This window comes from Saccostrea echinata, unplaced genomic scaffold (assembly GCF_033153115.1).
Source record: "Saccostrea echinata isolate AGI-Se365-2 ecotype Australia unplaced genomic scaffold, CSIRO_AGI_Sech_v1 ptg000010l, whole genome shotgun sequence".
Classification (NCBI taxonomy): Eukaryota; Metazoa; Mollusca; class Bivalvia; order Ostreida; family Ostreidae; genus Saccostrea; species Saccostrea echinata.
In genome coordinates, this window is record NW_026889759.1 from 7,945,791 (window position 1) to 8,068,930 (window position 123,140).

Sequence of the window (123,140 nt, forward strand, 5' to 3'; positions counted from 1 at the left end):
CCCATTTTATAACATGCCTCAGACGCCTTAAAGGAGATGGGTGAACAAGGCGTGCAAAATACCTATACATATGTAGCTTCAAATGTATAAAAGTCATTTTCAATTTGTAAATTTCGCATTTAGAGTAAGGTTGTATGAAATGATGACAAACAACTTTTCAGCGAAAAATTCTTTTTGGAAATAATTATTCTATTATAAAAAAATACGTGGTATTCTTGGGGTTCAAATCCAAGCAATAAAATCATGATGTCAATTTTCCTTCAATCATGACTATTAAGTACAATCTTTCAAAAAACTGGAGTGAAGACCTAATGGGAAAAAATTGTTTTACATATGTAGTACATGTATCAAGAATTGACCATTTTTGCCCTCTTTAGTGTACATGGATGCTATTTCATAAACGGAACAATTTATTTCTTTCTGAAATTTATGTGATATACGTAAATACTGCATATTTTTCTTATGACAAAAATTTATGCACACAATTTTTAGCTAAATCCCAGTATCCTCATCTCAGCTGGACAAAAAAAAAATAATATCTGAAGAAAAAATATCTGAGTGCGTCACCATATGAAATTCTAGCTAGACCATGAACTCAATTCCTTTTATAAAATTCAATTTTTTAAAACCATGTTTTATCCAGCATTTATTAAACACACTGGATGGATGCAGCAGTATGATAAGCATTTGAGCCAATTTCATAAGACCAGACGTAAATATAATCAAACCTCATCATCTCAAACTCGGTGGGACCAATATACTTCGAAATATCTGTGGATATGAGATAATGAGGGTAAAAAAATGAAATATGGAGATAACGAACAGTATTCAAGCTCAAAGTCCATTAAAATAATACAAATCGAGAGCAGAGCAAACACGGACCTCCAAAAACATCAGAGGTGAGATCAGGTGCCATGGATTAGTGAGCATCCCCTGCCGACCGATCACACCCGCCGTGTGTTCCTTGTCATAATCGGGAAATAATGGGAAAATCCGTTAACAATTCGGCGTGTAAATAATGGCTTAACAATTAGTATGAAAAACATAGATAAAAAGTGGTTGGAACTGCCAATTAATGCACTTTGACATTGATATATCGGTGTTTGAGATAACAGTTTAACTGTACATGGATAAAAAAGTACACGATATATAATTAAAAACAGAAAGAAACATTTAAAAGCATATCAATACACAAAAAAATGTATAATCATCTAATTCCATCGCTCAGTTTACATAATTTATTCAATGTGATATTGAGAGCATGCTCAAACATTAATTTTCATATTGGTATTCTGTCCCAGCGGAGGACATATAAAACAGCAACTTTGATGAGATATTAATCTCTGTTTCAATTATGATTGGATAGTTACTTTGACACTCACTTCAACAGTTACCTAGTATTCAACGTAACTGCAAGTTCAACTATACATTATTAAAAGCAGATCTTGGCACATTTGGGATTCGATGGGACCGTAAGAAAGACAATTAATTCAGAAAGCAGAATATCCCTAAGTTTCTTTTAGCCAAGATGCAATCTCTTTCTGTATCACCTAAAAACAAAATTAAACAAATGATAAAGTTTTAAAGTATGGTTTGCTGTTAATTTACATCAAAGACCAAAATAAGAGGCCCACAAGTCACAAGGCTCACATGAGTTGCTTGTTCTTACTGAGAATAAATAAAATATGAGAATGATTCTTGTGGCCCCACTATTAAACGTTTTAATAGTTCAAAGACATTTTGATAGCCAGAGCAATCATTAATTGAATAAGCAGTATCTAACTGTTTAACAATATCACAGGCACCTGACGTGTGGATAGTGTGAGATTTAAACCCCCCCCCCCCCACCACCACTCACTCAATTTATTTTATATTAAGCTTATAAAAATATCGGCTGGCAATTTTTTAATGCTTACTAAAATAAAAATTGACTGCATGTACAGGCTGATTTATGAGTTCGATTGACAGGGAAATCATATACCTTTTGGAGAATTAGGTTTCTCAATTTATTTCATATAATCATGCTATTCACATGTTACGTTGCAATAATTTTGATGTTGCTTTTTAAATAGATTTAAGTAAAAAGGTGTTTGAGTTATAAATATGCCATGTACCTGTGAAGTTTGAAATAAAATTTTACTTTCAGAAAATGTACCGAATACTAGTATTAGACTATCGTTCGAATAATGCAATAGAATAATAGACTAAGGAAAATAATATTTTGACATCCCTAATTAAAACATTATACTTTCTTGAAAACGCAATTAGGATGGTTTTTACTTGAGCTGTAGGATACAAGGCTGCTTATATATATTGTATAGAAATTCCTAAGTAAAACATCGGATCAAGAGGAAAGAAACAAAAGCCCATTGACCATATTGTTTACAAAAATTAAAGCTGTCTTATTTGTACAGAGAGATTTACTATATGATAATAATTATCATAGGAAATGTGCTTTGATGAATAAACATTGAACTGACTTACAAGTCTGGCCTCCTTGAGAGACTGTGGATCTGTAGATTTTTGGGTTGCCATGTCAGCACAGTGGGCAGTTCCATTGATGAAGACAGCAACCTCTCCAGAGACCTGGTCTGACTTGAGGACACTCAGGAAGTGCCAGGGATCTATGGAGCCTACCAAAAAAAAAAAAAAATACCAAAAAAGACTAATGAATCTATAAATAAAATAAGGCAACTTGAGATACTAAATTGGCGTATTCAAAATTTTTTGCAATCACTGGGTATGGAGTTATTGGCGTATTCATGAATTAGTGCTACACATGTCCTTGCCGTATATTGTATTTATAAATAATTTTTTAGGGGTACTCATGAATTAGCCTATCTTTGTCTGCACCAAAGCCGCTAAAATATGAAGCCCATTTTTTTGAGTACACATACAGTAACTAACTGAATTACCTAATATCATTACAGTTACCTGGTAAAAAAAATCCTTTTGAAAAATAAATATTGTATAAACCAAAAACCAAGAAGTCTATTACTCAAGTTAATATTAATTACCATTGACAAAAATAATCCTAGTGCCTTTTGGATGATTAGCACCATAATAGTCATTGGTGAACTGTACAAATTTAGGCACCATGTTCTCAGAGATTTTGTACACCTCTTTACATAAGGCAAGGTGTGATTCCAAGGTCATAAGTCTGGAGAAAGGACAGCTAGTTCCATCTTTACAAGTCATATCTGGAAAAAAAATCTTCATCATTAAAGCTGATCAAGATCTGAAGAAACTTTGATATAATCCCTACCTGAGGATACTTGCCTATATATCAAAGCCTTTCTGATGTTGTACATTTAATTTTGGGGGTGGGGTGGTGGTGGGGAGGGGGGTGGGGCTGATCACCGGTTCCAGGGAACATGAATTTAAAATTTTTGCAGGAGGCTAGCTGCTTATTATAGTTATCCAATATGTAAGTCTAGTAATAACAAATGAGTAATGAAGATTAAACAAGATGTGTTTGTGAAACACTGATGCCCCCGTATGGCAGCTTATGGCGAAGGTTAAAGTTTCTCAAATGCAAGTCAAAATCCAGGCCAAAAGACAAAAAATGTTAAATTTGAAAGCCCTAGCTGCAACTGTTCAAAAGTTATGGCGAAGGTGAAAGTTTTTTAAAAGTAGGCCAAACTCCTATGTCAAGGTCAAAGGGTGAAAGTGGTTGGTATCCAAAGGAAAGTCTTGTCACAAGGATTACATATGTGAAGAATGAAAGCCCTAGCACCAACGTATCAAAAGTTATGGCCAAGGTTAAAGTTTTTCAAAAGTAGGTCAAACTCCTAGGTCAAGGTCAAAAGGTCAAAGTGGTTGGTATCCAAAGGAAGGTCTTGTCACAAGGATTACATATGTGAAGTATGAAAGCCCTAGCTCTAACCGTTCAAACGTTATGGCCAAGGTTAAAGTTTTTCAAAAGTAGGTCAAACTCCTAGGTCAAGGTCAAAGGGTCAAAGAGGTTGATATCCAGAGGAAGGTCTTGTCACAAGGAATACACTTGTGAAGTTTGAAACCCCAAGCACCAACTGTTCAAAAGTTATGGCCAAGGTTAAAGTTTTTCAAAAGTAGGTCAAACTCCAAGGTCAAGGTCAAAAGGTCAAAGTTGTTGGTATCCAAAGGAAGGCCTTGTCACAAAAAATACACATGTGAAGTTTGAAAACCCAAGCACCAACTGTTCAGAAGTTATGGCCAAGGTTATAGTCTCATAAAATTTTGCAAAAGTGGGTCAAACTCCAAGGTCAAGGTCAAAAGGTCAAATATGATGGTACCCAAAGAAAGGTCTTGACACATGGAATACACATGTGAAATATGAAAGTCATAGCTCCAACCAATCAAAAGTTATGGGCAAGGTTAAAGTTGACAACAGACAGACAGACAAACAGATAAACAGACAAACAGACAGACAGGACAAAAACAATATACCCCCGGGATCTTTCGATCCGGGGGGCATAAAAATCAAAGATGTAAATAATGTATTTTCAATATATGACTAACTTAGCCCCATCATTGGGCCTGGATGCTGGATACAGGAGGCATCATTTTGGTAAAATGTTACGTACTCATTGTAATCATGCAAACAGTTTGCCTGAAACATGCTCCTGAGAAAAGAAGAAGAGTTGTATTTTTCAATATATGACTAACTAGGCCTCACCCTGAGGCTTGAACCCCCGGTTTGGGGGTCAGAGGGTGGGTATAAATTTCACAATTTTAGAAGCATCAAGATTTTCAAAGATACATGTATTTTCAACATAAAAGACCTACTTAGCCCCACGCTGGGGCCTTAAGTATGGACCCAAAGCACATTAATTTATTTTACAATTTGGGTACATGGGTAAAGGTTATGCACTCATTGTCGTTGAATAATCGGTTTGCCCACTAGATGTCATTTCGCAAAAGATTTTCAAATATGAAATGAATTTTCAATATATGACTAACTTAGCCCATCCAGGGACCTGGGACAATTTTTGTAAAGCACGGTTACTGTGTTTAGTATAATATCATGTAAACAGTTTGACTGCTTGATGTCCAGGAAAATGGAAGATTTTTGAAGATTGTATTACTGTAAACATACTTTTTTCCACGGGGTCATAATTCTGCGGAATCTCTATTTCTGTTTAATCCGCGGGTTGAAAATTACGGAGATTTCTCAAGACTCTCACTTTATGAAATATATATGTATATGAAGTACGATGGGACAAATTTCCGCGGAAAATTTGTGACCGCGTACATAGCGTAAATTAATACCGCGCAGAAAAAATACTTCTACAGTAATTTTAATGGTTTTGGCCCTGTCCCTCAAGCCCCTTGGAGGCAGAGAAAGATACCATGAAATTCAATTTTTTCCCCCTTTATTCCATAGATGCAATATAAAGCACAATTGGTGGGACTTGGCTCAGTCATTCCAGAGAAGAAGCTGAAAATATTCAAATGTAATAATGGGTGATGAATGTCTATGGGCAGAAACAAATCGTTATAGGTCACCTGAGTGACTCGGGGAAAAAACAGTGTCTTACAATAGCCAAACTGTGTGCAGGTCTGCCAGATCCACTGTCTTATGCTCAGCTTCAATGCACGTCTGTCTACTGTTTGATTTCTCAGGTACGACAGGTAGCTGGAGTATCTATTGTCAACACAACTCTGATTGGTTAACTTCATCATCATCTGCAAAATAAATGTACTTACAAATCCAGCAAACAGTTTTAAACATAATAAGGCCATTTCAAGTTTTTTCTCTGTCTAGCGTCCACCCATCTTTCAAAAACTTACCTACCTATAACAGGACAAAAAATAAAACACAGACTTGATAGTCATAAAAATGACATCATTCAAAGGATTTTACTTCATTAATCTATTTTTCTTGTAGAAAAATCTATTCTTCAGCAAAATCAATGTATTAAATGCTTAAAATATATCTTATATGACATATCGTAGACAAATATTTAGCGAATTGAGAGAATTCAAAGATTTTGACCAGAATAATCAATTTAAAGGACTGCTGATTTTTTTGTTTTTTCAAATATGAGGTGTCAAAAACCAAGGCGCACGCTAAACAAGGCGGACGCTAAACATAGAAAAAAAAAAACTTGGAATGGCCTAAAAGGTACCTCAATTGCTTTAGGTATGGAATTCAGTTTGCCATATAATTAAACAAAAAATGTAAGTCTTACAACTCCAAACTATGGAATCTGGATAGGGCTATGTAGTTTGATCACCATTGCACATTTGAGCATCCACTTTTAGGTCAATGGTGCATGACAATGATGCAGTGGAGCAATGATGCTGTGATAGCATGATACGACAGTGCATTAGCACAATGGAACAATAGTTAGTATCGTTTCATTGTCATAGTGCCATATTATCTCACCATTGCGTCTGAGTGACTGCCAAAGTATCATCATGTCATTGCACTATCACTCCATCATGTCTTCACACAATTATCAAGCTTTATTGCGTCATCGCTCTATTGCAGTATCGTGTCATCGTCATAGCGCCATTGCATCATCATGGTGTTACCGCATCATCATGCCATCAATCCACACTTCTGTGGCATAATAGTGAACTACGTGGTCCTATCCAGATTCCATAAAAACAGCCATGACTTTTTTTTTACTATTCCAAAGAAAGATACAATGTAATACTGTCCATGTTCAGATGGTGAATTTTTCATTTAAAAAACAAAAACTTATTTAATATTTTAATATTATCAAAACTTGAAATATTTCTCCTCAGAAAAGAGTTATCATAATTTCTTCAAACCGATTTTACATCAGAGTTAAGCCATATATAAATTCAAATAAAAACACAGGTAAAGTAAACAAGTCTATAAAAAGCTAAAACAGATATATACCCGAGTGAAGATTTTTTGTATCATTAGATATTACCTGATTTATTTTTTGAAGATTGCTGTAGGAATCTCCTGACTCTCTCATAATGTTACAGAGATTTTTGATATTCAGAAAAGGGAATTCATTATTGAATTGCACTATTCCCATAAAAATTGCTGCTAAAATGTTGACAAAGACCTTCTGGTCATTTGGCTCAGAAAGTGACCCACAGGACAGGAAATCCTTTGCAAGCCCTTTGGTTTGTTGGCCACTGACCATTCTGTCTATTTTCTGGAAGGCCTCAGCTACTTGTGCAGTACACTAAAAGAACAAAAGCATTTAGACTGCCTTTTATGAATCGGACCTAATTCTGGATGGTTACTTGTCTGTAACTGCAAAAAATAGCTATGAAAGCAAAGCCAATATATTGCATGTACATAATCATTAAAACTGGCCAAAAACTGGCTGGTTTTTGAATTTTAGTATTATTTTACACAACATTTTTTCCAACTATAAAACATAAGATTCATGCTTATTTGCAAACGTGTACGCTCCTTTGACAATTACTGACAAACGAATGATAAACAGGACCACATCATATTCTAGTGTAAAAGGAAGGGAAGAAAATATATGGCTGGACTGGGAATCAAACCTAGGACCCCTGCATCACTAGTCAGGTAATCTACTAATTGAGCTATATCCAGGCTGATATCCACTGCCCAAAATTTCTTGGTTAAAATTTTCTTAGTAGGAATCGGGTAGAATTGAGTACTTGTCATATATTTATGTCTAAAATATATTTATATAAATATTTATAATAAAGGTAAACAGAAAGCTTACCAGGAATCCAGGAATTTTACATAAAGTAATACTTTAAATAATACTTCTAACATATGGCAAAAACAGTCCTCTACAGTATTTAAGGTAAAAAGTGCAGGGGGTCAAGAATTGGCGGGTTTTGTAATTATATATAAGATGCAGAAATTAAAACATGCATATTAATGAGATAAAAATGGACATCAGTCAGTAGTAAAGTCAAGTTAGGTCATCTAACCGGAAACACGTGGACATACAAAAATAAACAATGTCACATCATACACACTAGACACACACAACACAAACAAACGCAGTTGACGTGTTTGATTGGCAATGCGCGCCAATATGTATTTTCAAATTAAAAATATAACATCTGTGACAGCAATTTTCCTCTAAGGAATGAGTCTTACAAGTTTATCTACCTAACTGAAGTTTCAGAAAAGTTCTTTCTCTCTGTTCTTTCTATAGATGCACTGGAAAATAAGGCATGCACTGTGTTCTTTCGTACCTAATTGTATTGTGTAAAATTTTGACAATATCGAACGTGAATATAAACATTATATGTGACCTAATGTTTGCATTTAATTTGATATATATTTAAGTACCTCCGTGGTCTAGGGGTATGATGTTTGCTTAGTTAGCGAGAGACCCGGGTTCAAATCCCGGACGATTCTTTTTTTAATGTTTTTTTTTGGATTTACTAAATGATACTCAACATGTGAAATGAAAAAGTTATGGCGTCTGGCGTGTACAAACTCATAAAATCATTATTACAGTGTCATAAATATTCTATATATCAAAAAGAATCTTCTATACACATGTTAAAGAATAAGCAATCAAATCTTTATATCCATATTGGCATTTTTATTTGCTTCAATATACATGTATACATTTAATAATTCTACAAATCGGGGGGGGGGGATGTGACCCCCCACCCCCGAACTGCACATGCTCTTCTTTTTTCCCTAAGCGGGGGACACAAATTCTCTGAATTAGCTTGTTAATTTAGATTCGTATGAAAGAGAACACTCAAATAAGAAAGTGTGAATGAAAATATTCTATCCAGTCTGTTTTTCAAAACTTTTTTAAAAACAAAAATATATTAGAAAATATGTTAATTTACACCTTATTTTCAATACCATAATGTAAAACAAAAATGGACTTCATTTTATTAATTGACATTGTATTGTAGTGCAGTGCAATAAAATGCAGTTAAATTCTTATTATGGTAAACAGTATAAATTCTCTTGCAAACAAAAAAATCCACTCATCAGTCAAAAAGGAGTGTTCATTTCTTTTGGATCTTTTGCGCATACTGAAACTATTCACTCGATAAAAAAACAAAAACAAAAACAAAAAACAGTAACACATAACTTAGCGAAAGTCCTTCGACTTAATTACTGATTGTTAATTTTGATTCATATCAAAGAAAACAAATATTTAAGAATATGAGAATAAAAGAAATGCTCTCTAGTCTGTTTTTGAAACCTTTTTTCAAAGCATATAATGAAAAAAGTGTGTGTATTCAATCAGGTTTTAAATTCAATTAAGAAAAAAATTGACTAAGTTAATTTTGATTAGACAATTTGGCAGGCATCACAATGTATCGCATTGTATTGCAGCAGAGTGCAGCATGGTGCAATTCTACTTGTATTTAAACAAGTACAATTATTTTTACTTATCAATGTATTAGAAATATTCCCCACCATCCACCCTCCAAAGACAGCTTTTTATATACAATTTGTCCTTGTGATTGAATGTTTCTTTGGAAATTTGCATAATGTAAGTTTTGTTTCAAAGTTCGATAACTCAAATTATGTCCCTTTGAACAACGTAGACAAAACGATCATTAATTTCTGCTTTATATTATGTAAATGTTTAAGCAATGTTATCGAGTAACAGGCTTGTATACTATATATAAGACGTTAGAAAGACATTCACAAATGACCATGTGTTAAAGTCAGAGTAAATAACGGTTACGGCTAATGTCGCGTGTAAAGGACTTAGTGTGAGCTTATCTCACTAAACAAGTACTGCTAAGCAGTATTGAAAGGCGTCTTTGATTGTTCTACAAAGTCATCGGCGCTTGTTTGAGTCTCAAAATATTCACTCATCAGTCAAACAGGAAAGTTTTTTTTCACTGTTTTGCCTAATAATAAAAATTGACCAAGTATGTTTTTATTATACATTCAATCAAGCATTACAATGCAATGTATTGTAGGACAGTTATATTTTTATTTAAAAGCAAACTTAATTAACTTGCAATTAAAGAACTTCACTCGACACTCCAATTTTCCTCGGGATATTTCGCATATATCCATATCAGTCTTTCAACTTAGAACTTAAGGCTAAAACTACAGATCTAGAATCTCGTCTCGATGATTTGGAACAATATTCCAGAAAACCCTTTTTAAAATTTTCCGGAATTCCGGAGAGAGACAATGAAAACACAGACGAGATCACTTTAAACATAACAAATAAATTAGTACTACCAGTAGGTGTCGAGAAACTGCACAAATTTGCAATCAGTACCTCCGACTTGGCCCACCACGCCAGGATAGACCGAGGGATATCATAGTTCGGTTTGTACGGTATAATGACAAAGCTACAATTTACAAAAACAAATCCAACCTTAAAGGGTTCAACACAAATCAAGACAATGGTTACAAAATTTATATCAATGAAGCCCTTATTCAGCAGCGTGCAATCCTATATGCCAAAGCTAGACAGGCGCTGCGAAACCAGATAATAAAGGGATGCTGGACCACAGACGGCAAAATTTACGTCAAAACAAACGATGACAAAAGAGTGACTATAAGGTCACAAGATCACTTAACACTAACGAACAAGTGAACAGTGACTGTGAAACAGACACGGACGAAACAAGCGAACCAGTTATCAGTGATCAAACCAAACGTAACTCGTTCTCCGACGTTTTAAAAAATAATAAAGACGAACCGGTGGACAGCACAAGAGCCGCCGATACAGCCAATTCCTAGATATGTATCAACCATCAACCGTTGTATCACAAAATTAAACATTTCATCAGTCCAATTACAGATATACGTGGGCAATTCACAGATATAACTATATCAATCCCAGTTAATTTAAAGTATATAATTCACTTATTACGGACCCTTGTACATAATTATATCAGTTTTGAATGTTGCATGTCATTACGTTGTCTTATATCCTGATATATTGTCATGTATTGTTTGGGAACTCACTTGTAGATGAGTCGCTTCCCAAACAAATTTGTATTGTAGATTTTCTTTTGTTTTTGTTCATATTTTTTCTGTTTGTATGTGAAATGCTGTTTATTTGTTTCCAATTTTCTGTTTTTAACACATCTACTGTTTCATATATCTACAACTGTCAACACATTTATTACAAACAAACAAAATCAACTCTTAGACCTTACGCATATCGTGTACATTTTTTACATTATTTTCGGTTTTGCGGCAAATTCAATGTCCTTAGAACTGACATTATAGACAATGGGTAACAGCATAGAGCAATATCGCGCCGCAATTGGAACTTTTTACTTTGTGTGTAGGTGTGTAACTTGCTCGTCAATCTTTGTTTTTCTTACACTGCGTGATATTTTGAACTTATTCCAACAAGTGACTCGAAAATGTCTGTTGAAAAGTTTTTATGTTGGTAACATTCTGTCTATACACATAACTTTTTTCATGCAATTTTTTGCTTTTATTTTGTTAATATCTGGTGATATAGAAACAAATCCAGGCCCTATTTATGACAGTGTTCTTGACATTTTACACCTAAATACTCGAAGTCTCAGGAACAAAATTGACCCACTTAAAGCCATAGTAAATGAATTTGATATTGTGTGCTTTACTGAAACGCATCTCGACGACAACATTTTGAATAGTGATATTTATTTAGACGGTTTTAATTGTATTTTTCGCAAAGATCGAAACTCTTTCGGAGGCGGAGTCGTTATTTACACAAGTAACAATATTCGAGCTCATAGACGAATGGATCTTGAACCTGTCAATATTGAAGCTATCTTGTTAGAAATTGATAATCCTACCTCTCAACTTTTCTTATGTTGTGTCTACCCGACCGTCCTCCGCACGCAGATTCCACTTTTTGGAGAAACTTTTCGTGGTCTTTAGACAAAATAGGTGAGCTTTCTGACAAAATCATAATTGTTGGCTATATAAATGTTGATCTTCTAAGCACTCCTCACACACATATCATATATGATATAATATCCAATTGTAATCTTATCAACAGAATCAGCGAGCCAACGAGAATCACGAATTCCTCTTGAACACTTATTGACCCATTGGGTATATTCGATTAAGCGACACGAGTTACACGAGTTACTAGAGTTGTAAATAAAACAAGACATCTTCGACACGGGTGACCAACTCGTGTTACGCGAGTATACTCCTCAGTTTACCTGGAGTGACAGGTGAAAAAAAATGGCGGGAAGTGAAGACGCAATGTAAATGTGAAAACTTTTCTGCATAAATTTGTCAGTGTTTGTATTAGAAATTACAAAGTCCATGAAAAAAGTCAGCAGCATTATTTTGACATCTTTTTTTCCGTTTCTAGTTTTCAGATGAACTCATCAATTTACTATTGTGTTATCATTGACAGAATTTATTTCTTTTAAAAGAAGAAATTTATCTTTTTTTTTTTGTTTTTTTTTGTTTTTGTTTTGACTATGCCTAATTGTTGGATTAATCATTCTAAAAATGTCAATGTGTATTGATCAATAAAATTATTTCTATAGATTTACAATCGTAACATAGATATCTCCTGTTAATTAGTTAAATAATTCAGTTTGACTAATTCTGAAGTTCACACATCAAATACTTTCATATCAAGAAGAAACATAGCCTTAAAATGTTAATAAAAATAATAAACAGACTCCAATGTGAGAGCAATGGCAGTTACATGTGCATGTGATAATCTTATAGATATGGATGTCGCATTCCCAGAACCAGCTGGTTTGTTGTTTACAATAAAGGTTATACTTATATAGAAATTGCCTTGTCAGCTTTTAATCACAATCATAATATTGTACCATTAATACATACGTAATTTTTTTTAAAAGTACATGTAAATTTAGTTAAAATATTGAACATAATTTCTAAAGACTCAAAGTTAAAAGCCACGGCCATAAATACCATTAAATCACATTAGCTTAAGGTTTATTTCCAACCGGCGTCGCAATTTTTTGAGGTATAGATTAGATCTACAAAAAATTTATTCAAGTATATGTCCCTCACATCCTATGACTAACACTGGATTAATGAAAATGTCAGCTATGGTACTTTTCTGTCCAATTATTATACCCCATGCAAAAAGTTACAGGGGTATAATATTTAAAATATTTTTGACACATCTGTCATCAAATCTGTATTATTCTTGTTTGCTTAATACATAAGTATTACACAATTTTCTTACAGTATACACAAAGAAATCAAAATGGTGTGGTATATGGCGCTTCTATACATGATGAATATAACAAAAATTGTAACATATAATAAATACATATATACGGATATAACGATAGGTCATACGAAGAATGAACCACAACTTTTTTCATTTCTTAACTTAAAAGCAAAATGCAAAAAAATCCGAAATTACAAAGCTCGGAAAAGTTTTGGCCACTCAATAATTGAAGTAGTTTGAAAGCGGATGATTTTTCCAGTAATAACATTTAAGGATATCCGATCCTCAGCCAGGAAGGATAACTCTTAAATTTATTATTTTATTTAAAAAGTCTCAAAATGAAGCTTGAAATTGACATTTTTTCGTGCAACAAATTTCATTTTATGCATCTCAATATGATTCAAGGTTCTTTGAAGGCTTAGAAACGGTCTTGTAAAACGTTGACATTTATACCACATAAAAGAAAAAAAATAAACTCATTTTTAGAGAAATCGAATTTCCTTTAATCTAGCATTAGATATCAATGCTTATTAACATGACATGAATTAAATGTGATATGTGATATCTAGCTATATAATATGATTAACTTTAATGATGAACTTTGAAGAAATACCATTCTGATTGGTAAATTCACGTTACTCTGTGAAATCAGGGACATTTTAGTGAGCATTTTCAATTACTTTAAAGCTGATTTTCAGAACCTAAAGATCGGACTTCCTTAATATATTTACTTCACAATAATTTGTATAGGGGACAAATCAAAACAAAATGAAATTCACCTTCTATGTTGGTTTTACAAAATTCACAAAATCTTCTTCCTTTACAATATTTCTATGACGCTCAGTTTCCATTACAAGGTTACCATGCAGGGATTTATCAGTACCTTCCCAGGGGCCGAAATTCGGCCCCATTCCCAATTGAAAATGAGTTCAGTTTTTCCCAATTTGGCAGTATTTTTTCCCAATTGATGAACAATGCTTTTATATTTAATTATCTTGGAAAAACACAAGGAAAATTGTCAGATTGTATGTAATTTTCATCTATTTAAGTCATTTAGCAAAGCTACAGTCATAACACATGTTTAAAAACACTGTAAAAACATCGCCAACTTTTAATCCGAATTTCCTCCGTTTTTCTGAAAATGGTGATATTGTGTAATTATATAGATTTTTTAAGTTAATTATACATACTCAATTGATCTACGAGTGAATGGTAAGGAATGTAGGCATTATTTCAAATAGAAAAAAATATTTTCAATGCATTAATACATATTAAAGAGGACTTTGAGAAAATATATACTTGCAGAAGGTTTATATTTTCCAGAAACAGATTCTGTATACGTAATGACCTAAAGTGGAATCTCATACACACATGTACTACCCTAAGTTGTATAAACACTTTATACTCATTGAAGTCAATTTTACTTTTATTAGTCTGTTATTCATAATTGATCTTGTATGAAGTTGGATCATATATAATTGTCTGTTTGGTTGCCCAAATTAGAGTTCATGCTGAAATATTAAATGAATTACACCTGAATACATGATTTAAGCAACATTTTAAATTTTTCCCAATTTCATCAAAAAGCCGATAATTATTTCCCAATTCCCCAAAAATGGCATTTCCCAAAATAGGCTGATAAATCCCTGCCATGTATGTGAAGATATTTTTATTCTACTTTTTTTTTTTTTATAAAGAGAAAATATTGACTTTCTTAAATAATATTGCAAGGTTAAATAATCTACAATATGCCTGTAAAAAATACATTTTGTTGAACAATTAATTAAAGCCATGAGGTTTTGTATGAAATTATCTGTTATTCTTTGTTTGATACTGTCTAGTAATTAGAAATTGTTTATTAGTCATTTGTTTGTCCTGTTCAAAAAAGATAAGTCCAAGTCCATTTTCAAAAAGTTTTTCTTTGATTTTTACAACACAGTTGTCGGAGTGAGTGCTGGAATATACACATTTTCAGGGTACAATTGTCGGTTTTTGTTTTTGATCTGTTTTTATACACCCGCTGTTTTACCCGCCATATTTAAATAAACACTGTACAACACGACATGTTTTATTTTGATTTCTAGAGTTCCACTAGTAAGCAAGCGCATATTGAACACTAGTGTGACACGGGTTGTCTTAATCGAATACACTCAATATTTACTACACAAAGCGTAGACGTAACAGAGTCGGGAACTTTAAGGACATTGGCAAGTCAAGGTTTTCCGGAGAAAGAAGGTTTAATACATGGGTTTTTTCACTTATAAAATAGTGATTGAGAGTGATCTCCCGTGTAGAATTCTCTAAGCGGTGGAAACCAATAAAGCGTATGTTACAGAGGTAAACAAAAACACGTGTACTTCCTTCAACGGGTAGAATCATCTATACAGCAAGAAAGAAAAGTAGAAATGGCTTTGTTGTACATTGTATTCAGGGACAAAGAGCCAATAGGTCGTCATTTACGATAGTTGTGCTCAGTATGCTGGGAAGGGCAAAGATGTGACATATGCTGAAAGGTAGGCCGACTGAGAACAGTTCTTAGCTAGGTCGTGTGAAGGAAGCAGCATTTAGTAACTACGAATAAAAAATAAAAATAAAACAATGCCAATATTTTTGTTACAATGTGTTTCAATCAATTAAGTCAACTACATGATAAAAACAATCAACCAGTCTCTTGATCAATTTTAGCTGTTAAGGGAAGCAACTCAGAAATAATGATCGGTGCCGGTATATCCATGTCTTGTTCCGATATATAATTTTTTAACCAAAATTTCTAAAAGTCACAGGAAATGAAGATACAATAATGTATATAATACAAAAACTGTATGAAATAAGTGGGTTTTGGAAAAATATTATGGTGAAAAATTATGTAGGTCCCTTTTATCAACATTTTACATAGGAAATGCATTGAGAAGTGTAAAAACATTGATTTCACAAAATCTAAAAAAGAAGGTTGGATTGGTAGGTTAAACGATCCAGAATATAGCCTATTTAGTACATTTAAACCTACTCAAGAGTTCTTGAAATATTCTATACGATAACCAGGAACCTTGCCAATGTCCTTAATTAAATGTAAGCGCGAATCTTAGCGACCATAGAGCCACTTATGTGTGTCTTACCTTGAACTACAAAATTAATCATGCGTACAAGCGCAATGTATGGCTGTATAAAGAAGCGGATTTTGAGAAACTTTTTTTTTTTTTTTTTTTATTACCCCATCACATGAATATGATGATCAATAAGTTTACAGCCAAGTTTGGGGAGCCTTGGATTCTGCAAACTAATCTGACAAAGTTCCTATACTAAACATCTTGTGACAGGTGAATTTTTTATATACAAAAAAAAAAGGGGAAAGAAAAGCCAACATTCACACCTCAGCCATACAAGACATATATATGCAAGCTTAATTATCTAAATTTTACCAAAAAAAACAAAAAATCATTGTTTCAATAATAAGTAGTTTGAGCAACAGGGGGTTCATCTCAAACAAAACAATTATGCAGTACATGTTCTAATGGTAGACAGTTCCATTTTCTATCAAATTTCTCAATATCACAGTTTTTCTTGTAAATATATTTCTCACATTTATAATAATACAAAATTTCGTTTTTAGCTCCTTCAAATGAAGGAATTTGTTTTAAACATCTTTTTCGGTATATGTGCTTCTTTACAATACATGTTATTAGATATGTAATGTTATAATACTTATCATCTTTTCCAATAATAATGTCCAATTTATTCATTACAATATCAATTCCAGATAGTTCTTTTATCCAATCTTGAATTTTTTCCCAGATCTCACTTACACATTCACACTCCCAAAATAAATGTCCCAGTGATTCTGGATGTACATTACAAAAAGTACATAATTCTGATTCTACAATCCCAATCTTGTTTAAAAATGTGTTTGTTGCAAGAATTCTGTGCATAATGCAGTATTGAAACCATCTAAGTTGCATGTCATTTGTAACTTTAAAAATAAGACTATTTTTAGTTTTCCACCAATTACTGTTCACATCTAGATTAAACTCTTTTTCCCATTTTATTTCACATTTAGGTTTTTTCCAACTTTGATTCAAAAATACATTGTAGTAATCCTTTGAGCCCTTTTTACTTTTTTTAATTATTTGCAAAAATTGTGGGTAAAAAGGTAAGTTATTAACAATATACTCTGTATTGTAATATAAGTCTAGTTTCTTTATACTATTTATAATCCCGTAATACAAGGTAAATGGTGGATAGAAATTGTACTGATTACAGAACTCTTCATAACACATTAATTCACCTGTGTAATTATAAAAATCTAGTATGTAACAAACACCTTTTTCAAACCATTGTTTATAAAATACACTTTTGTTATTAATACATATTGATTCATTAAACCACACAGGACTCAAAATACAGTGAGTCTCGATACACTTTCTTAATTCTAAAAAAGCTGAAAAAACATCAATCCAAAAAATATTTGTACTGGTTTTAATAAGCTTTTGCAAAAAAGAAGGTCCAAAAACTGTTATCTGTGATGCATTAGGCAAAGTTTCAACTATCAAGTGTTTCCAGCCGGATTTACATGTATCATCATAAAAGCGGCGAACCCATGTAATTTTCAAACTTTTAGCAAAAGTATCAAGACAAATCATTTGGAAACCTCCATTTTCATAGCTTTGAATAATATCACTCTTTGCAACTCTTGGAGTTTTAAAGTTCCATATATACTGATAAAAAATATTTTCGATTTCTTTCAATTTTTCTTTTGGGGGAGTTGGTAAACTAATTAACAAGTGTGTAATTTTTGGAAGAATCAATGATTTAACCACAGTAATCCTTCCTGCAGTTGATAACATTCTGCGTGACCATAAACATATGAGTGCTTTTATTTCTTTAAGTTTCAGTGTGAAGTTTAATTCCAACATAGAGTTACTTTCTAGATTTACACAATATGTTATTCCTAAAACAGTAAAGGGTTTTTGAGACCAGTTTAAGTTTTTGAATTCATCTGATAACCTCAAATTGTTTCTTAGTGATCCTATTTTAATACACTGTGTTTTTTCATAGTTAGGTTTTAGTCCAGAAAACTTTGAGAATTGATCAACAAGAGAGAGAGCTGATTTTAAAGAGTTTTTGGAACCATCTAGTAGCAATACTGTATCATCTGCATATTGAAGCAATTTAAATTCCTTACTCACTGTAGTAATGCCCCTGATTAACGAATTATTCCTTATCATTATACCCATTATCTCAGCACAAAGGAGAAATAAATATGGAGAAATTGGATCACCTTGTCTGCATCCTCTACCTATATTGAAGAATTCAGAAAAAATGCCATTCTGTATTACACACAATCTGGCATCTTGAAAAAGAAATTTAATACACTTTATAAAAAAATCACCAAAATTGAAAAAATCTAAGACTTTAAAAATAAATTTCCATGAGACCGAATCAAAAGCCTTTTCAAAGTCAATGAGGAGGACTATTCCAGGTTTATTGTTTTCATTACAATAATGTATAATATCATAGAGGAGTCTGGAATTTTCACCAATGTACCGTCCTGCAAGAAAGCCTTTTTGATTCTCATGAATTATTTCTGACAAAATTGGTTTAATACGACTTGCTAATACACCAGATAATAATTTATAAGTGATATTCAAAAGTGAAATTGGTCTCCAATTTTTTAAATACTCTCTAGGTTTATTCCCTTTAGGCAGAATTGAAATAATTCCTTGTCTTTGGGTAGCTGATAGTCGACCGGACTTTAAACTATGTTTGAAAGACTTTAGAAGCAGTGTACCAATGTCTGCCCAGAAGAATTTAAAAAACTCAGCAGTAAAACCATCTGTACCTGGTGATTTATCATTTTTAAAGTTTTTTAATGTATCAAGTATTTCCTGTTTAGTTATGTCCAATTCTAATTTCTTTTGAGCTTCTGAGGATACCTTTCTAATATCATAGTCATGTATTACATCATTTAGGTTTACATCTTCTAATGATTGCTCTTTATTACTATAGAGTGATTTGTAAAAATTTGCAACCTCTTCCAAAATCTCATTTTGTTTATTAATAATTTTGCCTTGGCTATTAATTAATCTATTTATATTTTTATTGACATAATTCCTTTTTTCAAGACCCAGGAAATATTTAGTGGGTTTCTCACCATCCTCAATCCACTTACACCTACTCCTTAATAGTAATCCATTTAGTTCATATTTTCTTATTTCTTCTAGTTCAATCTGTAGGTGATTAAGCATATTTGAATATATTTCTAAGTGATATGCATTGTACAACTCCAATACAACTTTTATTTGAGTTTGTAGTTCTTGTTTTCTATTATTTCTTTCCTTAACTTTTTTAGCTGAATAATACAGGGTCATGCTTCTTATTTTCATTAGCAATATATCAAGGAACAAATCATCAGGAATTGTTAAACTTGAATCAGTACTGGTATTAGAATCTGGGCCTTTATATTCTGACAGTGTCTCCTTGATTACTTGTTTTACATTTGAAACATAATCCTTATTTCTCAAAAGAGAATTGTTGAAACGCCAAAATCCCTTACCTCGATGGAAATCATTAATTATGAGCTCAATTTCTATTATAGAATGATCTGTTTTGTACCCAGGCAAAATTTTAACTTCTTCTACTATTGACATTAACTCCTCAGAGATGAGAAAAAAATCAAGTCGCGCCTGCTTCAATGGGTTCCTTCGATTCCATGTGTACATTTTAGAATCGGGATTATTTATCCTCCAAGGATCTATTAAATTAAATTTATTCTTAAGTTTTTCAATTTCTTCTCTATTTTTTAAATTGTTTTCTCTGATGTAATTATAACAATCTAGTTGAAAATCCTGAACAACATTCCAATCACCACACATAATGACAAAATCTGATTCAATATCTTCAATCAAATTTCCTATTTCAGAGTAGAAATGAGAATCATCTTTATTTGGGCCATATAAGTTAACAAGAGTAACTGTGTATCTATTTTCAACTAAGATATTAGATATAATGTAATTTCCATTGTTGTCATATTTCACTGTCAAAATTTTTAGTTCTATATTATTGTTCAAAAGTGTTAGGGTACCCCTAGCATCAGTTCTACCTGAGCTCATTAATATATCATGACCCCATTGGGCATAAATTGATTTTTTTTCAGACTCGGTACAGTGAGTGTCTTGTAAACAAAATATGGAGGACTTTAAGTCCCTTAAATAGTTAAAAACATCTTTTCTTTTTTTACTATCATGAAGTCCCCTGCAATTGACTGATGTAATCTTAAATCTAGTCATAGTAAAATATTTGCAAATTAAGCCAGCATATACAAAAAAAAACTTTTACATACCCATCATTCATACTAAAAACAAAAAAACCTTCCAGCATGTTATCAAATACCAGTTTCACAATAGATTTGATATTATCAAAAAAGTGAGGGTTATTATGAGAACAATAAGGTTATTCAATTCATATAGGTATATAAATGTACAATAATGAGATACCTTAACTTAGAACCTGGTATAGTTACATATACAAGTTATGATTCAATGAAAGATATACTGCAGAAACGACAGATGTTACTGATACACAAGTTGTGAAGGGAAAGCTTACTCGCATTGCTTCCACACACTTTCATCTTTAGCACGGAACTGTAGGATCACACTGTCTTTGGTTTCTATGATTCTGGTCTTGACGTGATCATTTTTCCTCATGAGGTATGCTTTGTGTGCGAGCTCACCCCTTTTCTTTTTCAGCTGATTTGGTAAATCTGTCCTGACTGCCATTCCTTTTGGTAAGGTCACTGTCCTTGCTTGGTTCAGCACTTTGTTTCGGTCCTCCATTCGCGAAAATTTTACTATCAGTGCATCTGGTGCTTCAGCTTTATACGTGTTCTGTGGGTTCCTGGGTATCCTGTGTGAGTTTTGTATAATAATGCTCTGGATATCTTCAGGTGGCATATGTAGATTCTTTTCCAAACAGCTCAGGACTACCTCGGTTGTGTTTTCTTGATCGACTCTAGGAATACCATAGAATAGCAAATTCATGGGAAGAAATTCTGTGGATTTTCTCCGGTGTTGCTTTAGACTGAATTCAATCAAAGCGCAATTAACGCTAATCTTTATATTACCCATGAGAGTGATGCGAGACAAATGATGGCAGCACTGCTGAGGGAAGGATCCAACATTTTTTCAGATTTAAAATTAAAGCTTTAAAAGAACAATATAAGGCCTTTCATTGGAGGTTGGGGGGGGGGGGGCGTGATTTCAATTTCCTACGTGCTCAATAATAATAATAACGAGTTTAAAATGAAACATATAATTATAGAAAATAAACGAGTAAACGATAAACAAATTCAAATAAAAAGGAAATTAAAATACATGTTTGAGTTTGTAACCCTTATTTTTTTTTTTTTTTTTAGAAAGTATAAGCGTATCACAGGTCACTAATTTTACCCCTTTTCATTGACCACGCAAGTAGTGCCATATAAAAACACTGGTTTTTTCATAAATATGCCTTCGGATGTATACGGGGTGGAACGGGCTGATTTTAGGGCATAGATGGGAAGGAGAGTGTCTGGGGGAAAAGAATTAAAATTTCAAATATTGAGAAATATTGCCTTTGAATGCGTATTAGGAAGGGTTTAAAGGTATCACACCGGTAATTGACCAATCAAAATGAACTTAGTCAATTGTAGTTCCATACATAATAAGGAAATATTTTTTTTATTGTGAGAAATTTTTTAATTTCCCTTATTCTATTTTTACATTTTTGGTATCTGTGCTTAGGATATTTTATGTACTTTGTAAAATATTAAAGGCTTTTGACAGGAACTATTTCTTTCGGGGCATAGGAGGCCACTTCCTGGGGTGCACACAGGATGTTTATAAACACATTGAATACACGTGGTTTTGAGGGTATTCCTGTTTGCGGATGGAAAAAATCAGAAAATGTCGTGTAGGTACCCTATTTTTTGGTGTCAGCTGATGTGACTGGTAACGTTTAACACTTCTTGCTAAATATTTTTTCATGAATTCGAATACCTGATTTTTAATGATTTTTTATTCTATATAGAATTACATAGTGAAAACAATTACCGGTGTGATACCTTAAATAGGCCATGGCGCCACCAAACCGTCGATTTTGAGAAACTTAATTCCTTAATTAACGACTGCGATTGGGACAATTTAATAAACAACGTCCAAGATGTCGACACTGCTACGGAAAACTTTACTTCTCATTTCTTATCGTCTGTACGAAAATGTGTTCCAGAAAAGTCGGTCACTATTCGTCCGAAGGACAAACCGTGGTTTGACTCGGTTCTTAGAAAACATATAATAATACGCAACAGACTACATAAAATAGCAAGAAAAACGAAAAACGAAGCTGATAGGGCTAAATATCGAAAACTCAGAAATCAAGTTAACAACATGAAAAAATACGCGTTATCGAATTATTATGACAATATTGACCTTCAGTTGTCTGATGCGAGTGTTAACAATACTAAATTATACTGGAAGCTGCTGAGAGATGCTTTTCATGTAAAACCAAATAAAGATATCCCACCTATACAATACATTTCTGATAGCGGAGATGAAAATATAGCTTTCCCAGATGAAGATAAGATTGAAGTGTTAAATAAGTATTTTTCTTCTATATCTAATGTCTCACAAAACCAATTACCTGAACTGTATTACTTATGCAATGATACACTGAGTGATATATTAATTACTGAGCAAGAAATTATTGATATAATATCAATATTTCCTGTTAATAAAGCAATAGGTCCTGATGCAATAAGCCACAAAATGTTAAAATCTACTATGTATTCTGTTTCTAAACCGCTATGTTTGTTGTTTAATAAGTCGCTGGCAGAAAATGTATTCCCAGATAAATGGAAACTTGCTCATGTATTACCATTGTTTAAAAAAGATGATCCTTCTGTAGCAACTAATTATAGACCGGTATCATTGTTGAGTTGCGTTAGCAAAATTATGGAAAGAATTATATTTAAACATGTGTACAATTACTTTCATAAAAAAATACCTTATTTTACAAATTTCAAGCAGGTTTTTTTGCCAGGTCACTCAACCGTTTACCAATTACATGAAACTTATCACAGCATTGTTAAGAATATCGATGAAGGAAAATTTTGTTGCATGGTATTTTGCAATCTGTCCAAAGCGTTCGACAGAGTGTGGTATAAAGGTTTACTTTTTAAATTAAAGACATACGGTTTATGTGGTAACATTCTTACCTGGCTTGAGAGTTACTTATGTAATAGAAGGCAGAAAGTTATGTATAAAGATATTGTTTCGTCTAGTAGAAACATTGATGTTGGTGTACCACAAGGATCAGTTCTTGGTCCATTACTTTTTATGATTTATGTGAATGATGTGTCAGAAAACATGATTTCATTATGTAGATTGTTTGCAGATGACAACTCGTTGCAATGTTCCTCATATAATGTTGCAACAACTATTGAATATATCTTGAATCACGATTTAGAAATTCTTGATAGGTGATCTTCCAAATGGCTTATGAAATTCAACCCATCCAAAACAAAAGCATTATTCTTTATATTAAGATCTAATTATTATCTTCCTAAACTTCAATTTCAACGATGTAAATTAGAATACATAACCTCTCATAAACATCTAGGACTACTATTGAGCCAAAATCTCAATTGGTCTGAACATATAGACAATATAGTTAAACAGGCTTACCAAAGATTAGGCCTCCTAAAGAAGCTAAATAAAAATACAACATTGGAAGAAACAAACTATTTAAAATGTACACAAATTTTATTAGACCACTACTTGAATATTGTTCTGTAGTTTGGGATGGATGCTCTCTACAAGATGTTGAAAAATTAGAAAAGGTGCAGCTTTATGCTGCGAGAATAATTACAGGGTTACCCATTATAGCCTCAAGAGATGCATTATATTTAGAAACAGGATGGGAACCTCTCGCAGAGAGGCGTAAAGTAGGAAAACTAAATACCATGTTTAAAGTACATCACAGTTTGGTACCTGATTATTTAAAAAGTATTTTTCCCTCAATAAGGAGTGTTGAATCAAATTACAACACACGTAATCGAGATGACTACACTATTCCTAGATGCAGACTTGAAATATTTAAGAAATCTTTTGTCCCTGATATGGTAAACCAATGGAATAGTTTAAGTATTACCACAAGATACAGCTCAACTTTTAGTAGTTTCAAAAACAAAATACATAAAAAACCAGCAGACCCCCCTCCTTATTTCTGCTATGGTAACAGACGACTTAGTATCATACATACTAAACTACGACACAACTGTATTTTAAATTATGATCTTTATAAAAGAAACATTATTGAGAGTCCTAATTGTTCATGTGGTACACCAGAAGACCCATATCATTTCTTCTTTGTATGTAATAAATATCAACATGCTAGAGAGGAACTATTTAGAAACCTACTGTGTCTTATTAAACCAAACACTAAATTGAATATTATTGATTGTCACCTACTTCTGTGGGGAGATGAGTCACAAAATGTTGAAATCAATAAGTATATTTTTCAATCTGTACAAAAATTTATAAGAGATTCTGGCAGATTCAATTAATTATTACAGCCTTACACTAAAACTCTAGTTAGTTATATATTTATCATGTAATTAATGTATGTTTAAAACAAACATGTTTGTATATCAATATTTTTTTTTCTATACATAGATCTTGACAGTTGTAGCCATTTATGGTGAGAACCTCGTAAGTTGTTAGAACTTGTGTTCAAACCATTTGTATATTATTTATACAATAAAATATGTTCAAACCAAACCAAACCAGTCTTTCAATAAAAAAAATCAGCAAAAGAAACTGTTCTTTGATGAGAACTTAGCTCTAAGTACTGTTATCAGAATATATTCTGTTTATCCGTCCTGGTGCTTATCTGCATCACTCTCAAAATTTACACTCATCAGTCAAACACGAGATTTCTCTCTTTTTCAATCTTTCATATACCCAAACTAGTCCTTGCATAAAATAATAAACAGCAATGAAAAAATTTGTCGAAAAATTCTTCAACATTATTACTGCATCGCCCTTCCCAAAGTGTCCCGCACCGTTTTTTTTTTTATTTATTTCTTTTTTTTATTTTTTTTTTTATTATTATTTATTGTATTAAAAGTCGCTTGGCACTAATTTTAGCACAGGAGCATGTACATGTAGATAGTTATTGCGTATAATACAGGTTGTCGGCGGACTTTATATTATAATCACATCTTTTAGTACTGTTTAGTAAAGGCTAAATTAGACATGTTAGCTATCCATAATTTTCTTCTGGAAGATAGAATTTTACACTGTTTTCATCTCTTAAATAATATTCCATCTTAAGAACAAGGCAGACTAGCTATAAATCTTAAAGCTATATATGGCATATCTGAGCTTGAAAAATAATAATAAGAGACTGAGTGTAAATATACATGATATATGTTATTTACCTGTACGTTCAAATTAAAGTTTTCACCAATTTTGAGCTTGAATACCCTCACGTTTCTATAGTTGAATTGACTTTAAATTTGTCTGTTATTAAAATGTGGAGTTGGTAAATAATCGATTATTGTTTTAAATTTTTAATATCTTTGAAATGCGATTAAATTTTAAATTGTGTAATTTACAAGAAAGTCCTATCTTTATATAAGTAGAAAAACACCGCAATCGTGTCACAATTAAAGTAATAAAACAAATAGAAAGATCATTTTAATTTCGGTTACCTGAACTTATCAAAAAAATATGCCATATATGACTTAAATAGCTTTATACCTCCATTTGGAGAAATAAAACATTTCAGCTGCCCATTATCTACAGAATGACACGTGCTGTTCCAACCAGTTGTTTCTTCTCTAGAGAATGAAATAAAGCTGTTCTTACCTGCTTACTTCCTCCCACTGCTGGATCTGCTAAACTTTGAGCCACCACCTCATTGTAACCTTGAAAGTCAGTCTGAGCTTGTACAGGAGCTGAAGAGGCCACTGCTCCAAACACCAGATGTGGAAACTGTCAAACAAGTTTTGAATGTATGAATTATTTTACTGCTTTGTTGAAATATAAGAGTTTAGAACTGTTCATTCTCTTAATTTTCCTTCCCTTTTTGTGAGGGTTATATCTTAACAAGTAGAGCTTTTTTAAAAAAAAAAAAAAGCTTACCGTCTTTAGCAACAAATTTAAACAGTAAACTGAGCTAATCTATCAGGCCGTATAATTCTTGAAAATTTCTTGATTTTGTATTTCTTCATTAGTTTTTTTCTGACATAAGCCCTACCAAGTGAAGCAAATGAAACGTCAACATATGCTCGGCTGTCTCCGTAAGCTGAGATCATTCGGCAAACCTCGACTGATTCCGTCAACTTTGTGATAATTATGTAGATGAGTACGAATCGGCCGAGGTGTTGTCGAGTGCTGCCGAGATTAGAAAGACAGTGCAAAAAAAGAGGGGGAAAGAATACATACAAGCTGTAAAGCTTGCATACAATAAAGATCAATTTTGTTAACAATGAAAACATAGAAACGCTTTTTGGTAATTGCTATAAAAAATCTAGCATGTTATTTCGAATTGCTGCCAATTTCCATTGTTCGTTTTATCATATTTTTTTACGATTGAAAATCTTGAAAAATTGTTAAGTCGTACGAAAATTAGACCATCAGAAAATTATCTCCCTTGCCTTGAACAGCATTTAAACCAATGAAATAATTGAAAATTTTCTCATCATGCAATTTCTACCAATCACAAAAGAGAGGAAGTGCACAGTCCGAAGACTGTAAAATACTTCAACTCTGTCTACCGTCTTCCAAGGAAGACGGTAACCAAATCTGATGCAAAATGGGGGAGGGGGTGGGGGTGTTGATGCCCGGTTTAAAACAAACAACAGTATACTTTTTATCAATTAAATGATAGATAATTATTGACAAGTCCAACGTACATCATTATTGCCGTATTTAATTAAAATGTAAATAAGATTAAATGTTACGCATGTTTTCATAATATGGAGATGTTCACCTTTAAGCGGAACCATGCAGATAATGCTCCAGGATAACTTCCACCAAAACAGATCCACTTATTATCATTTAACTCGTACCTTGTAGTAATGTAATTATGGACTTTTGTCAAATCAGCTAGCCTACAGAAACACATATGAAACCATATCACTAAACAGAGAGAGTGCCCATCATCAAACATTCTAAATTATTGCAATTATTATCAACTTCATTAAACATAAATAGAGAAGAAGTAACGGAGATTGTTTCTAATGAATAATTTAAACATAAGCTTAATTATATTAAATTGTACATATTGAAATTATAGCTGTTCTATCAAGACACACCCTTGTTGACTGGACAAGTGTTGAAGTTGATCTAGATGTAAACCATCATCGTTGATGCTGTCGCCATAGAAACGGTGCTCAGCAGCCACAACCATGGCACCAAAGAGCTTGGCCATCTGAACATGGTGACCTGAAGTACAGGGAATTATTGTCTAATCTTGTTAGGTTTGTTTGATGAGTCTAATACTGTTTATAGTACAATAATTTTTCAATTATCCTACAATTATCTTAAAAAATATACAGTTGAACTTTGGTATCTCGAACACCGAAAATCATCTCAAAAATCATGGATATCTCGGTCCCATCATAACTAGCATAAGAAGAGTGTATTTGTACATTAAAAATGCATTCACATTAGTGTTTTGTAAAACAGTATAAGAAAAGTATATAAACATTAATGTTTTGTGTACCAGAATAAGCAGATCTGTTTGAAAGTGCTACCTCTCCTCCTATGTACAGGAAAATAGGACCATTGGGTTTGTTCCAGTTCTTTGCATTGATATAAATTTTCTGTTTGTATGTCCTCTGAAAAAAATATCATGCAAACTTATACACTTGTAATGCTTAGGGTATACTGCTAGTAATTCATACTTCCTCAAATGTAATCCATGAACAATATTGCAAAAATTGGTCAAGGACTCAAGGTCAGATGGAGAGAAAATTCTGTGTCTCCGATTAAGGTTAATGGTAAACTACTGTAAATAGACCTAGTTCAGTATATAGTTAAAGTATATCATTGACTGAATAAGCAAGATTCCAGTTCCCCAAGGCCTTTGGTCCAAGATTCATGTCCCGGGGCGAGACTATGTTGGATACATATCGTGTTACACAGAGTACCTTTAAGAAAGTTCTTTATTTCTTATAAACAAGTTGCACGAAAAAATAATTTAAGCTTTATCAATAACTATAATATTTTTTTTTTGTCTACACAGAAAATTTTTTAAATTGTCTAATACTAAATGCAGAGTAATAATATACATGTTTTGATATTAAGAACTTCCCTTTTAATATTAAGAACTTCCTTATTGATATTAACAACTTCCTTATTATATAGCAATGGAAGATACTATCAATTTTTATTTAGATTTAATCCTGCAAATGACCTACATCTTATATATGATGTGTCAGGTTTAAAGTTTTTCAGCTCTCTGTAATTATCATACAAGCGATGGCAAGTTGATCTCACATTATAATCCAAATTTGAATATACACTATATGTGGAATTTTTCATTGGTCAAATGCATCTAAAAAAGGGGAGAGATTTTTAGATGACCTTAAAACAGGGTGGGAATATTAATCTATAAACCCTTGCAGTAAACTTTCTGGTTTATATTGTTTTTGTAGCAGAAAATATATAGTGAACTTATAATGTCACGTTAGTGAGTTAGCTTTTCTAGTGATGCGGTAGAGTTTCCATTGATTTCACATGCCGGTAGAACCCGGGGGGGGGGGCACCTTTTTTCTCAGTATATGTATTTTGCTATAGTAAATTTTCTTTTAGATGCTGGTTGCCCCCCCCCCCCCTTTTTTGGCTGTAAGGTCGGGCACTGGCAAATTCCAGGGTTTGGACAGTTAATTAGGGGTTTGTTTGTTTGTTTGTTTGTTTTTTTGCTTTTCAGATTATTTTGGGAAGTCGCTTTCCCCCCTTTTTTCGTCAAATTACTGTTTTTTTTTTTTTTGCTTGTCATATTTTTTAGAGTTCCCCCCCCCCCCCTTTTGAAACCGTTGCTACGAGCCTGTTTCAGGCGAGCCTGTATAGTCCTTGGGTGTGTGACGGCTGCCATTACAAAATTGAGGGCAGCGTAGTGACTCTGGTGTTTGACGACCTGCTTTAGGAAACCTTAGAGCTAGGACTATCCATTTACAGACTTACAATAGTATCTATAAACGGCATGGGTTACAGATCCACTCGTCACACCTCAGCCGATATTCATGTTTGATGAAGGCTACACAGAATCATACGAAGTTTGCCGTATGGTTACAGATCGACCTGCTTGAGGAAGCCCTGGGGCATTCAGGCAAGTTTAGCTATGAAGAACTGTACATGTATATAGCCCTTGCATGGGTGACCGCTTCACGTTACATTTTTATTAGAGGAACATGACCATGCAAATTTTAAAGGAGACTTACAGAAGAATATGCATCAAAGTGATCCAGTGGTTGAGTCAAAAGAACCTCTTCTATAAACTGACCACTGCCATATAATCTTCTGTAGTCATGTATGGCTGACTTTTCCCGCCGATTTTCCACCAACTCTTTAATTTTCCAGAAACTGTGTCCTTTTAAATAACATGTAATTTATATTTTTTTTTAAATCAGTTGTTAATTTGTAGCTTCAGAAACACCATTCACCCTTTAAAAATGTTAATTTGTTTCATTTGATCATAAGGAACTTTCTAAAAATAAAAATTGAGAACTTCCATCTTTGAAAAACAAAAATTGAAAATTTACATCATTGTTACTGAAACTTTAATCAACGACAGAACAAACTCGTACATAAAATTAAAAAAAATTAAAATGTAGCAAAACAGACTGGTTAAAGAGTATAAATCATTTTCATCCTCAGAGTCCCATCCTTCCAACAATATAATCCCTTTCTATACTGTCAATGTCATATGTATAATATTCCAAACTAATACATGTACTTGTCATCCTTCGGAGATTATTAGACTGATTATGACTGGAGACAATGTAACAATGCCAATAAATCGAATTAATTGCATCCTTAGTTATGAATTGCTAATAGTAAAGATTTTGGAGCAGCTGATGTACTTTATCACATACCTTTCTTGCATACATATGTAAACAGGTGCATGGCCTAAGGAACCTGAAAGAGGGGGTGTGTGTATATTCTGCCGATATATACTCAGTAGTACACTATAGAAAACATTATAGCTACTTTATGCTTGTGCCTTCTCAATAAAAACGTCTGATGACCTCTTTTTTTAAACGAATTTTCTTTGGCTTTTCAAGGAATTTTCGCTTAATTTTGCCCCCCAACCGAATAAGTTTAGTTGTGCCCCCCCCCCTCCTTCAATGAAAATGCTTCCTACGGACCTGACATTATCTAAACATAATCTTTCAAGAATACTACCTGATATTGACGAAATGTCCTTCAGCATAAAATTTACTGTAAACACAAAAATAAAGTACTTCAGGAAAGACATCACATCAATTCAAAAACACTGCTGAAATGGTAGTAGTTTACTACATGTACTTCCTAGATTTCCTTTTCTCATTAAAAACTACAGTAGATCATGCGACTGAAAAAGAATATGCGGAAGTTGCACATGCAGGACTATACTCGGATTTCAAGAAGATCATCGGAGGGAAAGAATGGCCCTCCTGCATGTGTGTGTGTGTGTGTTAAATTTTTCGTTTACAATGTACATGTATATTCCGTTTCAGTAAAGCTTTGATCCTCTATAACCTCCATAACCCCCCTCCCCACACCCTTGGGGCCATGATTTGAATTGAATCTGCACTACCTATATATAAAGATGTTTATATATAAGTATAAGTACCTGTTGTTCTGGAGAAGTTGTAAAACTTTAGTCCTACAATGTACATTTGTATATTGTGGTCTTTCCCGCCGGTGTAACGACGAAAAGTGGCCCCTGTAGAATATTGACCAGGGGGTAAAATTTCTACGTGGAAAAGTGACCCCCGGTCAATATTCTACTGCAAGTAGGGTCATTTTTCGACTGTAGAAAACCCTTCTAGGCCGGTAGTTCTACGACTCCACACACATTAAAAAATGCCCCCATAGAAATCTGACCCCCTACTTTTTAACTACATGTATATTATATAATACAAGTAAAACTTGTCTAATCCGGACGTATAATCCGAAATCTTGCTTAATACGGTGTTAACTTTAAGTCCATTTCAGTAAATTCATTTGTTTTAAGTGTTGTCTAATCCGGAATGTTGTCTAATCCGAAAATATTCTATGGAACCAGTAGTGTCCGGATTAGACATGTTTTACTGTAAAACCTTTGAAATAAAATACGCGTTCATCCCAGGGTTGAAGGGGGAGGGGGGGGGGGGTCGGCGAAGGCGCAGAGATAACTGCGTCTCCTGATTTTTTATACTCTCAAAGGTATGTTGGGGAGCAAAGTACATTCTCCCTCTTTAACACCACTTCCGAATACTATCATCATATACAATATATGTGGTATGTTTTTTGGCTTGCTTCCCATGAGTATATATGTATATTATTGGAGAAGTATAAATATATATCTATCTGGTTTTGTCTGCCGTATAGTCCAATGTCTTTTGTGCGACGTACATCGATCGTAAACTTTCAAACTTTTTCAGCTTCTTCTCTTGAACTGTTGAATGAATTTTAACCAATTTTAGACTGTACCATCAATGAGAGAAGGGATAAAAAAAAAATGCTAATTTCATGGTCCCTGCTCTCCTGGAACATAAGGGGAGAGCCTAAAATCATCAAAAGAGATCAAATTAAAAAAAATCCTGTTTACCTCTGGACATCAAGCATTAAGCATTGAGCCCTCTACCAAAATTGTAAAATTCATGGTCTCAGGGTCAGGGGTTCTAAAGTAAGAGCGAGACTCTTATGATCATACGAGGGTTGTTCGGAAAGTCCGTGGACAACTGTCATAACTTTTTTACTAAACGTCATATTATGTCCAAATATGGTAGGAATATTTCAACAATAATATCAAATGACATGTATATAAAAAAAAATTAAAATATCGTGATTTATTTTAAACTTATTTGGAGTTAAAAATTGCGAAAATCGGATAGCGGCGCAGGTCAAAATTTTCGTAATTTACAATCAATACACTAAATAATGTCTGTAGTCACATCTTCTGTCAAATCGCGCAAAAACAGAAAAACCTTTGACGTTTAAATTAAGAACTGTTACATCGTTTCATATTCCAAATGATGACTTAATATTTTACTTCGTTAAAAAGAAATCAATTTTAAAAGATAGGTAGTCATCATTGAAAGATGCAAAAAAAGATGACGTCGTAGAACGTTCCGGAGCAACAGTTAATGATACAATTTTGTGTTGTACTCTGGAAAACTGCAGAAAAAAAACTGAAAATGCTGGAGGAAGTAGGAAATATGTCAAAAGCGAGCAATACATGTGTGTATACAAGGGACAGGCGGTATTTGAATGATAGAGACCCTGTATCAGTCCAGGACGATCTGCGAAGAAACGGATTATCTGTAACAATCTGTTCAAAAACTTTAAAAAGTTAGGAAGGTCATGGTGACCTCTCAGTTGTTGATCTTGTGAAAGCACAGTTTCGCAATAAAAAAGAAAATATATAACATTGACAAACAAAATTATGCTACTGGAACATATGTTAGCAAACTAAATTTCAAGTGCTAAAGAAATGGTTTTAGGAAGTGTGCTGGGATTGGGCCATTCTGTTTGAAATGTATAAGGAGTGTATTTTTGAGAACCTCATGATGCTATGTTTTTGACGTTACAATGTTGTTGAGGTTGCTCCGTGGTTACCAAACATGTTGATTTTAAAATTAAATAACATTACTTCTATTAAATCACATAGAATGAAATTTCACAAATCAACAAAATAAATATTTTTACATATGATAATGTGCTCATTTTAAATTTCTTAAAGATAGTATAACGAAGATTGACATGGTCCATGAACTTTCCGAACAACCCTCGTATAGTGAAAATATCCTCTCTTCCCTATATATATAGCAGATAAACTAGGTGCGTGGTTATGTTGAGAGAAAGTGCCTTTTCCTAGATTGTGATATTTTTGGTCTCATATCAGGGGTTCTGCTACAAGAGCGTGACTCTAATGATCACATCTGACCTCTCTTCCCTTAAGATAAACTAGGTGCGTGGCAATGATGAGTAAAGACGTCTCTTCCAAAACTCGTATAGAAACGTCATCATACACCGGTGAAGAGCTTCAAGTAAAAACCTAACCGCGGCACCTAGGGTCAATGAACAGTAACGTTTCTTTATCGTACCAACGCCTACCGTGACACGGGATCTCGGTTTATAAGGTTTCACCGAAAGAACTCTGATTTCTAGTGCAGGGCGCTTGGCGAAGGAACAGTTAGAATTTACTATATGTAAACGTTTTACGTTTGACGCGGCATAGCGAACGAGAATCGAACCCAGGCCTCTCTATCACGAAGCGAATGTCAACGCTTTTCTGCTCTTATTCTATAAGAGGTTACCGTTACGGTACATGTAGCTCAGTCGGCAGAGCGCTCGCTCAGTGGTTGAAAGGTCGTGTGTTCGAATCACGTCCGCGACTGACCTAGGTCGATAAAAAATAGGTATCAACTGTTCCTTTGCCAAGCGCTCGGCACTTTGAGTGAAAGTTGCGGGTCATTCGGATGAGACCTTAAAAACCGAGGCCCCGTGTCACGGTATGCGTATAAAATGGTTTGCCAAAAAAGGAAGGACAAAACAAAACACAACCACAAACACACAAAAACAAACCAACAAAAAGAAACAAAAACATAAAGGATATTAAGGGGGTAGGGGGTAATGAAACTTCTGAACGACTAACCGATTGCCTCCATATAGATAAACTTAAAATCTAACAAGGGATCCGTGTTACCTTGGAGGGTACTATTTCATTTACTACATATAGGAGATTCCCGTCCCACGCTCGATCCTCTTCTGAACAAAAGAAGTAAAAAGGCAGCTGTCTCGAGGGAAGGGTGCTAAAAGCATGGAGGGTAATCGTGTTCATATGGAATCCGGATAGGGCCATGCAGTTTACTATCGCATCATCGCACCATCGAGGTTTGAGTCGATAGTGCGATGACGCGATAATGCGATGACGATGAAGCGATGGTGCGATGACGATGAAGCGATGGTGCGATGGCGCGATGACGATGATGCAATGGCACGACAATGTGATGACGATGATGCGATGGTACGATGAAGCGATAGCGCGATGACGCGATGGCACGATAGCGATGACGCGATGGTGCGATAGCGATGATGCGATGGCTCGATAGTGATGACGCGATGCTATATCGTGTCATCGTTAATGCTTTATCGCACTATCGTCATCGTGTCATCGCACCATCGCTCTATCGACTAGTACTTTCTATAACAGGATAACATTCCCAGCAGTCATTGCACAACATGGCGTTCGTTGACGAAAAGATTCAAGAATATTTCTTTAACGGATACGATAATAAAGAAATCATATTCCTTCTTTGGAGTAATTATGGTGTGAAAATAAGGTAGGTATTATTAATTGTCATAAGTTATAATAAAATTAGTACATGTATAGGCTAATAGTTTCTCTATGAGTAATAAAGTAACTATACATTATAGTCTCATTCAAAGATTGTTTTATATGCATGTTCTACTTGTATGTATATACATGTATCTGTTATTTAAGAAATAGTGAAATTAAAATCTTCCATTTTAAGATATATTTTATGAATTATTTTTTTAAATAATTAAGCTGTAGACATTTGAAAAGACGCATGACTAGACTTAATTTGAGAAGACGGAGATCATACAATGTGGATATGGCAATAAGGGCTATTCAGGTAGTATTGCTTGTGTTTTATTTCATCTTTCTTTTTTGATAGATTGATAAAATATAGAAAAATCGTCAGTAACATATACATTTTGATGATAGCTCATTATCTTTTATAGTTAACTCATACAAATGTATTTCATATGATTTACATTATATTCTACTTAAAGGAAGAAATGATGTTCAGTGGACAGACTCTTGGGTGTCGTTCGATGAAACGAAGACTTCTTCAGAAACATGGCATCTTTATAGGAAGGTATATTATCTTATTATGATTAATAAACAGAATTCAAACGGTGTGCCCATTGCTTATAACGAGTTTTATATAAATAAGATATTTATAATAATTTCATTTAATTCATTTCTTTGTTTAAATTTAATGGTTAGATTTAAAATGGTTGATGATATATATATACTGTTCCAGGGATGACGTGTTGTGTTTGTTAAGAATAATCGATCCTGATGGAGTTGATCTATGAGCAAGTCACTGCTTGACAAGAAGAATGTATCTAAACAATGGACCAAATTATCTTGTACATGTTGATGGGTACGACAAGTTGAAGCCATTTGGCTTCGCTATACTGTGGGTGCAATGTGTGGGTAAGTTAATGTGTATCAGTTTTTAGTGTTCATTTGAGTCATGTAAGATTACAAGATTTTATGAAGTTATAGAATTTATTATTGTTATATACTGTTGTAGCTGCGCATCAGAAAATAATATTAACTATTAATCTAAATGATCAAATTCCTATTCTTTCAGATTTTCAAGACGAATACTATGGCTTAAAGTTGCAAGAACAAACAATGACCCTTCTGTTGTAGCATCATATTTCTTGAATTACCTGGAGGAAATAAATAGTTGAGTATATAGTTTTTACAAATCATTGATAAATATATTCCTGAAATTGTATATTGCAGTTTAATTTTCACAAGTTAATTTTCTACTAAGTAACATTCTAAATACATTGTTTTGTATTGATACAGAATAAATACAAATAAAATGCATTATTTTGTAAAAAATATTTACTTGAACAAAGAAACCATAATTGTCTCAGTTCATGGTAGTATGAGTTTTCCAATACATAGGTGCTCCAAGGTGTGTGAGACTTGATGCTGGAACTGAGAATATATACATCGAGGACATTCAAAAATCTTTTCGTTGGTACCATAATGATGACATGTGTGGAGAAAAGAGTGTAATCAAAGGAAGATCAATGTCTAACCAGGTATGAATATGAAGTTTTTTTAAAATAACTATATGATTCAGTAACTTATGTTGTATAAACAAATCAGATGAGTTAAATAACCTTCTAAAATCTGCACAACTAGGATCGAGCTCCAATTCCAGTTAACACTCCTGCAGTAGAAATTAGAGTAATTTGCCCTTTGATTTGAAAATAAGGGGGGGGGGGGGCTTGATTAAATCTGAATGGTCTACTACCCCAATCACAGTCAATTCAGTTAGTCTTAACTTGATGTAAGACCAAATAACTGAAGTAATTGAATACTTTTAAAATTTGCATGTGTAATCCTCATTTAAGTTTCTCTTCAAACTCTATACTTTTCTGAACATTTTTCCTGATGGAAAATTGTTATCTCATGTTTAAAATGAAATAGATCAACTCATTATTTTCAATATTACTTTTCAAAGACCAAAAAAAAATTCATATTATTATCTTTCATAGGCGTCATTGTGTAATCTGATACCACAGATAATTTAAAAAAAAAATAAGTTTTGCTAACTTGATACTTTCATTATTTGCATCAGTTTCATTTAATAGAGTTCAAGGTGACACAGTTCTTTTTATAGTATTAGTTATACTACAAAACCATCAAGGGGGGGGGGGGATGGATGTAATTGCAACCCCTGAAAACACCAATCTTTTGTTTAAAGTTTTGCTGCTTTATTTGTTTATTTCATATTTGAAAAAAAATGACCCCCAGAATGCACCAGACTTGTATGCATTTTTATTCTAAATTCTCTGACCTTGGGGAGGGATAACCCTCCCATACCCCTCTCTGCATCCCTTTCCAGAAACCTGTTGTCAAAAATTTGAAAATGAAGTCAGTTTAATGATTTAAAATATCTCTGCACAATCGATATACAAATTATTGTTTCTGTATCATTATGAAATTAATATATGACTAAATTATGTGATTGTTTTATGCCCCTATGATTAAAGATTGGAGGGCCTTATCCATATAGTTTTGGGTCTGTCTGTATGTTTATCTGCAAAGACTTTAATGCACCAACATTTTTTGACCTAATGACCTTCACCTTAGGGTTCGACCTACTTGTGAAAAAACTTTAACTTAGGACACAACTTCTGAATGGTTGGTGTTAGAGATTTCATATTTCTCAAGTGTACTTCTTGTAAAAAAAAAATCTGTCTTTGAGTACCGACATTATAATAATTGACCTAGGAGTTTAACCTACTTTTGTAAAACTTTGACCTTGGTCATAAGTTTGAACGGTTGATCCTAGGGGTTTTATATTGCAGAAGTTGTGTATTCCTTGTGACAGTACCGACATTTGTACTCAATGACCTTGAAGTTTGACCTGCTTTTGAAAAATCAGCCTTCAGTTTTTCACAAACAGATTTTGTTTTAAGAGAATTGAACGCTGGTGGAGAACACTGAGAGAGATGGGCATCTCCTTCTGGATACACTTGTTCAAAGACATGGAAGACCAAGGGATGTTCTCATCAGCAAATAACGAGCACATGTAAGAAGAGAAATAAATTCATTATTTATACTTTAAGAATTTATGTGTTTATAACCTATTATGATTTTTCTGCATGTTACCTAAATCCTTATGACTAAGACTAAAGCAACCATTTATAATGAGGAAGATTTTTTTCTAAAGAAATATCAAGAAATATAAACATTTTTTAGTCAATCACAATTTTAAAGGAAAAATTTCACATTGATTTAATTCTTTTTTTTTTCAAAATTGACATTTAAAATTTACCAATTTAGAGAATGCCTTCGCTTCTGTTTTATGAAAATCATCCAACAAGAACTTGATCGGATCAAAACAGAATGGAATAACCATTACATCAGAGCACAAAGACTCTATGATGATGATGGAAGTCTCCCAGGAAAACCAGAAATGATGTTTTTCCACCCTGAAATTTTTGGTATATTTCCTAGCAAAGATTTGTTTTATCACTAACTTTAATTTGAATATTTTTCGGTGTTTACCTTTCTCCTTTGATACCTTGGTTGTTTTTCACAGTGCTCAAATTAATACAGTATCAACACGTTATGACTTCATTTTTTTTTTATGTACAGGTGCAGTAGATTATAATTTTCCAGTGGATATTCATGACGTGCTAGAGTTTCAAAGATTATTTCCTAGTCCAAGCTCGACAGGATGTTGTGAGGACTATGCAGCATACTTTGAGCATTTGCTTTTGGAGGGTGGGAGAACTGTTCCAAACACCACTGAGAAGGCCATGGAGGCTTTGAAGTACTTGGTTGAAAAGTTGTAAAATCCAAATTAAAAGCACAGAGAATAAATCATCACCTTATGTTTGACTCGACTTTTTTTTTCGATTTTCATTAAAAATGTACATGTACACTAATCATCTAAGTGTATGAATTAAAAGTCACAAACAGAAATTATTACTATGTTTATTGGGTGATCATACATGCCATATTCATTGGAACAACTATTAATGAAAATTGCAAAATGAGGATACAAGGAAAGCAAACTGCTCTGAGAAAAACTTTTTTGCATACAGATGCAACAATCTAGAATTTAAAAATCAAAAGCATGCTTACAGTACCACAAATACACCAAATATCAATTAATATTCCCATACAAAAATCAATGTCTTTTTGTATTATCTTTCCCTGAAGAAATACTCCTCATATGATTATCAATGCCCTTTAGTATTATCTTTCCCTTAAGAAATACTCTTATTCTTTCATATGACTATCACTGCCATTATGGGGTTTAAAAATGAATTGGAGAAAACTTTCAAAACATAGATATACATGTAGCACTGAATACATAAAGTTATTGTCTTAAGCAAGATGGAATTCCCCCCCACAAGTAATTGCCAACTCCATTTTTCTGTGAAATTCCTCAGGGGTTTCTCCCCTAGATATTTCCAACAAAAGATCGCAGGTATGTGCAACTGGCAAACGGGCAGGGTCTTCCACAAATTTAATTTCAAGCTTTTTGTGAAATCCTAGTGGAGGGATTGTGTCAGCTCCAGTCCAAAATGCCAAGAGCATGTTTAGATTAATTTCAGATGTATCTTCTGAAAGAAAAGGAAAATAAAGGGATGAGTTAGAAATACATGTTAAGTAGTATAGAACTTGCAAATAGTGAATAAGAAAAGCATTATTGCCTCTTAAGGTCATACGCAACTTGCATATACATGTACCTTACCAACCATTTTCCAGGATATTCCTAATTCAAAATTATAGAATCTCATCAGGTGTTTTAAGACAAAAAAAAACAGCATACATTACCAGGAGTTTTCAAAAGATGTCAAAGATCAAATGATGAAAATCATTGTATTTTCTCAAAGAAAAAATTAACAAAAATATAGTTTTAGCTGGTATTTCTCAGCGTTTGCTTATCAAGAACCCCACCCTTATACCAGCGGATCTGACCCAGGGGTCATGATATTCACTACTCTGAAAGAAGCGCTCTTGCTCATCATAACTATGCACTTAACTTCTTTGCTTTTTACCCAGAAGCAGAAAAGAATATTTTCAAAGAAACTATGCTTTTTCATTATATGATCAACAGAGCACCTCCCCCCCCCCCCCCCCCCCCCACCCTTTTCACCAGAAACCTTGACCCTGGGCCATGAATTTCATAATTTTGGAAGAGGCATCCTTGCATATCATAACAATGTACTTAGTTTGTTTAAATAATACCTAAGAGCAGAGAAGAAGATTTTTGAATAATTTAATGCATTTTCACTATATCATCAATAGAGCCCCGCCCTTACACCAGAACCCCTGACCCTGGGGCCATGAATTTCACAATTTTAGTAGAGGGCTTAATGCTTATTACAATCATGCCAACAGTTTGACGGCTTCATGTCCAGGAATAAAGAAGAAGATTTTTAAAGATTGCTTTAATTTTGGTGGTTTTAGCTCCACCCCTCAGGCCACAGGGGGACAGGGACCATGAAATTCATAATTTTTGTCCTACTTCATCCATAGATGCTATATGCCAAAATTGATTGAATTGGTTCAGCTGTTTATGAGAAGAAGCTAAAAATGTTCAAAAGTTTACAACCGACAGACAAGAACGACGACAGACAAAAACGGATAGCAATAGGTCACCTGAGTGACTCAGGTGACCTAAAAATTGCCATGCCCTCAAGTTCTCTCAATCTTTGCATTTACAATATAATTTAAGTAAAGAAATAATCACTTTATTTTAATATTGTCTGATTAACTGAAAATCTTATAAAAATAAATCAATCAAATAAGAAACATTATATTGCTGTACTTGGTCTGTGAACATAAATTCCACCCCACAAAACAATCCGAACAAAAATATCTTTGACTTAAATAATATTTAAGTTGAGAGTAAAAATTGGTACACAAGGGTTTTTCTATGACATCTATGAACTTGCATCATTTCACAGATAAACAGTCATGTACTTAATTCTTTATACCTGAACAATCTTGCAGGAACAGTTCAAAAGCATACATTGTATCTTCTTCTCTCTTTTTGTCATTTGATCCATCTTCACTGTAGTTAATCTGTATAATTTCTTTCAGTTTCTGCATGGTTAACATGCTGTTGGACAAAGCGTGAAGAAAAAGTCCCCTTATTTCCTCAGAATTGCTCTTCATAAGTGTGTAGAACCCTAAACTATTCAATCCTTGGCTGAACTGTGCAATTTCTGCATGGATTCTTAAAGAAATATTGATAGGATATGTAGTTACTGGTATATTGGCAAGAAAAAAAGCTTCAATATCTTTCATTGTTGTTTTAAAACAGATATTGGTGGGATAAGGTGTATGAAAATTAATACATATAAATACAATGTATTTGTGAACCAAAAAAAATGATATAAAATCACCTTAGGTAAACATGACTCTTCAATAGCTGTCTCACCATAGTGTCTCTCGTATGTTCTGTGTATGGTGGAATGATACCATACACTCCATGTTCTACCAACCAATCCATCGAAAGAGACAGTTCTTCGTCATCTGCAGTTTGCAGCTGTAAGCATATTAGAGTAAATCTTACTGTATTATTAAATGTTAAGATTTTTTTTTTCCACATTTATTTCCCAGACCTATAACATTAAAGATGATATATAGGGTAGCTACCAGGGATGGGGCCCTGACGAAGCTCCCTCTATAACAATATATAATAATAATTCCTACAGCACCACGCAGGGTGCTAAATATCTAAATATCTAAATCTAAATACAATGTCTCACATAATTTATTCATATCATACATTCAATATGTATATTAATTAAATTGTATAACATATAAAAACAAAGAATATTTATCCGGATACAATTTTGATTTTAAACATTGTAGTATAGATCTATACAGTCATGTAAGTTCAGTTAACTTTCAAACACTTGCAACTGTTTTCTCATTTTGTTTCAGATGAATAAAAAAATGTATACCTTATGTATTTTATTTCTGACATCAAGGTCTTTGACATCATCTATTGAATACACGACATCTTTGGGTTCAATAAGAAGCTGGTAAACAGTTGGATTTAGATATGGAATACCTGGTCCCCCATGGAGAATACTCCATACCACCAATCTTCCAGCCTTGAAAAACATCTCTTTTTCTAACAGTGGCACAGAGTGTATAAAGGACTTGTTATATGGTTCCCCTTCCAGAATGGTACTAGCCAGTTCCTTCATAAGACAACTAAAATACAAACTCAGATTTAAATGCAATTTCAATAAACAACTGCAGACTAAACAATTTCATGAATTCATTATTCTTTTACTAATCATTACCGGTGTCTTTATAATAAATTTACTTTCCTGTTTTTAAATAAGTAGGAGTTTATGTAATTAATGTGGCATCATAGGAACTTTCCTAGTAAATAACTTGATATTATTGAGATGGTCAGCATCTCAAAGGGACCCACTTTTATATTAGTTAAGGTCATTATGATCAAGGGGCATGTAAAATACAGTACTGCAAGTATTTGGAATTTGCCCATAACTTTTACCTATATGGACACACTCTGGATGAAAAAGGAGTCAGAAGGACCAAAAGGGAAAGAAAATATCTCCTTTGACCATGGGTTTGATCTAGAAAGTTAATTCAAGGACACCACACAATCTTTATGCACACACTCTACAGATGAAGCTGGAGCACTATTGGGCAAAGGGGAGAGAAAAAATGTGCTCCAGACAAAGGTTACAATCAGAATTTTTTTTTAATTTGAATGAGGTACAAGGACTACATTGCTCCACTGAACACATTAGCCCAGAGAAGTAGAAATCCATTCAGTATTGAAAAGTTTAAATATAAAAGAAGTCCCAACTTACTCCTTGGGGATGATTTAAACAAACTTAAATCTACACTTACTGAGGATGCTTCTAAATTTATTTGATTAATCATGGCTTTAGAAGACTTTATAGGTTTTTTTCCTGTATTGAGTATTATTTTCAACTGTGGCCCCCGCCCAAGCCCCAAAGGGTCATAATTTCAACATTTCACAAACTTAAATCTACACTATCTAAGGATGCTTCTGTATAAATTAGAAATTATCATGGCCTTGCTGTTAAGAGGAAGATTTTTAATGATTTTTCAGTATATTTCTATGTTAAACTTAGATTGCCCATTATGGCCCCATCCTAGCCACAGGGTTATGATTTAAACAAACTTGAATCTGCACTACCTGAGGATTCTTCTGTATTAATATGACCAATTATGGCTGTGCTGTTCCTGATAAGATTTTAAATATTTTTCCAATGTTGAACTTTGATTGCCTATTGTGGCCCCACCCTATTCCCAAGGGTCATGATCTGAACAAATTAGAATCTACCCTACCTGAGAATGCTTCCATATAAATATGATCAATAGTGGATTTACTGTTCTTTAGTTTGATACAAAGCAAAGAAAAACTGGAGACCAACACCTTGAGGTTAAAATTGCGAAAGATTCTCACATGTGGATATCGAACGGTATTCAATAGGGTATGTACCTAAAGTTGTAAGCTTAAAGATATAAAACAGATCTCCAACGCTTCGTGAGAATGCAGCAGTAAATTTATTTTGTTAAATAAAGTAAATTTACTGCTGCATTCTCGCAAAGTGTTGGAGATCTGTTTTATATCTTTATGTTCTTAAGTTTGGTTGAAATTGGCAAAGTGGTTCTGAAGAAGAAGATGACATTTTAAAAAGATAATGATACCATAAATGACAACAACAGAAAATGGACAAATTTTTATCAGAAAAGCTACAAATGGTTAAAGTTCACTGCACACCTTCTATCCACAGGCAATATGTAGGTGAAGCATGAGCTAGATTAGGCCAGGAAAAGAGAAAACATTTTTCTAGGCAAGTGATAATGGGCAGAAAGATGGACAGACAGACCAGACTGATCATCATATGGCACCCACAGAGCAGGGGCCCTAATAAATCTGTTTATATATACCGTAAAAATTCCCTCTTTGGTCCTCCAAAATCGGATCCCAGTTCACCTGGAAATTCTACTTTAAATGGTTCCTCCAACTTAAATGAAGCCCTGTCCAAAGCCCTTAGTGCTGAGTTCAAAATGTGCCTTCTGTGAACCACAACCAACTGCTTAACATTTCCCTCCTCCTCACACTTGAGTGTGTTCATTGTCCACTTTCTTAAATCGAAGTCAATGAATTGCTGTGGTCTGTTGTTTCAAATGAAATTAGAATTCATAAAATTATAAAACAGTTTGCTTACAAGATAATAAAACAACATAATTTTATAACGAAGTTTTCACTTTAATTTTGATTTTTAAAACATTATACTGTGTTTCGACGAAACAAGCATTCCAAGTATTGCCTTAATTAGCAAAAATAGTCCCCTAGGGGTGAGTATAATCCATTTAAAATTGAAAATGCCATAATTCAGTCAAAAATCAATGAAGCAGACTTAATCTTAATTCATCAGGATACACTCACATAACAAAAATCAGCTCAATATCTGTAAGCATTGAGAAACAAAAGGCCCATGGGCCACATCGCTCACCTGAGCATATTGGCTAGACAAAAGCACAATCAGTTCAGTATTGAAAAGACCGGGAGGGGGCTTGAATTTTAAACTACCTGATGATGCTTCCGCTTCCATGTCAATATAACAAATGGCTTTGTTGTACTTGAGAAGAAGATTTTTTTTAAAAAATTCCCATATATTCCTTTGTAAAAATTTGATCCCTCATTGTGGCTCCTCCCTATCCCAGAGGTCATCATTTGAACAAACTTGAATCTACACTACCTCAGGATGCTTCCATATAAATATGACTCATCATGGCTTTGCTGTTCTTGAGAAGAAGAATTTTAAAGATTTTTCCTATATATTTCTATGTAAAACTTTGATCCTCCATTGTGGCCCCGCCCTACCCCCGGGGGTCATGATTTGAACAAACTTGAATCTACACTACCTCAGGATGTTTCCATATAAATATGACTCATCATGGCTTTGCTGTTCTTGAGAAGAAGATTTTTAAAGATTTTTCCAAAATATTTCTATGTAAAACTTTGATCCTCCATTGTGGCCCCGCCCTACCCCCAGGGGTCATGATTTTAACCAACTGATTCTACACTACCTCAGGATGCTTCCATATAAATATGACTCATCATGGCTTTGCTGTTCTTGAGAAGAAGATTTTTAAAGATTTTTCCTATATATTTCTATGTAAAACTTTGATCCTCCATTGCAGCCCCGCCCTACCCCCGGGGGACATGGTTTAAACAAATTTGAATTTACACTACCTGAGATTGCTTCCATATAAATATGACTCATCATGGCTTTGCTGTTCTTGAGAAGAAGATTTTTAAAGATTTTTCCTATATATTTCTATGTAAAACTTTAATCCTCCATTGCGGCCCCGCCCTACCCTCGGGGGTCATGATTTGAACAAACTTGAATGTACACTACCTAAGGATGCTTCCACATGAGTTTCATCTTTCCTGGCCCTATGGTTCTTGAGAAGAAGATTTTTAAATGATGCCATTATTTTTTCAGTAATTCTTAATTATCTCCCCTTGAAAGAGGGCGTGGCCCTTCATTTGAACAAACTTGAATTCCCTTTACCCAAGGATACTTTGTGGCAAGTTTGGTTGAAATTGGCCCAGTGGTTCTTGAGAAGAAGTCGAAAATGTGAAAAGTTTACAGACAGACAGATGGACAGAAGGACAGACGGACAGACAGACGGACGCCGAACAAAATGTGATCAGAAAAGCTCACTTGAGCTTTCAGCTCAGGTGAGCTAAAAAAGTGTGGAAAACCAAGTGGGACAGCCTGACAGACAGACAGACAGAAGGACAGACCAACAGATGGACAGACAGACGGACGGACAGACAGACTCAGAGGAAACCAACAGTCTCCTCTGGTTTCACCAATAGGGGACTATTAATTGAAATACTAGAGTTAATATTGGTGGAAAAATATTATACAAAATTATTGCTGCTTTTTTCAGTCAATACGGAGTTTTAACCACCTGAGTAGTACAATATTCACCGAGCCCGAAAGGCTGGGTGAATATTGTACTTCCAAGGTTGCTAAATTATCATATTGACTGCAAAAACAACAATTATAATTGTTTTATTATATAATTCAATGATTAAATAATTCAAACTCATTAAGCAGTTCACATGCCATCTTACTTGTTTACATTTATAGTCCTAGCTAAAAATGAGAGAAGCAGGGTTAAACAAACATTACCAGTCATATTTTAAATTTGGACTTTTTCTTAAAATCTACTTTAGTTGCTAAGACAAAAAAAAATAAACCCAGCCTCTTTTATAGGATCGATTTAGAAAAGGGAGCATTATTAGGGGAAAGTGACCGCCGAAAAAAATCTTTCAATTGATCATCTCCCATGAAAAAAGAATTCTCTTCACTTCAAATTTTGTTCTGAGGTTGGGTTAGGGATGGTGAATTTAAGATCCATTAGTGGGGGACCATCCTTTCAATGAAAATTGTTTGTATTAATTAAGAGTAAAAATTCCCCCCTTCCCCCCACATCACCCATGCCCCATATTATATATTTCCTAATTGTTATGTTCAAATGAGTGGAAGAATAGCTTTCAAAACTATATGAGTCGATTTGTAATTTTCCAATCTACATATTTTTATAGACCAATGTAGAGAAAATAAATCCTTATATTCACCTGGAAGGTCAATTGTAGGTAAATGTAATGTAGTATTTTTTCTACATTGTTGGATCTCAGCCACTCAGAGAGATAGAAATTATTCAACCATATAATAAAAGTATTTATTCTTACTGCATAATTTCTAAACTAGCTCTTATAGCTGCCTGTATTTGCATGTCTCCATCTAAATCTTGACCATCACTACAATCCTGGCTGCCTGCACTCGAGATTGATACTTCACTCAAAAAAGGTTTGTTACCATTCTTGTCAGGTTTAGGAGTCTGTGAAATAATGGACAAAAACTTAATTTAATCACTCTTTCTTGTGATTAATTGATACTTTATTTATATTTACACTAGAAAACAGAGCCCTGCTTAGGGATATAGCTAACATAGGAAAGTGAGAAATGTACTTAATACATACATTGATGTTTAAAACAAAATATACCACATAAGGAGGGTGAATGGAAAAATTACTGATTCAGAAACATGTTTTAGAAATTTTAGTATTTCAAGATTGGACACACATAGAAATATACATACATACATACAGATAAAACTGTATGATGACAAAATTTATGGCTAAAGAATAGTTTTCTTATAATCACCTATACAAAATTTTGAGGTAGAATAGGCACGGCTAAAGCACGGAACTCGCACAGGTTTTTAGAAAGCCGCATAGGTTCTGCATGTCCAAGACACGGACACAGATTCTGAGTCTGAAAGTGAGGAACCCTTGCTCACAGAAACCGGTGTGGGGGCACGGAATCTGTGTCCCAGAGAGAGGTTTTTAATCAAGCGGGTTTTGCTTTAAACTATTTATTCATATCTCACAGCTTTTTACTAAGCATGCTCAATCATAACTTCCTTTATTTGAATATCAAATTGGAGGGATTTATGGTCATGAGCTAAGAATGTGTCTATTTTACTCTAGTTAAAGGATATATAACTAATAGATCTCAGTTGGAATTGTATTTATGTCAGTATGGAATGATTTCATCACTTTTGAACTAAATGCAGTAAGTCTAATATAGAATAAATTAGTCATTTTCAATTTTCATGATCTTTCTGTATTGCAATATGTTGACAATGAACATGATGAAATAGTCTTTGTTTATTTGAATGACTTTAGTTGGACTTTCACCAGGTAATCCCTAGACATTTTATGTGTCATCACTGTGTTACAGAAAGTTTTATCCCGTACGAAACAGTCCGGGCGGCTTAGACACGGCTCAGGCACGGATTCCGTTTCCAGAAACCTGTGCTTTTAGCATTCCTGCTCCTATGTAAAATATGTATGGAAAGTCGTGCCTAAAAGTGGTCGAGGCACGGACACGGCACGGGATATTTGCCGAATTATTTAAATTAGATCACACGGTTTTACAAAACCCGTGTCAGAAAGCCGTGCTAGTTTCCATATATGGACTCACGGATTCTGTAAACCCATGTCTGAAACCCGTGTCCTTTTCCATATATGGAGACACGGATTTTTGGAAACCCGTGTCAAATAAGCCGTGTGATATACCATATATGGAGTCACGGGATCTGTGCATTTGTTTAGATCTAGGTCAGGGCCTTTAGAGAATCTCCTGATGCAACTGTAGATGCCAAAATGGTGACTGAAACCAAACTTCACAATGCTTTACATTATTTTTATGCTTAGTTTTAGAATTTTAAAAGTTAAAAATCTTATATGAATGTGTCCATTTACTTTCTGTTTAGTGTTAAAAATTTACTTTATCTATCCATGCTAGCTTTTTATTAAGAATTTAATGATAGTGTACAATTCAATTGTAATTTTATCTAATCTAAGTTTGCACAATCTGAGAAAGCATTTAATTTAAATAAAACTTTCTGTAACATAGTAATCATAAATGACACATAAAATGTCTGGAGATTAATTAGTGAAAGTCCAACTAAAGTCATTCAAATAAACAAAGACTCATCAGGTTCATTGTCAACATTGCAACACAGAAATTTCATGAAAATTGAAAAACTTATTTATATTCTATATTACACTTACTGCATTTAGTTCAAAAGTGATGAAATCATCCCAGATTGACATAAATACAATTCCAACTGACATCTATTAGTTAAATATCCTTTAACTATAGTAAAAAAGACACATTCTTAGCTCATGACCATGAATCCCTCCAATTTAATATTCAAATAAAGGAAGTTATGATTGAGCATGCTCAGTAAAAAGCCGTGAGATATAAATAAATAGTTTGAAGCAAAACCCGCTTGAGTTAAAAACCGTCTCTCTGGGACACGGATTCCGTGCCTCCACACGGGTTTCTGTGAGCGAGGATTCCTCACTTTCAGACTCAGAATCCGTGTCCGTGTCTTGGACATGCAGAACCCGTACGGCTTTTTAAAAACCCGTGCGGGTTCCGTGCCTTAGCCGTGCCCAAGCCGTGGCTATTCCGCCTCGAACTTTCGTACGGGATTTTAATCAAATTCTTCCTCAGATTGTGCAAACTTTGATAAAATTACAATAATGAATTGTACATATCATTAAATTCTTAATTACAAACTAGCATAAATTGTAAATGATAAAAGTAAATTTTTAACGGAAAGTAAATGGACACATACATATAAGATTTTTAACTTTTAAAATTCTAAAACTAAGCATAATAATAATGTAAAGCATTGTGAAGTTTGCATGGTTTCAGTCACCAGTTTGGCATCCACAGTTACATCAGGAGATCTCTAACGGCCCTGACCTAGATCTACACAAATGCACAGATCCCGTGACACCATAAACGGTATATGTCTCACGGCTTTTTTGACACGGGTTCCAAAAATCCATGTCTCCATATATGGAAAATGACACAGGTTTCGGACACGGGTTTGCAGAATCCGTGAGTCCATATATGGATACTAGCACGGCTTTCTGATACGGATTTTGTAAAACCGTGTGATCTAATTTAAATAATTCGGCTAATATCCCATGCTGTGTCTGTGCCTCGACCACTTTAAGGCACGGCTTCCCATACATATTTTACATAGGAGCAAGAATGCTATAAGCATGGATTTCTAGAAAACAGAATCCGTGCCTGAGCCGTGTCTAAGCCGCCCGAACTTTTCGTAAAGGCGAACTCCTTTTGCACAAAATGTTAAATAGTTACAAAACTTACAACGAAAACTGTTTGTCATAACATATCACTATTCATATACATGTACATATAGACATATTTACAAACTGTCAGTCAGACAAAGTGTTATGACCATATATAGATTCTTGTAATGGTAGAGTATTCTTGTACCATAGTGTAAAGCAAAACAGTGAAAACTAAGTCAATGCGTCACAACACAAGAGTTAGACAGACAGACAAATGGACGAACATGGAAGAAATCTATGTCTCCTCTGGTTTCAGCTATAAGAGACTAATAATATACATTAATTTATATAAGGAGAGTATTTTCATGATTTTCATTGGCTGAAATGATGTCACGTGATATTCATACTTTTGTGATATTGAGGTGAAAGCGAGTCTGCAGAATATGATATCGCAAGACTCACAGTTCAATCGGCTGTACCAAAGTGACATAGAACGTGACATCATAATATAAGATGCATGTTTTTACCATTGTGACATAATGACAGCCAAATCCGTTCAGTTAGGACTGTGTCAGAATATTCACCTTGAGTAATTATATAACTATTATGGTCTTCAGTGAGTGGTCAATATGTGGTTATAAGGACCAATGTCAAGTAACATGGGTCCTCATAACCACATATCGACCTACACTGAAGTCCATAATTGTAAATTGGTAAATGTTATAATAAACATGGGATATTATTTCAAATACTCACTGAAGTTAAACAAGTCTGTCTTGACTTTCTGAAAAATATTGCAGGAGTACCAGCATTTTCAAATTCTGAGTCCGATCCTTCATCTGTAAAAACTGCATCAGATGTGCCTGGTAGTAACTGTGGGTTTTCCAACTGACTGGACTGGCTTAATGACTGACATTCTCTAACATCAGAAGGACCAGGAGAATTCTTTTGAAAGAAATCATAAAAAAAAAGATCAAAGCATTCCAAAATAAAAGATTTCTTGCATGTTATTTAAGTGTTGATAACAAATTGTGTCTTTCATATTGCAAACTATTACATACATGTATATTACAAACAAAATTCCTGCTTCATATTCACAAACTAACCATATAAACACTACACTGTAGTGCCATGCATCTCAAAATTCCATTCAAAATGCAGCAGACACAAGGCAGTAATAAATCTCTCTCTGTTTCTGAAAAGGGTTTTTTAATACTTAGTTTTACTAAACATACCATTATTAAGGTTATGTAAAGAAAGAAGATATTAGTTCCGAAATATCAGGCAGATAATTGTCATCATCATCTTCTTTCTTTGAAGCACATGTATGTAAGTATACTCTCACTGGATATGTCTTAATATGGTCAAAAAATTTTCCAACAGTAAATCCACCATCATTATGAAAGCGAGGTAGTGGATCTCCAGAAAATGATGCTAAGAAATGATTTAAGTCTGACAGCTTCACGTTCTGGGCAATAGATCTTCCCTTTGGAAAGTAGAGGTCAAGAATTTGCTTTTCAAGTTCTTCATATGTGGTATCTTTTGAAACATCAATAATTTGTTGGCCGCCACCTTTGCTCAAAGTGACAACCTTGAACAAGTCTGGATTAATAGAATGCTTCCACCCACAATACACTCTTCTAGTTGGCTTGAAGTACTTTTTCATTTTCTTTGACTTCTGTGTACGAACTCTTTCCTTTTTTAAATCGAAGAATTTCTTCATAACTGGTGAGGTTTCTTCACTTTTGGCTGAAAAGAAGATTGTTGGATTATATTTTCATTTATATATTTAGATTGCTTATTATGTTGACCTGTAGAAATTTAGAGGCGGATTCCGCCTGGAATACGGGTGGAATATGGCAGGAATTGGCAAATTTTAGACATATTTGAGGTGGTGAAGGACCTTTAAAAGTTACGCTCAAGTACAAGTAGATGAGGCGTCTTTCAGGCATCATTTCTACTTTCTGGGTATCAATTGGCGAGTTCAGATTTTCCTATCGTGTGAAATGGCAGGAAAATTCAGAAACAATATATGCCTGGAACTTTTAAAAAGAAGTAAAAGTCTATGATTGGTCAATTAATTATCAATTAGGCCATTCCAAGTTTTTTCTATGTTTAGTGTCCATGTGCCCCTTGGTTTTTGGCACACGATATCAGAACAAGAGGCCCATGGGCCACAACACTCACCTGAGTAATATTGGCCCAGCTGTTTATCGCCAGATTTTCCCCCTTGTCATATTTATTGTGGCCCCACTCTACCCCAAATATCTACTGGAAATATGATAACAAGCTTATTTTATCTGGAAATTATTGAAACTACAAACTTTGAAATGTGTTTGATTGACACATCCTTGCGCTTTCACCAAGTAAACTTTATCCTTAATACTTACGAAAAGTAAAAATTTTGTTGTGTGTAAATGAAAAATAGTAAAACTATAATCCAGAAAATTCAGGGTAGAAATGTGAGAAAGCAAAACCAACTCACCAGTATTCCATGCTCATTAATGTGTGCAGAGTTTATCAAATTGAACACACCCGGTGAAACATAAACATTAACAATAACAGAGCTTGTGTCATGTTTACAAAAACAGCTAGTTTACATAACAAAATTCCTACTTTTCATAAGTTTTATGGATATATATAAAGTTTACTTTGTGAAAGTACAAGGATGTGTCAATCAAACACATCCGAAATTTGTAGTTTCAATAATTTCCAGATAAAATAAGTTTATTATTATATTTCCATGTGAAGTGCTATAGCAACATATAATTAAGTCATGATATCATACAGAAAATTTGAGAAAATATTAACTTCAAATCTTTGTCCACGCCCCTTTAACAATTTACAATTTCCTTCACCTAAGGATGCTTCGTACACATACCAAATTTGGTTAAAATTGGCAGAGTGGTTCTTGAAAAGAAGTTGAAAATGTCAAAAGATTACAGTTGGAGGGACAGACAGGCAGAAAGATGCCAGACACCGGGTGATCAGAAAAGCCCATATGACCTTTCAGCTCAGATGAGCTAAAAACAAGTCCCAGCTACAAAGGATATGTTAGCAATCATATTTTAAAAAGAAATTGAAATGAATTTGTAAAATTTTAATGAAATTAAACTGATCCCAATCAGAATTTTATAATAATTGTAAAAAGATAACATTTTCATAAGAATACTAGTTTGTTTACCTGCAACACAGATTACAAAGTAATTGAACTTGACAATAACATACATGTAGATTTCTTAGTGGTGAATACATAGAGAAGGCAATATAATAATAATTTTATTAATTTTGTGTTAATTTTGATCGGGATCAGTTTAATTTTGATCAGGATTGGTCCAAATATTCATCTCGTGAGGTTAAATCCAGGGTTGTGAAACCCAAGCCATGATATAATTTACAATGCACCACAAAACAGTCAAAATTGTATGGTTAAACTATTACATAAATAATTTATCTAAAAAATTAAAATGTCTATCCAGTATTACTTTACATACTTTACTACACTCATATTATGCATTTATTAACAGCAACCATACATCTTGTATGGTTTTAAATCACAAAGCATCTTGTTTGCAAATAAAACATTTTTTTTTTCATTTAATTTCTCCAAAAAAATACAAAAAAAAAAAAAATTGTAAAAAATAATTAAGAGCTGATATCAGTCTTTCTAGGCTGAAATCTATATATATATATATATATACAAAATTAAAAAGGGATGTCTTAATTACCTATAAAATAAAATTTTGGTGTGGCATTTCTCCTTAAAGTGCTAAGCATATATGCAGAATTTTATTGATTACTTGTCTCACCTAGCTGGATTTCCTCTTCGAGGCAAACACCATTGCCCCCTCGTACAACACAATCTTGTAATTTTTAATCCATTTTCTTAAAATCTAGAGAATAGATATTTGTTACTTTTATGAGATATCTCATATATAGTTAAAAAAAAAATCAGTTAATTACCTTGAAGATGATTTCGACAAGCTTGTTTTAATCTAAGTTGAAGTCCAGTTGCTGTAACTCCAAGCTTTTCAAAATCTTTGTAAGTTCAACTACATCCTGAATTCTGATCTGAAAATGATGTACCATACACAACTAATCTACAGTGCATTAATCTTGAAACCTTTAGGACTAGTGTACACATTAATGAAATAAATGCATTTAAACATTACTTTTACTTCTTTTTGAACTTCATTTGTGTGTAATTTGACAACGTACAATATGTACACATATATGCCATAGATTCAAGACTGATCTCAAACACATACATGTCCATCACCCTTTGAAATATACTTTTTGTGACACTATATGTGCATACATCATGGGGATTTAAATATTTTGCAATAAAATTATAAATCATCAAGTGTTTGTCTAATTTTGTAACACAATTAATGGGTAAGACAACAGACTACTGACCTGCAGATCCCAAGTTGGATTGCAAAAATGGCTTTTGCTTTTATGAATTATATGAAGTTTATTGACGATGCAAAATTGCATTTCCCCCCATCTTTTCAAAATAAGTAAACAGTTTTCCAAAGGTTTTAAGGAGGATAACAGTAGTTTGCAAAATTTTCTGACATAATCTTTTGTAATACATGTCATATATACATAGTAAATTACAAATATGGAATTGACACCAACTAAATTCACACAAAAAACAATAAATTACATGTATTTTGGCAATGACACAAATTACTGTTTCTCTGAAAATATCTACATGAGGTAACTTTTGCATATGCAGATCTAAGGGGGGTGGGGTGGGTGGGTGGAGGGGGGAGGGAAGGGGGGTTGTATCTGAAGAATCTGAGGAAAAAAAGTGCCACCCACCCCTAACAGGTTTTTCAGATTTGATGAAGTTAATTTGTTTTGTTTTTGTTTTTGTTTTTGTTTTTTTTTTTTTTGGCTTGATAAAAAAATTTTGAGCTTATGACAACTGTAAGAATATGTGGACAAACTGCAGGCTGTAAAACATACAAACATTAATTTTACTGAGCACCATGATTAGAGAAAATCATGATGCTTGTTACATTGACACACAGCTTATTAATCATTAAGAAGCATGATAAGTAATCATACTAATGTGTCAAGTTGTAACAAGAGTCCTTTAATTAGTTTTTCTTACCATGTTTTCTCTGAACACATGAATTCTTTCTTTCATTCCTATCTCTTCCAATATGTTGTATATATCTGTGTCATCTGAAAATTTGCATTAGAATGATCCATGAAGATGTGCATGTGAAACAACTATATGTCTCTAATGAGGACACAGTTTCATGACACAGAGCAAATATCTATAATTATTCAAGCAAGTTAATTTTGTTAAGACTCAGCACTGTCTGCATAATGCAAAAAGAAAAAAATCGAAAAACTATGTGTACTACTTAAAATAAGTAAAGTTTAGTGTATTTGTTCCTGATAACGGTAGTTGATTTAATTATAAAAATTGAGCATAAGTCTGTATTGTTATGATGTTTTGGGTGCTGGCCCTAGACTGATTTGGCATCCCATTGAACTCAGACTGTTACAAGTACACTGATCAAACTCCATTGCCCAGACACACATTTCTGGTCCAAAATCAAAAGAATATTTCAAAAATATAAGGCAGATAAAGTTTATAGTAGAATTTATTCCACTAAAATCTCGAGTCATGCTTGGAGCCCCCAATTCAGTTCAGTCATGGGAGCCCCCCCCCCCCCCCCCAAGTGTAAGGAGCACCCAAGAAAGTGGTATAATAAAAAGAGGATAAAAATTATAGTTTTGAAAGAATAAAGTGGTGAAAAGAGTTAGTAAACCTAATGTATTATTGTGCAATAAAAATAAAATTAGGAGTGATAGTCAGTCTTTAATCTAAGAAAAGTAATTACATCAGGATAAGTTTACTTATAAGTATGGATTTTCAATATCTAAATAGCCCTACATAATAATAATTGTAACTTATACAAGATCTTCAAGTTGTACCGTAGTGCAACTGGGGCAATATTCGTCTTGCTCCCGTCTTCATTTTGTCATGTAATCTACTGATACAATTACATTATTTTTTCAGATTATTTGCTAACCCATGTTATAAACAAATCAAAATGAATTTACCTAAGTAACTAAGAAACATATTGTATGTATGTACGGTTAGACGTCTCAAAGTACTGTAGGCCTACATCATATCACCGTCATCATGATCATTTCATCGAATCACGACTGCAACTATAAGCTTTTTGAGAAAAATACCTTTTTAAACAGAAGAGCTTCACCTGTATTAGTTAATTCGAGCAAAGATTGAAAATAAAACTTATTTTAATTTTTTAGTTGATCATCATATTTAAATAACAAGCACGTAGCACTAGGAAGAGGGACTTTTGTTTTGTGTATGCTTTTAATTTTCTTGATTGTGAATCCCCCCTCTTTAAAAAACCAAATCTAGATCGTGTGAATTTCGTTTTATTTTACATAGTCACATGATTAGTGTATTGTTATCTTTATTTATCAAACTATATTTTAAATCTTCTAACTAGTTATATTTCTGGCAAGAAAGACATGGTTAATTTTAATACATAAGTGAAGTTTATAATTAACCCACTAAGGTTCTATTTCTGATATAAAATCCGGTCATACCTTCACTACCTGACGCCATTTCTCTTCTCAATGGCGCATGCGCATAAAAGTCGATAACGCGATGGTGCGATAGGGCACTGACGATAATGCGATAGAGCACTGACGATGACACGATAGAGCATCGCGTCATCACTATCGCGCCATCGCATCATCGCTATCGCACCATCGCATCATCGCTATCGTGCCATCGCCTCATCGCGCTATCGCTTCATCGTACCATCGCATCATCGTCATCGCATTGTCGTGCCATCGCATCATCGTCATCGCGCCATCGCACCATCGCTTCATCGTTATCGCACCATCGCTTCATCGTCATCGCATTATCGCGTCATCGCACTATCGACTCAAACCTCGATGGTGCGATGATGCGATAGTGAACTGCATGGCCCTATCCGGATTCCATATGTTCAAATATCCAGATTTGTAAGTTTGTAAATCCGAACTTGCAATCGTAAAAGCTTCTTAGTCTACACATTTAAGTATTTAATTCCGATTAATTTTAGCATGTATTTCCGAACATACAACTTCAGAATTTACTGTATTTTGCCCCGCTTGATGATATACTTGTACACAAGACATTAAACTTGCATGTGTTGTGAGTTATCCTTTCATCCCTCTACATGTTTTTTTGCTACCTATATTACCGAGCTCTTTAAACAAAGACAAAGAAAATTCATAAGTCTACCAATATAAAGTCTACACGTTTGTCAAATTTTGATAATGACAAAGTATGGAGGAGTATCAGTACCACATTTTTTAATGTTCTATTTTCTAGCTATATTCTAACTTCTTGTTTCTCCAAATATCAATACCCCCCTAAAAACGTTGTCACGAACCCGCATTTATTGGGTGGCTATTTTTAAAAATTTGATATCATTGCAATTAAATTAGATTTTAATAACTGCGGCACTGATCACATAGTGTCTATGGGAGATAGCTTCGTACGCCATGGGAGCTCGGCGTTCGATTCTCCAATCTTTCTGGTGTCATGCCAAACCAAGATATCTTAACATACATGTAGATGGGGACTATTCCTTTGGCATTTAAAGTCAGTGGTCTTTCGACTGGGACCTTAAAAACCGAAGCCCATCTAGATCCTCGCATGCCATGCATTAGCGGGAAATAATTCATATCACTGAGCACCGGTTTATTCCCACTTAGCCAACATTTTGAAAAATCCTATTCCCACATAGCCAACATTTTGATTTTTACACCTGAGTGATCAACAGGCTATAGTCTGTTTTCAGGTATATATGCTTTACCTGAGAATTACTACCTTTGAAAAAAATAGTGTAAAAATAAATTCAAATGAAAACTTCAGTCAAAACATAAAAATAAAATTTAAATCAAAAAAAAAAATGAAATTCTAGAAAAAAGAATTAATTTATATAAATGTAGTAAAAAATAAATATAAATCTGCATTTTTTTAAAATTAAAAATTGAATATTGATAAAAGAAAATATTGAAAATTAATTAAGAAATAAAGTATTTTAAATGATACCAAAGAAAAGTGTATATTACATTGTAGAAACAATTTTGAATATTCTAAAATATATTCATCAGTTGAGATTAAAAATATTTATCTGAGTATGTAATATTCGACTGTGATAATGATCACAGTAACAGAATCTTTTGATACAAACTGATTCATTTATATCTGATTTAAAAAATCAACTTAGAAAATTTCATGCTTGATATTCACAAACCTGTCTTTTTTAACTATATATGATTCTAATAGGGCCTATGTATTATTTTATATCATAAAAATGAAATTTTTTTCGGGGGGGGGGGATTCCTGTCATTTTGTTTTATTTTTACTCTGCCATGGAAAATGTAAAAAAAAAAAAAACTATAAATTTACTGAAGAATTAATGTTTGTACATTTTTTTTTTAAATTTCATATACAGTTTGAATATTTAATTCTATGTTGCAGCATATTATGTGTTTTACATTCAAACTTTAAAATTTTAGGCTTGATTCAAGTTGAGCTATAATTTATTTAAAAAGAAGAAGGATAAAATGATTAATAATTTAAATATATTCAATGATCGATTTTTGAATATTTATTTTATAATAAATATATTTAAAAACGTTTCCCGCCAAAGATGTTACAAATGTGACAAAGAAAATTAAAAAAAAAAAAAAAAACAAATTGTGATACAGCACAGCAATAAAGAAGAATAAAACTGTTAATTATTAAAAATAATTAAATCACACTGTAATTAATATATCAATTATTATTATATTGTTAAGAAAAGATATTTTTGTACTTGCACTGAAACTCAATTCATCAAAAAAAATATTACATTCATCATGGTGTTCTTATAAGTACATGCTACAAATTAAATAAATTATTTTATTCGGCTTATACATGTAGCTTAAAACAGACTATAGCCTACCTGTAATTCATTTCTTTTGTTCTCAGTCTGCACCCCATTCCCACTTAGCCAACACACATTAACCTGTGTTTTACCTGTATTTTTTCAAAATGTTGGCTAAGTGGGAAGACACCTGAGCACCAATATGGGTTTTTTTTCATGGATAATCATTTTGAAAATTAAGGAAATAATTGTTAACATTAATTGCATTAATTTCTTATTTGTATATTTGAAAGAGTTTAATTGGAAAAGCTTAATTTTTGTTATAACAAAGAATATTTATTGCAATTTTGTTAATTATGTGTACATTTATTAAATGATATATTTTTTTTAATGGAACCTGTTTTTATCCCTTGTATTAAATGTCATAGACTCAAGTTTCCAGCATCTGTATGTCGTGTATCTTGGAAATTTGTAAACTTAATTATATTTTTTTCCCTCCAGATTCAGAAATCCAATCTTTACCAAACTTGGCAAAAAGGATAATTAGGTCAAGGGGAATAAAATGTCTTCCAATTATCAGAAAATGATTCTTTAAAAGGGACATTAGTATAATAAAATGGTAAATAAAGTTTGGTTTCCAAGGAAAGATAATCAATTAATGGTAAATACTAGTATGAGTAAGAGAGAGCAGAGAAAAGTAGAAAATAAGAAAGTAAAAAATACATGCATGTTAAAATCTCAACCGTTTTGAAAGAATTTACCTGCAAAATTTGCTATTTCCACGTATTTTTAAAGATTTTTCCCTTTTAGTGACTTCTTACTCTATTGTACTAAATGAATATTTACTACACTGTGGAACGATGTCCCACTACTGTAAAGTTCATTCTATTCTTTTTATGAATATGTTTGAAGTCTAGTTACCGAGAGTCTTAGGACAGACCCTAGGGATCATCAGCAATCTCTGTATCAAGTATAATTAAGCTTCCAGTGATTCTCCATTTTAAAGTTATAGCCCAGACAAGAATTTTATACCTTTTCTGCCGGTGAACTTGAACATGCCGGAATGATCTTGGGTTGTCACGACTTACCTTCGGGTCAATAGCAATCTGTGCCAAGTATGACCTTCCATTAATTCCCCATTACAAAGTTACATCCCATAAAAGAATTTTAAACTTTTTCTGCTAGTGACCTTGAACTTGCCGGAATGACCTTTGGTTACGGTCATGACTTGCCCTCGGGTCAAAAGCAATCTCTGTACCATGTATGAGCTTCCAATGGTTCTTCATTACAAACTTATGGCCCAAGCAAGAATTTTATAGTTTTTCTGCCAGTGACCTTGAACCTGCCGGAATGATCTTCGGTGAAAGTCAAAAAACACCATACTGATGATTCCTGTACCAAGTATGAGCTTCCAGTGTTTCTCCATAACAAAGTTATAGCCCGGACAAGATTGCACAGACAGACGGACAAGGTGATTCCTATATATCCGCCCAAACTTCCTTGAAAGGGGGGGGGGGGAGGGGGTTTAAAGAATCCCTATCAGCCCAGAAATCTGATATGGCTCTTGTGACGTCAGGCATATCGCATATGCAAAAAAACTGTATTTTTATTCTAAGTATGTAAAAAAAATGATATATTGCTACATTAATAATGGAAGTTGACAACAGAAAAGTTGAAATAATGAAGTTTAGTTGTTAGTTTGCCATCAATATCTTTCTCTAGTAAGAGATCCAAACAGAAACAGGTGTGTCAGACACTGTGGTGTCATATTTCGAATTCAGTGGAATTAAAGTATGAATGAAAATGGGTATTATTAATTGATAAGACACCGTCTATATATCTCAAAATCGAATTGATAGCAAGAAACTTCTTTCCAACGGGTCTGCTAATAAAAGGCAGATATAGTACCCTATAAGACTTAACTTTGTTGCTTCTCTCGTTGAAATTACGATGAAATTCAAAAAAAACTTTATCATAATCATCTTCCTTTGCGATTTTAAACGTGTATCCCAGTAAATTTTATTAAAATATGCTGAATAAAAAGAGAAAAGAAAACAGGTTGTTGATAAATATTTTCAATTCAAATGAGACCATAATTAAATAACAAATTAAACAAAGGAACTTGTACATAATGAAGAAATATGCTATGACACATGATTTTCAAGATCTTGTATACATACAAACTGTAGAAATTTTTACAAAAATTACATATATTTAACTAATAACATTTAACATATGCATAATGTTTCATAAATAAAGCTTAAACTGAATGCATCTTTCACAACAGCCACAGAAATGCGTGGAAACAACACAATGGTCTTCGTTAGTTCCTCGTATCGCTCTTCGTAATATTTGTTTTTACACAAGTTGCAAAAATTCGCAGGGAATTTTTGAATAAATATAGAGTACACAAGTAACTTTAAATGAGCAAGGACTTCCCTCGCAAGGAACTCAATATTATCAACCCACGCTTTACCTTACTCTAAATACGTTTTTTTTTTACTTATTGCAGCATAACTGTGCGTACTCTTTAGCTTCTACGATACTTGAAAAATATATCTATTCAGCGAGGCATCTCATTCTGATATACAGTGAGAATTTTAATACATGACACAACATACAGTATTCAATAATTACACACGCGTTAAACGCTTGCTGTTTTTGTAATACGCAAGTTATTGTAATACACAAGTTATCTCCCTTTTCACGCAAAGTTGCCTATTATACATTGAGCATCCTCACAACGTCAGGGGTCCCGAGTCAACAAATTGCCGTTGGTCCAACGGCAACGTGTTGACTCAAGACCCCTGACGTTGTGAGGGTGTACATTGATGGTCTCAAGAATTTCATAACATGATGAAAACATGAATTGTTTAAAAGTGTGATTAATGAATTCAGATTTGTATGATTTAAAATACATAGACCATTCAATATACAACTTTGAATCACTCGAACTGGACAAAAGAATCAGCTTATCATTCAGTTAAACTTTCAAATACTGCATGACCAATAATACAAAAATATGTAGAAAAACCTAACCAAACCCACTGACAATACATCTCCCTTGTTAAGTTCAATATTCATATCAAAATATTTACACCAATGAGTAATCTACAAGACATCTTAGGTAATAAAATAAATTTCGGGAATTTTTTTTTCACACGTTCAGATGAAAAATCAGCCTTTTTTAAAAATCACTTTATCATATCTGTATTATGTAACTCCGAGTGAAAAATGGCAAGGGAAACTAGGATTTTGTGCCTTCTGTCAGCCGTTTGATTGTCAGTAAAGCACCGAATGGTTGACAATAACGTCTAACTGACCTAAACGAAATCACACGGGAGTTGTTCGTCTTATAATTGTTTCAGGCGGAAGTGGAACCGTCATATGTTCTCGAGTATTGTTTTCTCGTACCACGTGATCGCGGTATTCGCGCGGCGCATGCGTATCGACAGTAGTTGATATGGTATTTCTAGACACTTCTCTCGGGAATGTATAGTTCGAGAGTTCATTGGAAGCATTGTCAGATATAGGGGTATATGTATAATAACTATCAGATCGACTCATGGAATGGTCTCTTGAACAGCGCTCCCTGGAGACAGACCTCTCGCGACTGTGATTCGTAGGCTTACGGTATCTCCATCTATTGCTGTGATCGTTTTGTTCTTCTTTTAACATTTGTTGGAGTTTTTTTCTGTGTTTCTGTTTGTAACGAGTGATATACAGATATACTGAAAAAACTCCAGATAACTCTGTAAGAACAAAGGAACAGACTGTCATGATAAAGGAGGCTCCATAATTATATTTGAATTTGACTTTTTCGTCGCCGCTGGGTTTCCCTTTACTGCCAACTTCCTCGGTAATGCTGCCTATGTATAGAATGATGCCAACTAGTGTACACAAACCTAAAAAAATAAAGATGTGTTAGAAAAACACTGATGTCCCTGTATATGTATGGTTAAAGTGTCAAATGCAAGTCAATCTCCAAGGTCAAGGTCATGAGATGAAAAATATTGGTACCCAAAGAAAGGTCTTGCCACTAGGAATATGCCTGTGAAATATGAGAGCCCTAGAACCAACAAATCAGAGGTTATGGCCAAACTTAAAGTTTTTCAAAAGTAGGTTAAAATCCAAGGTAGGTCAAAATTGTTAGTACACAAGGTAAGGCCATGTCACAAGAAATGCACATGTGGCATTTGAAATATGAAAGCCCTGGCTCCAACTGTTGAAAGTTATGCTCAAGGTTTAAGTTTTCCAAAAGTTGGTCTAACTCCAAGGTCAAGGGGGGTCAAAATTGTTTATATGTAATGTAAGGTCTTGTCATAAGAAAGATACCAGTAAAATATGAAAGTCCTAGCAATTTTCATTCAAAAGTTCAGGGCAAAGTTAGAGATTTTCAAAAGTAGGTCAAACTCAAAGGTCAACGTCAGGAGATCAAAAATGTTGGTACCCAAGGGAAGGTCTTGTTACAAGAAATACATCTGTGAGACATGAAAGGTTCAAAAGTTATGGCCAAGGTTAAAATTTAAAAAAAAAGGGTCAAACTCCAAGGTCAAAAATATTTCTACCGAAGTGAAGGTCTAATGACAAGGAACGTACATGTGAAGTAGGAAAGCCCTAGCATGATCCGTTCAAAAGTTGTGGCCGACTAATTAATATGGCTGCTAACTTTTGAATGAAAGAAGATAGGGCATATATATTTGACTTGTGCATTACCTGTTTCAAGACTATTCGAAATGTTGTCTGGATTTGACTTAATGACTTTGACCTTAAAGTTTAACCTTAAGTCTTTTTCATTTTTTTTAAATATTGGTAATAACTTTTAAATCAGAGCAGATAGGACTTTCATACTTTTTATGCACTTTACCTATGATAACACCTTTTAGAAAAAAAATACTATATCATTTCATTACCTTGGCCTAGAAGTTTTACCTACATGTACTTATCAACAATTTTAAATTTGCTCCAGAAGAGACAGGGCTTTCATTTTTTTTTTTCACATTGCATTACTTGTGAATTTTTTTTTTCGGATTGTATCATGATATTTGACCTCATGACCTTGATCTTGAAGTTTGATGCAGTTTTGAGAAGCTTTAATCTTTGCCATAACTGTTATTTATTCAATAATTTATGTCCTTTTTGTATGATGCATAGACAAATCAGGAAACATAAATAAGACAGTTTCAATATGCCATAAATAATTGCATCCCAACCACTAAGACACCGAAAGCAGGGGACCACAATTCTTTCAATTTGCTTGTTTTATTTGCTGATTATAAAATTTTAATATTACCTGCAAGAACAAATAGAATGCCGCAGACAAACGTCAAGTTCTTCCTTCCAGATTTACACTGACCAACAAAACAAATAATGGCTCCAATCAACAGGATGAGGAGGCTCGCCAGAGGAAACCAAGTGGATCTCCGCATCGTCACTGTAAAAGAGGCACATGGCCCTCAAGGCTAACCATACTTACAAAGGAGTGAATTTTTAAAATTCATAATATTGTTGCCATAGATTACTTCAAAGGTTGGGCTTTCATCATGTCTACTTGCATTTAATAAGAGATGTCTTCACATAAATTAGCCAAATTAAGCTTTTGATTATTTTGATTTTTTTTTTGGGGGGGGGGGGGGTATTTTATTTACATATATTTGTAGAATACTTTTCCTTGAAAAATATTTTGAATTTATTTTAATTATCATTTTTGTTCGAATGTACTGATTACAGCAAACTTAATTTACATCACTTGTGGATACTTTCATATCATTTAACAAATTAGAGCCCTTTTTTCTCTTGAGAGAAAAAAAAATGAAAGGAATATTCACTTATACAGCAATATGTAAACTTTGACTTTCAATTTTTGTTTTATGCATTCAAGTTCTAGATGCATTGATACAAACCAACTTTAAATACTAGTATATGAATATGCTTTCGTTCAACTACGAAAATTGTGGGTATAGCTGGCTTTTTAGCAGAAGCAAATTGAAATACATATTCCTAACATACAATAAATTTATTGAAAAAAAATCAAAGGATTATAAAATTATCGACCATGGTCCATATATATATTTCTTATTACTAGTATCCCCTCTTTTTGGAGAGGTTTAACAAAATCTGAATTCCCTCTGTCGAGGATATTTTGCATCGATTATGGTGAACAAAAGGACGTTAAATACGAAAGCGTATTAGTGCCACGTAATATTTTTTAAAGTTGGTAATTTCAACTTTAAAGTTGGCTTTTTCAACTTTAACCTTGGCTTTTCCAACTTAAAAGTTCGTAATTCCAACTTTAATCTTTGCTTTTTTAACTTTAGTTGGTAATTCCAACTTTAATCTTGGCTTTTCCAACTTTAAAGTTTGCTTTTCCTCTTTAAAGTTCCAACTTTAATCTTGGCTTTTCCAACTTTAAAGTTTGCTTTTCCCTCTTTAAAGTTGATAATTCCAACTTTAATCTTGGCTTATCAAACTTTAAAGTTGGTAATTCCGACTTTAATCTTGTCTTTTCCAACTTTAAAGTTGGTAATTTCAACTTTTCCTTCAACTTTACCAATTAAAAAAAAATACGTGGCAAATACGCTTCCGTAGTTAATAGACGGCGAGACGACATACAACCTTCAATAAAAAAGCTCATCTATGCTTTTAGCGAATGTGAGCTAATACATGTGCTCTAAAAAATTGCTATTGAAATTAAAGTAAAAAAGTTTAGAAATTTCTTTTTTAATAGAAATTCTTATAAAGTCATTTCAGTAGTATATTGAAGCTTAACTTTTGATGTCCTTTAAGAAAATGCTCTGCATTTGATGCCAGATAAATTTACGAATAAACTATCTAAGTATTTTTAAGAACATTCTGATACTGAACTCCAGAATTATAATGGGGTTAGGGATCTCCGTAAATCATTTTATTCTATGGATATTCCTGCACATGATTTTGAGGAGGTATACAGAATTGATAAAACTCTCCATTTTTTTAAGGTAACCTTACAAGAAAGGTTATGGAAAAGTCGAGCAAGGCCCCTAATTATAAAAATGCACCGAGAAAGATTGAAATCATTCATTCTCTTCCTGCCTGTGAAATAATCTGTTGTAAAAAAAACTTTCCAGTTTGCGTCACCGCGACAATATGAATTATTGGTAATATCTTGTTTTGTTATGACAAACCATTAAAAGTTTAGCTTCAGATAGTTCAAACAATTTCTTTAATTACAAAACCCATTTTATTCTGTAATTTGTTGCGTAATAGTCCGCAAGTCTTCCTTGTTTTAAATTGATTTTTTTCCTCAAAAGTACACATTTAATTGCACTCATTGTGGTCTGCATCACCGAGGAACTTCAGCAATTCAGCAAGTACATAACTCACCGAAGACGGTGGGACCATTTCCTGATAATACGGGAAACCAAAAATAAAGCATTTATATACTTGAGTGAGTGTCTGAAGGGCAGGAAAAAGGATTCTTATATATACATACAGCATTGAAGCTTGTGCAAGAAAGTAGGCTACATATATGTTTGGCCAATAGGTTGCACTATTAAGAAATATCTTGTACATGACATGCACTTTCCATTTTAAAGAACCCCGGTGCAGGTAAGAAACAGTTGAATTAAGTATTTTGCAAAATGCATACCCTTTTTTCGCGTGCGAGAATTTTTTCAAAAGGGGGGTAGTTTCTTGAATCATCTGGTTTACTTTATCATTTGTAGCAAAAAAGTTTCTGATGTCGAAAAAATTTGGTATAAATTATGGTCAAACCATGGCATCGAAGGATGAAGATAAAAAATCTCACACAATATTGCCTGCGTTTGTGGTAAGCCCTCTTTCTCGTCGCTTGGGGTGAAATACATGATGTAATTGCAATCCATTTTTGTTGGAAAATAGCCTGGAAAGAGAATAACATACATTCTTACTTAAATGCTATAAAACGAATCTGCATAAGTTTATAGTTTCAGAAAAGAATTGATTCCTGTGATGACAATCAATTCCTGTCATGACCTATTTAAAAACAGAATTACGTGTTAATGGAGGTAAAGAATGTTTTTAGGCCTGTTTGCCATAAAAGAGTTTCAAAATAATTTCACAACAATCAAAACGGTAACAACATGTATTTTGAAAAAAAGAAGTTACATACATGTATGCTGGAAAATTTTCGGACTGTTATTCTAATCCAAAGCACTTGAGGGAACACACTCTTTTAAGCATGTTCAATGACTTTTTGCCTTTTTTTTTAAAATTATCAACCCAGTTTAAATTTTCCATGAGGGCTGGGAACGGTCTGTACCAGATTAAAATGAGTTGGGGTAGGGTAATTTAAAATTTCCAACCTGCTGTGTACCTATTCTTTGAAACAATATCAAATACATGTATGATATTTATTTTAATCAAATATTAAGTATCGTTCATCAGGTAAAACATCCAATTTCATCTGCGAGTCAATGCATTGGAACAACTAAAAAAAAAATAAAATGGAACACGAAAATATTGGTCAATGATTTATAATTTGGAAATTGAGCTTTCTGACGCATATTGGACTAATTGACAATAAACAATTATTCAAATTTTATACAAAAAAAAACTTCAACAAAAGTTAATGAAAGTACATATCCTTAAGTTCAAAATCCATAATCTCAAAGTAGGGAGTACATGTATTTGATGAATGACAAGTGTTTCCAGAAAAACAGAAATGTACCACAACTCTCACAAGAATTTAAAAAAAAAAAAACATTGATCATTTTTTAGCTATGTGAAAAAAGTACTTGATTCTGGAAATCTTAATTTAAGTCGGAAGTTAAAACTGCAGATTATCCATGTTTTTCTTTTAAATATTCAAAATATTTCTGATATTGTGGTTCAAATGGTCCAATCCTAGCTCCATGGCTCATGTTCTGAACAGATTTAAATGAATACAACATAGTGATGCTTGCATTTCAATGTGGTCCTGCTGTTATGGAGTTACAAATGCGATTTCCTGTGTAAAATCCTCTGTAAAACTTTGAACCCCTATTGTGACCACATCTTAGCCCCATGGACATAGAGTTGAACTTGAAACAACATTAAAGGTCGATTCTTGCAGATTAACATAATTAATTGTGACCGGAATAAGATTTTTCAGGATTTTTAAAAATATATCTCGATGTAAAAACTTTACTCCCAATGTGTCTCTACCTTAGCCCTTCTTTGATTTGTTCATTTCTGTAAATATTCAGACTTTTAAGAAGCAGATTTTGGAAATTCAGTATGTTTAATAATTTTTGTTCAAGTATCATATTTGCAAAAGTGTAAAATACCCCCCCCCCCCCCCGAATAGTAAATCCAGATGTTTCAATATGACATTATTCGTCACAAAGTAAAATTTATATTTACTACCTTCCAGAGAATTTGTACTTTTTGTATGACACAATCTTCAATTTTTCCAGGTTTTTAAAATCGAGTGATACGGCTTAAAAACTCATCACTGTTATTACATTTAAAAGTTCAAAATACTTTCAAACACCAAAATTTATTATTGATTATAAGCTTTATAGTTTAGTCTTCAGAGAATAGGCTTTAAAATTATTATTTAGTTCCATTGAACTCGAAATAAAGGTCACAAAAGACTCTAACACATCTGTTTCATGTTTGGATGTTTTGCTAGAGAAAGATGAACTGACAACTGAACTTTATGATAAATGTGATAATTACAACTTTTCTATAGTCAACTTCTCTTGTTTATGTGGCAATGAACCATTGTCAGCTGAATATGGATTTTGTGTCTTCTGGTTAATTCGATACGCAAGAGCATGTTCTACTTATGAACTTTTCTAAAACAAGGTAGACTATTGACAAATAAGTTGATGATAAAGGATATCAATAATGTCGTTTAAAGTCAACATTTCGCAAATTCCGTGATCGATACAGTGACCTTATTTGTAAATACGATCTGTCGTTGGATCGAATGTTGACTAACGTCTTTCATACAGATTGTTAGGTCATCATTTTCACTCTGAATTGTCTACAGATTCTTCCGTTTACCAGATCATGACAAGGAGCACATGGCGGATGTGCCCGGTCAGCAGGAGATGCTTACTACTCCGTGGCACCTGATCCCACCACCTCTGTTTTCAGGAGTCCGTGTTGTCTGTGCTCACAATATGTATTGTTAAAATGGACTTTTGAGAATGATCACTGTTCGTTATCTTCACATTTAAGTGATATAAAAATCAAATTCATATTTGCAAAAAGTTATACTGACTGAGGTCTTTCTACATAAACTTAGCAATCAGTTTCGTCATCCGAAACAGTGAGCATAAAATTTTGAAAAAAAAAATGTTACAAGTGACACTTGGTAAGGGGAACATGTGTTACAACGTGAAATGTAATAACAACGCAAAATGTAATAAACTGAGATTATTACATTTTGCGTTATTACATTTTGCGTCGAGATCAACACAGAATGTAATAACGTAAAATGTAATGACACGATTTTTGGATTATTACATTTTGCGTTATTACATTTAATTTTGTGTTGGGATTAATGTAAAACGTAATAATGTACTTTTTGGTTGTTACATTTTGCGTTACTTAATTTTTGCGTTGTCCTCAACGCAAAATGTAATAAAATAAAATGTAATAAAACAGCACAAAATTGATTTAAACACATAAGAATGGGGAAACTCGCTTTACTAAATAGACAGACAGACCTATGACTATGAAACAAACGTTACGGCTTTTACGGACATTACTGAATCTTATTGTATATTTTTTTTAAACTTTGTTTCTAACATTTTTATTGAATACATATAAAATATTAACTTAAATTTGATTGACATGTCTATTTATAAATCGGTCTGTATTATATATCCATCACTGACATTCCACATTACCAAAGATTGACCATGGGTCCATTAAAAGCTTTTGGTATGCATGTACAACGTGCATGTGTACATTGGTTAGCAAATTAGAAGTGCATGTGTGTGTGTCTGGCGAGGAGAAGCGGGGGGGGGGGGGGTAACTTTGTATGTTGATCATTGTATTTTAATGCTCATGCAGAAACTATCCATTTTATTATTGAAGAGAGAGACTGAAAGAGAGGGAATTTTATTTTTGCCGTTCTGCAATGCACGTGATTTGTAAAACAATATGAAATCTTAATTGTCAAGAAACCCTCTTCCCGCTATATTTACACCTGCCATTAAAAATAAAAAGATTTCTAAATTTCATGCATGTGCCTATCAAAATGCAAAAGCAAACTGATAAACTGATCAACGAAATAAACACACCCCACCCACCCACTCACACACGTGCGCACGCCCGTTTCTAATTTGTGATACCTATGATTTGAATATCAACTGATTTTTAAATGGCTAATGAAATCAATATATGATGAAATCAGATCTAATGTAAGAAAAAGCATATGTTTATTCTTCCTTTTGTTTTATTTTCTTACCGTTTAATTTCTTCATTAACTACTGAATTAAAAATTATTCTCAACTTGACTGACCAAAAAGTGTGTTATTACATTTTATTTTGTTGCATTTTGCTTAATTTCGACGCAAAATGTAACAACGCAGAATGTAATAATCCAAAAATCGTTTATCACATTTTGCGTTATTACATTTTGCGTTGATCTCGACGCAAAATGTAATAATCCTAAAAAGTCTGTTTTTACATTTTGCATTAATACATTCTGCGTTGATATCGACGCAAAAGGTAATAACACAAAATGCAATAATCCCGGTTTATTACATTTTGCGTTGTTATTACATTTCGCGTTGTAACAAACGTGAATGGTGACAATTTTCTAGTACTGTATATACTCGTTTTTTATATTCCAATGCTGGCATACTTAGAAATTCTTCATAATAAACCATTATTCAGTTCTGTACATTAAAGCTGTTCTAAAATGTAGTATTTGATCAATAGTGAAAGGAAGTACATGTAGAAAACTTATTCAAGGTACCCTCAGACGACTACGTGTACAGCTGGTGTTAAACCCGATGCATTATGTACAAGCAAATGAAGAAACTCGTCTACTGCAAATTACCAGAACACTTTCTTCACTCAGTCTCCATTAATGTTTGATATAAAAGAGGCAACAATTCTTCGACTTCGTAGGGTTTAAATTACAAAATGTTGAATTAATAAGGACACTGCAAATTTGAACAGAGCATTCCCCTGATATTTCACTACAGGGACACATTGCTTTTTCAAATATTGATATATTGATCGCAATATCATCAACACTTTTTAATCCTTTAATTATGTATAAACTAATTACTAAAGCCTACCACTGGCTTCGACACTGACACACTGCCTCTTTGTACTACCAATGTTTCATTACATGAACCACCGAGTTCCCTCCTTTAGCCACTTTTTATTACCATCTACTGTACTCATAAGATAAAATATAGATAATTCGCACGGACCAGCAAGGTTAGTTATCCTTGTAACTTTGTTTCGAGGGGATGGCCAAGTCAGGTAATGAAATAGCTTTTCAGCAAAGCAGTGTCAAAGCACATTCTACTTATCTGTAACTATGCAACTAATAAATATACACAGAAAAAATAGTTAGGCAAACCACACAGTAAATTTTAAGTATATGAAAAGTACAAATTGAGTCTCTTCATCTTACGAAAAAAGAACAAACATATAAACAGTCAAGGGGACTGAAATGCGAACAAGTACTAAATATCTAAATTTCTCTGTTTTTTTCTTTATCTTACAGCAATGAAGATAATTGTAGAATAAAAATTGAATTGAAAGCGTACAAAAATCTTTAATGTCGTTAGATTATGTGTGTATCTTCTAAAATACAACATATGATGCATTAAAAAAGGACAATGAGATAAGACACGAAAATGGTTTTTCCTTTGAATCATAATCTTGAAAACATCTATGCAAAATATTGATGCACTGATGCTTTGAGCAAAAATTTTAACCTCTTATTTGTTGTTTATTGTTGTTTTCGAAAAAAAGAGAAAATTATCAAACAAAAGAGTGTATGTTGTCTGCATTGCAAGCTACCAAGAATTGCCATAAATTCTTACTTGCCCAAGCCAAGGCAAAGAAGATATTTTTTGAGAGAACATTTAAATGAGAGCGTACAAAAATCACAAGAGCCTCTAAAGAGTCTATGTTCTTAAACTAAACATATCAAACATGGCAGGTATAAAATCTATTTTTTGTCTGAGTTTCCTTTGTTTTAATGTGTAAAAAAAAACTTACCAGCGAAACATTAATACGTTCAGGAGCTTAAGGAAATTAAAAACGCATCGATGTTCAACATATCTTTTCCATATTTTGATGATAGTCATGGTTCTTTAGATATACAATTGAGATTTTTTTTCTCTCGAAATTCGTGCTCATTTGATTGAAATATGGTCTAATTTTGCCCAAAGAAAGATTTTTGAAAAAAAGTATTAATATAGCCGTTTACTTTTAGTTCATCTAATCTGAATGCTCTCTCAACGAATTTGAATCCTTTTATGCATTTATTTTTACCGATAATTTTATTACATTTATTTGCATGGCCCATCAGAGGCAGCATTGGTTTGAGTTCCTTTATTCTTTATAGTGTTGGATTCGATCTTCACATAACACTCCTGGCAATGAAAAAAAAACGTTACCTGTCTCCTAGCTATAAAAATCGACAAAGAATGGATTTGTTACACCGAGTTTCTAACTGAAATCCGTTCAGTGAAAGGCTTATTTACTATGAGTGCAAACCAAAACCGTACGTATCATCCCGTCAAAACTGTGGACGGAGTACATGTAAAAATGTCATTACTAAGGCAAAATCACTTCCAATTCACAGTATATAATATAATTCATTGAATCAAATGCAAAGACCTTTTATTGAATTAATTTATTTATTTTATCTACATTCTGAGAAATCAATATTTCCATTGCGCACCTTATAATTGCACTGCGTATAAAATAGACTTGCAGTTATGGGTTTTGAAAATAGTCCAATTTTGGTATCGGTATGATAAAACAGTTAAAGTATATCATTGAGGGAGTCAGCAAGATTCCGGTTCCCCTCGAGCAAGCCCATTTCACTCGGCTGAGCCTCGGGAAATAGACTTGCTCTTGGGGAACTGGGATCTTGTTGACTACATCAATGATACACTTTAACTGTATACTGTCAAGAAGGCCAAGGCACACCAATAAAAGTTTAGTGGCAAATACGTGAAAACATTGATGCATGATTTGATATCCATACGAGCCTCGTAAGTAGAGTTTTCTAGTCAAAATTAGGTAAAAATTTGTTGCAGGACATAGTATTGACCCTTTAAGGATATCGACCAATTCCAGGCCGACAGAAAGTTGTTAAGATGCACAATTCTGGTACCAACCTTCGTCGGTGGAATTTTTTAATGCTATGATTTAATTTCGCATGCTCCCCAATCGGTTCATCGCGTACAATGGTATTAATTTGACACTTGCTTTCAAGGATGAAGTCATAGAAATAAATGCAAGTTTTAGCAATCTATGTGTCTGCACCAAAGTTCCAAGTAAATATTTAATCTGTGTTAATGCTGTATTAACTGTTATTTAAATTATTCTAATAAGGTATCCTAATTAAATGTTATTACAATTAATTCTACTGTATATTTTTTTTTGAAGAGACATTCTTTACGTAATTAATTAACATAAGACTTTATTTTTTCTTAGGGTAGCTGGGTGGTATCATAATTTTCCGATGAGAGTGTACATTACTTTTACGGAGGTGTCTTAGCAGTATTAAATATTCCACCTCATGAAACCGGAAGTCATTCCTGGTCCTTAATTGCTTTTTTGGCTGTGCTAAAATTCTTGGCAACACGCAACTTGTCTTCTATTACGTGCCCAGTGCCATTATCTTTCGTTGGCCGTCAAGTTGATTTTTGGGGGCCGCCAAAGGCTGTAATTTTGGACTTTTTTCGCTTTTTGTTAGTATTGCCTGAAACATTCATCTCGTTCAAGATATACATATGATATAAGAAAAGCAGCAATCTCTCTCCTTCGTCCATGGCTAAATCAATTACTTTTAAGTATATAAATGATAGTGTCTGTAAGGAAAGTTCCTTTTGTCTGGCGCCGCAATTACCTCTTTTCGATTCTTTCTACATTATGTCTTGGTACATAGAACAATTGAACATAAATACTGTACTTTCGGAAGTGTCGCCGAGGTAAATGAACTTTTGTTTAGGCTCATAATGTTACCCTGGGTTGTCCCTAAGATTTGAAATAGGAGGGGACATTAAAGAAGTAGGCGGGGATCTGGGGTTCATTCCCCGGCCCCCAGGTCTCAGAGACAATCCTGGTTACCTTACACAAAATTTAAAAAATAAATGCATTAAAGGAATGCATCTATATTCAAACGTTTACAAATTATTATTTTGAATTTTGCAATCATATCTTGTAGATCCATGTATACATGTAAGTGCTTGATACGTCTTTCTCTAAAGATTCTTTTTATTGTTTTATTATTAAGTATTTAGATTTTTCGGGATAATGTCAACAAAGACCAAAAGTACGCTTAATGAAACATGTAGTAAACCTGCAATATTCCTGACATCTGTCTACAAAAAGCAAAAGAGAATTTTAGACGGTTAGACGTCAGTAAAAACCAAATCTAGGAGGGGAAGGAAAAAATCATCGACGAAAACTTGATCAGGCCCCAGGATCATGAAACATCTTAAGCTTAAGTCAAAATTTTCATGTTGTGCTAAAATGTTGTAGAAGTTAAAAAGACCAAACTTAACTAATTTTGAATATTGCTTTACAAAATTGTTGTTATCTGCAAATTTAGAGATTTATTCAATAATTATTAAACATTTTAAAGGCAATAGAAAATTTGACTTAAGTCTATTTCATGATCCTGGGGCCTGGACTGCGAAGAACGTGATTGAAAGCGACCGACGTTACACAGAATTTCTGAAATATCTGCAGTTTTGAGGTTTAAACAAACTAGAACATATTATGTTAGTTTTATAGGTATTAAACTGGACTAGAAATGGTATATAGATGTTAAAGCTGAGTGGATAAGGTAACCCAAATTGTTCAGCATCAAACACTAAGGGAAAATGTTGACAAAATGAAAGCCCACTTTTTTTGTAATGTCCATGGCGTCAAAGATTTTAATGCACCTTGACTTCATGATATGTCCTTTTAAATCACAAAAAATTGAAATCACCCAAAATTGATATCAACTTAGAATATTTTGACATGAAATTTTGATGACCATATATTAAGAAAAAATTCTTTTATTTTATGTGTGTCTTTTTGCTTGAGTTGTCCTTTTTTTCTGTGCAACAAGTCAGCGTTATTTTCGAACGGCCCTCGTAATTTATCCCAAAAATAGGAAAAAATTCTGGTTGGATCGTATTTCTCATAAAATTATTTCGATTATTCAAAAAATACAAGAAATCATAATCATACCACTCGAAAACTTGCATCACATAACACCATGATGTCTTGGAATTTCCAGTTGGAACACTTACCCTTTTGCCAATAATATGCACAACAATCAGAAATGAAACTATCAGGGTTTTTTCCGAAACATTTACGTAAGTATTATGGTTTCATCGAAATAAACCCGATTTTGGGATCTATTATATCTGATATGATATTTATATAAACTGGCCTAATGTATTTTTGTCATTTTGTATAATTCAAAACCACAATTTTTATTCACTTGGGAACGTATAATCGTTCCACATGCTGTGCTAAAAGATGCCCCTTTACGTCTTGGAAGCTCTGCAAATATGTTTTCCACCCACAATGGATCATTACGACAAAAGAAACTCAGGTCTTATTGGCATATTTTTTAAAGTTTTATTATCATTATAGCCATATTATCGTTAAAAAAATCTATGTCGTGCAGAAAAACGCAACGAACAAGGAAGAATTATATCATAAAAATACATTAAAAATCAGAATCCTCAATAGAGTTGCTTTTAATGAAAAACTGATGAACTGAAGTTAGTTTTGATTGTTTACGGTGATAGAAGGTTAGATTGCAGAAATTTTAAATTGCATTGTCCTTTTTTTGGACTCGTGTAAGTTTTAATATATTGGGCGGGTGGCTGAATGCGATCATTTTCTTTATTGGACACTGACCCTCCCATTTACCCCATACGTTAGGAATTCTTATTACTTTGTTTTACGTAGTGTAGATTCTTTAAATAAGGGCTTACTCAGCAAAATCCTAGTTATCTTGTCTCTATAAGACAAATAAAGGACTCTTAAGGGAATTACATGTAATTGGAAACAAGTGCAAAAACGACGCCATAACAATTGATTTACTAATTGAAATTTACACAATTTGCCATTGCAAATAATGTACTATTTTAACCTAATCTGCTGGTAAAGAGAAGTGTGGTCCCCTGGGTATCTATGTAATTGAAAGAAAACACTCTCCAAATTAAACATTACAATCACGAGACTAATGCCGCATAAAGAATTTTGAAATTTATCGAACTCACAGGATTTATATCATTCCAAAAAACCAAGCATTATTTTCTTCCCGAATTTGATGATGCAACTTGTATGATTGTCATCGTTTTCGTTAAAAACCTCTATTCAAAAGCGATTTTAATTTAATTATGAAGTTCTGTCCAAATCACGAAACCATTTTACTGAAATGATACATCAATCTTCAAAATTTGAATCCACAATATTTATAGGGAAGTCGGATAAAAGGTTTCGTACCGAACAACAAAGTGCAAGTGGTTGCCTTGAATGTGAGGTAAGAATCATTCATGATAAAGATATGTCCAAAATAAAATATAAAATATTATAACTAGATTACGACACAATTAAAAAAAATCCTCTAGATTTGCAAATCTACCTTGGAAAAAGAGAGATTTAAAGGGAAAAAATGTGTATAAAAATTTTATACGAAACATATGTTCAGAAGGAAACAATTAATGCAAAAATGTTTTTATAAAGTAAAAAAAAATATTGAAATAAATTCTATTGAGTGATGCAATACAAGTATGTATATCCAAGCACGGTCTTTGCTAGATTTAGGCGAAAGAGCGGGCACTGTACTATCAGGAATCCTTTTAAATCAAGGAATGGTAATAGTGTCAAGGCAAAAGAGGTTTGTGAAGCATTAGAATGCCTTTTAAAAGCAATTTCCTAAAGCTGATAAGAGTTTTCATCAACACAATACTTTTTTGCCAATAAACCACAAAGCGAATGCCCTGGTTATGAAAGAAATCCGTTCATCCTTGCTTGAAATTTCAAGAGTTTTCAAAATAAAATCACAAATCCATTACTTTTTTTTTAATTTGATTGTTATGCTATGATTGAGAGAACCATTGTGGAAAACCCAAGTGAGTTTGCTAACGTCACCTATATCCGTAAATACTGTCTAAATAAGGTCATTTAAGTGCGTACCATATCTGGCATGGAAATATTCCCATGTGCAATGGTAATATCCCACGCTTACGTCACGTTGGAACATATAAATAACAAATAGATGTACTATATTGCCAAAGTTTAAGGTATCTTTTAAGGTTATCTTCCCTAATGCCTCCAAGAATAATGATGGTTTGCGAACTGTAAATTAAATCAACATGTATATAGTGTTTATTCAAAAATACAAAGAATAAACTGTCAACTCACATCTGATAAAATTCCCATGAATTGCAAGATTTAGGTTCAAACTTCAACGAAGAAACTATGATTTTGGTTCTACCTTTCTTTGTTTGCAAAGTTCATTATTATAACTGTATTTTAAAAGAACTTGGTTTTAATTCTACATCTGGAAATCCAACTTAAACTCACAGTTTAGTTTCCGAGGATGAAATTCTTCAAAATCACATTTCAGTCTTTAATACTTTTAACATTCCAATTAACGAAGGTAATTTCGATCTACCCTACCTAAACTGGATTCCTAAACTTCATAAAAATCCTTACACACAATTAAAAGATACATTGTCAGGCCCAGCAAATTCTATACCAAGCCGCTATCTTGCATTAACTGCTGTTAAGGAGAAACTTCAGACGTACATGTACTGTGCTACACCATGTAGTGTTGTAAATCAAATGGGGATTCTCATAAACTGCAAAGAACTTTAATAAAATTTAAAAGTACATTATTTTTTTTTTTACAAAAGTTAGTAACATGAAAATGTACGACTTTTAGAACTACATTTTATACAACCATTCCTCGCGGTAAATTAAAACTAGGCTTTTTGATATCTTAGACAACTGCTTCTTCAATCAAATCTTGTGATTGGCCATCCAAAAAAAGTTTGTTAAAAAACACTGCTCTACACACAAGTACCGCGAAATTGGAATTTAAAAGGGATGCTGGAGTTCCTCATTAGAAACATTTACCGTGAAATCACATACGTATTTTCATGGCGTCTAATTTTCGAGGTTTGAAGGAAAAAATATTGTTTTGGGGGGATTTGATTTCGTTCTTGGGGAATATTTGAGTAGTTTTTTTTTTTTACATATCGTGGTAGACATGAATTCGTTGGTCTCTTCGTACCTCGAAAACTACGGAAATTTACACCCTTAAAAAATAGTGATTTCACAGTATGTGGTCTTTGGAGACAAGGTCTGGCAACACACCGTTGGAATTCTAATGGGCACTAATTGTGTTCTTTTATTAGCCGACCTGTTTTTTTTTTATTCCTATGAAGCAGAATTTATTCAAAAAGTTTTACATGAAAAAAAAAAAATAATTAAAAAAAAAAAAACATTTGCTGTGACTTTGAAGTCGACATTCAGATATATCGAGATGCTTTGTGAATTTAAAATAGTTACTTTCATTTCTATGTCAGCTCGATATATCCCAGTGAATTCGAAATAAAAGACAACTCAGAGTCTGCCACATTTGTTTCATATTTAGATTTTTTACTGACTATAGACGATAAGGGCAAACTAACAACTCAATTGTATGACAAAGAGATGACCAGCTCTTCCATCGTCAACTTTCCTTATTCCGCTATAACCTGCATATGGTGTTTATTCTACACTCAAGAGCATGCTCCGAGTACGATCAGTTTTTATCAGGCTACTGACAGATAAGTTGATGTTACAGGGATTTTAACAACCTCGTTTAAATTCATCGTTTTGTAAATTCTATGGTCTTTATGATGGCCTTGTTAGCAAACCTACATGAATCATTGGGTCGTATTTTGACTGGCATACAAGCATTTCATATAAATTGTGATGTTTTTGTTTTTATTATAAATTTGACTACGGAATATGTGTTTACCTATCAATGCATAGGGCTTTTGGAGTGACCGGTCAAGAAGGAATGCCTACTCCTTCTAGACACCTGATCCCACCTCAGGAATTTCTGGGGGTCTGTGTTTTATGCCCTGTTCACATATTTGTTTTGTTTTTATTTTTTGAAGATCGATCGCTTTTCGTTATCTTCATCTTTTTCATTTCCTTGTCACATCTAACAATTTGTTGATTTTCAATGTCACTAAGAAACTCTCTTGGTATTTTATTGAAACAACAATACATGAAGCCTGATGACTAAAAAACATTTTTACAAAAAGTTTAAAAGTGTATTACTTTCTTGAGAAACATGGTGAAGTGTTAACAATGCACAACAGTTTATTAATGGCAATTAGTGAACCCCAAAAAGTTGTTAAACAACAAATGTAATCCCATATTGTACTCTCTGGGTTCGATAAGACCAGGCTATGTAAGCATACAAACCAACCTTACGATTCAAAATATCTTTAACCGTTTTATATGCTTACCTGAATCATTTCAAGCTTATACCTTTTTCTTTCTTAATTCGTTTTTTTTTTTCATTATTGCTGGTTTTTTGTTGTTTTTTTTGTTTTATTGTTTGTTTGTTTGTTTGTTTTTTGGTCAAAATGAAAAAAAAATCAATAATCGACGCTTTACCCAATACCAGAAAAAACGCACAAACAAAAATGAAAAAAGACGTTATCTCACCCACACAATAGATTTATTAAATATGGAATAGACATTAATTAATCTGGTAATCTTTGCATTTGATACTGCGTAAAACACAAAATGATTAGACGGCAAAAAGCAAAATACCATACAAGTTAGGAATTTTCAATAACTACCTTCAAGACCCCGTGACACTTCCAAACAAATTGACAGACTTTGACTAAAATTTGTGAGAATATGGTACTTTGCATACATTCAAAATCAAGTGAGACTTAGAAGTGTAAACAATTCTGGACCAATCTGCTTGAAGTGATAGTTGGTGAACATTACGTGTAATAACCGGTCACATGAATAGCACGAGATTGACGGTGTCACTTCACAGAATACACTTGCCGATTCAGCTCACAGCATCTAGTCCCTGCAGAGTCCAGCATTGATAACGGACTTGTCAACACGTCCGTTTCGAGTGCGATCTCCGTCTGATGAACGTACGATTAAGTTCCTATAGGAGCGATGATAATAGAACCCAATGTGCAACATTTGGATCTAAGTAATTCCATCTCCCGTCGCACAGTGAATGTTTTGATACAGAATGCTAGTAATTAAAAATGAATTCCTTTATTTTGAAAATGAAGGTTGGGTGTCTTAAACAGGCCACTTCGTAGGCATGCAAAATTCGATGTCCAAATCATTCTTAAAAGGAAGTGGAGTTAAACGTAAGCATACATATGCTACTTCATGAAAAGCTAATAGGAATTTCTAACCTCCCAAAAAGATTTTCTATTTTATGGAACTGAAACAATAGAAAATATCTTATCTTTATTAAGTTCATAATATAATTACTAATGTGAGAAAGGCATTAGATCTTAGAGATGCTTAGAAAATTCCTGAGTCTTTTTGGAAGTAGTTTTTCAGTATATCTTTAGGTTTAAGCTGATCTTAATTATTATACTGTCGTGTTCTCATTATATAGAAACCAGAAGCCTTTATAACATCTTTTAAAAAGTAAAACAAAAGTTCCCCAGATTAACAAATTGGGAAATACGATCTAAATACATAGTGAAGTATAATCTCACTTTGCGTGTTCGTTGGCAATTTTGGGATCTTATTTTACATTAGGGTCATCGAAGAATTCGGATTTTTTTGCAGTTCTCATTCTCGATTTCGGACTCTAATGGGATACAACTAATTTGCGAAAGCACGGTTTGAGATTTTATTACTTTGAATTTCCCATTCCGTAAATAAATAATAGAATCAAATACTTACAATCAGAGCTCCCAATCCAGTTTAATAATTTATTTTCCTAGCTCGCGCGAGTAAAATTTGATATTCTTTATATTTTCAAAGAAATCATCCTGATGCATATATAGTGAAAATTATTTATGTCCGTGTTTTTAATTCAATTTTTACATTATTTTCATACTGCAGGCGTCGATATATGAAGGATTCATTTGATGTTTTATTTGATCAAGATGATCTCCTAAACATCAGTTTGAATAACTTGATTAAACCAAATTCTTTTTAGGACCGAAGTTTTCCCTTCATGCACATACTCTGATAAGTGATTTGTCAAAAATACAAAAATAATCTCATAAAATTTCATGTATCATCATTCCTCAGAATTGTCAAATTTTGCGTTCTTTATTTATTTAAAAGACACTAAGAAGAGAACTAAATCACATTAAAAATCGTTATTCTCTTAATGCTTCATCATAGACACAGCCATGGAATCCAAAGCTAACTTCGACATCCATCTTGGCGTTTGTCATACTCTTTAGAAATACACTGTTAGTGCCTTCATCGAAGAAGAGTTCATCTTTGCGATTACACATCGCTCAATAACTCGTTCCTCGGTAATAATGTCGATCGTTGCAATACATGGGCAGACATTGATTGCCCGCTGCATATTTCAATAAGCACCCACGTCTAAATTACCAAAGCTGTTGTCGACGTTGTTCATTGATTGAATGTCTGAAATTGGCGGGAAACGAACCAGATATCAATTTATTTTGCTTGCGAAAGAAAGTCTACACGTTGTGTTCTTGCATTAATGTTTCCTCTGGTGTGACCTTAATATTGTTCATATGTCAGCAACCTCTCATATATCGAGTCAGGTGGCAAGTAAACTCAGAGCAGAGTTAGATTATCATTAGCGTATTTTTTTTTTCTTAATGCATTACACACTCTGGACTTGACCAGATCACCATACATGTAGATAGAAGATTTGACCTGATCACCATACAGGTACGAGTAGATAGAAGATTGATTGATTGTTTGCTGTTTTACGTCCCATTCAACAATTTTTCACTCATATAGACGTCACCATATATCGGTGAATGCCTTCAAAATTAATTGTATTTATATTGTAGTGGCCCAAGTCGAACTACTGTTGAAAATTGTAAACAAGAGTCCCATGGGCCTTGACGGTCACCTGAGTACCATGAGTTTCTTAGGCTATGGCCACTTTGGGTCCACCTAGAACTCTGGATTCATGCGACAATTTCAATTTGGTGAAGACTCTTTAGTCATTATCATATCCATGCAGCTTATGGCGTATAGGTTCTGGAGTAAATAGGATAGGATATACTGTATAATAAGTTTCACTTTATTACCATTGAACCCAACCTTGGGCTCAATCTCTTCACCTGTCGAAACAAGAATTTTATAATTTTTGTAGATGGCAAGTTGCCTATTATAATCTCGTAAACCCCTTGCCTGCTGCTAAGTCTCCATGTGTGAAAAAAAAGATTTTCAAAGATATAATGCACTTTCTAAATATGACTAGCTTTGTCCAACCGGGGTGTGAACCATGGCAATGAATTTTGGGGAAAAATTGGTAGAGGGCCAAATGTTAATTAACATCATGAAAACAGTTTGTTCATGAGTTAAGTTTAAAGCATACATGCACATGTAAGGCTTGTAAGGCTTTGACAGGAATTAAGCCCAAATCTGGGACCTAGCCGCTGGATCCTAAATAAAGGGTTAATTACTCATTGTAATCATGTACAGTTTGCCTACTAGATGTCCATAAGTAAAGGCAAACGTAGCCCCTCTGATCTAACCTTCAAGTGTAGCAATTTAACAAGGCAATTTCTACAAATTCATTCAACCTGCAATGAGAATAGAATATTACCTATAAAAATTTTGACAGGACCTCAAACTTCCCAAACATTTGGACAGCCCCAGGAATTTCCTGAAATGTGATTTTTCACGAAAATTAAAATTGGAGAAAGACAGTCCTGATACTTTTCGGACCATTGAAAATCAATAAAATTTCAACGAACACAGTATTTGTCCTGGTCATATAATTTTTAGCTGACCTCGACGAAGTCAAGATGAGCCATATACCCACAACGAGGCTTTAGCATCCCGATTAATTGAAGTTTAGAAGTAGGTTCATTCCCAAGAAACTGTTAGCCCTAACTGGACCAGATCTGCATGGATGATGCATCTTGCAATTGGGATGTATACCACTAAACTTGCTTCGGATGCTGTATATGACGTACATTTTCCAGATGAATGACCAGCTTAAAGTTTTCGGAGCAAGTCTTTTCCAAGTAACTGTAAACCCTAAGGTGACCAAACATGCATGCATGTTGCATTGAGGGATATACACTTCCTGACTATTTCTGATGTTGCATCTGACCTACATTTATAGTACAATTGAATATTTAAAGTTTTTGGAGCAAGACTATTCCCAAGTAATTGAATATGGAGATAACGAACAGTAATCAAGTTCAAAAGTCCATTGAAACAATAAAAATCGATGAGTAGAGCAAACACGGACCTCTAAAAACACCAGAGGTGGGTTCAGGTACCATGGAGGAGTGCAAGCATTCCCTGTCGACCGGTCACATCCGCCCTTTGCTCCTTGTCATGATCGGACAAACGGAAAAATCTGCAGACAATTCAGAATTTGAATAATGGCCAAATAATTAGCATGAAAAAAGTCAGTCAGTATTCGAATTAATGACAGATTGTATTTGCTGACAAGGTCATTGTATCGACCATAGAACTTGCAAAATGACGACTTTAAAAGAGATTATTGATATCCTTCTTTCATCAGCTTGTTTGTCTATAGCTTGCCTCATTTTAGAAATTGTCAGTATGTGGAGCATGTTTTTGCGTATCGAATCAAATGGGAGATATAAACCCCATATGCAGGTGATAAGGATATAGTGCTACATAAGTAAAAGAAGTTTACGATAGAAAGGTTAAAGTCATCACGTTTATCATAAAGTTTTGTTGTTTGGTTACCATTAAAGACTTTTTCTAGTAAAATATTCAAATATGAAACAGATGTGTCAGACTCTGTGGTATCTTTTATTTCAAGTTCACTGGGATATATCGAGTCGACACATAAATGGAAGTAACTATTGTTAATTGATAATACGTCGTCGGTATATCTAAATGTCGAGTTGAAGGCCACAGTAAGTGTCTTCTTCTTCTCATGTATAATTTTTTGAATAAATTCTCTTCATATGAATACAAAAATAGGTCTGCTAATAACAGGGCACAATAGGTACCCATGGAAATTCCGACAGATTGTTGGAAGACCTATCAGTAGTACTACTCAGATCAAATGCATGGATGTTGCATCTTCGGATATGAGTTGAGGCATCAATATAAATTTATAAGTTGTGTGGAAAGAGTAACTCAATTAAAATCTTAGAAAGCAAATTTTTATGCCCCGATGAATTTGGCCGGGCAGTGTTTGTCATACATGTTTTTTTTCAATCTGTCCGCCCGTCACACTTTGCGTTTAGATCAGTCTCGAAGAAACTGTTCAAGATCATATTTTAATCAAAATTCATACACTGAAAAATATTAGTGAAAACTTTTCAACTCTGGCATAATTTTCTGACATTGGCCTATCCTATGACCTTGACCTCATTATTTCTTATTTTGCAGTAAGTTCAGCATCAAAGAAACTCTTCACATATTTTATCAAAACTCGCATACTGATTAACGTTGACCATCCCTAAGACCTTGACCTCACTTTACAACAGTTTGCATTTACCTTAGTTTTAAAGAAAGTGTTCAATATATTTCAATCAAACCAAAATAGAAGCTATTCAACGATGTCAAAATTTTCTACCTTGACCTTCTGCATGACCCAAACTTCACTATTCATTATTTCGTATTTAGTACAGTTTGAAAGAAACTGTTCAAAATATTTTTATCAAACTTTATACACCGTCAGGGTAGCTCAGTCGGTAGAGCGCTCGCTCCGTAATAGGAAGGTTATGTGTGTTTGAATTACGGCCGCGGCTGACCTAAGTCGATAAAAAACAAGCATTCTGAGAGTATTGCATTAGCAATACTAGTCCCCTACCGGCGAGTGTAATCTGGTTCCCGTTAAAAATTGAAAAGGCCATAATTCCGTCAAAAATCAATGAAGTGGGACGAAATGCAAACTTGATCTATAACTAATCAAGGTAAAGTCACATACCAAAAATCAGCTCAATATCTGCAAGCGTTTAGAAGAAAAGTGCAGAAAACCAAGTGGGACAGACTGACAGACAGACAGAGGGACAGACAGACAGACAGACAGACGGACAGACTCAGAGGAAACCTATAGTCCCCTCCGGTTTCACCGGTAGGGGACTAATAAGTAGCAACTGTTCCTTCACCAAGCGCTCGGCACTTTGGAGTGAAAGTTCCGGGTCTTTCCTATGAGACCTTAAAAACCGAGGCCCCATGTCGCGGTAAGCGTTCGCACGGTAAAGAACCCTCACTGCTCAATGGCCCTAAGTGCCGAGTAAAGGTCTAAATGTGAAGCTCTTCACCGGTATATGGTGACATCTCTATGTAAGTGAAAAATTCTCGAAAGGGACGTAAAACAATACGCATTCAATTAAACTTCATACACTGAAACAAATTATAGTTATTCATCTGTCGTAATTTTTTTAGTCTCCTTCCGGTGAAACCGGAGGGTACTATAGGTTTCCTCTGCGTCTGTCCGTCCGTCTGTCGCACTTGGTTTTCCGCACTTTTTTCCTAAACGCTTGCAGATATTGAGCTGGTTTTTGGTATGTGAGTGTATCTTGATGAGTTACAGATCAAGTTTGCATTTCGTTCCGCTTCATTGATTTCTGACGGATTTACGACCTTTTCAATTTTTAAGGGTTTTCCGCAATTTTTTCTAAACGCTTGCAGATGTTGAGCTGAATTTCGGTATGTGAGTGTATCTTAATGAGTTACAAATAAAGTTTGCATTTTGTTCCGCTTCAATGATTTTTGACGGAATTATGGCATTTTCAATTTTTTACAGGAACCAGATTACACTTGCCGGTAGGGGACTAGTATTGCTAATGCAATACTCTCAGAATGCTTGTTTATCTTGACCTGCCCTTAACTCTAAATTTCAAATATTTTAATCACACTTTATACAAAGATATATACCGGTAAGATTATTTCTACTTTGTCATTCTTTTCAGACCTTGACCTTCCTAATGCTTTTGATGGTCCTTTGCCCTCAAACTTCACTTTGAAGATCTTTTTATCAAATTTCTTACAAGTTACATATCGGTGAGGGCAAATCACTTCTGTCTGTTTTCTTACCACTACCTTTCCAATGACCTTGATGTAACTATTCCTTCGCAGTCACCTTAGTTTAAAAAAATGGTCAAGATATTACACTGAGCTTTGTAGACTGATATAAATTGGTGAGAGTAATTTAATTGTGTCATAATTTTCTTACATCGACCTTTCCTATGACCTTTAATTCCCCTTTTTCTTCAATTAATTCTTAGTTTGTCTTATTTAACTAACATAAAGGATTTCCTCCATACATAGATAAATTTCTGTAAGAGCATTTCAACTACACACTTAAGAGATCATTTAACCCCCCCCCCCCATGATTTTTTTATTATTCAATTTTTTAAAATTTTTATACGAGAATTAACTTTGCAGCTATTGCATAACTCGCGTAAGCGTAAGATTCCCCTACAACAAAGAAGGAAAGACATTTAATATACTCGTATTTATGTCTGCATAATTATCATATGTAGTAAAATATTGGTTTTTTTTTTTTTTTTTTTTTTTTTTTTTATATATGTTTCATTGATTGAAAAGAATACTGCATAAGAAATCTTTACAGGTGCCTTGAAAAACCGGTTCTAACTAGTTTACCAGCGTTTTCTGATTGTTGAAAGAAGTGGATCATCTATAAGTACGATTTCTGTTGTTTGTTTGTTTGTTTTTTAACGTCCCTTTCGAGATTTTTCACTCATATTGAGATGCCACCACTAGCCGGCGGAGGACTGCCAATTTAGACCCGTAATCGGTACTTAGGGCCTTCGAGCAGTGAGGTATCTTTTTCGTGCACCTACTGCGACACGGGGCCTCGGTTTATAAAGGTCTCATCGGAAGGTCCGGTCTCCACGTCACACAGTGGATTCGAACCCCGACGTAAAGATCAACTCCTTATGCCGCGACTCCAGAGCAAACATTCTAACCACACGTTCTAATCACGCGGGCGACATACTACTGTTACAACAACAAAACGATAATAGGACAACCATAACTGGAAAAAAAATCACAAGCCTCGATACAATTTGAGCTGCAAAAAGTACTATATATATAGAATTAGATCAGAGAAAAAAATATTATGACATTGAACTTTTGTAGGCTGTTATTTACCAAATACAAAACAAGTTTAAATGAGTATGTGACGTCACACTTCCGAAAGGCGCAAACCCAATTATTTCACTATAAAGGGATTTCAGTGGCCATGTGTAGTCTCAACGGGGTTTCAATACACATCAACATAAAGGCAAATATTGATAGATTCGGTGACACCATATCTATCTGATTTAAAACTGAAAACAGCTACTCACTAGAAATTACAACCAATCCTCCTACGTTTCAACGAAAATAGATTTTTGATAGTGCAGTCACAGTATAAATTTCTTCGTTACTTGTAAATAAACGGTTCTTTTTTCTATTTAAGGAAGTGTTAGTTATTACTCAATCGTTAGCCTACTAGAAGCATCAATTACATTAAGAGAGTAACGTCTGGAAACATTAAGTATCGGATTTATTGCTGTGGAAAACTATTCCATATATATTGGTATACTATTGGGCAACTTTGCTTATTGGTAGCAAATGGACTAGGTCTGCGTGATTACAGCCGTGATGTTTCGAAAAAGTAGTTTGGGAGTATACTGTTTTAGCTTGATCTTTCTTATTATCCGGTTCATTTTTGTTCGCACCGGTCACGGTAGCCTAGTGGTAGGGCGTTCGCTCCGTGATCGAGAGGCCGGGGTTTGATTCTCGTTCGCCACGCCGCGTCAAACCCAAGACAAAAATAGGTAGTGACCGTTCATTCGCCAAGCGTCACGGGTTCTTCGGATGAGACCTTAAAAACCGAGATTCCTTGTCACTGTACGCGTTGTCACGATAAAGAACCCTCACTGCTCAATGGCCCGGAGTGCCGAGTAAAGGTCTAAATTTGAAGCTCTTCACCGGTATATGGTGACGTCTCTATGAGTGAAAAATTTTCGAATGTGACGTAAAACAACACACAATCAATCATATTTGTTCGCTTTTGTTCTCAGGACACTACTCATCCGAATAATATGAAATCATTTAAAGCTATACATGGCGTATCTGAGCTAAAAAATAATAACGAAATCGAGTGTAAATTTACATAATATATGTTATGTACGTTAAAATAAAAATTTTCACCGATTTTGAACTCGGATTACCTCGCGTTTAAACTTCGCTGTAATTGTATTGAATATTAGTAAGATCCACCACTCACAAGACTGCGGGAAAATACAGCATTAAAGCCATAATGGAAGAAGAGGTGTAAATGTCCATGATATTGTTAATATAGCATAATTTTCTCTTTACTTCGAATCCTCTCCATATCTGCCTATTTCTTCCTCGTTTTTCTATCTGAATCTGTTAAGCTGCTTGTGTTCGCTGGTCTACCCCTCATTCTCATTGTTGATTGTCTAAATATAAATTAAGGCGGAGTTATTCAAATCTTTATTATTTTTGCGGAGTCGGTAAATAAATCGGTTACTGTTTTAAATGTTATATCTTTGAAACGCGATTAAATTTTGTAATTGTCAGAAAAGTCCTATCTTTATAGAAAGTAATGAAACAAATAGAAAGATCTTTTCTGAACTTATCAAAAATACGCCATATATAACTTTAAAGGGTTTACACATATTGTTGTTTAGATGGGCGTAACCGATGCTGTTTTGTGCGCACTTTCATGCATGCATGTTCGTGCGTTGAGTGAAATGACTGATATAATTTCAACACATTAAACTTCATACTTTTTATGCCCCCGTAATCGAAGATTCGGGGGCATCTGATTTTTTCCCTGTCTCTCGTCTGTCTGTTTGTTTGTCCACAAAAACTTTAACCTTGCCCACAACTTTTGATTGCTTGGAGCTATGGCTTTCATCCATACTTATAAATTAAAAAATTTTGCAATAAACTCCGAAACGTCTGCACTAGAGTTCATACTTACTCCTCTAAGAATACACTAGGTATGAGGTGATGTCCGTAAACTATATTTAGATTTCACTCGCATAGAAATTATCGTAAATTTAATTAAAAGTCTACTTTCATTTTCGATAACCAACCCTGAAATAGCAAAAAGGAGAGTACGGTGGTAGTTCCGGTTGGCGGATCTAAGTTACTGCCGATTTTTAGTGAAACTGACAAGCCTACGCAATCCTTTTATTTATTTCATATAACGTCATTAGAGAACTATTCGATCAAAACTTGATTTAAGTGATATAACTGATTAAAAAGCAAAATGTGCAAAATCGTTTTCGTAATCCAGCGATCTTAATCTTGACGGAAATTTCTAGAATTTCTAGATATGGCATCAAGCCCGATGTTAAAAAAGAAAACAACGCGATTATTACTACATGAATTTATATTAAAAAAATCTTTGTTGTGAATGGGTATGGAAATAATGGTAAAGCATTTGATAACACCATAAGTTGTGAATATATATATAATATATATATCGAAAGATTATTGGTAGGATGTACTAATAAATTTATCAGTAAAATATTTTCGCCACTGAGAGCATCATGGCAACGAACCCGAAGTACAGTTTGTATTTCGTACTTTAATAAACTTATTACATGTAAAGAGAAAATGTCAATTAATGAATATGGTATTGTTCAAATATAACTAAAGCTGTTATAAGTTTTTGCTCTAATTAATACATTTCAGTTTTCTGAAAACAGTTTGTATCAAATACTAGGCCTATACCTAAGTTGTTAAAAGCTATTTTTTAAATGTGCATATTCGCTTCTTTTATCCTTGATGGAAATGGAATGTACAATACCTATAACATAAAATAATAGGTGTCAAAATTGGCTCAATTAATGAAATTGCTATTTTACAAAGTTTTTACAAAGGGACGGGGGGGGGGGGGACATCTACTTCTGCTCCGAAATTAACTACGTGATTTTGAATAAAGTATTTCTTCCTGTTACAAGGCTGTAATTAAATCTAAGTAGTTATTATAATATATATTACTGGAATTGTTCTGCCTGACAGTAGCGGTAAGAACTCAATTCCACGCGCCTGCGCGGAATTTCGTCTAGTATTTCACATTTGTATTCCTTATGACAAGACCTTTGTCTGGGTACCAACGTATTTGACATCTTGACCTCTGAGTCTGACCCACTTTTGCAAAATTTTACCAGACTTTAACCTTTGCCATAATTTTAGAACGATTGGTGCTAGGGCTTTCATACTTCACAAGAGTATTTCTTGTGAAAAGACATTTCCTTGGGTACAAATATTTTTGATTTTTTTTACCTTAATCTTGGAGTTTGATCCACTTTAAAAAAAATAATCTTGGCCATAACTTTTGGACGATGAGTGCTAGGGCTTTCATATTTCACAGACGCATTTCTTGTGACAAGCCTTCCCTTTTGTATCAAAGATGTTGACCTTTTATCCTTGACCTTGGAGTTTAACCTACTTTTGAAAAACTTTTACCTTCGCCATAACTTTTCAACGGTTGGTGCTATGGCTTTCGTATTTCGCAGGTATATTCTATGAGAAAAGACCTTTCTTTGGGTACCAACATTTTTGATCTCTTGACCTTAACCTTGTAGTATACTTGCATTTGAGAAACTTTCACATTCGCCATGAGCTGCCATGCGGGGGCATCAGTGTTTCACAAACACATCTTGTTTTTACATGCTTTGAAAGTTACTATTTGAACATAAACAACATATATGAATAACCTAGCCAAGCTGATATAATTGAATCAGTAGGAAAGTACACGAATTTGCGTGTTAATTAAAAATGTTTAAAACTTCCATGGTTTTATTTGCTTGTTTGTTGTTGCTATTTTTGACAAAATAATTTGAAATTAGACTTCTTTGTTATACTCCCGCTCCGAAGGAGATGGGGGGGGGGGGTTATACTGTTTTACCCTTGTGTGTCTGTCTGTCTGTCTGTGTGTGTAGCTGTCTGTCTGTCCGTAGCAAATTTTTCGTCACAGTTTTCTCAGCAACTACTCATCGCTGATGCTTGAAATTTTAGCACACATTTTAATTTGTTGAGGCATGCCATATGGTGGGATTCATTTGTGTATGAATCCGATGTCAACTTCCTGTTTATCCGTGCGTCTCTCCGTACCATACATAACAAATTTTGGTCGCAGTTTTCTCAGCAACTACTGATTGCAGATGCTTGAAATTTTAGCACACTTTTTGTTTAGGCATGCCATATGGTGAGATTCATTTTTGTACGAATCCGACGTCAACTTCCTGTTCATCCGTGCGTCTGTCCGTACCATACATAACAAATTTTGGTCGCAGTTTTCTCAACTACTACTCATTGCAGATGCTTGAAATTTTAAAACACTCTTTGTTTAGGCCTGCAGTATGGTGGGATTCATTTTTGTACAAATCTGATGTCAACTTCTTGTTCATCCTTGTGTCTGTCCATAACTGAACTTATGTACATTCACATCAGAGTTTATATTCACATCAAAGCGGGGGTATTACTGGTGAGCATTGGCTCACAGACTTCTTGGTTTTTTTTGGGTTTTTTTTGGGGGGGGGGGGGACAAAATAATTTAAAATGTAAACAAAGGTATATATCATGAGATACTATCAGAACGAGATGATACTATACCAATTATATACGTGAATTCTTGAAAGCACAAACAATGTGTCGGATTGGCTGATTCAGAAGTTATTACAATTTTCTTATATACGAGCATTTGCACTCACCTGACTGCTATTCCATGGAAAGAATTTGAGGAAACAATGGGTAAATGAAAAAGAAAGATGTCAAAACCACTGGGAATATTAGCCCTTTCTATAATGTTTTAAAACATCAATCATTATCGATTTTTTTAAATAAAAGACTACTCACATAATTTTAGGATAGATATTTGGACTTACTATTGAGGTTTCAAAGGGGTAGGAACTGACTTTTTCTGTTTATATTTTCCAACATCAAATATAATACGTGTCACCAAGTTTGGGTGTGCTCTAAGTGCAATTTACGTAAAATCTATCAAAATAGTTCTTTACATAAAGAGCCGGCAGGCAATTTATATCTTTTAAAAATCCTCATGTGTGTCTATTATTTTCAAATAAGATATATGTGACTGTCACACGTAACTATTTTTCGTAATTTCGTCCTCAGAACAAAAAAAAGTATAATTTGATTGTAATTCAATAGTTAGGTTATTATTGTATCATCATCGTTTCAGTCATCACTCCGTCAAAATCATTTTCGTTTTGAGAAATTATTTCTCCTATTTTGACAAATGAGTATGGGTCAAGCCTTTCCCGCCTTTCTATTTGTAAAGAACGAGAAGAATTGTGAAACATTTCCATTAATCTTTCATTCGTTCTGACATGATCAGTCAAGAACATTAAAATACAATCTCTCTGGAATTGGCAAAATAAAATGACTAATGCACTTATGATCGGACAGCATAATAGAATTTTTATTTTTTGCAACAAAAAAAAAATCATTCCGTACGTTAAACAAGCTTTCTGGATTCGACTGGCGAAGAAAGCAGCAAAGAGGTTCTGTATCAAATTAATCAATCTATTAAAAGGTTGTATGTTGATATTTCTCCAATGAGCCTCGAATTTCAGGACTAATAACCCAAACCTAGTTTTATCATAGAACTGTTATTTTCTGCTCTGATTAATTACACCTCCTGCACCTAGTCAACAATAGTTATAAACGAAGTCTTTCTTTTTTTTACGTACTGTCGATTTACTAAATTACTCAATCTAAAGTAGAAAATAATTACACGACAGATTAATTTGAATTTAATAATTTTCAATATAGTTATGTGAATTGAAACATACATTACTTTAACTGAAAAACATTCCTTAATGCAGAGAAGTCAAGCCATATTGAGCCTTTTTTAATATTTGAAAAGAATAACGAACGTCATACAATTGACTCAAGTATGTTTACCTTCCTATAAATGGTACGTCGTCTGTCTAAGACCATTCGTTATATTGTTGTTGGTAAATTTACATACAAAGTCCTAACCTAGACCAATTTCTTGGTTCGAATAGAGGATAGTTTACAATACTAGAATATAGCTAAAATAAGGTTTCCACTAACGTTCAGTAACTCTCGATTAAGTATAATTAAAAATGGATGCTTTCGTTTTTAGACGGGGTCATGTTTACGGTTTTAAGTCGAGGCCTCAAAACGGAAGCCGTGCGTATAACATATATGAATTGAATCTACGATAAATGAAAGAGTGCATAAATTGTTTTGATCAAAATATAAACACGCTGGATCAAACTTCAAAAAGTAATCTGAAGATTTTCTTAAACAAATTATAGAGGCATTTTGAAAATTGTTAGCTGAAAAACATTATATTGAACCACACTAGTATACAAACTACTCGGCTGCGTAATATTAGACTGCCTACGCGTCATCAATTGTTTTCTTCCGGAAATGTCATATTAATTCAGACTCTGTGAAATCCGGACAGTACAAAAAGGGTCCTTGGCTAGTGATGACTGATTAATCTATAACAGAATGAATGAAAAAGATGAAGATTAAATTTGTTTTTCAATAAATTTTGTTTTAGTTTTATGTTAATAGTTAATGTCTAAAATATTTTAAGTACGTATCAAAATCCTATAAAAATTTTCACCAGTAATGAAATTCGTAAAATCGTGAAATTCATTATTTTGACCCCGTCTTTCAGTACTATAGCTGTACTTTGATTCATAACACCATTTGGTTTTACTTAAAATACAAAGCTTATTGGAAATCTGTTTCAAAGGAATCTTGGTTTTTCGGCATGGAAGTGAAGGTATTAGGTAAATTGTCACCTTCTGAGTACTGCTGTAGTCATAAGTATAATAAATAAATTCATTCCTTTGAGAGGATGATTTTGCTCATAATATTTTTTTTGAAACTCTTCCAAGCAATATAATATCTTTAGACCTAAGTCAATGCAGTGAAATTTACTTATCATAGCAGTGCCTGTTGCAATTAGAAAAAAAAAATCTGCTTTCATCCCGAAGACTTATGACTTTCATGACAAAGGTAATAGGACTAGCTATAAAAGAGTTTTCTGTCTTCTCTGCGTGGAATGTGATTCCAAAAAACCTCTCGTGAGCAGAATATTCTTTCAAATGCAACGCTCAATAGTTACTGAGAAAAGAATGTCTTCTCGTAACCCTTTAGCAATATTGTCTGAGCAGTAAAAAGTTTTATTGCCCATTTTAAATGACAAGCGTTTCCTTATAAACAATAAACGTGCTGCAATGCATCCTGTCAAATGGTTCAGCAGGTACAATCAAAAGAGATTTGAAACAATGCTTCATTATTTTTTTCAACCTCTCCAAGGATTTCAAAGGTATTGCACATCCTGGTTCTACCTTCGTGAGATCAATGCGTTCAAACCCATACAAATATTGCATGAATTTAATACTCAACAAATATTTTATCTGTAACATCTTGACAAGATCAGCACGTCTTTCAACAGACTTGGTGATGTCATATAATCGTATTATACGATTATATATAAATCGTCATTAAGAAATGCTCTCTGTAAAGTTTAATGTATGTACTTATGTCTAATTGAAATGCAGAGCAACGTCTTAACTGATTCCAGCTAAGTATTAACCTACATGTATCTATACTTTAATCATCCTTTAATTAATTTCTGGTTGATCAAGGTATACACTCTATCTAAAACAAGGCATCCATCTTTTTAAAAAAACATTTTCAATATTTAGTTGTTTATTCTACTAATGAACAGTTTCCCATCACTTTTATGAATACAGGTCGATGTATATTAAACTAATTCATAATAAGGAATCTGCAAAAGGACACAAAAACCCAATACGGTTGCAATTGCCAAGGGTCTGATTTGTGTATATATATCTAACTCCATTCATATCTTTAGTCTTTTAAGTCCCTTCTGTAAATTACAAAGCGTCACGATTCGAACTCAAACAAAACTATTATAATGTGTCACATGTCCTAAAACAAAATACTTTATGACCAGTCTGCTGAACATTGATGCCCATTTAAGGTAGGTGCAGAGTGACTACCGATGTCTCGTTCAGGGGGAGACAAATCTAGGTACATGCACCCACTCAATCTCCATAGTCTTATAATAAAGAAAAGCACGCATATGCCACGATGTCCCTCGACGGCAACAAGTTTGTTCAGTATCATCAGACGACAGTTTCCTTCATTCCGAAATAACGCATTTGAAGAAAATGTCATAGACACATCCATTGTGAAAGATGACAAAATATTGCACACACACTTAATGCCCAATTCGTTATCTTCAATCCCTATTACTATTGAATTGTCATTTACCAGTCCCAACGATACCGTTGTTTTGACGAAGTTGTTTTGTTGACAGAGGAATATGCGTATAAAACTGTGGTCAGTCGTAGCTATACTACATGACTGATTAGAAACTTCCATCTCTATAACTTATAAACACATTGATTTATATCCATACTTTGTGCAAAGCAAGCAAGTAAATTACGACCAATTTTTAAAGATTCCATTTCCTCATGCTGTTTGTATGCCTTGTAAATTGAAATGTATTCTTGTATACCATTTGAAAGTCACTAAACCTATTTTTCACGACTTTACCAAATGACAGTATTCAGACAATTGATTTCACCAGCACTATACAATATAGGTCATGGTTATTTGTCAAACTATAGTACAGTGTGTAGGTTACAATGAACTAAAATATGTCATTCCTAGCAACACAACCAAATCACTTCATTTGGATGGCTGAAATACCTTGGAGCTAATTGTCTTTATAAATAGTATTGACCCTCGGTACAGACGAAAAATTTGACAAAAATTATTTCAAATCAATTAGCGTTTCGAGTTTAATCGAACACGCGTTGGCCGAATGTTCCCTCGAAAAACATATGCATTGGTACATTGAGGGGCGCTAGCAATTACTCACATCGTTAATAATGAAAAGATCTACCAATCCTGACTGTACAGAAGAATACTTAAAAGATCTCAGCGAAATGTACAAAAGACAAACAACTGTGCGAATGTGGACGTGAAAATTTTATGCGACTCAAGAACACAGATACAACACCCTTTCCCTCGATGATCGTTCAGTGCAAAAAAAAAAAAAGAAAACCCTAAATGAAGAAAAATCATCAATTGACTACGGAAAAGTCAATATCAGAAGAGGGGCTTATAATCACCAATAACGAATTCCCAACTATCCTCATTTACATAGCCTGGTTCATTTAGTACCTGTCGATATCAATTTACGAATGCCAAGTGGTTTTGCGAGCCCGAAACACTAATAGAAACTACTACTTTGTATAAAGCACCTAAGTAGCAGGCTCCTCTTGGAACACTCCTTTCTCTGATTTTATAATTAAAACTCCAGCGAATCGATCCCGTCAGCATTAGGAGACAGGGGGAACGTGATGAGCAAAGAGATGTACCAATACTGGGGCGAAAGTGAAGATGTTTGGAACCTATTCATTTGATTTGTTCATTAATGCCCAAACACTGCTCAAAATTGTTATTGTATCTAGCCTATAAACTAGTAAAAGTATGGTCATGCTGATCGATAGATGTTATCTGTACATTCCAAGTTGTCTACAAAAATAACTGTTTTGAAAAACTCTATAGATCAAAGTTGCACAAATTTCTATTAAAATGTCTTTGGCTCCGACGTCACAGAGGAAAGAAATCGCCAACATATCTGCAAAATGTATCCGCCATTTTTTTGGTGGTGTAGTACCATTTGAAACATCGAGACTTTACCATAGATGCATTATGGTCTCTTTGAAAATTTGCTCTAATTTGGGTCGATTTTAAAGGATTGTTGAGTAAATCATAAACAAGCTTATGAGGGGTTTCTCTTTTCGATTCGAAGTTGTAAAGTAATTAATCAACACTGTCCAAAGTTCTACATAACTGCATTGAATATGCTGATACTTATGAAAACTGGGTAATATATATTTTACATAACTGTACTTCCCTGCAGACACACATAGACTGACCGATTTGAAGAGAAGTTTGATTCCGTTTAGTGCAAATATTATTAAACTGCTTTGATAATTGTGCAATAATGTAATGAAACATCAAAAGAATGGACTTAATTGATGAAAAATTCACATTTATGAAGCACTTCAAAGGCTTTATCTATGACCAGCCATGATTCACTTAGCGTTCTGCCTATTTTACTCTGTACATTGTTCAAAATCGACCCAACTTTAAACTACATCATGGGATTGAAATGAAATTAATGAAATGTATTTTCTGCCTTGAACATTGGTTGATAACACACAGAAATGATATAAAATCAGAAATTCATATCTGTGTAATTTTTCTCTTGAAGACACGGACACGTCATTATAACGAAAAGGGACAATTTTATCACATTCATGGCGCAAAGTCATATTTATTCTGCTATTGATATTCAATTTGTTGATTTCATTAATATCATAAAGCGTCTTCATAAATTTATAAGGGGAAAAATCGATATGTATTTTAGGTTCCATTTCTCTAGATGTGCTTTCTACATAGTGCAATTCAGTCATTGGTGCATTTTCACCTCCTTTACGGACGTCTATCATTTCTAGAAGCCAAAAGCAATGTTAACCGTACATCGAACCCGACGATTAATACCTCGTGTATCATTTGCTATAAAAGCAATGGTAAAGCCTTCACAAACTTACAAAATGTGGAGTAATTTACGAAACCGATGATATACAATGACAGAATTTGGTGTAAATGTGAACGTGGGTCTTCGCTTTGATATTCCTTTGAGTATTGGAGCTCTATAAAAACTATTAGACTAAGCTTCCCAAATAGACAGGGGAAAAAATAGCAATCATATTTGTGACAACCTCTTCCTTGATATATAGTACATAAAAGAAGGATACCAGTTTACCCAAAGAAATATTTTCATATTTAATTGTTTTATTATTGTAACTTCATGATAACCTTTGCAACTTTCTTTAAAATTTGTGAAAACAAAAGCTTCACGTAATTGACACTAAAGTATAAAATTTTCCCCTGTTTCTTAGCAAATCAGCTACTATAAAAAGCCATATAAGGTCGACTTCGAGATGAGGTCTCGGTTAATTAAGTCTGATCCCTCGAGCTGCTAGAAGTATTGATTTCAGCAAGGTCAAATATACAAGAAAAAGAACCAGCCATTATCATCACACATGGAAATCATAACGACCGATTTTATCTACACAAATCATGTAATCATTGTCAGATCTTTACGATTAAAAATCAGGACCCATTCATCAAAATTTCTTTGACCATTTTGGTTACAACTGAATAAACAAAGGATAATAATACGTGACTGACTGTAATCTGGTTCTCTGGCCGGTGTAATGGTCCTCACACGGCTCATTATAAAGACAAATAATCCTATTACAGGACATGCTTACCGTCCACTTTGCACGTGCGCCAAAGCCCAGACCAGTGATTTTCGTACAGGTCAGTGTCGTTTTCCGATTCTTTTTGGAGATCACTTGTGAAGAGCCAATAGTCAGTAGCAACACCTATAGCCAGTAATCCGAATGCTGCACACGCACATGCACTTGTCATAACCATCAATACTCGCTTCTTATTACAACAATCCATTGTATAATCCGTTCAAGACACCGTTCCAGTCGCACACGTGAAAAAGTCAGTGAACCAAATCTGTCACCAATCTCATCCACCATTGACGGTTTCGTATTATGCCACATTAAGACTTTTACCAGAAGACGAAACTGACAACTTCCTCCCATCCGCTAAATTCACTGACAACGGCATGAAAATACTTTGAAGCAACGGAATATCACTTTAAGAAAAAAAATATTTTAACAGTGCTCTTCTGAAAGTGACTGGATACCCCCGCGGAGAAAACCTTCGAAGAAAAAACGATTTTCTTTTGAGCACTCCTGTAACAGTTTTAGAGTTGATCTTTTAGATGCATTGCCTCTTCCGACCCCGTTTACAGAAGACATAATCTCATTCAGTTTACATGTCCTTTTTTCAGAATTCATTCAGATGTAATGGAACCGAAATGATTGTTCTCGCTGTCTGCCTTGGATAAACGATAAACCATGTCAACGATCTGATTCCATGAAGCGCTTCGAGAGGGGACGGCCTATTCGTATCTTCTCTATAACTTGTCCATCTTGGCAAAAAAAAATCAATAGTAACTCTCGGCTCAGTGTGCGCGTGCTTAGACAACAGACAAGAGACAGAAAGAAATTGCAAGTTATTGTCAAATCTGTTTCCTTAGTGATGGTTTCTAGATTTTTGTATGAATATTTGAAACCGTGCTTACGTAATTCCCGCTAGATCATTGTACGATTAATACTTTTATGTCGTTTTTTTACGTGCTCTTGAACAAACGATCTGATGATATCAGCGTGCAAAATATAATGTGACTATCAATTTTACACAATAACGTGGCATTGTATATCACATAGTGTCAGTTTATTACAATAATTATTGAAGGAAAGGGATTATTTTTCTTACCAGTGTCTTTTATTTTAAATGCACATAAAGATACATAAAACAATATTGATAGGTTTCAATATTCCTTCCTCAAGAAAATACCGACTGAAGGTTTTTATGATAGTAACTCAGCAAACTTGCAAGTATAATACAATGTATGATCTTTTACTAGATTTGCTATTATCCGTTGGGTATTGACAAACATATCCAGAATAGGAGATGGGTGAACAAGGCGCGCAGAATGCCTATAGCTTCAGATATATAAAAATCATAATCAATTTGTGAATTTAGTATTTAAAGTAAAGTTATCATTATCGAGATTTATGAAATTATGAACATAACTTTTCTGAGGAAAATTTTCTAGACAAAAATTATTGTGTTATTCCAAAATAATGTGGTATTCGTGGGTCTCGAGCCCTAGAAATAAAAATCCTGAGTATCATTTTCCTTTGAGACTAACACGCTTTTTAAAAAAAAAAAAAAAAAAAAAACTTTTTAGAGACTAACTCGCTAACCACTACGCTACAAAGCTCTTGTGGAATCGTGGCATTTAAATCATGTTTTTGATATGACCATTGACTAAATGGACTTCAAGTATTTTTTGGAAAGATGCGAATGTTGTTCATAAAAGTGTATTTTTAAGGTATAGTGGGTCTTTGCTCCATGATTTTGTTTGCAAACTTTGAGGATAAACTTTGAAAAATATGGAGCAAGGACCCACTCATATCGAAAAATTGTGTTTTAGTATGAAAAAATTATCCTTTTTGCCCTCTCTAGTGTATGCATGCTATTTCATAGGCAAATAATTTCAATGTTAGTGAGACTTTTGCAAATTGTGGAGATTTTACATAAAGTATACTTTAATTTTAGATGAAATACCAAAGAAAATTTTATTATTATTGAGATTTAATTTTTCACCTTCATGTTGTTGCATTATAGGCATTGCGCTCGCCTTGTTCGCCCATCTTCTTTAAAATTTACAAAAACAGGATATATCAATTGTTAATCATTTTCAAGGACAATGATTATGATAAAGTATCGTTTTGCTTTCTGGGTGAGCAGAATTCATGCAGGTTATATTGCTCTAATTTTAATACACAAATGATTAGTTTTACTCTGCTATAAATAATATATTTTGCAAATACAATTGAATTTTGACCAACATATATATATATATACATGTATATAATTTCTCACAGTTTTTCATTGCATCTCCATGTTTTCTTTATACAGATATGAAATAGCAAATTCAATGCAAGGGTACGTTTATAACGAAAACAACTTAGGAATGTAAGTGTGTGATGCTGAAATTAACAGCTGATCAGATAAAATAACAATGTATACTAGTTGGGTACAAAATAAAAAGAAATATGCAAAATAATCTTTTTCTTATTAAGAACACTTATTTGTAGTTATGAAATAACGAAATTGTACAATGACATTTTAACTATATGACCTGGTAAAATGGTCTACTTATTGGCAACACGTTCTCTCTTGTTTTCATTCCGTTATATAACACTTTTTTTAAAACCTCTGAAATAGATCACTCAGATAATAAAATATTCCTCCTCCTACGCCCTGTAGATGCGTTTCCTCCCACGACGAACCTGTCAATTACTAGAACATTACGTTTTAAGGTTTTTGAACCCGAAAGAAAAATATTGGGGAAAGCGTCATGCTATGCAGCATCTGAAATTACAAAAAAGGAATAATATGCAATTATAGAATAACAACGAAATCAGAGCGATGTCATATTCAAAGCCTTTGGTGCTAGACGCATATCTATATTAAATGATCTTTTTTGTTATGCATTGCAGAAGCCATTGTATACAAATTGACTGACCCACGAACCTAAAAGCTAAATTTTTTTCAGCATTAAAATGTGTTCATGGCTTCATATGTCGCTTTTTATGTGATTATTGATTGCAAATTAGAAGCTGAAGACGGTTACTCTAAGGCATAAAACTGGTCTTTGCGGATAATCAAGTCTTCTGCAAAACCTTGGAAAGGTCTTCAATGTGGGTTTATACAAGCATATAGCACTTTACATGGAAAAAGACGACAAAGACATATTTTCTATGCCAAGGATTATAGCGATGATCTCGTTTAAAAGAGACGCAGCTATAATAATTTTAAAAACCGGAGATGGTTAATGGCGCTATAGAGGTTTCCTGGGAAACTGTTCGTTGTCTCTTGTCATCTCCCCGCCGTATAGGACTGTTAGATTTATCAAGAGAAGCAAATTTTAATTTCTGCTATAGAACTCGTTGCTGAATGCGATGGAGATTTCCCGTGAGGTCTTTTCCTTAAGTATATAAACACCCCAAGAGTCGTTACCACGCTGGTAAAGCGGAGTAGATTTGGAGAGTGCAATCTCACCAATTTTTTTCTCCTAAATATCGATTTTTCACAACATATAAATCATACTAATACAATCTGTAGAAAATATTGAAATGTTAAGCTTTAATATAAAATGACCTTTTGATTAAAAAAAATATATTAGGCTCATGCACAGACAATTACGGTAACTGTGAACTCGCCTCTGTAATATTTCTCTTAATGAAAACATAACTACCCCAGCAAAATTTTGAAAAGATTTACTTTTTATGAAAGACCTGGCCCCAGGACCATAAAATGAGAACAGACTTAAGTCAAAATTTCAAAGCAATATTACTTTTGAAATAATTTTGATAATGAAACAAAATTTTCATCATATATCTGAATTTTAATGTTATATAAAATTGCAAAATTTTAAGTAAATACATTAAATAAAACTCAAGATATTAAAAATGAAAATTTTGACTTAAATCTATTCTCAGTTTATGGTCTTGGGGTCTGGAGATTCTTTTTTCAAAAATATCTTTTTTATTCTACTCAATATATCAGTTTTGATTTGAAAAAAAGGCAATCACAGCAAGGAAGAATGGAAGACTGAAGGGCTGAAATAGGACAAGAAGTTTGTAAATAATAGCATTATTTAAACAATATTATTAAAATATTATAATTTTGTTCTTAACAGCAGCAACAAAACCAACATTATTATTAAAATCAGAATTCAAAAAATTCCATGTGAATTAGATGAAGATAACTAACATGATCGGTCTGAAAAAAAAACCCAACCTAAAATCAATATACTAGTAAATCTGAGAACAGGGCATAAAGACCCCCGGAAATTCCAGAGGTGGGATCAGGTGCCTAGGAGAAGTAAGCATCCCTTATTGACCAGTCACACCCGCCGTGAGCCCTATGTATTGATCAGGTAGACGGAGTAATCCGTAGTTATCGACAACGGCCTAACAATTGGTATGAAATTTGTCAGTCAAATCACGGCCCAATGATAGGTTGTATTTGCTAACAAGGTCATTATAATATAGAATGAACGTAATGGTGAATTTAAACAGGACTGTAGAAATCCCTATAACATCAACTTATTTGTCAGTTGCCTGCCTCAGTTTAAAAATTGATCGTACTCAGAGCATGCTCTTGCGTATCGAATTAGTTGAGAGAAATAAACACCATATGCAGATGATAGTGGAATATTACTATATAGATACTAATGGACAACTAACAACTAAAACTAATCACAAACAGGATGACTTCAAACCTTTTCGTCGTCAGTTTCCCTATATTCACTCAACTATCACCGGCATATGGTGTTTTTATCTCCCAAATGACTCGGTTCGCAAGAACACGTTACTTTCAACAATCGCGCCAGCATTTCACAAATCTTATGGTCGTTATTATAAACTTGTTTTCGGTTACAACCCATCGTTTGGATGGTATTTGACTGACATGTTTCATATACCATCGTTAAACCACTTTAGTTTGTATGGCATGTCAAACGCTGCAATATTCGATCTTTTCCATTTGTATTGCATAATTTTCTATTTGTATTGTATAATTTTGCAGTAGTAAAATTTTCCATTTATAATAGTCCATCTATAATTTTTCATTTGCATTGTAAAATTTTTATTCGTATTCTATAATTTTTCATTTGTGTTGTAAATTTTTTATTTGTATTCTATAATTCTCCATTTTTATTGTATAATTTTTTATTTGTATTGTATATTTTTTATTTGTATTGTATATTTTATTTTTATTTGTATTGTATATTTTTTATTTGTATTGTATTATTTTCGATTTGTATTGTATAATTTTCCATTTGTATTGTATACTTTTCAATTTGTATTTTATAATTTTCCATTTGTATTGTAAAATTTTCCTTTTGTATTGTATACTTTTCCATTTGTATTGTAAAATTATACAATACAAATGATAGTATACAAATGGAAAATTATAGAATACAAATGGAAAATGATAGAATGGAAATAAAACTTATACAGTACAGATGAAAAATTATACAATACAAATGAAAAATGATAGAATACAATTGAAAATTATAGAATACAAATAAAAATTATAGAATACAAATGAAATATTATACAATACAAATGAAAAATTATAGAATACAAGTGGAAAATTATAGAATACAAATGAACATTATACAATACAAATGGAAAATTATACAATGCAAATGGAAAATTATAGAATATAAATGGAAAATTATAGAATACAAATGGAAAAGATCGAATATTGCAACGTTTGACATGCCATTAATTTGGTTTACTTATATTGACTACAGCTACTTTGTTTATCAGATCAATACAGAGAGCCCATAGCGATTGTGACTGGTTGGCAGGGGATGCTTAATCAACCCCCCAACCCACCCTCACCTCGGCTCTCAAACCCACCTTTAGTGTTTCCTAGGGTGCGCGTTTTTGCCCAGTTCAGGATTAGTATTGTTAAAGAGATTTATCACTGTTCACACCTTATTTGATGATTTTTTTTTTCATTGTGCCAGAAACCAAACTGTGTTTGTATACAAATTGCGTGTTATGAAAAAAAGAAGAGATTTTTGACAGAAAGAAAGGCAAAAATTAACAATCGAACACTAATACGATCGTGTGACCACCCCACCAATCGACTCCAATCGACTTACCTGAGCAAGTCGAATGAAAATCGAATGAAAAATCGCATCGTGTGACCGCACCTTAAGGGTCTCATCAAAGGTGCACATATTTATTAGCATAAAAATTGGTAACTGAATTTGCCCTATATAAAAAAGGAATGATGTGATGGAGGACATAATCTGAAAGAGAGATTCGTTAAGCTCAACAAACATTATATTTTATATATATGTATATAAAAAGAATGAAAGTTTTTTACTGTATAAAAAAAGGAATGAAGCGAAGGAGGACATTCTTGTAATTGAAAATCAGAGCTTTTTGATAAACGTGATTACTTGTCAATCGTCAACTTCCCTTATTTATGGAGCAGTATACCCTTATCACCTGCATAAGGGGTTTGTGCCTCTCAGTTGATTCGATACGTAAGAGCATGCTCTACGTATGAACACTTTCTAAAACGAGGCAAGCTATTGACAAACAAGTTGATGAAACAAGGATATCAACAGTCTCATTTGAAGTCAACATTTCGCAAGTTTTATGGTCGATACAATGACCTTGTCAACACATGCAACATATCTACGGATTCCTCCCCCCCCCCCCCCCCCAATTCATGACAAGGAGTTCACGATGGATGTGATCGGTCGGCAGGGGATGCTCACTCCTCCATGGCACCTGAACCCACCTCTAAAGTTTGAGGCCCGTGTTTGCTCTGCTCCAGATTTGTATCTTTTCATTGGGTTTTCGAGATTGAATACTGTCTGTTATATTCATATTTCATTAGATAATCACAGTTAAGATGTAATCGATCGACAAGGGATGATTACTCCTCCTGGGAACCTCTGGTGTTTCAGATCCAGAGGTCCGTGTTTTTGCCATGTTCGTATGAGATTATCACAGTTCGTGGTTTTCACCTTTTTCATTCGTTATCTTCACCCATTGTATCAAACACTGTTATATTTTGTTTAAGAGAAAAATGAAAAAAAAAATAAAAAAAGAAAAAAGAATGCAGAATTCGATATCCAAAACAGTTAACTCCACTCATTAGCTATATAATAATGCAATATATTTTTCTTTTCATGGAATGTATATAATGAGGAAAATAAAACGTCAACTTTATTCACGAAATTCTGAAGAAAAAATATCACATAATACATGAGGATAACTTTTTATAGTGAATTACTTCTGTAATTAAAAAGAAATATGGACCCTGCTGAGAATTCGCTTTTGACTTAAATTTTCATCAATTAAGAGTAGTGTTCGAAATATTTTAAGTGAATAAGAATATTTTTTATTTTTGGGGGAAAGTATGCCCAAATTTTAAACAGTTAAAGGAAATGGCTCTCCAGCACAGATTTGTCAAGCATATTGTTATTATCTCGTCGGACAAATAAAGTGTATATGCCGACTATTATTATTTTTTCCCCTAAATCAAATAGAACCAATTTGTTTGCCCTCCGTTGATTCAATATAATCTTGCTCTTCGACTGAAGTTATCGTTATCTTTTTCTCAATTTGTTTTTGTTTTTCATGACCCCTATCTATACAAGTCCAAGGTTGATCCATTGTAATAAGTAACAAGATTTGTCTCATGGCAACCAAATACATGTATACGATAATATCATTTCCGACAGTTTTTTTTCCTTTATGACTAAGAGTCCTACATTCTAAAACATTTACTTATGCACAAAATTAGCCTGACGATTTAAACGTAAATTTTATGCAGATTGTAGACCATATACCAGTATTTTCCACCGTGTCTGCCTTAAGACAGAATGCCTATTTAAACTATGTTGCCAGTTTGCATTTATACCACCAGATCTGCTCAAGATTTACTTTTCTGTAAAAAAGACATATGCATATCTCGCCGTATAGAGGGAATAAAAGATTCAAAAGACCTTAAATAATTTGCTTTTTTGACTTAAATATTTGTTATTTCTTAAGTACTATGAACTTGACATTAAAAAGATGCTTGAGTTTCTGATTGACAATATCTATGTGGTTTTTGGAGACCAGGTCTTCCAACAATCTATTGGAATTCCCATGGGTACCAATTGCGCCCCTTTATTAGCAGACCTATTTTTGTATTCATATGAAGCAGAATTTGTCCAGAATCACCTGATCCCACCTCTGATGTATTGGAGGTCTGTGTTTGCTCTGCTCCTATTTTGTATTGTTAAATGGACTTCTGAGCTTGAATACTGTTCGTTATCTCCATATATTTCATTCTTTCTACTCTGAGCTCCTCAGAAAGGCTAAGACGAAACACGTAATTTAACTTTTATCTACAACATTTTCTTAATTAATTAATCAGGGGTTCTTCATGCTTTACTTGTTTGCTACAGAGTCCTTTGCTACAAACTATATTGTTCCCAAGTTAAAGATGAAAGATTGTAGGAATTAACCCTAGCAAAGAGCAGTTATATCTCTCAAGCTAGAGTTGGTATATTTGTAACAGAAATGACGCAACCTGTTTCTAGAGAGAACTATTCTGGAAGTCACCACATTATTTGTGGATCTTATACAATTTTGTTCATCTCAATGGCCTTTGAAATGGTCTTCCATTCATGTATAATAATCTTTTTTTACGATTTACATTGGCTTCTGGCATGCATTCTTGGACAATTGTCGAAAATCATTCAGCGACTTACATCTAAATGCATTTGGTCATGAACACTCCGAAAGAAACATTATCTAAAGATATCCCACATGCCAATTCTTAAGGCTGGTACACACGGTTTGCCTTATAAGTCTAAAACCTTACGTTTTTGCAAGCCATATGGCTTTCATGTCCACACGCTAAGGCAAGACTTACAAGATTATAAAACAACATTTCCATAAATTCTTCGTTTCTTTTCAGTCCTAAACAGTGAATTCAGTCGTCAAAATAGAAGACGATGTTATTAGGCCGTTGTTGTAATTTTACTGACCACTGCATTCAAAAGAGAGGAAGAGGCTGAACAGAAGCATTTGTGTATGCATTCATTATCTCATTCAAAAAAAAAAAAACTTTTTGTTCACTTCAATTTACCGACGTGTATGACTGATAAAAAATAGATTGACATTTAGGCAAATAGTTTTCATTGGCTACTAAGAAAGGGCAGTTAAGTCTTGCATTAAGAAATAGAGCAGTGCTGCATTCATTAGTCATACTTTTAAGGCTCGAAAAAACGTGTATTAAGGGTGTATATAAGGTAAGGCTAGAACTTAAGTTGCGTGACTGAAAAGGTAAGCCTTGTGTACCAGTTCTTAGAAGTCTTACTTTTCCTCAGACTTCTTTTGGTTTGTGTAGTCAAAACGAGAGCATTTTAAATGTTTAAGAACTTTTAGCCACTTACCTTTTTTTCAGATTTTGATTTCCGTGTTCTGTTCATTTCAGCTAGTCGACTTTTAAAAAAAAAGACAAACGTTAAACAAAGTAACTCCGAAGCAATGCATGGACTCTAGAAAGTATTGGCTATAGGCCATTATAGGTTAGGAGAAATGCGTACTGGAAAATACAGCTTTTTTATTCTTCAAAGCAATAAGAACACAATAGAAATTTAATCTCGAGCGTCATACAGGAGAGTATATTAAAGAATCTTCCAAAAATACCCGGTAACTCCTGAGACTAAGTTTTGCAGATAGGTAATGCTTATGTCTTTTCCTTAAAAGGCCTGCAAAAAGTTATTAAATCATTCAAGTTATTATCAAAGAATCCACGCAAGTGAATTAACGAATGTTCAAACAACATCTTACCCTGTGGGTTAAATCATATCTATAAATAACTGATCTTTTCATAAATATTATTAAGAACAGTAAACTTACAACAAATCAAATTAACATGCAGACATCTCAGTGTTGTAAGCATTTTAATTTGATTATTTCATAGAACCTGTCTGCATGTAAATTTGATTATGACTCAGTAATGTTTCTGAGGGAAAAAAAGAAAAATATTTTTTCTTTAATTTAAGGCCTCATCCCGCTCCGATAGGGCATTCTTTAAACATTACGTGACAATGTTACCATGTATTAATGAAAAAGTGAAAATAACGTGCATTGATCGATCTATAAAAAATCCACAAACAATATAAAGCTGTGAACAGGGCATAAAACATGGACCCCCGGAAATTCCAGAGGTGGGATCAAGTGTCTAGGTAGTCCGAAATATCTGACGTTTTCCAGGCTTTATTTCACGATTTTGATATTTTACGTGCCAGGAAAACGTCAGAACCGGTGCCATTACAAAAATTGGAAATTTCACCGTCTCCAACCGGAGCTGATTTTCGATACTTGCAAACTGAATTAAATGCCGAACTTACTATTTATCAGTACCACAATGCTTCTAATACTCACCAATATCGATGAAAAGAAAGTATCACTCCACATTTCGATTTGGTCTTGCAAGATTTTAAAATGCACGAAATGAAAAGAAAACTCGACCGTCTGGTAAAATGTTTTCTCCAGATTGTATATTTCATAAACAAACCCATATAAACGATGTTGGTGACTACTAAAGGCATTGTACTATAAATAAGTTGTGAATTCAGAATTTAATTCGGTTCGCAAGTATCGAAAATCAACCCGAGAATGCCGCCTCCAGTTGGAGGCGGTGAATTTCCAGTTTTTGTAATGGCGCCGGTTCTGACGTTTTCCTGGCACGTAAAATATCAAAATCGTGAAAAAAGCCTGGAAAACGTCAGATAGTTCGGACTAGTGTCTAGGAGGAATAGGCATCACCTGTCTACCGGTCACATCCGCCGTGAATAGGCATCACCTGTCTACCGGTCACATCCGCCGTGAATAGGCATCACCTGTCTACCGGTCACATCCGCCGTGAGCCCTATGCATTGATCAGATAAACGGAATATTCCGTAGTCAAATTTAGTATAAAAACAAAGGCCTAACAATTGATCTGTCAGAAGTCTGCCATGGTTTAATCAAAGTACTCAGGAGTACAGAGAGCCGGGCTTATTTATAGAGCAGTGACCAGTACCGTTTTACATGAAACATACATGGAATAACTGCTACATAAGAAGTTCAGAAATATTATTTTGCGAAACTTATTAAATGCATTTAAGTTTTTTAAAACACAGGCAGTTTTTTTAATCGTCTCTGTATAACAATATACCTGTATAACCTCGGTGTCAGGATATCGCATTACGTTACCCACATTTGATTTAACTGGAACAACATTCTGCAGATTATTTCGTTCGATATTTTCAATTTGCAGTTCGCAATACTATTGTCATCTGTGATTATTTTTTCCCCTTTTTTAATTTTAGTTTAATGTGCTAAATATCGCAACCTCCAACCTAGTAACAAGTGCGCATATACTATGCACGCGTGGCAAGGCAGTGAAATTTTCCATCATTCTATAAATAGAGGTTGTCTTATCAGCTAAAAATATTTTGATTGTGTGTCGCACGTGGCCTGTGTGCTCATATATATATGGCAGCAGAGGTTACGTTCACTCTCACACAGGTATTAAGCTTGCCTGACGTAAGAAAACAATATATTGATGATATTTGAAAATTTGAAAAGTTTAACCAAGCGTCATCATCAAGAATTATTTGAGAACAGGAACTGATCTAATTTGAAAAGCGTAATGGTAGAGACAGGTAATGTTTACATTGGCGGTTGTTGGGTTACCATCCGGTGTACTCCTCCGCGCTGAGAAACGATCCCGAAAGCCGGGCCATAGCTTACGCTATGGAGCCCGGCTAAAAATTGACGGTACTCAGGGCATGCTCTTGAGTATTGAATAAGTTGGGAGACGTAAACACCATATGCAGGTGATAGCGGAATATTATTACATAATTTAAATAAGGAAAGTTGACGATGGAAAAGCTGAAGTCATCTCGTTTGCCATACAATTTAGTTGTAAGTTAGCCCTTGTCGCCAATAGTCGGTAAAGCATCCAAATATGACACAAATGTGGCAGACCAGGGTTGAGGTCAATAACTTTGAAATGTAATTAAATACTTTCAAATACATTGAATATTTTGTCAATTACTTGCAATTACAATTACATTAATTTTTACAAATGTAACTAATTACTCTTAATTACTTTGAAGAATGTAATTAATTAATTTCAATTACTTTTGCTTCCCTTTTAAAAATCTTTAAGAACAAATACTTGTAAATTTAAGGTAGAGGGAATATTTAACATAGTTAATATAAGGCGCCTGTCATATTTGTGTGTTTCATCAACATAAAACCTAGTCCTACATGTACATTTATCGATTGACTGCCTTTATGGAATTTGATTAAAAGTGAGTTTTCAACAGTTTATTAATCAACCATAAAATACTCTCAAATAATTTCAGCTACAGGTAGGCAAGCTAACCACCTTAAATTGCAAATGTTGACAAATAATACTTGTTTTATGTAATAACTATTTCAGATACCAAATGCACACATGTATATAAAGATTAAAGATATGTTTAAATGTTAAAATTGTGATTCATTATTTAGTTCTTTTCTGAAGTATATAAATACATGTAGTAGGGCATTCTAAATAGTATTTAATAAATCACCTCTTATGGTCATATCTTTGAATTTAAACAAAGCATGGTATAAAATTATATAAAACTTTGGAGGGTTGTTTTGATAGCAAGTTGGGAGCTGAAGGGCAACAAGGCAGGTCTTAATGACACATTAAATTATTTTCTATTTGTTTGATAATCAAGCAACAAAAAATTGAAATGTTTTCATGCCTATACCAATGAGAGGTACATGTAGAACAAAACTTTTGATAAACATTAAACTAGTATTAATTCTTTATGTGCATGATAATTATAAAACAAACTAATATTTTTATAAACAAGCAAATAAAGTTTTTCAGAGTTTGGAAAACTGAAGGGCTTCTTTGAATAAATAAAATTAATTGTAAAATGTGACTGTGTTGGAAATATTTTCCTATTAAATACACATGATATGTATTATGTAAAGTGATTTAAATGTAATTGAAAAATAATTGAAATTACAGGGTATTTGTTCAATGTAATTAAGTATATTCAATTACAAGTAATTGAAAATATGGTCTATTACAAATTACTTTTAATTACTTTGAAAAATGTAATTAATTACACTCAATTACAATTACTTTTTTCAATTACCCCATCCCTGTGGCAGACTCTGTGGTATCTTTTATTTCGAGTTCACTGGGGTGTATCGAGTCAACATATGAATGGAAGTAAATATTGCTAATTGATAAACTATACCTGAATATGGATTTGAAGGCCATAGCAAGTGTTTTCTTCTTTTCTTATAGAGGTTTTTTTTTTAAATAAATTCTGCTTTATGGGTACATGTATGTGAAAACAGGCCGTCCAACAAAGGAGCACAATTAGTGCCTACCGAATTTCCAACAGTTTGTTGGAAGAGCTGGTCTCCGAAGACTACAGATATGTTGTCAGTGAGGAACTCTAGTATACTTTTAAATCAACTTAAGAATCTTGTGCGTAGAAATTAGAGTGACTTTTAACAAATTAATTTTGTTGATAACCAATCACAAGATGTGAAAATTTCCTAATTGTTTTTATTTAAGAAGCAGTTGTCTATGATACAAAACGCCTAGTTTTTAATTTATTGAATGGTTGTATAAAGTGTAGAAAAATCGTACGTTTTAATGTTACTGACTTTCGAAAAATTCGGTGATTTTAGAATTTCTAAAAGTTCTTTGGAGTTTTTGAGAATCACATCTGATTAAGAATATACTGTCTGTATGTACAGTATGTCTGAAGTTTCGCCTTTACAGCAGTTAATATTTTTGTGAGGATTAAAGATGGGGGATTGGTAGAGCATCTGCTGGACCTGGCAATGTATGGAGTTTAGGAATCAGTATAGGTATATGGTTGATCGAACTAACCTTGGATCACTGGAATGTTAAAAGTATGAAACACTGAAATTTGATTAGATTGGCCGAACTGTGAATATAACTAGGATCTCCAGACGTAGAATTAAAACCAGGTTCTTCTAAGTTAATTTGACGAACTAGGGTCCCTATCGCATTTTAAAAGATTTTTCCATTGATCCTTTATTTTCTAGTTATTTTTTTTTTACCTTTTATCTCAGTCTCATCCGATCCCTGATACATTTAAGTCTTGAAGAAGCTTGTACTTAAATTATTCTAGGATGCAAGCATTTTAATTTTACAAATTGTATTTCTTTTGTTCTTAGAATTAAATTTAAAAAAAAAATCCCAAAATTTTATTCACATCTATTGTATCTTCCTCGTCTTATTTGCTATAATTTGTACGTGTTGCTCTGTTGCTTTTATACATCACCGGAAAAAACTTTGGCCTTCCATTGTTGTCCCACATGTTACGGGGATTTTGTATGAACATATTGCAATTGATGGTTCTTAGTCTTGTTTGGGACCTGTAAATGACCTATTTTCTAAATTCTGTCATCCATGTCTTATTTTGTTTATTAACTCTCGTCAGAAGATGATATGGACTTCATTTTACAAAAAAAAAAAAGTTCAATGTCATTGTCGGAATATTGACTTTGGTGTATTCTCCTGGAGAAGAAGTTAAAGAGGAAAAAAGTCAAGCTGATGGACAAGGGAAAAGTTGAAAAAAAATATCACTCGAGCCTTTAGATCATATGACCTTAAACCTAGGAAAAGTAAAAAAAAATATTTATCAAATATAATGGATTTAATATACTCTGGCATGCAACTTTTGATAGGGACATAATGACCAAAATACTTCTGAAACAAGTCAAGATTACTTTTGATCTCTCAGATACAGAGTTTTACATCTTACAGATAGCGCTACTTAAATTTCAGATAGTTTGGTAGCCTAACTGAAATCATTAGAAGATGCCTGTTGGTCCACTGATAATATACCCTTTTAATATCATTAGTAGAAGATCGTGTATTTAAATCTTATACGGTAACAAGTTTGATGCACCAGTTGCGCATTTTGACAAATGTGTCTCTTCAGTGATGCTCATGCCGAAACGTTGGAAATCCGAAATATTTAAATTAAAAAAACCTCGAAGAGCTGAAAAAGGGGGGGGGGACCAAAGACTGGAGCCAAATACGTCGAACGATCAGAGCTATGCATGAGGGAGATAATCCTTAATTTTGAAATAAATTTCTAAATTTTACCACAGCAATTAAATATATATCCGTATTTTGTGTGTATATATGTCTTAAAGTTTCTTTGGTTATTTAAAGTCAGTTATGTCATTCATTAATGATACAATTTCTGTCATTAGTGTACGTTGCATTATTAATGGTAGACCATGTGTTTCGTTAATGAACTTTCTAGCATTTGTGAACAGACTCGTTCATCAATGAAACATTTCATTAGTGGTTCCTATATCTACACTTTTTTTGCAATCATCAAATGCAAAAGCATGTGCAATTGACATCTGTGTATAATTGTATGTGTGTGTTTTGTATATTGGAAGTACTAGAGTTATAAAGTTTGTAAAAAAAATTGTCATTGAAGGATTGAAAATTTACCATTTCAGTCACGTGTACCAGAGTCTACGTCGCAAGTGTAATAGATTTCTTGCAGTGTCATACATTGTAACAGAGGTCTTTAATTTCCATTGTTACAAAGCAATTTCTTGTTAATTGGCTTAATCATCATTTCTGTGGTCTGAGATATGATTAGAACAAAGTATTTTAATGAAAGTTCTGTCTCTGTATATTTCCTCCCCCCCCCTTTTTTCACATTAGCACCTCTTACCGTACATGCCTTTAGTAGTATTTCTAGCAAGTCGATATAAAATTTCAACTTTGGAAAAGCCTCATTGTAATGTACGACTTCGATCCGACAATTACATTATCATATAGGTTCATCAGCAATTATGTAAAGTATATTTCATTAGCAATTTTTATCCCTTCCCAATTGCATAAATCATTGACACTTTCAGTTGCATATACAAAGAAAAAATCGTGATTGCGGTTTGTGTATTGATGAAATCTTTCATCACATTTAAAAACCATTCTTCATGCTCTGTATCAGCTACATTGCTAATTGAAAACGATTTTTCCAATATGCACTTTCTTAATTTGTTTGTCTTGAGTAAGAAACTGTTCTCTTCTGTAAATGTCTGAACATCCAAATCAATTTCTTTCTTAATACGCAGATTATACCAAATTCAGTAAGAATAAGAGAAATAAAGGAAATTTGCTCAATCAAATTGTGAATTTTACATTGAAGGTATCAATCTTGTTATAATATACACAGATATTTGATATTCAGTTGCCATTTAAGCTTTTGATTTAAATTGTTTTGTTCTTTTCTTTTTTAAACTTTTCGTGCAAATAACAACAGCCACTGCTAGTCTCTCTGGTACAAGCGTAATTGACGTATAATATATAAAGTGATTTTGCGTTCTAGGATTCTTGTGATCCCATTTATTTTCAATCCAACTTCGCTAGCCAAGAGTTTTTGGTCCATCCTCTTTGTCTATAAGGGTTTTTGGTCCATCTTCGCTAGCCAAGGGTTTTCGGTCCTCTCCTTCCCCCATATACCCATGGCATGCGAAGGTGTTGTGATCTTTGTACTGGTGAACAAGGACCACTAGACATAAACAAATCTAATCGATAAATAAATTAGTAATAAGGTAATTCAGATGTAGATAAATAGTGTACCTATAACAGATTAATTTATAGCCTCTTAATTAGATGTCTTCATGTGAGTCACGTGACCTCACATACAGATGCAGTATCATTTTTATGACCATTTTTAGATAGATAGATAGATAGATAGATAGATAGATAGATATGGCGTCTGGCGTGTACAAACTCATAAAATCATTATTACAGTGTGATAAATATTCTATATATCAAAAAGAATCTTCTATACACATATTAAAGAATAAGCAATCAAATCTTTAAATCCATATTGGCATTTTTATTTGCTTCAATATACATGTATACATTAAATAATTAAACAAATCCCCCCCGAACTGCACATGCTCTTCATTTTTTTCCTAAGCGGGGGACACAATTTCTCTGAATTAGCTTGTTAATTTAGATTCGTATGAAAGAGAAGAATCATATAAGAACATGTGAATGAAAATATTCCATCCAGTCCTTTTTTCAAAACTTGTTTAAAAATAAAAATTTATTAGAAAATATGTTGATTTACACCTTATTTTCAATACCATAATGTAAAACAAAAATGGACTTCATTTTATTGATTGACATTGCATTGCAGTGCAGTGCAATAAAATGCAGTTAAATTCTTGTTATGGTAAACAGTATAAATTCTCTTGCAAACAAAAAAATCCACTCATCAGTCAAAAAGGAGTGTTCATTTCTTTTGGATCTTTTGCGCATACCCAAACTAATCATTCGATAAAAAAAAGAAACAGCAACAAGTAACTTTGCGAAAGTCCTTCAACTTAATTACTGATTGTTAATTTTGATTCATATCAAAGAAAACAAAATATTTAAGAATATGAGAATAAAAGAAATGCTCTCTTAAGTCTAGCTCTTTTTTTTTTGAAACTTTTTTTTTCAAAGCATGAAATGAAAAAAAAATTGTGTGTATTCAATCAGTTTTTCAATTCAATTAAGAAAAAAAAATTGACTAAGTTAATTTTGATTGCACAATTTAGCAGGCTTCACAATGTATCGCATTGTATTGCAGCAGAGTGCAGTATGGTGCAATTCTACTTGCGCATACCCAAACTAGTCATTCGATAAAGAAAACAGCAACACGTAACTTTGCGAAAGTCCTTCGACTTAATTACTGATTGTTAATTTTGATTCATATCAAAGAAAACAAATATTTAAGAATGTGAAAATAAAAGAAATGATCTCTAGTCTATTTTTGAAACCTTTTTTTTCAAAGTATAAAATGAAAAAAAGTGTGTGTATTCAATCAGTTTTTCAATTCAATTAAGAAAAAAAATTGACTAAGTTAATTTTGATTGCACAATTTGGCAGGCATCACAATATACCGCATTGTATTGCAGCAGAGTGCAGTATGGTGCAATTCTACTTGTATTTAAACAAGTACAATTATTTTACTTGTCAATGTATTAGGAATATTCCCCACCATCCACCCTCCAAAGACAGCTTTTATATACAATTTGTCCTTGTGATTGAATGTTTCTTTGGAAATTTGCATAATGTAAGTTTTGTTTCAAAGTTCGATAACTCAAATTATGTCCCTTTGAACAACGTAGACAAAACGGTCATTGATTTCTGCTTTATCTTATGTAAATGTTTAAGCAATGCTAACGAGTAACAGGCTCGTATACTATATATAAGACGTTAGGCAGACATTCACAAATGACCATGTGTTAAAGTCTGAGTAATAACGGTAATGTCGCGTGTAAAGGACTTAGTGTGAGCTTATCTCACTAAACAAGTACTGCTAAGCAGTATTGAAAAGCGTCTTTGATTGTTCTACAAAGTCATCGGCGCTTTGTTTGAGTCTCAAAATATTCACTCATCAGTCTAACAGGAAAGTTTATATTTTTCCACTGTTTTGCCTAATAATAAAAATTGACCAAGTATGTTTTAATTAGACAGTATACCAAGCATTACAATGCAATGTATTGTAGAACAGTTATATTTTTATTTAAAAGCAAAATTAATTAGCTTGCAATTCAAGAACATCACTCGACACTCCAATTTTCCTCGGGATGTTTGGCATATATCCGTATCAGTCTTTCCATAAAAAAAACAGCAAAAGTAACTGTTCTTTGACGAGAGCTTAGCTCTAAGTACTGTTAACAGAATATATTCTGTTTCTCCTTCCTGGTGCTTATCTGCACCACTCTCAAAATTTACACTCATCAGTTAAACATGAGATTTCTCTCATTTTCAATCTTTCATATACCCAAACTAGGCGTTGCATAAAATAATAAACAGCAATGAAAAAATTTGTCCAACAATCCTTCGACATTATTACTGCATTGTTAATTTAGATTCATATGAAAGAGAAGAATCATAGAAGAAAATGTGAATGAAAATATTCCATCCAGTCCTTTTTTCAAAACTTGTTTAAAAATAAAAATTTATTAGAAAATATGTTGATTTACACCTTATTTTCAATACCATAATGTAAAACAAAAATGGACTTCATTTTATTGATTGACATTGCATTGCATTGCAGTGCAATAAAATGCAGTTAAATTCTTATTATGGTAAACAGTATAAATTCTCTTGCAAACAAAAAAATCCACTCATCAGTCAAAAAGGAGTGTTCATTTCTTTTGGATCTTTTGCTCATACCCATCTTAATCATTCGATAAAAAAAAGAAACAGCAACAAGTAACTTTGTGAAAGTCCTTTGACTTAATTACTGATTGTTAATTTTGATTCATATCAAAGAAAACAAAATACTTAAGAATATGAGAATAAAAGAAATGCTCTCTTAAGTCTATCTCTTTTTTTTTTGAAACTTTTTTTTTCAAAGCATGAAATGAAAAAAAAGTGTGTGTATTCAATCAGTTTTTCAATTCAATTAAGAAAAAAAATTGACAAAGTTAATTTTGATTGGACAATTTAGCAAGCTTCACAATGTATCGCATTGTATTGCAGCAGAGTGCAGTATGGTGCAATTCTACTTGCACATACCCAAACTAGTCATTCGATAAAGAAAACAGCAACACGTAACTTTGCGAAAGTCCTTCGACTTAATTACTGATTGTTAATTTTGATTCATATCAAAGAAAACAAATATTTAAGAATGTGAGAATAAAAGAAATGATCTCTAGTCTATTTTTGAAACCTTTTTTTTTTTTTTCAAAGCATAAAATGAAAAAAGTGTGTGTATTCAATCAGTTTTTCAATTCAATTAAGAAAAAAAATTGACTAAGTTAATTTTGATTGCACAATTTAGCAGGCTTCACAATGTATCGCATTGTATTGCAGCAGAGTGCAGTATGGTGCAATTCTACTTGCGCATACCCAAACTAGTCATTCGATAAAGAAAACAGCAAAACGTACCTTTGCGAAAGTCCTTCGACTTAATTACTGATTGTTAATTTTGATTCATATCAAAGAAAACAAATATTTAAGAATGTGAGAATAAAAGAAATGTTCTCTAGTCTATTTTTGAAACCTTTTTTTTTTCAAAGTATAAAATGAAAAAAAGTGTGTATTCAATCAGTTTTTAATTTCAATTAAGAAAGAAAATTGACTAAGTTAATTTTGATTGCACAATTTGGCAGGCATCACAATATACCGCATTGTATTGCAGCAGAGTGCAGTATGGTACAATTTTACTTGTATTTAAACAAGTACAGTTATTTTACTTGTCAATGTATTAGGAATATTCCCCACCATCCACCCTCCAAAGACAGCTTTTATATACAATTTGTCCTTGTGATTGAATGTTTCTTTGGAAATTTGCATAATGTAAGTTTTGTTTCAAAGTTCGATAACTCAAATTATGTCCCTTTGAACAACGTAGACAAAACGGTCATTGATTTCTGCTTTATCTTATGTAAATGTTTAAGCAATGCTAACGAGTAACAGTCTTGTATACTATATATAAGACGTTAGGCAGACATTCACAAATGACCATGTGTTAAAGTCTGAGTAATAACGGTAATGTCGCGTGTAAAGGACTTAGTGTGAGCTTATCTCACTAAACAAGTACTGCTAAGCAGTATTGAAAAGCGTCTTTGATTGTTCTACAAAGTCATCGGCGCTTTGTTTGAGTCTCAAAATATTCACTCATCAGTCAAACAGGAAAGTTTATATTTTTCCACTGTTTTGCCTAATAATAAAAATTGACCAAGTATGTTTTAATTAGACAGTATACCAAGCATTACAATGCAATGTATTGTAGAACAGTTATATTTTTATTTAAAAGCAAAATTAATTAGCTTGCAATTCAAGAACATCACTCGACACTCCAATTTTCCTCGGGATGTTTGGCATATATCCGTATCAGTCTTTCCATAAAAAAAAACAGCAAAAGTAACTGTTCTTTGACGAGAGCTTAGCTCTAAGTACTGTTAACAGAATATATTCTGTTTCTCCTTCCTGGTGCTTATCTGCACCACTCTCAAAATTTACACTCATCAGTTAAACATGAGATTTCTCTCATTTTCAATCTTTCATATACCCAAACTAGGCGTTGCATAAAATAATAAACAGCAATGAAAAAATTTGTCCAACAATCCTTCGACATTATTACTGCATTGTTAATTTAGATTCATATGAAAGAGAAGAATCATAGAAGAAAATGTGAATGAAAATATTCCATCCAGTCCTTTTTTCAAAACTTGTTTAAAAATAAAAATTTATTAGAAAATATGTTGATTTACACCTTATTTTCAATACCATAATGTAAAACAAAAATGGACTTCATTTTATTGATTGACATTGCATTGCATTGCAGTGCAATAAAATGCAGTTAAATTCTTATTATGGTAAACAGTATAAATTCTCTTGCAAACAAAAAAATCCACTCATCAGTCAAAAAGGAGTGTTCATTTCTTTTGGATCTTTTGCTCATACCCATCTTAATCATTCGATAAAAAAAAGAAACAGCAACAAGTAACTTTGTGAAAGTCCTTTGACTTAATTACTGATTGTTAATTTTGATTCATATCAAAGAAAACAAAATACTTAAGAATATGAGAATAAAAGAAATGCTCTCTTAAGTCTATCTCTTTTTTTTTTGAAACTTTTTTTTCAAAGCATGAAATGAAAAAAAAGTGTGTGTATTCAATCAGTTTTTCAATTCAATTAAGAAAAAAAATTGACAAAGTTAATTTTGATTGGACAATTTAGCAAGCTTCACAATGTATCGCATTGTATTGCAGCAGAGTGCAGTATGGTGCAATTCTACTTGCGCATACCCAAACTAGTCATTCGATAAAGAAAACAGCAACACGTAACTTTGCGAAAGTCCTTCGACTTAATTACTGATTGTTAATTTTGATTCATATCAAAGAAAACAAATATTTAAGAATGTGAGAATAAAAGAAATGATCTCTAGTCTATTTTTGAAACCTTTTTTTTTTTTTTTCAAAGCATAAAATGAAAAAAAGTGTGTGTATTCAATCAGTTTTTCAATTCAATTAAGAAAAAAAATTGACTAAGTTAATTTTGATTGCACAATTTAGCAGGCTTCACAATGTATCGCATTGTATTGCAGCAGAGTGCAGTATGGTGCAATTCTACTTGCGCATACCCAAACTAGTCATTCGATAAAGAAAACAGCAAAACGTACCTTTGCGAAAGTCCTTCGACTTAATTACTGATTGTTAATTTTGATTCATATCAAAGAAAACAAATATTTAAGAATGTGAGAATAAAAGAAATGTTCTCTAGTCTATTTTTGAAACCTTTTTTTTTCAAAGTATAAAATGAAAAAAAGTGTGTATTCAATCAGTTTTTAATTTCAATTAAGAAAGAAAATTGACTAAGTTAATTTTGATTGCACAATTTGGCAGGCATCACAATATACCGCATTGTATTGCAGCAGAGTGCAGTATGGTGCAATTCTACTTGTATTTAAACAAGTACAATTATTTTACTTGTCAATGTATTAGGAATATTCCCCACCATCCACCCTCCAAAGACAGCTTTTATATACAATTTGTCCTTGTGATTGAATGTTTCTTTGGAAATTTGCATAATGTAAGTTTTGTTTCAAAGTTCGATAACTCAAATTATGTCCCTTTGAACAACGTAGACAAAACGGTCATTGATTTCTGCTTTATCTTATGTAAATGTTTAAGCAATGCTAACGAGTAACAGGCTTGTATACTATATATAAGACGTTAGGCAGACATTCACAAATGACCATATGTTAAAGTCTGAGTAATAACGGTAATGTCGCGTGTAAAGGACTTAGTGTGAGCTTATCTCACTAAACAAGTACTGCTAAGCAGTATTGAAAAGCTTCTTTGATTGTTCTACAAAGTCATCGGCGCTTTGTTTGAGTCTCAAAATATTCACTCATCAGTCTAACAGGAAAGTTTATATTTTTCCACTGTTTTGCCTAATAATAAAAATTGACCAAGTATGTTTTAATTAGACAGTATACCAAGCATTACAATGCAATGTATTGTAGGACAGTTACATTTTTATTTAAAAGCAAAATTAATTAGCTTGCAATTCAAGAAAATCACTCGACACTCCAATTTTCCTCGGGATGTTTCGCATATATCCATATCAGTCTTTCAATAAAAAAAAAAAATCAGCAAAAGTAACTGTTTTTTGATGAGAACTTAGCTCTAAGTACTGTTATCAGAATATATTCTGTTTATCCTTCCTGGTGCTTATCTGCACCACTCTCAAAATTTACACTCATCGGTTAAACATAAGATTTCTCTCATTTTCAATCTTTCATATACCCAAACTAGGCGTTGCATAAAATAATAAACAGCAATGAAAAAATTTGTCCAACAATCCTTCGACATTATTACTGCATTGTTAATTTAGATTCATATGAAAGAGAAGAATCATATAAGAACATGTGAATGAAAATATTCCATCCAGTCCTTTTTTCAAAACTTGCTTAAAAATAAAGATTTATTAGAAAATATGTTGATTTACACCTTATTTTCAATACCATAATGTAAAACAAAAATGGACTTCATTTTATTGATTGACATTGCATTGCAGTGCAGTGCAATAAAATGCAGTTAAATTCTTATTATGGTAAACAGTATAAATTCTCTTGCAAACAAAAAAATCCACTCATCAGTCAAAAAGGAGTGTTCATTTCTTTTGGATCTTTTGCGCATACCCAAACTAATCATTCGATAAAAAAAAAGAAACAGCAACAAGTAACTTTGCAAAAGTCCTTCAACTTAATTTCTGATTGTTAATTTTGATTCATATCAAAGAAAACAAAATGTTTAAGAATATGAGAATAAAAGAAAAGCTCTCTTAAGTCTAGCTCTTTTTTTTTTGAAACTTTTTTTTTTCAAAGCATGAAATGAAAAAAAAGTGTGTGTATTCAATCAGTTTTTAAATTCAATTAAGAAAAAAAATTGACTAAGTTAATTTTGATTGCACAATTTAGCAGGCTTCACAATGTATCGCATTGTATTGCAGCAGAGTGCAGTATGGTGCAATTCTACTTGCGCATACCCAAACTAGTCATTCGATAAAGAAAACAGCAACACGTAACTTTGCGAAAGTCCTTCGACTTAATTACTGATTGTTAATTTTGATTCATATCAAAGAAAACAAATATTTAAGAATGTGAAAATAAAAGAAATGATCTCTAGTCTATCTTTGAAACCTTTTTTTTTTCAAAGCATAAAATGAAAAAAAGTGTGTGTATTCAATCAGTTTTTCAATTCAATTAAGAAAAAAAATTGACTAAGTTAATTTTGATTGCACAATTTGGCAGGCATCACAATATACCGCATTGTATTGCAGCAGAGTGCAGTATGGTGCAATTCTACTTGTATTTAAACAAGTACAATTATTTTACTTGTCAATGTATTAGGAATATTCCCCACCATCCACCCTCCAAAGACAGCTTTTATATACAATTTGTCCTTGTGATTGAATGTTTCTTTGGAAATTTGCATAATGTAAGTTTTGTTTCAAAGTTCGATAACTCAAATTATGTCCCTTTGAACAACGTAGACAAAACGGTCATTGATTTCTGCTTTATCTTATGTAAATGTTAAAGCAATGCTAACGAGTAACAGGCTTGTATACTATATATAAGACGTTAGGCAGACATTCACAAATGACCATATGTTAAAGTCTGAGTAATAACGGTAATGTCGCGTGTAAAGGACTTAGTGTGAGCTTATCTCACTAAACAAGTACTGCTAAGCAGTATTGAAAAGCTTCTTTGATTGTTCTACAAAGTCATCGGCGCTTTGTTTGAGTCTCAAAATATTCACTCATCAGTCTAACAGGAAAGTTTATATTTTTCCACTGTTTTGCCTAATAATAAAAATTGACCAAGTATGTTTTAATTAGACAGTATACCAAGCATTACAATGCAATGTATTGTAGGACAGTTACATTTTTATTTAAAAGCAAAATTAATTAGCTTGCAATTCAAGAACATCACTCGACACTCCAATTTTCCTCGGGATGTTTCGCATATATCCGTATCAGTCTTTCCATAAAAAAAACAGCAAAAGTAACTGTTCTTTGACGAGAGCTTAGCTCTAAGTACTG

At 33.4% G+C, this 123,140-nt stretch overlaps 4 protein-coding genes and 1 long non-coding RNA gene across 5 annotated transcripts; 2 read left to right on the top strand and 3 right to left on the bottom strand.

The window, feature by feature from the left end:
• Positions 1 to 1,172: 1,172 nt before the first annotated feature.
• LOC133184298 (thymus-specific serine protease-like) lies at positions 1,173 to 30,597 on the bottom strand. The gene is made up of 11 exons (XM_061319307.1): positions 30,521 to 30,597; positions 29,557 to 29,705; positions 27,837 to 27,951; positions 27,427 to 27,556; positions 27,102 to 27,222; positions 25,976 to 26,101; positions 6,888 to 7,151; positions 5,520 to 5,667; positions 3,018 to 3,200; positions 2,485 to 2,633; positions 1,173 to 1,550 (listed from the first exon to the last, which is right to left on the bottom strand). The coding sequence occupies exons 1-11, from the start codon at positions 30,591 to 30,593 to the stop codon at positions 1,509 to 1,511; spliced, it is 1,500 nt and encodes a 499-aa protein (XP_061175291.1). The 5' UTR covers positions 30,594 to 30,597; the 3' UTR covers positions 1,173 to 1,508.
• A 4,285-nt stretch (positions 30,598 to 34,882) lies between these two features.
• Positions 34,883 to 35,511, top strand: LOC133184679 (uncharacterized). Its single transcript, XR_009720841.1, has 3 exons — positions 34,883 to 34,962; positions 35,123 to 35,208; positions 35,377 to 35,511. It is a non-coding gene; the product is annotated as an uncharacterized LOC133184679 (long non-coding RNA).
• A 206-nt stretch (positions 35,512 to 35,717) lies between these two features.
• On the top strand, positions 35,718 to 38,448 carry LOC133184678 (uncharacterized). The gene is made up of 5 exons (XM_061319757.1): positions 35,718 to 35,810; positions 36,039 to 36,178; positions 37,565 to 37,677; positions 37,932 to 38,092; positions 38,247 to 38,448. Exons 2-5 carry the CDS (start codon positions 36,131 to 36,133, stop codon positions 38,444 to 38,446), a joined length of 522 nt encoding a protein of 173 aa, XP_061175741.1. The 5' UTR covers positions 35,718 to 35,810; positions 36,039 to 36,130; the 3' UTR covers positions 38,447 to 38,448.
• Positions 38,449 to 38,984: 536 nt separating this feature from the next.
• LOC133184680 (G2/M phase-specific E3 ubiquitin-protein ligase-like) lies at positions 38,985 to 56,339 on the bottom strand. The gene is made up of 10 exons (XM_061319758.1): positions 55,942 to 56,339; positions 54,458 to 54,531; positions 51,297 to 51,299; positions 50,092 to 50,280; positions 46,405 to 46,553; positions 43,578 to 43,775; positions 41,579 to 41,834; positions 41,015 to 41,157; positions 40,604 to 40,845; positions 38,985 to 39,223 (listed from the first exon to the last, which is right to left on the bottom strand). The coding sequence occupies exons 1-10, from the start codon at positions 56,069 to 56,071 to the stop codon at positions 38,985 to 38,987; spliced, it is 1,623 nt and encodes a 540-aa protein (XP_061175742.1). The 5' UTR covers positions 56,072 to 56,339.
• A 4,019-nt stretch (positions 56,340 to 60,358) lies between these two features.
• On the bottom strand, positions 60,359 to 99,032 carry LOC133184682 (voltage-dependent calcium channel gamma-5 subunit-like). The gene is made up of 4 exons (XM_061319759.1): positions 98,033 to 99,032; positions 66,049 to 66,141; positions 63,556 to 63,696; positions 60,359 to 62,167 (listed from the first exon to the last, which is right to left on the bottom strand). Exons 1-4 carry the CDS (start codon positions 98,226 to 98,228, stop codon positions 61,596 to 61,598), a joined length of 1,002 nt encoding a protein of 333 aa, XP_061175743.1. The 5' UTR covers positions 98,229 to 99,032; the 3' UTR covers positions 60,359 to 61,595.
• Between the last annotated feature and the right edge of the window lie 24,108 nt (positions 99,033 to 123,140).

Coding starts and splice junctions, on each gene's coding strand:
- LOC133184298 (XM_061319307.1), bottom strand. CDS start 30,593: ATGTCTTTCCTGAAGTACTTTATTTTTGTGTTTACAGTAAATTTTATG. Junction 3,201..5,519: donor CTGCACACAGTTTGGCTATT/GTAAGACACTGT, acceptor TTTTTTTTCCAG/ATATGACTTGTAAAGATGGA. Junction 2,634..3,017: donor TAGGATTATTTTTGTCAATG/GTAATTAATATT, acceptor TTTTTTTGGTAG/GCTCCATAGATCCCTGGCAC.
- LOC133184678 (XM_061319757.1), top strand. CDS start 36,131: ATGTGTGGAGAAAAGAGTGTAATCAAAGGAAGATCAATGTCTAACCAG. Junction 36,179..37,564: donor GAAGATCAATGTCTAACCAG/GTATGAATATGA, acceptor TTTTGTTTTAAG/AGAATTGAACGCTGGTGGAG. Junction 37,678..37,931: donor TCAGCAAATAACGAGCACAT/GTAAGAAGAGAA, acceptor TTACCAATTTAG/AGAATGCCTTCGCTTCTGTT.
- LOC133184680 (XM_061319758.1), bottom strand. CDS start 56,071: ATGACGCGATGCTCTATCGTGTCATCGTCAGTGCTCTATCGCATTATC. Junction 46,554..50,091: donor GACAGACTTGTTTAACTTCA/GTGAGTATTTGA, acceptor ATTATTTCACAG/ACTCCTAAACCTGACAAGAA. Junction 43,776..46,404: donor GCTAGTTTAGAAATTATGCA/GTAAGAATAAAT, acceptor CTTCGATTTAAG/AAAGTGGACAATGAACACAC.
- LOC133184682 (XM_061319759.1), bottom strand. CDS start 98,228: ATGGATTGTTGTAATAAGAAGCGAGTATTGATGGTTATGACAAGTGCA. Junction 63,697..66,048: donor ACAAACGCAGGCAATATTGT/GTGAGATTTTTT, acceptor CCTCTTTTACAG/TGACGATGCGGAGATCCACT. Junction 62,168..63,555: donor CATTCTATTTGTTCTTGCAG/GTAATATTAAAA, acceptor TTATTTTTTTAG/GTTTGTGTACACTAGTTGGC.